The 144179-nt window shown below is 42.0% G+C and overlaps 1 protein-coding gene across 1 annotated transcript; it reads right to left on the bottom strand.

The window, feature by feature from the left end:
• Positions 1 to 47436: 47436 nt before the first annotated feature.
• elfn1a (extracellular leucine-rich repeat and fibronectin type III domain containing 1a) lies at positions 47437 to 110506 on the bottom strand. Its single transcript, XM_068577817.1, has 3 exons — positions 110417 to 110506; positions 67934 to 68026; positions 47437 to 52462 (listed from the first exon to the last, which is right to left on the bottom strand). The coding sequence occupies exon 3, from the start codon at positions 52109 to 52111 to the stop codon at positions 49745 to 49747; it is 2367 nt and encodes a 788-aa protein (XP_068433918.1). The 5' UTR covers positions 52112 to 52462; positions 67934 to 68026; positions 110417 to 110506; the 3' UTR covers positions 47437 to 49744.
• Positions 110507 to 144179: the final 33673 nt, after the last annotated feature.

Here is a 144179-nt window from a genome sequence, read left to right as displayed (position 1 = left end):
ACACATTGGTTGGTGAACTGCTGTTTTAACGACCTCCAGTTCAGCATTTTGGCTGTCGCCATCTTGTTTTCGCAACCAGAAGTGACACAAAATGGCGGAGCTAAGTATAACTGAACACTGAAGAAGACTTTTTTTAAATGTTACGATGATCTTTCATGAACTGGAAACACACTTTGAAAGGGTTGAAGTTGAAAGACATAATCACTCACACACAACTCCCAGTGGTGGCGATCTGTCAATCAACTTGTAGCCACGCCCTAAAAAGTACCCCACTTGGCTGTTTTACTCTAATTGGACCATCATTTAGTCCTCATGCTGTATTGAAGACTTAAAACTAGAGATTGAGACCATAAACTCATGTTTGCAATGTTTACTGAGGTGATTTACAGAGTGAGAAGTCATTTTCTCACAAACTTCTCTCTGCAATCAGAGGCGTCGCCCCCCGGTGGCCGGTGGAGAGAACATTTGAATTTGAGGCAATCCTGCGTTGGTTCACTTTTCACACCCGGCACTGAAGATTATTGTAATTTTCGCCGGCAGCCCGAGGGCCGCAGTGATACTTTGAGCTTAAGGCCGGGGTCACTAAAGTCAGAGAATATGGATTACTGACTCTCAGCTGAGAACGCCACCGATAGGTGTAACACCCTGCAGCGGATGTTTCTGAATGTTCAACTCATCGCAAATCAATTTCATAATATTCTTTCTCTTATTAGGATTGTCTCAGCATACCTTTTTTCTAATAAACCATGTTGCATTTTCTGCTACAACTGGCCGGGCAATACACGGATTTTATATTAATATCGTGACATGAGACTAGATATCGTCTTAGATTTTGGATATCGAACATGAGTTGTCTTTGTAACGAGGAGTCTCGTTCGAGATGTAACCACCTCTCAAATAAAAACAACAAAAGATTTTAAGTTTAACGCTCCCGGGAGGTCAAACGGAGACGCTCCCCGGAGACGAGGCGAGCAGGTAAAGGCGGCGGGCGACACCTGGAACACTGTGTAGGTGCACTAAGCCGTATATCAGGAATACTAATGTAAAACAGGGCCCTGCAATTCTAATTGTGTTCCTGTTAATCAACAAGACTGACAACAGGCAGGGCGAGCTCTAGAGGACTGGGAGGAAATCAATTAACATACAATATGTTGCCGTGCTCGTTAAAATAATGGAAAAGCTTTGGGACGGGGGTGGCTACGGGAGGCGCATTGTTCTCCTCGCTGTCGCTTTAGTTAATTGCAAATCCGAACCTTTTAAAGCCGCAGCGGAAGTTTGTGCAGTTTGTCAAGCTTCTTCACGAAGACTTGAACTCAACCCTCCTGATGAATTGTGTCTCTGGGTAATCCTAATTGAACATATATTGGCCATGCGGCTTACGTTGTTTTGGCACTTATTAATAACATGTCGAAGGAGAATTCTAATGCGGTTTCCACAATTGAAATAAGAGATAAACAAGAGTCCAGATCTCTTCGGCCCGCGGAGGCCCGGCAACGCTCGACTTGTCACTACATCTCCTCTAATTGGACCCCGAGGTGAAGACCGCGCCGGGCTTTAGGGACTGATTGGCTAGAAAATAAAGCAATCGTTGTTTTAGATTTGAATGTCTTTGTTCTCTAATAAGAAAAAAAAGTCCTATGGATCGCAGTCTGCCCGGGCATTAGTTTGACCATTTACCAAGCCACCTGCAAAAAAATAAACAAATATTTCCAATTCTTAAAGGTGCTTTGTGCAAGAATGGTTGCAGTCAACGGTGCTAACAACGCTAACAAAGCTAACAACGCTAACAGTACCAGCAACGGCAAAAGCGCCGATGCGGCTTAACAGTGATTACCTGGAAATCAGCTTTAATTACAACACACACACACACACACAGAGTGAGAGAGACTTCATAAGCTAGTCATCGTCATAAATGTCAATAAGTTAATGTACTCACTGCCACTACTTGTTTTCCGTCGTTCTTTGATCAATATGCGTGGGGAAATTATATTCAATTCAATTCCATTACATTTGATGTGACGACCGCTGCAGAAACCCACAGTAATATACTAAATCAGTTCACAGTATCTATGTCTTGTTTTAAAATGGCAGGCGGGAGGTTCATGTATAAATAGAAAGAGAACTGTAATTAACTTTCGCCTGTTAAATCTGAAACATAGAGACTCATTAAAGCCTCTGCTGGAGTGTATGCAACGGAGTAAACTGTGCCTGACGTGGGTGCTCACTGCTTCTGACAGAGCGTTCACAGGCCCGGGTCCCAGGGGTGCTGTGCAGAGAGGCTTCAGCCGCGTGCCTCGTCCTCTCAGTAGACGCAGACAGTAGAGTGTGGCGGCCCCGAGGGAGGGCCACTCAGTCCTGCCTGCTCGCCGGCCAAGGCACAGACATGCACTGTCAGATGTGCCTTTCCACCGGGTAGCTCAAACTTTTGTGGTTACACGAAAACTACATGACCTCTTTAACCCTCATCGCTGTGTACTTTTGGCAGGTTTGGAACATTTTACCATGTCCGTACCCTCGGGCTGAAAAGCTCGGACAGGGAACGTGTGAAACCGTCACAAAGGTTGATTTGAGGCCAAGATAAAAGGTGGGACGATGTCCTCTCCTGGCATATACAGACACTGCCTTTTGTGGGTGTTCAGACCTAAAATAGAACTATGAACACACACAGTTATATATATATATATTGATACAACATAGTATCGCGATATTTTGTGTGGCGATATATTGTATCGATAAACAGAAGCCAAGTATCGATCTTTTATTTAATCAATTCTAAATGTTTTTGCTCATAGAATAGTAAAATCAAGTTATTTTTTGTTGACAAAGCTTTCCTTTGGGGACAATTTGCGATTGAAAAAAAGCTAATAAATCGCAATACTCAATCTATCGCAGTATCGTGATAATATCGCATCGGGACTTAAATATCGTGACGATATTGTATCGTGGGACCTCTGGTGATTCCCACCGCTTATGTCTACATCAGGCTGGTGTAGGCGTGTTGTTACAGGTAAGTCGATGAAAGTCAATATAGAAAGACCAGTAATATCTGTAATAATAAGTAATAAATCCATGAATTTGAAGGCTTATTAGATGAAAAACAGTAGTTTATAATACAACGAGACAGGATTTTAAGACTGTATGAAATTAACGAAATCCAAAAATATTAAAGAAATCAAAAATTTAAGAATTAACATGTTTTCCTCATGTAATTTGACGAGGAGGACACAACTGGACCTCACAAATTATTAAAATAAATCATATTTCGCAAGATAAAATAACACCGGACTTCGTTTTCTGATACATATTTTCTCCCCAACTAAACTGATTGATAAATTGATATTTATATATATTTTTTGTTTGATTAAAAGCATAACAATTTGGGGTTCAAACAGGAAGTGGCTATCAGAACCCTCGGTTATCTCTGGTGTGCGCCTCCTCATACGCCCTAAATTATCCGGACAGCTCAAGCGAAATATTTCAGCCATGCCCTGCATTTCATTAATGTTTCTCTGGAAGGTTGAAGTGCTCCACTGTCAGGTAGAAATAGTACAGGGGACCTGTTTTAAATGCAGTACAAGCAGGTGCGAAGGCCTGTGGAGGCCAAAGAGTTTCATTAGGGTTGTAAAGTTGGCGCCTGCATTCAGACCTGGTTCAGCAACACGGGCACAAGCATTTCATTCTGCCACCTTCATACCAACTCTGGGCGCTCGTTGCAGCTTCGGCACGCTCTATTTACTGCAGTGTGTGCGTCGGTTCAGAATCGTCCCACAGTATATTAAAACTAATAATCCCCAAACTTAACATCAGCGTCAGCAACAGAAGGCTGATGGTTAATGGACTCATTACCCGGCTGCTTGAAAAGATCCAGTCAGCCAATTAAGTTTCCAGTTCAAAATGGTTCCTCCAGCTGTCATTGGCGAGGGCGGCGGTTTACAGTTAGATTCAAATTGCTTGTCCGGCAATTCAGAAGGTGCTGATCATAAACGAGCAATAGGATGAATAATGCAGAGAGATTAAGAAAGAGGCTGTGGACACCTCAATACCTCCCACTACTGCACCATAGAGACTTAATAATGCCCCCAACAACTAACGTTTATGTTCAAGAGAGGAGGGACGCTTGCTGCCAGACATACTACTTCACTACACACTTTATTTGTCATTTAATTTGCAGGATTTGTTGGGAAAACATCGTAGTTTTCCATCTAACTTAAACAGGTTACCTGCATTTCCAAATTGTTGGCTCCAAACGTGCATCCAGACATATCAAAGCTGACGTTTCTGGAAGCTTAGATTGTAAAGCTATCGACGTTCAGCAAAGCTACTGCTCATACATTACATTAGAGAAATGCGCGCTGCCATTGGCGAGTTCATAACCTATGCAGAGCGACGTCGTCGGGGGAAAGTGCCGTTTCAGCGATTCTAGCCTCTCCGAATTTTGTTTCTTGATGTCAGTTAAAAATCTCAGATATGTAATCTTGCCAAAACCAATTAGGCTCCAGCAAATCTGTGTCTAGAAATCCCACATCAGAATGGAAGCACTCTTCCGAGACACATGCCAGGACCGCGGAGTTAATTAATCCCCGCAATCCGAGGTCTGATGAAATAAGAGCTGAATGTTGCCCCTCCCAAGGCAACTGTTAACAGAGCTGTTCTGCTCTTATTAGTTCTGCAAACTGCTTATCAGACAGCTCCAAATCCAAAGCCCAACGCAACAAGTGTTGCTCCCAGGAATTGAACTGAAAGTAGGATTTCGGGCCCAAAGCGTTCACCTCCGGACTCGCGGGTCGTGGCGCTGTGGGAGCGGCGTTGATGGCAGAACACACAGTGCCTGAGTAGCATCAGCACCATCGGTTATCGCAGGGACCTGCAAGCCCAAACTGGAGTCTTGTGTTTATTTTAAAAGTCAATGGAAACTGTGACTGCGAAAGAAACAATCCACATGCAACACAAACTGGGCCAAAGCATTACCCTGTGTACTTGTGTTGTATTTAATGCCACCGTTCAGACCCATTTACTTTAATTAAACAGACAATTTAACTCTCTGGCCTCGTGTGCCCAAGTCACTTTCTTTTAAAGGTCACAACGGCAATCTGCCCGTCACGTTTCTGTTTCACGTGCAGTCTGAATGCCATCAGATAAACTTACAAACAGCAGCACGAGGCAACGCAGACGAGTCTCCTGTACAACACAATTATTTTAAATATGCGTTGCATCTTCGTAGCTGAATAATTATGCACGGAAAAAACTTTACATACAGTATGAGAGCAAATTAGACGAGAGCCACTTCACATGCTGTCCTTCCATGCATGTGCACTTGAATGTTACAGAAGCACATGAATATGGACTCTCTCTGTGAATGTGTTGTTGCAGTGATAAACGTGTCACCCATGGGTGAGCGATGTAAAAGCCTTTAGCAGGTAGATGAAGTCTGCAATTTATTCCGTGCATGAAAAGGGCATTAGATTGAAATCAGATTTTACGCAGGCGGCACACGCGTGTGTTTTACATCATTTTAAGGCGTCAAAACCAATTTGCAGAGAAGACCGTGTTTCCCAGTTCAGACGGTTAAAAAAAAAAGAGACACTTTTCAAACGCCGTCTGCGTTTCTGTCAGGTTTCCTTTGGTTTGGGTTGAAATTCCAGCTTCAATCACAGCGTTCTCTGCAGTTTCCAGATAGTAACGAGTGACGATGTGTTAAATGAAACGGGAAAAAAAAACAGTTTGTCTACAATGAGACATTCTGAGAAAGAGTGAGGATGCTGCAAAGCTGGAACAAAATACTTTCAGACAGCGTAATCCACATTTAACTGTGTTGCCAGTATGATAAATCACGTCCACCTCAGTATTAAATACACATGGAGGCAATGCTAATGCGATCGTAACTGCAGGAAACGTAGTTGTAGCTAAATTGATTACATTTAGGGAGTAAGTGCTCCCTGATGTTTAGTGTCATGTGAGTAAATATATACCACTGTAAAGGGAATCAGGCCGCTGCCTCTCTCTCGTAGTTATTACATTCAGATGAAAGAATGAAAGAGAAACACTCTTTGCTTTCGCAGTGCAGACATAGGCTTAAATAAATGTTGTGCCTACTTTATTAGCGAATGCAGTATCAATAGGTGCCTGAGGCCAGAAGCAAACACAGATCCTCCCAATTTCACCGCCAGACACAAATTCACTACGGGTCTCATTCACTCCAAAATAAGCACTTTTCAGCCATCTCAGAACGCCTCTCCCGAGGGTGCGACCTCACCGCACCTCTTATCCGGGGAGGAAACTGGAGGACAACCGCCCGGCGTAACGCTGTCGAGTTTCTTCGAACACACTTTGCATCCGCATCGACCCGCCGGTCTGTGTGTCAGAGGGTTTTAGAGGGCGAGAGGAGGGGCGGAGCGAATCAATGCTCTTTGTGATTGCGCCGCAGTTCAGGGTGTCACGAGACCAGAAATGCTATCGTCGATAGCGATAGCGGTGACATTTCACGATTCTTGACAGTTTGATACCGCTGTTAGAATAAAAAAGTAAAACAATGAATCCCACACACATGCTGTTTGGGAGCTAAATATGATTTTATATATTGCTGGGAAAACATATCCTTTAATAAACAGCTGTGTTCATTAAATGTTCTCATTAAAAACTAGATTAATCACTAGAAAATCAACGGCACCTACCATTGACATTAGTTGACGTTAGCTGCATGTTGGACTGTGTGGCTAATGCTAACTAGCTCTGATCCTGGCAATGTCAACGCTGATAGACTAACCCAACCATCACAAATCATTTCCTTGATAGAAAGCTGATGAATTGCTGTCAAACAGTTGACAAAAAAACTTTTCCCGGTGTTTACAGTGAACCTTTAAACTCAATAATGACTACTTTATTTTATTTTACCATTAAGAGCACTTTCTTTTTTCTTTAGCTGCATTTAGTGCGCTGTAAACACACCTCTGAGAATGCATATGATATGTGTGTGTTGCTCAAAGGCTCCTCGATGGTACTTATCAAGTACGTCTTTCGTTCACACACATTTTCCTGTTTGGAATTTGTTGCCGATGCAAAAAAATCAACAACAAAAAAAACTATTGCGGAAGCAAATTGCTGCCAGTGGTGCATATTAAAAAGCCAACCGTTTGTAAACGGTGGTGATATTATATTTCCTTGAACAGCGATATAAATATTCGTTGTAAATTATAGCCCCCCGGAAGATCATAAGGAAAGCTCCTTAAGACAATGTTTAGTATCGGGCTCCCAGAAGGCCATGCTTTTCACTATTATTCTGAGCGTAATTGGTATTAAGGTGAATAGTGATATCAATATCGGGCGTGTATGCTGAGAGGCGACAATAAAGCCCAATGAGCAACATGACAGTGATAATTGCTTCTTTTATCACTGTGCCACTGGAACGTGTTTTGATGTATTAAACCGGTTTCTTCCCTCTATTGTTGTCAGAGTGCGATAATGAGACCGACGCGAGGAAATGACGGGGATTTTACTTAAAAGAATGCTCCAATCAAATGTTCTCATTATGCAATAGAGGAGAACTTTGAAAAAGTAAAAAAACAACATTTCAAACAGTCTCTTGTTTGTTCCCAGGTCCTCTCTGGTGGATTGCTGTGTACCTGTCAGGGACTTTCTTTTTTTTTTCCCTTTCTTTCATCACTCATGAAATGAAGCACCCGGGGCTAAAGACAGGTATTTGTGTCCTGAGTACTGTGCGACAGGGGAATAGTTTCTGGGCTGCAACACTGAAACAGATGAGAGGTGGGTGTTTCATTTTAGAGAACAGGGAAATTTGTACATAACAGCCGGAGATAAAACACTTGAGAGTAGATAAAAGTCTTTTTTGATCTGGGATGAAATGGCACATCAAAATATAATGAACACCATACTACAACATAGTACTACTTGTATCGGCCTATATATTTACAGTTAGTACACAAGGAGCCCCTTCACCGAAAAAATGTGGCAATAAAATAAATTCAAAATGTTCATTATCATCACCATCACACAGTGTTTGTGATCTGTCAACAATTATGTCATTTACACACAGTCATTGATAGATTTAACAATGCTAAAAAGCTAATTGTGTGTGATGAAACGATGACATTCAACGAGCGTTCGCATCTCAGTTTCATGTAATTATCTGACCAAACTTTGGTTAGCTAGCAAGAGAAGCTAAAGCTAACTCTCTGTGAAGGTGTGTGTGTTCATCATGTTCACTACAACGTAGCATGTTAGCACGCTAACATGATGTTGCTTTGCCGCTATCTTTGGTCGTAAATCAAAGATTATTGAGCTAAATTGCGCGAGAGGAAGCGTCAGATATCACTAAAGGGTAATACAGTTCATCCTCTTGGGAACATGAATGTGTGATAGGATCTTCATGGCAATGCACTCAATAGCTGCCGAGACACTCAATACAACAACATGAGGCATGAATAAATGTTAGGGGATTACCAAAGTCAAGAGGCCTCCTCCTCGTGGGACCAGGGATGCAGAATGCGTTATGCTTACACATCGAACGTGTGAAGCAATTTCACAGGATACCGTGATACCCGGGGTCACTAAAATCATTAGCAATAATTATCTGGGAACCATGAATGTCTCTAAAGAATGTCACCAATCGGTTGACCTACAGAGCCTGAAAACCAGCATGTTTGTATGATGCAATCCCCAGATTAAAACAGTTTTGTTTCAGTATTTATCTGGAAAATTAGACGTTAAACAAATGTTCCCTCCACCCCAGCAAGGTGTTAGTGAGTTGTTTGTCGGCTCGTCCTTTGTTCAGTCATAGATCAATTTATTTTGTCATTAATTTAACCACCGACTCAGCTGCTCAATCATTTGGACAGGAACCTGTCGCTCAGGAGGCGGTTGGAGCCTCATTCATTCAAGAGCTAATTTGTCATCTCTATTTAGTTTCGACGTGGCATGACAACCATGACAAAATGTAGTTTGTCCTGCAAATGAGCCGCCAATCCTTTAGAAAGAGCAACAGTTTAAAGGCAAGAGTTCGACACATACTAATCAAGCAGCTATTTGTCTCGAGTGAGATCCAGATTTTTAATGCTGGCACAGCGTTCGGTTGGAAAAAAACGAGAGAAAACTAAAATAAAATTGGGCTAAATTGTTTCCCTGACGACTCCAGTCTTCAAAAGCAATTGCAGGATTTTTATACTTCACTCAGTATAGCCCTTTCCTTTGATTTATCTTCATCGCATGAATGCAGCGAGCAGAAATGCAAAGCCTGCCATGTCGCTGTTCATCCTGTCTTGTCATTTTCTTGCCGCTGGCAGCGTGAAGGCCCGGCAGGGGAGAAGAATCCAATCCAGCGTCCTACCTACGCTTGAAGGAGGAGGAAAATCAGACTGTAAAGGCTCCTTCAAATGCTTATTCTGTTCATTCAATAATCGTCCACTTAAACCACAAGTATTCTTGGTTTGACTTAAGCTGGCTATTTAATATCATAAAGGTATTCTCCGCTTTTTTTTGCTCATCCATTGATTGACACCAATAGAGATAGAGGCGCATATGGCTATTTCTTGGTCTGCATGCACTGCGTTTCTCTCTGCAGGCTTCTGTGGTTTGGATGGAGGTTCGTAGTTAAATTGCTTGTAACCTTGACCAGCACTTAAAAAGGGTTGCACATGAACAAAGACAAAGCGAATAAAAAAAAGCTTGTTTCTCAAAGCTGGAAACAAATGGCAAACATAGCTTGTTAATATCATGTCGCTGAAACAATACTTCAGCCACAATAGCGACATGACGCTACGGTCACGTCATGTTAGTCGGTCGACGAGCCGTTTTTGTACAGTTGTAATATGAAGTTTAATTCTGCAATATTAAACAGCTAAAACAGTCTTGATCCAATTACTCGCAGGCGAAAAAAATATATATACTTTTGTATATTTAAAATATACTTAAATGTTCAATAGTATTTTTAAAGTATACTATCAAAGAAGTCTACTTTCTGCAAATAGATACAAAAGTATACTGCAGTATACATATAATATATATATAAAAAAGTCATGGCAAAAAAATGTATGACAAAAAAAAAATTCTGACAAAAAAAAGTATAACAAAAAAATTCTGACAAAAAAAGTATGACGAAAAAAATTCTGACAAAAAAGTATGACGAAAAAAAAAGTAGGACAATAAAAAGTATGACAAAAAAAAGCCATGACAAAAAAAAGTCACGACAAAAAAAGTCATGACAAAAAAAAGTCACGACAAAAAAAAGTCACGACAAAAAAAAGTCACGACAAAAAAAAAGTCATGACAAAAAAAAGTCATGACAAAAAAAAGTCACGACAAAAAAAAATTCATGACAAAAAAAAGTCACGACAAAAAAAGTCATGACAAAAAAAATTCATGACAAAAAAAATCATGACAAAAAAAAGTCATGACAAAAAAAAGTCACGACAAAAAAAAAGTATGACAAAAAAAAGTCATGACAAAAAAAATTCATGACAAAAAAAATCATGACAAAAAAAAGTCACGACAAAAAAAATATGATAAAAAAAAGAGAAAAAAAAAGTCATAAGAAAAATGATTGGAGCTCCAGAAACACGGTTCGTCACGTCGTTACAGAGTGATGGTTCAATCACACACGATCTTCGAGTACAGACGCCAGCTTGCAGCGAGCACAGACCCGACAACAGCCAAGTTTTATTTTGGCTCGTCATCAAGTCACTCACTGAACTAATGTTAATTACTGATGCTGATATGACCTGCTGCCGCCAGTGTTGAGCATTTTAACTGGTCAAAGTGATGGCCAGTACATTTCTTTCTCGAGGGGTTTTAAAAGCAGGCTGCTGAGAATGTATCGTAAACTAATTTGAGTTTAATTCCTATGTTTACTTTTCCTGCTTTTGCCGTTTCAGACCTTAGAGAATCGCGTTTGCGCTCCCTTCAAATTACTTCACACAGTTTCCCCCGTGATCTGTTGATTCTGTCTAAATTAAAAGGCATAAAAGTCACAGGTTAAGACGTTCATTGACTCTGAAAGCCTTGTGAGTCACGATTTCTCGTCTGACATCATTACCAGCTGAGCTGATTGAGGGGGGTGACCTTCACGAACGCTTATCCAGGGCTGGTGCTCAGGGCAACCTAATATTGGCGTTGGATTATTCCTACATTCCTAATTAGTGCGCTTGGGCTTTTGGATCAAGCAACCTCCATCAAGGAACATCCATGCAATTATATTTATCACAAATCTAAACCTGAATAGGCCGGTGGACAAAAAAAAGAGGTTGTTTGTTAAGAAAGGATTTGGAAATGGTATTGATCTTCCTGAAAATCTTTCCAGCACGTCCCCCCCCCCCGCCACACACACACACACCCCCGACGGAAACATAATTCAGCTTCGGACCCTGGACTCCATTACCTCCTTTATCTTTTGACGCCGCACACAAATGTTGTGCTTTATTTTCCAGCTACTTCGCCTCCACTTTTCTTTTTAAGAGAGTGCGCGGCTCCCAGCGCTCTCCTCAAGGGCCTGCATCTTTAAAAAAAAAGCAAAAAGACGAGTAGCTCTGTGGCGGAGGGATGGCCAGACCTTGGCCGGAATTGCTCTGCGTGATGAGCGCCAGCTGAAGAGCCGAGCGTTTCCCCTCCAGACAGCCTTTGTTGCATTATCCCATACATCAAGCAAGCGCATGAGGGAGCGATCAGCAGCGAGTTAAGATATCAATAAAAGTGTGGAGCATGATTCCTTGAAGGATTAGAACAGGATTTACTTCAATGGAAGCGGTGCTCCTGCCACATGGACCGGCGGTTTACACCGTCACGTACTTTCAGCGAGTTGGACGGCTGAATCTGACAGGACCCGCCTCTGGATGAGAAGTCTAATGAGAGAGGTCCAAGTCACATAGCGAATAGAGCCGAGTCCAATATACTTGACTTTGCGGGGTCATTCTAATGAGGGGAAACCTTTTGAAGGAGTAGACTGGCGCGCCAGTATTTCATTAAACGCAATGATTTCCTTTAATTGTGCTTAAAGGTTGAGCAATAACCTGGTTAATCAATGGGATGTCTTACCTTCCACCCAATGCAATAAGACCGGAAGGAACGTGTTCGATCTACTTCTCGGAAAGAAAAGAAGACAAATACAAAACGGGAAGTTGATGAACGCGGTGGAAAACGACCAAAATTGTCTCTGCCGAGTCACGTGAGATATTAAGATAATCAACCCGTTAAAAAACTGTGGAACCAATTTTGTCTCTAGATCTCTTTTCCCTGTGTTTGAGTCGTAGGAACCCCAAATTGATTCCAATACTTGTGTTTATTGTATGTATTTGTTCAGCAAAGTCTTGGGAAAAAAATGTATATCTGTAAAAAAGTCACTTTTAAAAGATATTTTGATTGTAGCAGCAGCAGAATGATATGAGCCAGATTCCCCAAAAATGCCTCCTGGATCGGTCAATAAGACACCTTTTTGGAAAGATTAGGACCTAAAGAACCAGAATCTGCAACAAAAATCACAATAAAACAAAGCCTTGACCTGTTAGGAAGGAGTTTCAGTCAAAAAACTGTCGTTCGGTTCAAAAATGGAAAAATTACGTATTTTATGCCAAAAGATAGTCTGAATGGGGCATGCTGGGACTTAAAATGGGAGCGGGAGGACTCTCGCGCACGGTTTCCAAAAGGTTAAGCTCTCTGCCGACGACCTCATTTAAAGCACATCGTGAAACGTGACTGCCGCATATTCGGTCGTCTTCTGGAGCTTTTCTGTCCACAGCGCCGAGCCGCCATCTTTGAAAAGAATCTTGAGATTGTTTCGTCATGATATATCTGCACTACTGACAGTCCTGCGGTAACAGTATGAAAGCGGCATTCAAAATAACAGTGTTGGTTAATTTCCCCCCCCCTAACCTTCTGATGGATAACTTGATTTGCATGCTGGGAGAAGCGGCGCCGTATTGAATCCGTCCGACCTTCTCGGCGCCTCCGTACCTTCGATCCATCGTTGTCAGATTGACTGAATTGACGGACGCCTGCAGTGCGCACCTGCGACCCGGCCGCAGAGCTCCTTCTATGTCGCTTCGCCGTGAACGCAGAACAGTTTAAATCAGCGGGACTCGCTTTGTGCGACTCTCGCAGATCATACAACACACAGGAACATCATGTCTGGATCACCGCGATCAACGCTGACTCTGAGAAGGGGGGTGCGAAGTGCACGGGAGGCTTCTTGAACCTTAAGTTCATAGGGAATTGAACCGCTTGCACGCTCTCCTCCCCCGTGTGGACGTGGGTTTCCTGTCGGCGCTCCGGGTTCCTTGGCGTGATAGCTCTTGATCCCAGAAGACACGTCACAACAGGAAGTGAAGGGAGCCGTGCTGCGGCTGCTCTCCACTCCCACACGAGAGAATAAGGTCAACAGCTTTCACATGAGGGTCAGCGAGGTAACACATCGCAGGGAGGGATTGCATTCTTCAAGACGTGATGAAGAAAAAGAGTTGGTGGAAACATAGTAACCGTCATAACATAAGCTTAATTATAATTCATGAGAAGCATTTTCTGAGTAACGACAGCTGTTCTTTGAGCAATATTTACTGAATGAAAGGGTTCTGTCATTGGAAGTGAAATTGTCACATTCATACCTGAAGTGCTTATTTTGATATTCCAGAACTAAATATATTGCACAGCATCTGCTTTTTATTTTTATTTATAAAAGACTCAAAGATAAAACATGCTCTCATGCCCACATATTGAAATCAAGGTTTACTTTTGGAAGGCATTGTATAATTTTGCATCCATTATTGAGTCAGAAATAAGTAGTATATATATGTGGTAATGTGGTATATATATGTGGTATATATATATATATATATATATATATATATATATATATATATATATATATATATATATATATATATACATATATATATATATATATATTCATATAAAAATAAATTGAAGTGAGTGGTGCAGTGGCACAGTGAGTCAAATAAAGACTGTGGAGGTTTGAGATTCTCTGTAACTTTGTTCACAATCGTGATGCATGCTTACCAATACCAAGTATTGATATCAGTACTTAATAATCTCATTACAGCGCTCATAACGGAGTTTTATTTTCATCAGATGTTGTTGCACTTATTGATTGTGACACTGTTGCTGTCGCTGACATTTTGACATTGAGCCTCGTGTTCTTCCTGATTGGAACAGAGCAGAGTTAGCAACAGGAATGCTATTAGTTAATACACATTTTGACTAATAAATGCTATTTAAACAGTAGAGAAACCAGATTACCTTGCCTATTGTCTACCTTGGAGGCCAAACCAGGACATGGGGGACTCGAGGAGCAAATAAACTGTGTTCACACTACAATTGTACACTCACAACCATATTGTCACTGCTATACCTTCATATCTGGCACACAGCTGACAAACTGGCAGCTAAACTAATTGATGCTGTGGAGGCTTACTGGGAAAGTGTCTGATACTCCGGCCTGGTCCCCGCTTCACATCCTCGTGTTGGTCCATTTCACTTCCTGTTGTGCCCGTTGTGGTTAAAAACATATCAGAGCAGTATAACTTCAAGTCTCTTGCTCTTGTGAACTGGAAGCAAAAACACTGTTGCTGCTGCTGTTTTAATGTAATTTTGCAATGTTCTTTACGAAGGATATACACAACCAATAAATGCAATGTCACCAAGAGTGATAGTGTTATTAAGGGCCTATAAATATATAAAGAGATGTTTGCCTTTGATTTATTCAATTAATTGTCCTGAGCAGATTTATTCACCTTTACATTACATGAGAGGACATAAAAGTCGATGCTCAGGTGCGTCATGGCTCCCTGGCGGTCTCCTCGGTGGTCTTACTTTGAAAGCACCGCAGAGGTTTGGAGGCATATTGGTTCTGTTGGAGCCCAAATCTTCTCTGCCGCTGTTGGAAATATCCGCCGTATATATAGTGGGACTGTAAAACCTGTTGTCGCAGCAGAGGCTGTGCGATGAAGAGACGAGGCGTATAGCTGCTTAGCATATGTTGTTCGCTCGCGCTCTGGACTACGATGTCCAGGAGGCTTGTTCCAAAAGATTCAAGCACCAGACAGCCGTCGCCCCCTCCGGCCGTGTTTGCTTTCGGACCTATCTCATGTGAAATTGATGAGCGGAGGACACTGATCCATGCTGAAATGGGACAACACCCGAAAGAAATGTCAAAAACATTCTCATCCGTGCCTTCCTCTAAGCGTCACCATTTTTCTTTGTCCACATCCCTGGCAGCTACACGGGAGGTCAGGCATTCAAATAATAAAAAAAACAGGGCCGTGAAGAGTACAAGGGCCCGGTTTTAAGAAGCCTCGCATGCTTCATGAATCAAGGGGAAGCCAAGCATATAGATGAAAGGGGTTACTGTGTTCCCTTCAGGGACATCTGGCACGGATAGCAATGTGCAGCTATACATTCCTCCCAGAGGACCCTCTCATAGCTCCTACACCATTGTTACAGTGCGGATCCACAACAACACGTGACGTCTTCATGTAGCAGCGTTTCTGTATTTCTGGAAGCACAGGGTCTGTCAGACATTCCCGTGTACATTTACGTCCGAATAAGGATGTGAGAATCAAATTCAGGCGAACTACGAGCGCCAGCGTGGCCTCCTGTGAAGACTGAACACGCTCTGGTCTCGTACCTGCAGGTGAATATGCTCGCTGGTTAGCCCAATGCTTATTCCGTCAGATATGTGTTTGCTAGTTTGAGGCAAACGGTTTCGACCACCACCAACTTGGAGGACTTGTTTTCGCCACGCTCGGCACGGTTCCTCAAATGTTCCCAAAGGATGACTATTACAGACACATCGGCGATCCCTGGACTTTTAATCTTGTGACATCATCAGGGTAAACGTTGTATTTTGTCCGGACGGTAACCTCTGCTTCTGACCAGTGGAGCCAATGCGGAAGCGTCTTAAACTTACGTTTTCTCGACTGACCAGCAGGGGGCGACTCCTGACTCTGAATGCTGCTAGCGTCGCTTATTTCTTCTTTTTTTCCAAGCTTTAATTAGGTCACCATTCAAAAGCACGTTGATTACACGCTCCAATTCATTTGAATATACTTGTTTCCTTCCAATAAACTCGACACAATCAAAATGCCGTTTTATATTCTCTCCCCTTGCAAGTTTCATTGTGCTTTATTGTGTGACTTTTCAGCGCCCGCCTACTGTATCCCTGTTGAGACTCAGTGACCCGTGGAGGTCTCCCCGTCGCTGTTTTTGAACTGACTCTTTACCACCTGACCGCTATTGTTTAACCCAGTCTCAATTTCATCAGGCAGGTAATTGATACTCAGTCTGCAAGCCACCCGGCGGATCATAGCATACGGCGAAAAAGAAATAACTTACATTATCAGTCGTTGGAAGATGGGTTTTGTTTGGCCCACAAAGGGTCAAAGGTCACGAGTGTCGGTAGAAAAATCCTGGAGCTGATTCAGTGCCTGGGACAGTCGACACAGACTTATTATGTGTAGTATTACACATCAGGGAAAGTCTTTTTCAAATGCCTGGTTCTTTTCCATGAAAGAAAATGTCATATACAAGACACACACACACACACTCCTCAGTCATATCCCTCACCAACCCTATGCATGTATTATTTATTACATGCTAATGAAAAATAATAATAAGCCGAGGCCACTGCGACATTGTTCAAAAATGGAACGACGTTTTTTCCCCTCAAAATGTCTGCTGTGTGCAAAGCGTTATCCCCGGCTATCTGGATGCACGGCTGAGCGTCCTGATGAAGCTCGCCATTGCCTGAGAGCAATGATGCGGGTCGCCTGGAAAGCACGCTTTTATGTGATGGCCGCCGTATCAGCGGGCGGCAGATGACAATCTCGCCGAGTCGACGCTGAAAAGGATAATCAACTCGCTTATGGCCATCACGAGGGGGGGAACAATGCGAGAGGAGAGACGTGGAGCTTCTTTAATTATTAATACTCTGGCAGCGGCTTTTTTTCCATGTGGGCGAACGTTAACCTGCTGCTCGGCCATTCACGGAGCGAACGAACGCCATCGCCGGGTCTCACGCCCTGATGCGCTCGGTGAAGAGGCCCCGCTCCGACCAGAGCGAGAAGCCATTTTCATCATCGTTATCTCATGTAAATGCGAGCGGCCCCAGACACTTGTAAACCGCCATCTGTCCCCGGTCTCCGACACAGAAAAGAAACTCTTTTTCAGATTTTCCCGCTTTCGCTTTGTTGTGCTCTCTTTGTTGCATTTTGTTTTGAAGCTTTTGGCATGTCATCTTAGCAAGTGTACATATTTACATAATAATCACTGTATTTACATAACTGAGCATGGTGAGATACGCAGTGTGTTTGATTTTTCAGCACAAAAGAACTTTGTTTAAACCAACAACAACAAAAAAAAGCGGCGCTAAAGGAGCGACAACAAACAGATTTCACTTATTCAGTTGGGACAGAAAATTACAAATTGGGATAGAAGAGGAAGTGTTTAAAAGCAGCAGAACTGGGCCAGAGGATCGGTTAAAGGCGATGTGAGGGAATCCGCAATGTGTGAACACAAGTTGTAAATGAACCCGGCTGGAGCTTACGAAAGGTCAATGCAGTACAGATGAATACACACACACACACACACACACACACACGCACACAGTCACGCACAAACTCAAAATTAAAGTGCACAGTGCAGACGCAGCCAACTGCATACTTAAGCATGAAGCAAAATGAGTGGACTAGTCGCATGGAAAAGACTGTCTGAGAACAAATAAAAGAAAAGAAGCAGCTTTTTTTTCTTTTTTTTTTTTTACAGGAAATGTCAGCAACATTCATCAAACCAGAGAAAAGCTGAAGGTGATCCGTGGCTATAAAACAGCCTGCGGCGAAACAACTGTTGTTGCTATAGAAAGCAAAGAACAGGGGTTACATGCTAAGAAGCTATGCTACTAGATACCTGCTTTGGAATAAGTAACCATGTATGTTACTGCAGCTGCGTGTTTACGATGCGTGAGAGCTTTTAAAAACATTTTCTCATCCAACTCTTCACAAAAAAGCGGATTATTTTGTGGCAAAATGACGAGGAGAGACGTCGATTTGGGGTTGCGAGCCAGCGGGAAGTGTTTTAATGACCTCAACAGGCACCGTTTCAACTTTCAGCACACGCTTTATGGTGTGATTCAGCCCCGCTACATCACTTTCCATCAATCAGACAATCGGTTGAATCACAAACAAAGCCCATGAAACCAGATGTGTTCAACTTACTGAGTTACATATTACGTTTCTGATGATTCCAAATGTAATGTTTTTAATCTTAATATATGATGATTTCCTCCAACAGTTGAAGGAAAGGCCCGACTACTCCTTCAAGGTGAACTAACACATGGCTGGAAAGAAACAGCTCACAGTCGAAGATGTAAAAATGCAAATAGTGCGACAAAAGTGTAGCAAAACTACATTAAAACATCATTACATCACCAGGGAAGGCTGCCCAGTGGACATTTGGTGTCATGTAATAGTTCAAATCTTAATGCAGACCTATCACCATTCATCTTTCTCGTCTTGAGGAGAAGTTTATTTTTCCTTTTAGAACCAGAAGCATCTGGACTGCGAACCTTTACGACGTCTCATTAATGTTCTTTTCTGGCTTGTGGGCAAAACAACACAACTTGACCATACTTTGAGATCGCAGCGATAGTAAAGTCAGAGGCAGAGAGGAAGCCTGCGTGACGTCGGGATGAAGCAGCTGCCACGCCGGCTGACCCTGCAGGGGAGCAGGAGGCTCGGCCCCTGAGGTTAATTAGCCGGGACGGGCTACTGGTCCATCACGCGCCGCGCAGGAGTTAGCATCTCTCTGTCTCCCTGACAGCAGTCTGGCAGAATATTGACATAAATACACATCAGGATGTCCTTTGTTGTAAATGGTGTTCAAGTAAAATACAATACAATTACTAAAGTCTGGAGCTGGAGAGAGGAGGAACATGAAAACCCCGGTGACAGCTCAATTATCCACACATCAATCAGCAGGGGATGCGATCGGCGCTGTAAATGGAGCCGGAGTGATGTGGTGTGGTGAGATCGATGGCCCTGCGGTCTGCTTCTCAGACACGTCCGCCCTCCCCCTCACCCCCCGCAGAGCCGCTCGCATCCTGTTTCTTAACATGCTGACGGCTTCAAAATAATGCAGATTGTGCACAGGGACGCTTTGATCGGATCCTTTCGGGTCAAAATTAGAGATGTGGCACACACAGAAGTCCAGTGTGCATTGTTCTCTATCTTTCTCTACTCCTGAGGTAAATATCTGTGTGTGTTGATGCTCATGGCTCCACCCTGTAGGTGGTCATGGGTTCGTTACATGGTGGAATCTGATTGGATGAGTGTTCGCCGCCTTTTTTTTTTTTTTTTTGCTCATTGATTTCTCTTTGTTTAAGCTTTTATTTAGCCAGACAAAAACAACATGATGGGCCCACATGTGACTATTGTATTGTTCTCCTGTTTTTTTTATTTATTGGACATCACAGTTTGTTGTTCATTTGTGTGTGTGCGTGTGTGTGTGTGTGTGTGTGTGTGTGTGTGTGTGTGTGTGTGTGTGTGAGGTGCGGTCCAGAGTACTGAAACAGAGATCGATAGACAAGAGAGACAGAGTTTCTTCGGCTGCTTGCTTTTCTTGCTTTTAATTAGAACTTTTGTTCTTAATTCCATTTTCCATTGTAGAAATTCACAGACACGACAGGGAGAGAGAGAAAAAGAGAGAGGGAGAGAGAGAGAGGGAGAGAGAGAGAGAGAGAGAGAGAGAGAGAGAGAGACGCAAGCTGCTGTAAGAGAATTGTTTATGACTCACAAACACATGTCATGCTCTATGCTCTTATGCGAGTGCTCTGATTATTAAACGTATTGACTGGTTTTGAAACAGTAACCTCATGTTTTTTTTGGTATTCGTCCTTCCTGAGGCTGTTGGCTGGATGCTGGTGCAGCACATGTGGATATAGTGCAACATCGTCTACATGGTGATTTATTCTCGTGCATTAAGGAGGTTGATTGAAAGCACAAGAAATATTCAGATATTTAAATCATGATTTATTGAGAGAAAGCAACTTTTTTTAGGTAAAATTAGACATTCAGACAATTTTTTTTTCCTTTACCATTTTTCTGCAAAAATTCAACTGAAATACGACTTTTTAGAGCAAAGAGTCACCCGGACCAGCCAGTCTCTGTGTCTTTCTCCTCTGCTGTATCTTCTCTGTTGGTTGCCGGGTGGACGGTGGGTTTTCACTGCTTTTTCATTAAAAAGAGAGCTGATTGCCGCAGTCCAAAAACCGCAAAGTTGCACCTGGACGTGAACACTGAGCTGAAATCCACTTTAAAGCTCTTCAAGATGGTTTTCCGAGGTCTGACACAGGAAAACAGTTTAACCCTCCTGTTGTGTTCGTTTCCCAGGTACAGCGACAATGTTCTGGGGTCAATGTGACCAGGTGCATGTTTAATCATCCAAAATAAGTTGCAACCTCAGAAGAGGAGGAGGAGGAGGAAGAGGAGGGGGAGGAGGAAGAGGAGGTCCTGTGAGGACGGCGAGAGAGAAACATGGATTCATGTGTAAAGGACAAAAAAAAGCCGTACAATCAAACACATTTTCCCGTGGTAACCTGGAAGCATCTGTAGGATCCTTTCTTGCTTCTTTATACGTTGTGTGTGTGTGTGTGTGTGTGTGTGTGTGTGTGTGTGTTCACAGCTCTTTGTGGAGAGGTATTCAGCCTGAATAAAAGTGATGGTTAGCGTCGCCGAAGAGACCTTCTTGTCTGAGGCCATAAGTGCGATATAATGGAATAGGTGCGAGGCAGCGCTGTACATATTGGTGATGGGAGGTTGGTCGAAAGGCCATTATCCGTCGCGGGCTGAGAATGGAGAGCTCTCACATCCATTTCTAATATTATCACCCTCCATCCTCTGAGTTCTCGACATCTCTCTGATGTCGTCTCCTCCGGTACATCACAGACAAGACAATGGGGGCTTTTAAGGAGTAATTTGCCGTTCCCTGCTCCTTCCTCTTCCTCTTCCTCTTCCCCTCCCTCCTTTCCCTCTCCATTATTTTATCTTGACCCCGAGCCCACTGCTCCTGCCCCCCCAAAATTGTCTTTCTGTTCATGATCATCTCCGATAATAAGCGGCGCTGGGTTTATAATCTGCAGTTGAACAAATAATACACGTCTCTCCGCATTAGTCATCATACTCTTGCTTTGAATCCGACTCCTCCCAGTTAATCAACCTTGTTCACGCATGGCGCTCCATCACTCAGCTGCCGCGACAAGATAGGATGTGTAGAAAATGGCCTCATTACATTTCACAAAAGTCTCCATCAGTGGCAAAAACAAACCCATCCAGCAGCAATTTGGAAGTGTTGTACCAGCTCCTTCAGCGGAGAGAAGAAAAAACAGCAAACTTAATGAAAAATGTTTGGACGAATGTGTCAAATTGTCACACCTACTGTATGGAAAAGTTTCCAAATCAAGATCCTGATTTTGAAGTTTCGGGGGTGGCGTTTCCGCCTTTCTGCCGGTGATAAGCAAATGCAGCAGGTGGTGAGGAAACGTGCATCTCGGCAATCATCTCCATTGATATGTGTTAATAGCTCATCAGACTAAATTGTGCTAATAACTGCTTTCGGGACTCGTGATTGCACATACTTCAAGGTCTCGGTGCCTAATAAGGCTGTGTTTAATTCCCGAGCCCGTGCATCTATACCACATGTTTTGAGAACCTATGCCGACGTGTGATGGGTAATTACAATGGGATCCTGCACAGTGAGAAGTGAAACGGCCGTTATTTATGGGGAATGGTTTCATATCCTTATCTTTGGCTCGCTCACAATAACGCTGTCGTCGACTCAGAGTGATGCTCTTCCCTTCCAGCAGCTGTCTGTTGCATTTTCATTTCAATTCACAAGCCACTGCAAATTTGAATTTTTGGCCACGAGCTTGCCGCTCCTCGCGGCCGCGTGCCCGCGGCTACGAGCTGGACGGGCCGGAGCCGACGCCCCAACGCGACACGTCGTCCAGAATGATCCTTTGGCTTTTCTGGCCCGTCTCTTTGGTCCGAATAAATTGTCGCAGACCGACCGTCTTGAGTTTTAAGCAGATACACAGCGTAGAGGTTTGATAAAAGGGCTTTATTCAGCATTCTGTGGGTGTCAAGAACACAGAGAGCTTCATAGCAACACACCATGTCTTAGTCTCAGATACAGTTAAACATCTCCGCCAGACTGTCTTTAAGATGTATGAATATATTTTTCTATGATAGTTGCTGTCTGAAACCCGCATCTCGAATCTTTTGGGCCGCACGTCGTCAACACAGAGTTTGCACAGATAATCATTTAGCATTTAGGAAGATAAATAGAGTGAAAATGAAAGATGTTATTGATCATTATGTTGTCTGAAATGTATAATATTTTGCTGCCATGATGGTTTCAAGTTGGCAGACAGCGACAAAGACGCTAAGATATGTAACATTAATTTACCTAAACTTGAAATACAAGCCGACAGAACGAGTGCAGACATAAAACAGTTCATACTAACACACACTTCTTGTTTTACGTTATGCTTGACACTCATTAAGATTGCATATTGATATTTAATACAACAGATTCATATCTTGAAGAGCTGGATTGTTCTCAGTTATTGACCATTTCTTCAAATACATTTGTCAACAGTACACACAGAGTGTAGCATTAAGGGGGACATATAGGCAGAATTTCTTTGGGAAAATAAGATTTTTCATATGTTTTATTATGTATTATATGAAGTCCAGAACGGATTGACGAAACACATTTTGTCCGTCACCGACACGCTTGGCATGCGGAGTTTCCGATAGTTGCAATCTCTAATCTCACCACCAGAGGACGCCAAATCCAACACATTGCAACTGAGAAATAGGAAATAGGTCAGAAATGTAAATGAGCTCACAAGTATGACATCATGCCATCTCATGAAATATCAACATGGGATACGTTTGCCTTCAGATTATTCTGAACCATCTTCATCCTAAATTGTATTTCTGGCTGAACTGAATGCTGAAGGCAAACTTTGACAATCAAATCCGTCTTTTTCTGCACATCTCCTTCAGCCCTCGTATTTGTACGTAGATAAACACATCCGTTGACACCGTGATTGCTCTACAATCCCAGTTTTATTTGCTGTGCACAATTCCTACAAGGAGCCAGTTCCTCACTTCCTCAACGCAGCCCTTTTATATCTGCAACCGAGGCAAACTGTTCAGCGACTCCGTCTATCTGCTTTCATTAAGACAGAGTGGTGCTCTCCCCTTCCACAGTAATTGACATGTGGGTGAGCAATGGCTTACAGTGGAGTCTCTCGCAGACAGGCCAGCTGAAGGGAATATCAAGAAGTAATCAATATCGATAGCAAACAGCCCAAATTAGAGGAGCAGCTGGTAAAGAGGGTCCTGTTTAATAGTCAGCAGGCGAGGCCTGGGAGACTTAGTGGGAAGCACTGGGAGTTTTAATAACACAGAATCAATGCACGCCGCCCGCAAACCTTTCACAGCGAAGTTATTAATTGGAGAATGAACAATACAGAACTGTCACCGCAGAGTTGTGGGCTCGCAGCCATTTATACCGAGGCAGGAAAGACGCCGATGCGTTCATGGATTTGTAAGTGATGGGAAAAAAAAATTCAATCCGCGGCCTCCTGTGTGAAATGTCGACGTGAGAGAAACGTCCGGCGAGCGCCTCGCCGGTGCTTTTACATGATGGAGAGGTTACAAAAGTACAGGGAGCTTTTGTCCTCTGTTATCCCCCCCCACCCCTCCCCCGATACCACCGCCAAACAAAGCGGCGTGATTTATCTCAACATCTATTACCAAAATGAGTAGGCAGAAACCGGGAGTCATAACTCAACGGATCCTTCACGCCGTTTGCCACTCGAGGGGACGTGGGGGGGGGAGGGAGACGGCGTACGGATGCTGAAATATGGCCGCTGACAGAGTCGCTAATAGAGCCGCCGAAAGTTAAAACACACGCCGAGCGCCCGTTGAAGTAGCCAGCCGGACGCGGATGAAAGTGACGGCGTAAACGAGCCGCTCGGTGTGTGTTTAACAGCTCAGCCGGTGGCGCCGCGCTTGACGGACAGGCACTTGTAGATGTAAATGAGGGCAGATGATATTTAGAGCGGCGCCATCATTCTGTGCGTGTCAGCTCGTAACGCAGCTCAGCGTTTACGCCGAAGGGAGATTCGTCGCCCGAGGCTTCTTATCGCGTTCTTTATGGAGGAGGAATCTGAAATCCTTTCAACAGTTGACCATCTTTGAACCAGCGTGATTCTCCTCATTTCAGGTGTCACATTGGATTTAAAGTTGTTGTTTTTTTTAAGTTCCCATCCCGACTGCTGCTGAAGCCAAGGTTAGAGTCGACTTAAATCCTGCTGGTGGAGGACGGTTCAGCATAAAAGATGCTGTTCACACCACCAGAGAGATACCCACAAGAGGAAGATGTACAGAGCAATACTAATCCTTCTGTTTTTCTTTTGTGTCTTCTGAATTTAATTTCATCTGACAAGATGCCAATTAAAGAAACATTTGTACTTTTCCTGCTCGAATAATGAACATATTAGCTTTTCAGTCCTGTAAGAACTACAGGTTAATCAGCCCTGAACGTCTTCACATAACATACATGATAATCATTCATATTAGTAATCTGGTCTCTATTACATTCAAATTATCGTCACACAAAAACTTCATTTAAATTATTTTAATTTTCTGTCAATTATTTGCCGTTTGATCGATGAAATGTCAAAAAAGTGAAAAATATCCGTCATAATTTCCCAAAAGTGACTTCTTCAAACTGCTTAAATTGTGCAACCAACTTCTCAAAACCCAAATAATTTGCTATGATAATATAAATAATCATAATTTGATTAATTGACTAATTGTTGCAGCTCTAATGATCTTTAAGTCAAATATTTTAAAAAGTGAAAATGAGTCGTCTTCAGGCGAAGCGCCTCCTCTCCTGATGTTACAATCTTGTTGTGTCGCTTCGGGGCGCGACACCAGCGAGTGTGTAGATAGAGCAGACACTTTGTGTAACTGGAGCAGACACCTTGTGTAACTGCAGAAACTCCCACCTCCATCATTTTTAAAGACTGATTAGAGATCTGTTGTCTCGTGTGAATCGGCCATTAACGTTACGGATGTCCCGCCATCGAAACGACTTTTGAAGGACAAAATCTGTGACAATCCGGCCTGCTCACACAGGACCGCCACGGAGAGCTGTGTCAAAGTCACGTGTTGCGTGTTGTGTGTTGTGTGCTGTGTGTTGTGTGCTTGAATGTGACAATGAACGCCTCCTCGTATGAAAGTAGATTTGTGTCCTTTTTTACTCGAGCAAATTTCTTGTTTGTAAGGAAATTACCTCAAAATCTTTGCTCTCATTTCAAAAACATGCTCTGATAAAAAAAAAATTGCTCTAAAAAAAAACACTTAAAAAAAAAAAAAACGCTCTCAAAACTAAAATTTGTTAAAAAAAGAAAAAAAAAAAAAAAAATGCTCTTAAAAAAAAAAACTCTCAAAAAATAAAAAACGCTCTCAAAGCTAAAATTAGCTTTTTGAGTTTTGAGATTTTTTTTTTTTCTTAAGAGCGTTTTTTTTTTCTTGAGAGCAAATTTTTTTTACAGCGTTTCTTTCTTTTGAGAGCAATTTCTTTTTTTTTAGAGCGTTTTTTTTTAGCAAATTTTAGTTTTGAGAGCGTTTTTTTTTGAGAGAGCAATTTTTTTAACTTGAGAGCAAAGATTTGGAGACAATTTACTTACAAACAAGAAATTTGCTCGGGTAAAAAAGACGCAAATCTACCTTCATAGCCTCGTTGGTCATCCGTTTGGATGTTGAGCTCGTTAGAGGACGTCTTGGTGGAATCACGATACCGAGCTAAACGGGCTCCGGGCCTCCGCTACCCGACTGATCTGCTGTCGAGAGTTGAAAAAGCAGCGGAGGTGAGAGAGGGCTCGCAACCAGTGCAACCGAGTTCAAATCCAGAGCGTAGAATAGAGTTTCGGCATGAATTAATGCCACTGTGCTTGAGGGAATATAATATAAATGGTTTTCATGAGGGCTGAAAAGGTCATTGCACCAAAAATGTGGGGCCAGCTGTGTAATTTCCTGAGCGGCATTGTGTGCTTCAATGCAACGTGAACCTTCAGATAGTAAACACAACTGGATTTGGACGATTCTGAAAGGGCTCTCGTGTAACTCAGAAGGCTTAAAAGGTCCCAGGAAATGAAACACGTCTTTTCCGTAGCGTTACCGTGTGGCCCGAGGTGTATTGTTCAGCTGTCCGTCATTTTACACCGAAAATGTCCAAGCACGTTTTGTTTTCTAGATCAACCTCTTCGTTGTTGTCCGATGCCGATTCCTTTCTTCTTCCGATGACTCAGGTCTGCACTCTGGGACCAGTGAGAGGGGATTATAGATTTTAGGGGGATTGACCTGCTTGTTTAGTTTCCTTCCCTCATTATTGCACAACAGTGCATGCAGGTTTTAGGGTGGAGCTTTTTCTTTGGGCTCTCTGCAGTCTAGTGGCTGGATTGTAAAGTCTGTCGTATGTTCAGCGGATATTCTGCGATCCAAATAAAATCGCGCTAACGCTACGCTAACCTTCTCTTTCCACTGTGATGTGTGAAGAATACACATGCTAATATTCCAGCTTGTTACAGGCTGCATTGTGAGGCACCTCACACTGAAACAGGAAGTTGTTTCTATTCATATCTGCACACATTGTGACACAAAGCTTCCAGTTTCTCTTTATCAATGACTGACGGATTTCTTATTCAACTTTCATTCCTCGGTCAGGTTGAAGGTTTTTTTTTCTCTTTTCTTTTGCAAACCCTTAACAAGACATATGGATTAGTGCTTTCAGACATACAACTGTCATGGATCCACCTTTGTGGCAGGCGAAACCACACTTTTAACCGGCAGTAGGATCCGGGAATGACGGGAAAATATTGCCATCAAATCCAACAAATGTCTGATTCTCTCACTGTGATGATGCCCATATGTTTGCAGAAAATAATGCCAAATATTCACACGCTGTTCCCCCTGTAGTCATTCTCTATGAGCGATTCCCGCGTGTGTGCTTAGTTCACATGACGGCAATGACAGTTTAGTGTCTTTCATCCAAACTGTTAGCGTCAACTGAACACTTGAAGTAAAGCTGTGTTTCGTTTGAGCTGAGCTCGACCAGGAGAATATTTGGTTAAAAGCAGATAACTGAAGTTTTGCCGGAAGTAATAAAACGCATCCCCGGTGTGTTTTATGAGACGTGAGCGCCGTGCCGGACTCAGTTTTACAACACAGCCTCTTAAATGCTACATTGTTTGTTGGCAACATTAACCGTGAGGACACGAGGCCAAATGGCCAAATTAATTTGGCGCGTGCTTTAACATGGCAGCCATTTCGCAGAATGTATCTCCACCCTGGACACCAGCATGGAGCGCCGCCAGGGACAGAGACTTTTCCTCGTCGGCTGGACGCGTGACAGCGGCGGGCAGAAGCAGCTGTCTGACACCAACACCAACGCGCCGCGGAGACTCTCGGCGTGCAGTTTACTTTTTTTTGTGGAGTTTTTTAAACTTTTACCCATCGCTGCGGTCGCCCGGAGGGGGTTCAGTTTGGGGAACCATGTCCTCCTGAGCGTGACCAAATCCAAGGCGATGATCACAGACTTCAGGAGAAGAGGGACCGCCGCTGATCCCATCAACATTCAGGGAGAGGTGGCGCACAAGTTCTTTCAAGATTGGAGTTCACCTTGACGGCAGACTGGAGGGGAAGCGCTCCACGAGGCTGTTTACAGGGAAGGAGGGAGCAGACTACATATTCTTTAATGTCTTTTTTTTATATTTCTCATGTTTATGTGTGTTAATATGGATATGTACGATGAGAGCAACTTGTAACCGGAGTCAAATTACATTTACGTGTACACACACATGGCTGATAAAGCTGTTGCTGCTCTTTAACCGGCCTGCTGTTGCAGGTGCACTCTTATTTTTTTTTTATCCTGCTTTGAACCGGCGACCAAAACAAACTGAACAAAATCCTCGGAAAGGCCTCTGCCGTATTTCATTTATTGACCTTTGTGCATAAAGAGCTGGCTGGTGCCTGTTCTTTGAACAACGTTGAGCTCATAATTCGCATAGTTTCAATTATTCACATCTGGGAGCTGCCCAAGAGAACTATTGTTTTCTTGTGTCAACTTTCAGCCAATTAGCAGCTCCACTGGAGCAGTCAGGGACGGTAATACTTTGCTCAAGGGCACTTTGACAGTTGTGACTGAGGGAGAGGAGAGCGAGTCTGGCTCGCTCCTTCTTTTGCTCGGCGATACGGGGATTCAAATGTGTAACCTTTTGTAGCCCGTAGCTTCCTGCTGCCGTCATATTTATTGAAGAATATTTCAGGAAAATGTCAAAAACGTGCGTGCAAAAAGGGATTCATTATAACGCCTGAAGCCACGGAGCACTTCACAGCTTCACTGTAAAATAAAGACAGTGTTTTAGGGCTGCGGTGAAGACGGTAGAAAAGAAGAAAGACATTCATATGATCACACATTTACAAAATCAGTTGTCATGATCATAATGAAGGAAAAAATAAAATAAAATTTGGTTGATTGTTGATTCTTATGACATCTTTCACATCTTTTTGTTGGCTTTTTTACTTGGGAATGTCATGAAAACTCTTTAAATTAACATTAAACACACATTTATCACTCTTCGTAGTTTACGTTTACTTTACCCATCGGTGTTTTGTGTATCAGGATCAAATCATCACTTCAAACAAAAGTTTGTGAGTCTGTAAGGTGACGCCTTTAAAAGCATATTCACGATGGGAATGCTAATGTCCTGCAGTGGGAGTCAGATGATTGACAGCATCGTGAGAGAGTAATGTCTCCCCTGTAGAGACACGACGATGCCATGAAGTAAAAACTGAAAATCTCACAAAAGGAATGTGCTGTGAATGTGCAATGATTAGGATCATTTGCTCGTTTTTTTAAATTGTTCAATTAGCACAAAAGGTGAGTTTGTGTTGCTTGATAGTGTTAAATGCTTTTTTAGCTTGACTATTATTTATATAAATGTTTTGTTTTTTATTTGTCTATTATATTCCATGTGTTTATGTGTGTTGCATTTATCCAGCTGTGTGGATAAGACTTCACACTGTTGACCTGCCACTCACGTCTTGTTACGCTGCATTGTTTTCATATGAATCCCTCAATCTTAATCCACAGGCGACAATGGCAGACTTGGCCACTAACAATGACAACTAGCATTTATAGAAGTAATTACTGAACATCAAGCATCAACATTATCAAATGCGCGGTCTGGTTTCATGAGCATCTTAAGAATTATAACAACAAAAGACTTGTTGTTTTGGTTTGGGGGCATTTTGCTGTCAGCAGGAGACAGAAAAGGAGCCGCCTCCAGCTTTGAGATCGCATGCTTTTTTAAAAATTTCATCAATCATCCACTCCACCCTCCTCCATAACTGTTTTTGCGGTGGAGCAACAATGTTACGCAATCCTGCGACCTTTGACCCTAAATAGAAACATATGGGGATTTCAGAAACAATCAATATTGTTATTTCTCTGGAACACAAGAGGTCACAAAGTTGGTTTAAACCTTAAACCAACAACCAATGTCTTATAAGACAATTCATATATATATATATATATATATATATATATATATATATATATATATATATATATATATATATATATAAATATATATATATATATATACATATATATAAATATATATATATATATATATATATATGGATAAGACAATCCCTCTACATATACTTATAAGACAATCCTTATCTATCTATCTATCTATATATATATTACATTACATTACATGTCATTTAGACATACATTTAGACATTCATGTTATTTTAGTTTGCGGCGGAAGATGTAGACACTTTCTGCTGTCCTGATGTCAATAGGGAGCTCATTCCACCATCGAGGAGCCAGGACTGCAAACAGTCGTGATTTTTATATATATATATATATATATATATATATATATATATATATATATATATATATATATATAAGAAATAGAGATATAAGAAAATCCCTATCTCTCTCTATATCTATAAGACAATCCCTATATATGGACTTACAGAAAGATCCCTATCTATATATTCATTAGATATCCAGCATTCATAAAAAAAGGCTGTTTTTTGCATTCTTTTGGATGACTGAAGTTCAAATATTAGACTCATAAAAACGTTTTTTCAGTCAGACTCTGGCTCCAGCTGCCAATTCAGGTTAGCCCTGTTAGCTGCTAGCCGCCAGAGAGCTGTTGAAAGGGAACAGAAATGCCCTCAAACTCATCCAAAGGCCCTGTTTAAGCAGTTTAATTTGCGCAGGAGTAGAAAGTAGCTTCTTCTCAGCCTTATCCCTGATCTGCTCTGGTATTTGTCTAAAAGTAACTCGTGTTCACGGCCCCGTGCTGCTCCCATACATCCATCAATTCAGTATCATATGATGGTGGGTGTTAGATTACGGCACATGAGAGCAGGCGAGCCGTGGGAAGTGACCACGGAGCAACAGGAACAAATCAAGAGAGTCTGCAAATAGACGAGCGAGAACTGGTTCATGGCAGTCGGACAACAACTAGTGAATCTTTAAAACAGCCTGTGGATGTCGTGGCGGGAGAACAAGTGTAATTCTTCTGCGTTGACCTCTGACCTTGATCTTTTGCCATATTTGTTAGCAAACGTCTGACCAAGACGTGGACTCTATTAAAGGTTTCCCGACATTGACACTCAAAGTGAAGTCCCTCCGGAGAAATACTTTCACAAGTGCAGTTTTTCGAGAGTGGGTGGACGCGCTCGATGTGGTGGGAAATGTGCTTTAATGTTTCTAATGGCCTTTCATGATGAAGTCATAAGTACTTTGACCATCTTGTTAGGCAACATGCTGTCTGATGCCACGCTGAATATGAATGCCCTGTAGATCAGAGCCAAACTAAGTGATGCTTTTTCCTTTAATTGCATTCTCATTTGCAATAAACAGACTTCCATATATGTATATATTGAGATGCACACACACTAAGTCCTTCATAAGAGGACTTTCAGCTGTTTAACATTAAATATGTTGCAGTAAAAGAACATATTATTCTACATTATTTTAGATATTTACAAAGAGAAAATGTCTCTTTCTAAATCTCAATAGTTCAGAAATTAAAGTTTTAAGTATTTTCTGTTTGTAGGTCCTCAGTTTGATATCATGTGCTTCATCACTTCATATTGTAATATTTTAATTGTTTTGTTTGCATCTCTATGAGGACGATCTTAACATTTAAAGGTATTAAAGGCCATGAGCAAATCCCTGGAGATGGATCATTTTGCAGGATTGACGTCAGAAAACGTTGAAGTTTGTTGGAGAAGAAATCGTCAAACAGGCTGAGAAGAAGCTCGCCTTAGCAGGAGCTTTGAAAAATGGCTGACACATTTCCAGTGCCCCCCCTACCCCTCCCCCTCCCTCCTCTGGTTTTCAGCGAGCTTGTTTTGAAGCCATGAGACTGTGTTTATGGGCGCCCAGCGGGGCTTGAAATTAGCACCTGCCCACCCTCCAATATGTTTAAAAATTAATTGAAGCAAGTCGTGTCGTCGGGTTACCAGCCAACTTGGCAGGCGATGAATATAAAAGCGATACTTCTGCAAAGGCGCAAACGCAGCGACCAAAACCAGAGAGCGCGGCGCACAAAGCAGGTGAAGTGAAATACCAATTTGATGAGATGTTTTGTGCTTTTGACCCTGCAAGTTTTCTTACTCCATGATCGTGACCGACAACTTCCACAGCTCTGCGTGGAACACGGCGTTACTCATTAATTACTTTCAGAAACGAGTGGAGAGAGAAAAGAAAAAAAAAAGCTTGTTCTTGTTTCCAAGGTGACATCTTTTACATGTCTTGCTCTGTCCAAACGGTCCACAACAATATTATACAACAGAGAAAATGACATTTTCCCATTGGAAAAACTACAGAGAATCATTAGCGTTGTTTTGGTTGTTTAGCTCAAAACTAAAATGTATTCTCAAAATAGTTACCGCTATTTCTTTCAGACAAATTTCCCAACAACTAATTGTTTCATTTCTGCATGTCAGACCTTTTGAAGTCTTATAACGTCACACGGCTCCGGATGAGCCGGAAAACGTTCTGATTTCACTTTTAACATGTTGCTCCGATAGACCCGAAGAGGAGAAAAGAAGTGTCAGTACTACTAAAAGTCTCACTGTAAGAAATGAAATTATTTTCTGGATTCATGTCTGCACATCAGCCTCATGACTTCCCAGCATGCTATCATCACGGCGGTGCACTAATATGAAACAGTGATACGGCCGCTCCATCAAAGCTGTGTGCCGCTATCTGAAATTAATCAACACCCCTCGAGTCATTCACAATCCAGTATTCATGGCAGCCTGGGTATGAAAGTGCAATGAAATTTATTATATCTCAAATGGGTGTGACCCTATAAGAATAACAGCAGAGTTATTGAGTTTTTTGCACATCTCGGAGGACAGAAATGGCTTTTTATCCTCCACAGACACTTTTAGTTCTATTCACTGCAGCGCCGGAGGCTTTGATCCGAGATGTATTTACCTAATATCTTCCCAGTGCCTACACGGTGCATTGAAAGATTTTTTTTTTGGGGAAGTTTAGCTTCTTAGAAGTTGGTCACAGTCTGCAAATACGAACATCAAGTCGGTTTCGCTACTTGTCTGCAAGTGTTCTGTGCTGAAGTCGAACATGCATTTCCTTCGCTTTAGGAGGGAACCGAGGATACAGAAGCTGGAGACAAGAGCGTCACATCGTCGCCGCGTTTTGAAACCTCCGTCCACCAACGCTTTATAGGGAAATACGGGCAAATTATGAAACTATTCTGTTTAGAGAGCCGACGGGGACGTCAGAGTCCAAGCTCCTTCGGTGACCGATGCGCTGAACAATATATTTTCCACGAGTTTCCCATAGTTCTGTTGACATGAATATGAAGGATTAGGTCGATAACCGCACATCATCTGAGGACAACTCCGTGTCTTTGTTGTTAATTAGTGCGAGCAGTGTCTGGGTGGGAATATCAGTCGATGTCACGATGTGCTCCGCGGTGCATGTTGTTAAAATGCAGCACAGTGTTTAATCTGTAACTATGCTTTATGGTTTTAGATATGATATTATCTCATCTATCCATTCCCCCGCGCTCATTACGCTCTATGATTGCTGTAAAAATGTGAGTTTGCTGGTTCTGCTCACGTTGGTGTCGGTTTCCTCTCAGTAGACCTGCAAGTCACAGTCGCAGACTCCAATCATTCGTCTTGCCCACACATGTGATTTATCTTTGTTGGCTCCGTCGTAGACTGACAGTGTGTGGAGAGCGTTTCCACCCTTCTGCCCACTTTGCACCGGTCGTGGGTGCAGACATCTGTCAACCCACACGTGGGGAGGAACACTGAGCTTTTTGGTTTTGCATCTGCGTTTCAGTATTTGACCGTCCTTTAAGGCCAATCAGGTTGATTTTTTAAATTATTTTTAAAATAGGGAACTCACCAGTTGTTTAACTCAAAGCCTGCTAAGTTACAAGAATATCCTTCATTGTATTCTTTGTCGTTATTTTCATTTCTGCGAGAATGAACTCCTGAAAAAGAAAGAAAAAGAGACTTTAGTTATGATTATATATCCTTAGAAAAGATGGAGGAGGTCACCTCCTACTAAAGTGGAGGTTGTAAGAGTACAGATTGCCAGACATGCTCAATAAGTATCACTTCTGCTTATTTTGGATGGTACAAGTGGGAGAAGAAGTATCTTTCATGCTGTTACATCTTTTAGCAGGTATTCTCTGGGGAAAACAGAGTGCCTTTGACTCTAATGAGTGCTGACAATATATCTGCTGCTCTTCATTTGCTTTACTAATAAGCATATGTCAGCTGTTTGCGCGTCTGGTAATGGGTGGGAAAGCAAGGGCAATGCTCATTTGAGCCTTAACAATGAATATTTCAGTTTAAAACACGACAAACTGATGTTGCTGCTGTTTCTAAATGTCTTTACTGCGGCAGACCAACAGCTCGTTGAAACATCACTCTGATTTATAAGACAAGAACGTACCTCACCCAGCTAATTAGCTTTTCAACTGGGACTTTTTTCTTCTTCTTCTTCTTCTCCCTTTTTAATTATTAAGTCAAATAAGCCCTGGGGTAGAGGGGGAGACACATAATGATCTTCAGGACCTACACCCTGAACTGCAGTGTTTGCATAACCACGCACCGGAAAGATCAACAACCAGCTACATCTATTAGACACACACTTTCATTACCGTTAATTAAGAAAAGATGACATCTAATAATATTAAAGATCATATTGGCAAACAGTCAACGCTTTAATTCAGACAGAATGAGGAGCTTGGACAGGTTTGGTGCTTGATCCCAGAGACTTGCAGGAGGTTAGTACTCGCAGACTTGTGGCATTGGGAGGCGTCCTGCTGGTGGTGGAGGTCAAGCTGGTCACGGTGGTGGTGGAGGTCAAGCTGGTCCTGCTGGTGGTGGTGGAGGTCATGCTGGTGGGGAGCAGCCAGGTTATGGAGGGCCTCTCAGGTGATGTAGAACCTGCAAGGAAGAGCCTGGAGAGTTTAAAAAGACTCGGTGTGCTTTTCTAACATTGAACCCAGCTGTCATGTGTGAGTCAGACGTGTATGTTTTGATGCTGTTTTTCTTCTTCTTTTCATCCCACTCTTTTAAATAAATTGATACACAAGGGGAAGGTATTCATTCCCTCTCTGCAACTGTCTTGCTTTATTTCTTTAAAAAAAACAAAAAAGCTGTACCGTTTTCATTTATTCATATTTTTTTGAAAAGGTACATGTTCTGAAGACATTTGCGGATGTGTGTGGGTAGTGTGTGTGTGTGTGTGTGTGTGTGTGTGTGTGGGAGGGAGGGGAGGGGACTGGGCTGATTTGGCCTCTTGTATAGTACTTTGTTGTATTATTCAGTCCAGGGACTGCTATGTTACAAAACCGGTAAAGACAAAGAAATAAGACGAGAATATTTTGTGGCATTCAAGGAGGGTTGAGGACATTTGGCGTGTTATTTAACGTGATGGATTCTGATTGCCAAGGCAACTGCTTAAGATTTTTTTAATGGCTTTATGGAAATAACGCAGCCTGGAGGTAAAGTGAACCTGCAGAGGATCCGACGCCAGCCTCTGACTGTTGAGCAGCTTTAAACACATGGGAAGTCCGTGTCGGCTACGCGTCTGATCTGCGTTTGTTTGTACAAGAAGCCAGCGTGTTTTCACGGACAATTATTTTAAACGTCCTAGCGCTGAAGTCAACAGACTCGGCTGAACAAGATGGATTAACCGATGGGAAATCATGTTAGGAAGAGAGTCAAAGCAGCTCTTTAAACAATGTGTTTGTGAAAACTTGAGCGCAGTATAAGGCTGGGGGTGAAAGGTCATTGATTATTCAAACTGGAGCTTGAATGAGCTCAATACAGTTCATGGCAAGCGGAGGTTTTGGACGGGGGCGTTGGAGGAAAGGGTCATTGGTCATTCACGGCAAAAATGGATTATTCTATGGAAGCTCATTCCTGCCACGAAAAAAAAACATAATTGTGACACACAAAAAAAAGAAATCATACCGACAAAAAAAGTCATGACAAAAAAAATCATGTAAAAAAAAGTATGACAAAATAAAATCATGACAAAAAAAATGTCATGACAAAAAAAATCATGTCCAAAAAATGTATGGCAAAAAAAAATCATGAGCAAAAAAAAGTCATGACAAAAAAGCATGACCAAAAAAGTGTCAAAAAAAAAGGATGACAAAAAAAGTATGACAAAAAAAAGCATGACCAAAAAAGTGTATGATAAAAAAAGTATGACAGAAAAAAGTCATGACAAAAAAAAGTCAGGAACTTAAAGAACAATCAGTCGGACTGGACACACCTAGGCCGTGTCTACGAACGCACACTTGCGCACTTCGAGCACTTCGAGCACTGACTTTCAGTGCTCGAAGTGCGCCACACTGACAAAACCAGCAGAATTCAGTGCACTGAAAGTACCCGGATGACGCACTGCAAACGGTCCAAAAATGTACCGTAAAGTGATGGACACTACTCGCACTGAACGGGCGCCATCTTGGCTACGTAGCGGAAGAGGAGGAGCCATTTCGCCAGCTTTTTATTAATTTATTTATATCCTCCGGCCGCGATTGTGGAGGTGTCGCAGTTTCCACATGGGTTGGAGAAAGAGGAACACAAGGGACAAAAATAGGGTAAGAAGTGCGTTCATTTTGTCGGTTTTAGTTTCGCGGGTATCGCGAGCAGATTTGCGTCCGTCACTTCCGCCAATTGGTTAACGTAACTGTTCCACTTGATACAGCGCTCATCAGCGACACAGTGCACTACAGATGTTAGTGCACTGTGTTATAGTGCACTGTATTGCAGTGTACTTCGTAAGGTGTTTGGTAGTAGACACGGCCCTGGACACACCTGGACACACCTGGAGGGGAAAGGCCTCGCCGATGACAAACCCTCTTTTCTTCATGCAGTCGTCGTCTGTTGCGTCAGACATTGTTTTGCCTTCAGCTCCAGATCACCGCGCGCAGACAGCAGCCAGCAGGTGGATCTAATTGTCATAATCACATCCCGCGCTTTCCTGGCACCGATGACATTGAATCGCTTTAGTGTTTGGATTCAGGGCGGTTATCCTCACTTCCTCGCTTACGTGACACAACTGCTGAAAGGAGGGATGTTTGTCATTAACTGAACTTGTTCGAAACCTCTTAGAAGCAACTTTTTCCTCCAAAAGCAGCGGTGTAACTAATAACATTCATGACGGCTCTGTTGCATTTAGGTGTCTGAGTCTTGGATGGCCTTGAGCCAGCATGCACAATACCAGGAAATTGGAACTAGAGTACCTAAATGGAATTGAGCCATAATTAATGTCATTAGTTACTGTCTAGGAGGTATTTTTGGTTTCACTGGCTGTATTGTATCTGGAATTGCAATACGAGCACAAAATGTACAGTGGCCCTGAGGTGCTCAACACAACGGTATTACAGAAAACATAACAACATTGCAGACAACCCAATGAATGTTTCATAAAATCCTTCGGTGTCCTCGTCAACTTCTCCCTGAAAATGTTTCTGTACACAAGTTTGCATGTTCGTATTGTTGCTGTGATATCAAAGAATCAGACAACTCTACCCGCAGTGGTTGATCTTCCAGACTGACAATTAAAAAACCCCAACAATGAGCCAGGAGTCTCGCCATCAGGGCCCCGAAACTGAAGCAGCGAATTGGAATGCAGCCCACGCTTACGTTCTCATTTACACTGTGAAAACGACTTCAAATGTCAAAAGTGGGATGTCAAATGTCTCGATATGTTTCCAGCCGGCGCCCACTGCTAACAATTGTATATTAAGATGTAATTAATGCAATTGTAACTATACAATATTGATACATCAACCCAGCCCCAAGCAAAACAACTAAACATGCGACAGTTCTTCAGAAATCCCGTCGCAAATAGCGTCGCCATTTTTAACATGTTTACAACTTTTACTCATTCAGGAAGTGCTTCCATCAATGACCTTGTGTTCCTGGTTTGTCTAGAGGAGGTTTTTTTTTGAGGCGGGAGGATGTTCCTAAACAAAGACACACTGTGCACACATGATATAGACACACAGCTGCAGGAGGATGAATGATTGAATGAATGATGGAGTTACTGTGTACCATGAAGTCCTTCTCATCTCTACATTTGAAAGGTGTTCCTTGTACAGAGCATTGTTTTTAGACAGCATTTCCCCTTTTTATTGCACGAACCTCTTTGAGGAATCACATTTCGGGATGTTGTCGCATTTATTTGTTTTATAACCATTTTGAACCCGTTTGTCACTCTGCCACTTTTATACTTTATGAAACGAGTAAAAGCTTCAGGATTCCCGAGTGGGCTTATTTACTGTCGTATTTTATAACAGAGAACAAAACGTCAAAATCTCTTAAACTCAGATCTTATTTCAAGCATCAAACCAAAAAAAGACACACATTCAAATCCACTGAAAAGCCAAACTTTGAAACCAGAAATGTAAAAAACGCTAACTCGTGTCTGTTTTTGTCATGAAAGTTGAGTTTTTTTAGAGAAAAAAAACCCCTCAGGTTTTTGTTTCTTGCGTGGTGAAAGAAAAAATGGTGAAAAAAAACAAATGGCAGATCTAACAGTGTGAGGTCTTCACAATGCATTCACTCCAGCTCGAGCATTTCCAGATATTTCAGATGGCTCACGCCCTCCGGGCCGCCCGAACCGACTCATTTCAGTCAGGGTCGTGGGGGGGCTTGAGTCTATCCCAGCATGCAATGGGTGAGAGGCAGGGCACACTGCTGGAGAAGTCAGCAGTCTATCGCAGGGCTAATACAGACAGACAGACAAGCGCTCACATTCACACCTTCAGGCAATGTAGTGTTTCTTTCACCTGACCCGCATGTCTGCATGGACTGTGAGAGGAAACCAGGGCAGCGGCACGGAAAACATGCTCACACCGAGACGGACTAAAAAGAAAAAGAAGTTGGAGTCGGACGTCTTTTAATAATTGCGCTTCTGTTTCGTAAAATTCATGAAGCGAAATGTTGGGATCTCTTCTAATGAATTCATGTGCGGCCACCTACGGGAGCTATTTCTGTAGAATTCCGATTTCCCTCCATGCCGAGGGTGTTAAATGAAGAACAAAGCTTAATTTCAGTCACAATGCATACCAACACACCGTTCCCCTGGTCGGATGCCTCCCATTCTTTATTCAGCAAAGAGCGTCGTTGTTGAATCGAATGCAGAGGCGGTTCAGTCCAAATTATCACTTGTTTTGTTTTTTTCACACTTCATTCTTTAAAACTAGTTTCTGTTGCAGTGACAAAGCAAATTCTTTTGTCAACAAGAAAACGTTGTTTCTTAGCTCCGGGATACTTTGAGTGCCTCTACCTGTAAGTTATTTGACCATGAGTGGTCATCAGTTTGCATGTTCTTCCCTCTAAAATGACTCCTCTCTTGATTTATCTACTCAGTAAACATTGTAAACATGAGCTTATGTCTCAATCTCTAGTGTCAAGTCTTCAATACAGCAGGATGTTCATTTAGTAAATGATGTTCGCATTCAGAGTAAAAAAGGGATAAATCAGGGAATGCTTGAGGGCGGGGCTACTGTGTAATTGACAGGTCACGACCACTACGAGAGCCCATAAAGTGTCAGATATACGACAACATGAATGTATCACGCTCAAGGAAACGTCTACGGCTCTGAATTGGAGTTTAACTTCCATAATCGCCACCTTTTTTCTTCTCTTTTATGGATTATCTGACCTTCTGATGGACTGTAAACTTCTCCCATGTGTTTTTAGGCCCTCAGCCCCAATGCATGATGGGAAAGACTCTCACCCTCAATGGACCTGTTGGCAGGGAACATTCAAACAGTTGTGTCGTATTTGATACGAGTAGCGTGCCCCTCTCGTTTTGATTCTGTGCAGATGTTCCATTCATGTTCATCAGCTTCTCCGCTTCCTAAAGTCTACGCTCTTGTCGCTATCGCTCTCTGAATTAACGCTGCGATTCATACGCTGAGAGAGAAAGAAGGGTGAGCAGGAGTGTTTAGCGTTTGTGCAGAATATGTAGCAGCATGCAGAGCGAGCGAGAGCTCCTGCTAATGGAAATCATGGCGCTTCCTTCCTTTTCTGTGTGATTAAACAGTCAATAGAATTGGGATAATAGAGAATTGTTTTCCACCGAAGAGAGAAAAATAATGCACCAAAGCGTCGAGTATTCAGAGAAGTCTTGAAATGCTTTCGGCGCATGATGGGAAATGCCACTTCTTAATGGATCGCAATCGACGCTATTTAAAAATCCTGAAGCCTCCGACTAATTGCATTCTCCGATGCACCACAAAGTAATTTCACATGTCAAAGGATGCAAATTTGAGAGTTGATCATTCTAAATGAACCCCGAAAAAAAAAAACACATTCATAACTCACACAGATAAAGGTTGACGTGCAAATCCCACCAACAAAAACATTCTTTAAATGACGGCTCGTGTGTTTGTGACACTGAAAATCAGTTTGGATGGTGAATATTTGTGTTATAATTATTATTACCCCCCCCCAAAAAAATATATTAGATACTTTTAAACACGGGTTTATATTGGTTATAAGTGCTTTTCATTGACTCGTTTAAATTTTTAAGGCATCTTCTGAATGGGTGTCCCTATCGGGGCAATCAGTGGAAGCTTCCAGAGACTTTATGATTGCCGGACAGATTAGAAGACTGTCGTATGCATCAGAGCCTCATCCAGGAAATAACAAGTGCCTCAGCAATCAGAAACACGTTCCCCAGGAGGTGTTCGGAGGGGGGGGGGGGGAGCCAATGTGATTGCAGCGTTTTGAGATTAAAAGACACGCGGGAGGACAGAGCGGTGGTGAATTCCCAGCTGAGACAGGAGCACCAACAAGGTGTGACGGAAAGAAATCTCATTGTGTGACATCGTTGCTCAGATTCTCGTAGTGACACATTTACAGCCCGGAGAAGCAGCAGGACATCGTTTTCTCTCAACACAGTGAGTTCCTGCTCGGAATGAAAATGCATCTTACTCCTCAGCTCCCGCGGCCCTCACGCGCAAAAATGATTTAGTCCCTCGGATACGGTGAAATCTGAAATGTTCCCTTTTTCTGGGTTACGTCGAAATCTTTGATGCATTTTTCATGAATGTAACTTTTTAGCACAAAAGGCCGACATTTAAGAAAACTGTGGAGCTCGGAGGATGAGCATTATCTCTGCCAGGAGGATCAGGAGAGGGGTGTGAATGATTCTGTGTGTGTGTGTATGTGTGTGTCTGTACTTTATGTGTTGTTATGTGAAAATAAGATTTGCTTAATTGGTTGTTGTTTGTTTGACCTTGCAAATCTATATTTTCTGTTATGACTCGTTCTGCTTTTCATTTTGTGTTTGTCTTAAAGTTCTGTTGCTGGAAAAAATATACTTTTTAGCCTTTTTCTTGAAGGCCCACACCAAAAATATGAAAACCTGCAACAATATGTTCATGTATAAGGAAGCCTAGCAGGGTAACCAAGAGATGAGAAACAAATGAAATGATAGATAATTGTCTTTAGTGTATTTTACAGCTAATTTAAGACATAGGTCTTAAATCGCTAACACAAGAGATGCTAACAGAAAGCTAACCCAAGAGATGATACTAAAAAGCTAACACGAGATGGTACTAGAAAGCTAACACAAGAGATGGTACAAGGAAGCTAACACAAGAGATGGCACTAGAAAGCTAACACAAGAAGAAGGTTGAGGCCTTTTTCAAAGCAGATATTCAGACTTATTTAAGCAGGAAAAGCACAGATGTTACTGAAATTAAAGTCTATTGAAGTGTCCCAGTAAGCAATGACGGTGGAAGTAAGAAAAGATACCAGGAGCCCAAAGCTAACTTGTTTTTTCATGTGCTTTTCTGATGGAAAAGCATGTCATTCACTTAATATTTAGTACCAACACAATACATAAAGCTTGTTTGTTGACCGCTTGAGTTTTCAGTCAAAATCTTCTCACATGTTTTTTTAGAAAAATACTTCCCACCCTTTAACAAAAGGAACATTATCATTGTGCTCCGTGCGGTGAAAGGACATGAAGTGACCCAGCGTTTTGTGAGCGTGTTCGAGGGAGTTGAACGGTAGACTAATTCACAAAGCTAAAAGGAGGGAACAATTAAAGCCTAAAAGCATTTTATCTTCCACAAGAATGGAACCGTTGATTTTTTCTTTTTCTCCTGCCCAGCCTCCTCTCATTTGTACTCCGCTGTGATCAGAGAAAGTCTTTGTTTGGCGGGAAGGAGAAAAAAAAAAAAAAAACAGGACCAAAGATGAGGCGGAAGAGACAGGCAGGCTCATTATCGCCAGCAGAAAAAGTTCCGGGGGAATAAAAGTCATGTGACCCGTGTGAGCGCGCGTCTTCTATTTCCCAGTGTGTGAAGACTCTTTGATTCCTTTGACTTTCATATCGTAATGAGCCGTTGGGTCTCTCCTGCTCCAACATGTAATGCGCTCAGCAGTTCCTCCTCTCCTTCCTGCCAGTGTGCTGTTGACTGCTGGTCCCGGTGACCCGCCTGTGCTCGGCGCTCATTTGAAGGATCATTCACTTGTTCTGCCTCGCGATCACTCGAAGCTCTCGTCTCCGCCGCGCCGCCTATTAATGAGCGGAGGGCGGGAGGTGGGAAGGGGTTGGGGTGGGGGGGGGGGTCCTGGGTTCTCTCTGGCTCTTCCAGAATAATCCATCAGCATAAATCTGCCCTAACAAGAGTGAGGAGTTTCAGCCCATCAACATGAAGGTGCTCATCCATCACAGGCTTCAACACCTCTTGGTGAAAACATGAAAGATTCATTCATAATGCTCTTTCTTGGGCTGGGATGAGCCGCCGAAGAAGGCTCAAGCCCCCCCCCCCCCCCCTCCTCGTTCCCACAGCGCATCACACATTTAGCTATGTATGAAGATGCTGCTGCTCTATGACATTATTATATTAATAATCCTATTCCATTAAACTTCAAAATGTGTTTGAATACGAAGACTCGTATCTCTTATTCAGGTTCATTTGCGAGGCGTGCGATGGTCACCATCCGTGCTGGAAATTATTATTAGCTTGTTTGATCACCCTCCAAAGCAGCTTTTTATGAGTTTGATCTGTTCGTTACATCAGCTCTTGGTGCTTTGATCTTGGTGCATATCTCATTTTTCAGCCCACTGTAGCCCCTCTGTTCTTCACAGCTGTTCACCCGTATCTATTATGACGAGAGCGGAGGGAACTTTTGGTGTTTCCTCTCCTCAAAATCCTTTAAACTCAGAGCTTTAGTCATGCTGTGCTGGGAGCTGATTAATGCACTGTGTGCGCCGTGTGCAGGGATACAGGGTCTCCCTCAAGAAAGCTCACAGAGGACATGACGGACAGGTGTGTTTGTGTGCAAAAAAAAGCAATCTTTCTTACAGGCAAGGTTGTTTTTATGCTGTGGAAAAATGTAATGAAACAAAAGTAATGTTTGTCGCTCGTGTTCCACCTCGACTTTGTTGACTCTTTTGTCTTTTCACAATGTCACTCGTCCAGGGAAGAAAACCAGCATTAAAAAAAAGTGTTATAGGATTAGGTCGATCTTTTTTTTAAAGTGTTACTATCTTGCTGTTATGCAGTGTCCCCTGAACATATCTGTTAGTTCAGGATAAAGCCTCTGTGATCAGCGCACAGAGGTCTCTCCAGTTCTGCCATCATTATTCCCTTCATAATAAACACTCAGTTGCTTATTTTTACTTAAGAACTTAAGCTGTAATGCTCAACGCGATTCTTCACCAGTGTTTGGTGAAGGTCAGAGGCGTTGAAACGTCCCTTTCCCGCTTTAAAAATGTCGTGATTCACGTTCTGCGCTGACTGAGCTGCTGTTGTGTTGCACACACCGAGCGTCCAGTTGCCAAAATGATAGATTTGGATGGATTTCAAGTTCAAAGACATCTCTGTTGAGGCCTGCTTCAAAGCAGAAAACTACAGAAGCAGCACATGTTGGACACGAATGTTACAGTCTAAAACGGTCATTTTTGCATCTATAAATTTCAGGGATTGTCAAGATTACAGCAGTTTTTTGTTGTTCTATTATAGATTTTTTTGTTGTTGTAGCTTCAGACAGTAAAATAAATGGTTGATGAGTGAACCAGGTGTGTGTTTTCATCTGTGCTTACATTTACATTTCATGTGTCTATGAACCATCTTGAATCATGAATCTTTCTGTGTCCATTTTCACACCCCTCCGTGCTTTACCTTGTTTCAACACTATGAATTGTGGGTAATTCTCTCAGACCAGTCTGCAGAAATGCAGACTTTTGGTTAGTGTGCATAAAGGGCTCAAAAGTGGACGTAGCACAAGGTTTGTGAGTCCGTTAGTGTGGACTTTTGGGCTCAATAAATACTTCATTCATATTTGGAATTTTGCGCCTTCATTAATAATTTTATTTGAGTCATACACTGGCACAATGTGTTGGCTGATGGTTACTCATTAATCCTTTGGAATACTCCAATTTGGACAGATATATTGAGCTTGTGTCCCTTTTTTCACTTTCAAATTGTTGCCGTCGTACTTTAAAATGCATCTCTACGACTTCCCAGTGCTAGAGGTCGATCGCGCTCTTCTCTCAGCACAGTCTGTGTGTAATTTGAGGCCTCAACGCTAACCTCTGTTGCTCAGTGATGTGAATACCAACAACAAATCAAAGTCCACGCCTTCCACAGTCTCTCCTCTTCATTTCCCTCGAGGAAAAAACAAACAAGCAAATTGCAAAAGAAAGGCAGCAGAAGCAGCGCCGCGAACGAGCTATCGACGGCCGAGGCGAGTCAAGCGGAGGGAAGTGAAGCAATATGGTTATTGCTTTGTTGTTGCTGTTTCATTGCATTTTTTAGAAAGGAAAGACTCCTTTTAGTTTCAGGTAATGAACTCTTGTTGTTTATCGGGAGAATTAGAATTGACTGTGCTTTGATGAGGACCAAAGTCAACTAAGTGAACCAGTTGGAAAACACATTTAAAACCAAGGCGTTACCCCGCTGCCGCCGCATGGAAGGCAGTCTGGACATGAACCTTGACTTGTTTACTGGCCTCTACTAATCAAGAAGCCCTGCAGATGTTTGCTGCTCATATTCTGCTTCGAGAAAGCAGAACGAGGGCCGGGAAGCGTACAGAATCTTTGATATTGAGATTTTTAACACTGTGAATGGAGCGAGACTTTTGCTTTTAGTCAAAAGGTGGGAGTATGAACATTAAGAGAAGCTCTGAAAAGAAGCCTTTCACCTTCAGTCATAGTTGTAATTGTAAATCCATGACAATGGCAGCGCTCCTGCAACATGCAGCTACATTTTTTCACGGTCTACTGAGGCTGTTTGAGGAGAAGAAAACATTTTCTCCCTGTATGATGGGTGTAAAATGGCCAGGAAAGAACCTTTGATATTGTCATTGACACCCAACAGATGCTGTTCATGTTTTCAGTACCGGGGAAAAATATTCTATCAAAGATTTCATCGCTGGAAATATCACCACCGAACTGCAGCGCGTTGTCTGTTTGTCCCGTTATCAGGTGGAAGAAAAATACGTAACACAGGCTTCAGTTTTAATACCTTTTAATCCACAGTTCAGTACTTAATGTCATTAGTACCCTAATCACGGTAGAACATGTAAAACACGTCGTGACAGGCTTAGTGTACACGCAATATTGTGATTTTTAGGGACATCTCCAGCTTTGCTGGTTATCTTTGAGTCGAAGGAGGTGTGTGAAAACAAGAATCCACCTGGAAAGTCACACTCCAGATGTGTGTAGCAGGAAATTTAAGGGTTTAATTACTCAAGAACAAGTCAAGGTTCACACCTAAGTCAAAAGGTTCAATCCATAGGGGATATTTAATTTAGATTATTGAGCACCTCGCTGCATACATTTGTGCATTAATGAGGGAAAATGGCAGCGGGTCTGAACACACTTTGCTGTGTCAAGGGGCGGGTTTCTCCCAAACTAATAGAGGTGTTTGACTCATTAAACTTGAATATAAAATACAACAATATTGCCTAAAATGCTTAAAGTTACTGTCAGGAACTTTTAGCTGGTTGGGAAACAGTCTCAATGTGATACTGATGCCTCTATACGACTTACACAACTAAAAGAGGCCATCGAAGGAAAAGATTGGCTATCTCCATACTGGTAACGTTTGTCACTGGAGCCACTGGTTCCAGTTTCTGGGGGAAATCTGATGAAATCATTCAAGTTGACCAGAAACTCCTTCAGCTCAGACTCCATTTGGGGACTCCAGGCCGCTGTGGAGCGACCCAGATCTGGCTTCGCTGCCACCTTTTGTCGGTCGGAGGCTCCGGCGGGAGGCGGAGAGCTCGGCGCCCGGCGGCAGCGGCTTATCCTCCGGCCGGTATCAGGGCGTCATCTCGCACCATCTTTTTGCTCACTGGAGAGACAGCAGGCACAAGAGAACCAGAACCAGAACCAGGACCGCGTGGGGCCGCCTGACAGACCCCGTTGCAGTAAAGTCAAACGTTTTTTTTGATAAAACACGACCGCTTTTGTCCACAGGAACCAGCAAAACCTACACCAAATGGAAGTTCCTCATGGTAGCTTTCAGTAAAGCCTCACGGCATCTTGTGATTCATGTCAAATGGATCTGGACGTCTCCTGTGGAGCCGCCCCCGTCTTAATCAATTAGTCAAACTAATTTGTCATTTTGGGTCTTCATCGTGCCTTTTTCTTGTTGATTTACTTATTTCTAAGAAACTTTTTTTTAACACATCTCTGATAAACACAAGATGCTTCAATAGGATTTCTTGCTAACTTGGTTCTTCAAATAAATAAATAAAATCAAGTGATCGATCAGTCGCCATGTTGCGGTCGTGCTTCGGCTCCGTCATTGTTTCCACGTTTCCTGGAAACATCTCAAAAGATCTCTAAAAATCAGTTTTTCACCCGTACATTTGTATATTTTTGTGTTTGTGTGTGCGTCTTTCACGATCACGCACACGTTTCCTTTAGCTGTGGTATCAGATGTTGAGTGGCTGCACCTTTGTCATCTGTAATTTTCTCTGTCATCACTCATTTTAAATGGCAATATAGCTGATCACACAGCACAGCTGTTGTCATTAGCCGGATCTTTGTTTGTTTGCTGTGACGCGGCCCCAGCGGAGCAGCTCGGTGACGCTTACCGGTCGGCTTTGTGTTTATTTATCAAATGTCATCTGTCTGTTACCTGACAACAGTAACAGAGGATCAGTCAATTTAAACATTTAAACTTTGTATTTGTGATCAGATAGCTTCCTCCTTACCTTTGTTTTTCTTTCATACAGTTTTATATTCTCTCTATTTCTTTATCTCACAAACTGCAAACATGAAGCATTTGTTTTGCTGTTTGCGTAAGTTGGTAACAAATGCAATGCATTATTAAATATTGCAATACATTTGTGCATTTATATACATTCTAGAGGTCACTATATACAGAAATAATGTCTCTTTTATATAGTTGGTCCACCACAAACACCAACAAATAGATTGTTTTTCATTGTTTAAAGTCTTTTTTGGGATTTATCTTAGTCACAATTCTTAAAAAACACACTAAAATACCGTATGAAGGTTGTGGAAAGACCACTATTGCAATTTCTTTTACCCTCTAAACTAAAAAAAACAAGATTATGGGGCTATAAATAGAGCTCATGAATAGCAGAATGGAGAAAGGAGCAGGTGGTCGTCTTCCTGCCGGCGAGGATGGCAGCGGATCGTCTCCGGGCAGCCGAGCTGGACCCGGTGGTTCAATAGCCTTGAAGTGATTCTGGCCTGAAGTCATAATAACGATGCTAGCGTTTATTGTATGTGCACCCTTAACTTTATTTCACAGTACTTTGTCTGAAAGCAGATAACATAGTATTAAGAAATAAAATAAAAAAACACATTTTTTGTGCTCTTGTTTGTTTTGATGCACTTGAACAACCACGGTTGATCTTTCTAAAGGTTTTCATCAACACGCTTATTAGACACAGAAGTGCTACAATATGCAGTATAAAAAACATGTCGCTAGATAGCTAAATGAACTAGAAACCTGACAGCTCTCAGAGGATACTGAAACGCTTTTATAAAAATAACAACAAATGGAGACTCGTCAACAATATCAACATTGAAATGAAACAAAAGGAAATTTACACTTATACACATATCCCAAAAATCTTAAGGCGGTTGAAATATTAAGTCAGACAACCAAGTTACCACTTTAGAAGGTGCTTACATAACACATTCACATCAGGCTCATGAACGCTTCATTTCACATCAATGAGTAGAAGCAGCGTCATGACACACTTCCATGAAATGGATGCAGCATTGAGACAGAACACACACAAAAGGGATAGCTTATGCCCGCAGTTATACTTACACACTCAATGACCAAAGGGAGATTAATAATATGCTATCACCTCAACACACACACTACATAGAGTCGGTCTACTTTCCCTTCATATATCAAAGTGTTTAATATTCACTGCTTCACCTCAAAGAGCTGTTCTTTACTTTTTAGAAACCCCCGTCATCCTGCATTGACAGTACATTTAGTGTTACTTTATTACAATTCAGATGAGTGGGAGAATTGAAATCCAGATCGAGAATATGGAGTGAGTCATCATGAGCCTGTTTAGGAAAATACGTTACATAAACACCTTACAAAGGAAAAAAAGCATTAATATTTACTAAAAACAAAAAAAAAGTCATGATATACAAATTCACAGCCAGTAAGTCAGAGGATTCAGTTTCACATTCTCAAATTTTTACTCTATAGCACGTTGATATTCGTCTGGTACGTAGCTTTCATAATATACAAAAAGATTTTACAGCCTAGCAGTAAATAAAAACAAAACCTCTCAGCAAGCAACAAGGCCCATCCGGAGAACAAACTACTTTCCAGCATTAATCGGATCAAACATTATGCAATTCAACACGCTGGAAGAAATATTGAAGCAAAGGAAAAAACACAGTCGTTAATAGCATGAAATAAATATATATTTTTTTACATAAAAGCTGCCGTAGACAGATCAGAATATGTATCTGTTACATTCATCCATCGGGCTCTCCTGCAGGGACGAGCAGCGGCCTCTAAACAACAAGTGACGAAGAACAGCTGCCTCCCCTTTTTAAAATGTTCGTGATTAATACTCGGCTTTCAGTGCCATATCCTGGATGTGGATATTAATGTTTCCCAATGTCTTCAGTAACTGATACAATACAAAAAAAGAAAGAAAAGGAAAATGGACCTACTGCTGGATGTTCTTACGATTCTCAGACCGTGCAGAAATATTGTAAACACTTCAGCTTTCTCTACTTTGGTAATAAAGATACAAATGATGGTTCAAGAAACTGATGATTCCTCACAGCGTGGACCACACTGCATCTCGTCTGCATTAAGTCTGTCAGAGTCCATGCAGTGAATACTGCGTCGTGTGATAAGAGGGGACATTAAAACTGAATCCGTCTGGATCTTTTAAATGCATGTAAAAAAAAAAAAAAAATTAAAAAAAACAGGCGGTGATGGTTAGAATGACAAAAGGTTCAAAGTGTCCGTTCTTCAGCAACAAGTTCTTCTAAATGAACAGAGCTCCATTTGATAAACCTGATTCATCCACTAACACTTATCCATTTACACAGCAAACATTGCAAATATAGGTACCCATATCTGTACATAGTTTTTGTTGAATTAAATATATGCAGGGAGGGAAGAAAGAAAATGTTCTTTTTCGAATGAAGGGTCCAAATAATTCCTCAAAAACTGTCGAGGTTTCAGTAGACATATCTTCATATAGTAGTTTCATATTACACAACAGCAAATCCACTGTCACAGGACTTGGCCATGCGATACCCAAAAACCTATAATCCATTGTAACATATATATATATATTTATTTATATATATATATTATTCATTTGCAATATATTTTCTCTTCAATCGATAAAAGTTTTCCCGATGAATGCTTTACATAATATGACAAATTTAAAGACTCTTGAACCCATTTTCCTCACAGTCAAAAGAGAGTGTGATATACGTGAGCGAGGAGTTGATTATAATACGGAAGTATCCATTGATTAAATTGTCAAGATGGCATTCACGTGTCATCTCTGCAACGTGTGGTCCATTTTAAAAACACCTCAAGAGGTTATGATTTCTGTTGGGATGAAACACCTTTCCAGTAGTCTAAAATATCATGCAGGTCCTCATCCTTTGCAAACTGGACTTTCTTACGCAGAGCGTGGCCCGCGGCCATGTACTCCTCATCTTTGTGCCGTTTCCGGTGGAGTTTGAATCGCTCCCAGATGCTGTGCGAGGGTTTGCAGTAGTATTCGGGGCTGGAGGAGTAGCTTAGATTGTGATAATGCGACGACATCTGGGAATATGCCAAGTCTCTGGAGCGGGAGTGAGTGAGAGGCTCCAACATGGAGGATTTGTGGCCGCCGGGTCCTTCGAGCTCCTCGATCTGAGCGTCGGGGTACGAGTGCCGGTGGTCGCTGTACTGACGGATCTTCTCCGCCTCGGCCCTCAGGATGGCGGCGGCGGGCGTTACAGTGAGGAGGGTCTCTCCTTTCGGGGAGTTTTTCTCTATGTACTTGGATTCAGAGCGATAAGGCCTCGGGCTTCTCATGGGCCCTCCCGTGGCAGTGCTGGGCCTCTTTGGCGAGATGTCAGAGGACCGGTGCCTCTGCAGCGAGTGGTGATAGCTGTCCGTATACACCGGGGAAAGAAGGCCAGATTTATTCTGTGGGTGTTCTGATATTAGGACGAGCTGGGGCTCGGCGGTGGACACCGCGCCGGATTTCCCTTGAAAGGAGGTGGACTCTGACTTTAAAGCGTCGATGCAGTTGTTGATTATCTGATTCACTTTGTCCACCTCTTTCGCGATGGTGGAGATCTCTGCCACCGACCCCTGGCTATTCCCAGGCATTCCCATGTCGCACTCCCTGCGTTCGTGGTGCTCCATGCTTCGCACCTCCATGTAATTTCCTTTCATCATTTTCGGGGTATCACTTATCTCTTGGAATTTGTACTGCTCCATTTCCGCCGCGGATGGCAGGTATGGCATACGCGCCATGCTCTCCCCGGCCAACAACTGCTTCTGCGACATTCGGGAAATAGTTGCCCCCTCCAGCTCTTGCCCGTATTTCAGTTCTATTATGTTTTTCTTCAGACTGCCGGCTCTTTTGTGCTTTTCGTCTCGCTGACGCTTCCTACGCAAGCAATAGTAGACCACGCCCAGGAAAATGACCATGCTGAAGAGGCAGCCCAAAATCGTCATGATGTAGTGAGTGGCAGTTGCATTGTTCACATTTCTAACCATCCCAGTCAAAGTGCCAGTCGTGATTGTCAGACAGGTGTGGTTGTGACGAAGAGAGTTACGTATCGAGTTGACGCAGTACGTGTAGTTGGTGTGGGGTTTGAGGTTTTTTAGTTCGATGTCCTCCTTTATGTCTTTCAGGTTCTGAATGTCGGAGAAGAAGCTGTTGTTGTACAGAGCGAGGATGTACATCTTCTTGAAGGGGTGAGGAATCTGAACCGTGATGGTGGCGCCTGTATTCGATACTTGCTTCAGTTTCATCAGAGTGTTTACTTCCACGTGGCTGTAGGTACTGATGGTGATGTCTTCTGGTTCTGTGCCCGAGGGACAGTCTTCCAGCCCACAGAGCGTCATGTCCGGCGGCGGTGTCGTGGACTCGGGGGGCATGGGAATAAACGGTGTGACGTAGTCATCGGTACACACGGTGGTGAGCATGTGGAGCGCATTTCGAAACGTCGGATTGTTCGGATTCTGGCTCAGTAAACTATAACCGGAGACGCCGGGCGGGGAGTCGCAGACCATCCGGTCATTCGTCCTGTTTGGGAAAACTGAGAGCCACTTGACGAAACCGAGCAGTTCGCATGAGCAGTTGAAGGGGTTGGTGTACAGCTCACAGGTGGTCAGTTTAGTCAAACTGGTAAACGTGGACCCGTCTAACTGCTGGATTCGGTTCATGGAGAGGTCGATGTTCTCGATGTTGGGGCATTCCCAAAAGGCATTGGGTGTCACAGTCTCAATCAGGTTGGCCTGGAGGTAGAGGTACTGCAGCTTTCCTAAACCCCTGAGGATCCCCTCTGTCAGGTTACGCAACTTGTTGAATCCCATTTGAAGGACTTGTAGGTTGAACTGAGCAGAAAAGGCCCCATCCTCTATGTAAGAGATGTCATTCTTCGTCAGGTTCAGGTAGGTCAAGTTGGCAAAGCGACTAAGAGCGGAATAATGGATGCTTTTAATTTTGTTCTCATTCAGACGAAGGTCCACAATGGTGCTGTTGATATGCTGCGGGATGGCCTCATAAGGTGGTTGGTTTTGGCTACAAATTGCAAGCCATACAAAGCCCTTTTCACCCTCGATTAACCAGCAGTCTCCACTGACTCTGCCGATATGAGTCAAATACACAATGGCTACGGACCAAAACAAGGCACTCATCACCACACCTAAGCTGCAGGCCATGGGTGCTTCTCTAAAAGTCATGTACAGGGCCCAAAAAAAGGAGAGGAAGGTGATACCGCAGTGGTTTCAGTGCAGCTGAGATCTTGTTGGAACGTCAGCCGGATGTGCAACTGTTCTCCGAGCCAGAAACAATCCTTTTATTTGTCTCCTCCTCATGGATGGATGGTAATGTCCCCATGTACCAAACAAGAAAGATGTTGAGAATCAGCCTTTACACTGAGTTTCTTTCATTGAGGTTTGCCTGCAGTGAAAACCGCCTCAGGTTGGCTTGTGCTTTTCTCCTTAGCGGTTACCATCATTAAACGGTCTCATCTTGTTGTTTCTGCCACTGTCTTCCTATCGGAGTCTCTCTCATGTGCGCGGAGGAATAACCTGCGAAAGACAAGAACACATCGTTGACATTTATTACACTTGATCAGCGTAAGAAATATACTTTTATTGCATTAGCTGGTATTGAAATGTTGCAATGGAAGCCCGGGATTCATGTTCACTGTAGGCTCTCCTTGTCCTTTCCCCACCAATTATTTTGTCCACAATTTGAGACGAGTTTGCAGTCCCTGTGGCAGACTGCAATTTAAGGAAACTGTTGGCCAATTACCACTTGACAGGTTGGAGAAAGCAGGGTCCCTGTTTTCACACCATTAACCCGAGGACTGTCAGACGCATCTGAGGCTGGCCGATGTTAAGAAGCTGCATTAAATCAATTACACGACACCACATGAAATGACACTTTGGATAAATGTAATTCGGATTTCCCTCTGAAATCCCTAAAACCTTTTTGAGCACTGATGACTGGGGGAAATTGAGCACAAGGTGTGATTCTTGAAAAATCTCAAAAATTCAATTAAGATCTTTTGCAAAGGGAGTCTTTTGTCGCGTCTGAAATACAAAATATAGCATATGACATACTCACAATTGCTTTTCTTTAACAGGAGTTACAATTCCAGTATGAAATGTATATACATATATAATTTAATAGCTCAGGTCCATTGTTGTCAATATCCAAACCAGCTGTTTATAGTAGAGAAGAGTCTGAAAACTCTTTAATTTCAGTTGCACATTCATTTTCATCAAGTTAGCTAACGTTAGCCACCGTGAACCAGACCGGCCATAGCATTACAACAAACCTGGAGTGTATCAGCATGTTTGCTGCTTATGTGTTCAACTCTTCATTTGTAAAAGCATTTATTTGTTGGCAACTGTGGCTCAGCGTTTAGCATGCCCGTCTTTCAATCAGAGGATCGGTGGTTTGAGCCCCGGCTCCGCTGGTCCATGTTGATGTGTCCTTGATCAAGACACTTTTCCCCCTAATTGCTCCCCGTTGCTGTGTCTACAGGGTATCGAGCAAAAATGTAAGTCGCTTTGGATAAAAGCGTCAGCTCAATGAAATATATTAATGGTATTTCGTTATTATTACACAGTGTTGCTTCCAAGTGTAGAGATTATCCTTCTTTCAGTCAGATCACGACCTTCCTCTATTATATCACCAAATCAGTCATTATTACAGCCTTCATTACTGCGTATAATTGTGGAAGGGTACGACTACTGACACGGCAATGAACATGAAATAAAAAAAGAAAACGTTATGCTGCCTGCTGCTCAGGTATGCGGCAGTGCTTGAAATTCTGCAATCACCAATAATAATGTGTCTTTTGAAGCAATTTGCCAAATTGATTTTTAGCAAGAGGGTGTTTATACTCTGCAGGTTGAAATTCATGAAGTAGATCAAAGGGAACACAATTTGCAGTAGTCAATTAAGTTAAGTTACAAGGAGATTACTGTGGGGCGAATTTCAAAAAAATATTTAAGATTAGTTTTGACAATAGTATTAACCGCTGATTATTAATTAACGACAATTCAAATGTGCTGGAAATGAGCTCCTCAACACAGAAATATTGAAATGAGTAGTACTCTCTTCTCGGTCTCTAACAAAGGCCAACGTGAGGTGCCTCGTCGGGGGGACACAGGGGGTGAGGAGGTGCTTTTGTGTGTTTGAGTACGTGGATCCTCACAACGGGGATAAATAAATGTGACAGTTTATGGCAGAGAGAATATACTTCAAGTTGAAAAAAAACCCACCCGCCGTTGAGGACCTAAAGGCCATTCCCGCTGTCATTTGACCTTTTTATGAGTTTAGTTTATCACATTAAAATCACACGGGTGTTGTGTTTTCCTCCTCATAGATGAAGTCGGGGATACAACAACTGACATTGTACTTGTTGGGGGATTGTATCTTATATTCAGACAAGAATACTTTTTAGTTTTGTGTTCTTAAAGTCAAGTGTCTTCACTGGAGCATAACTGCTAACTTGCCCTCTTTGTTTGACCCTGAATTCGATAGGTATCAACTGGGAACCAGCAGCAGTTTTGAACTAGTTTGAAAGTTTAAATCCTGGCGACACTGAGACGGGCTCAGTGTATTTTGAGTTTCTCCTCTTTTTCGCCTTTTTAGAGTTCAATCCCCCTGGATCTTCTTGCAGTGAAGCGACACTCCTAAACACAGCGCCGACTGCACCACCCAATAACACATCCCTGTGGTTTCCACATTTTATATTCCCAAACAAACCCCCCACAAACCCTTCAGTACATAGGAACTGCAAGCTTGCACATATTTAAGACTTTATCAGAATAATAATAACTAGTAACAGAATGATAGTAAATCTGCTGTTGGGGGAATAAGCTTTCCGGCTGTGAATCAGTAAACACTGTGCTGTACGCTGATAAACTGATAATTGGAGCGCTGATAGTGTAATCTGACGTGTTGGATGATTCACATAGACTTGAGCTGGCCTACAGGGTGAGCTTATATGAGAATCTTCAGCTCAGAGTTCAGCCAATTTTTTTATTTATATTCCGCATATTTACTGTAAATGGGGGAAACTGGTGTGTCTTCATTGCCAATTCGCTATTTCTGCCTTTCAATTCCCACTCCGTACCGAATGTGGTAAACGATTGCATAATGCAGCAAGCTGCTTTGCTACGTGCTGTATGTGCTGAATAAACGCTGTTGTTTTGTTTAGCGGCAGCAGACAACGCGAAGATTTCCCAGTTTTCATTCAGCGGTGCATGAATAGGCGAGTTTTTTTTTTAAAAAAACGTCGCAAGTGAAGGTGCACAGAGACAATTTGTTTTAATCGCAATTTCTCTTCGGTTCACGCAAATGATCTGCAATCGGGCCGAGATGATAAAGTAAAAGCACCGGTCAGCTCGTCGAGGGGGGAGATGAAGAGGAGGCATGAATGCGGTGATGGAGGACACGGCAACAGAATGCCAAAGGGCTGCCGTTACAAAACCACCTCCATGGCGACAAAAGAGCAGCGGCAAGAGGAGCATTGAAGAAAAGAACACTCTCAAAGCCTCCGGGAGCAAAGAGGCTCCAAATCAAATGTTCCATGAAATGAATATGAAAAAAAAAACACACAGCTCTGCAGAATATCTGGCAAGGCAAAGGATCTCTTCAAGAAGAAACGGTGATATCGTCCCCTCTGTCTCTGACCTTTATCGCAAATAGCGCTCGGCAGAGACTGAGCTCACCTGACCCGCTCTCGGCCCGCTCACAGCGTGGTGCCGGTTCAAGAGCCTTCAGCGGGCTAAATGGAAGTTTAAGTTAAACCTGAGAGAACTCTGCGCTCAATTACGATGCGTCGGCTGTGTTTTGTTTGTCCGCAGTGACTCACTCCAGCGAGCCTCGAACCGATTCACTGCCTCGCCACCGAAAGAGCCGTGCATAAATCACAGCCGGGCTCCAGTCCTGCGTGACCGTGAACACACAGACGCACAAGCGCGCTCGACAATGATAATTGATACTGCGCAGGAGCGTCTGCATGCAGATTTTGAAATTAAAACACTGAATCTTAACTCCTGTCCCAGTGAATCCAAAGCATATGCCAAGAAAAACAAACCCTGCGGTGTTGAGTTTGTTCAGGGGGGACAAACAAAGCAAGCAACTACATTAAAATACATTTTTTTTAGTACTTTGGTTTCATGCAAATCAGATCATAGTGTATATGCAGATCTTGAAATAAGCCAAAGGCATCCAGCAGGGTGCGTTGCCTTTTGAGAGGTCTATTTGCCACCACAGACCCACTTTCCATAATGGCAGCAATCTGTATGGTCCAGTGCTAGCCCCGAGTGCAGCAGGCCAGAACACCCAAGGCATCAGAGCTGAGTATATTCCCCTATCAGACACAGGCAGCCATTCCACAGTCTCCTTTCCCATTTAGGCTTTATGCGCCGGGTAATGAAGGCTTTTCTTTTTCCTTTTCCTCGTCTGTGGGTAACCTACTGAAAGCCCTGCTCTTGAACAACGGTTCAAACACTGTCTTGTAAATGTTTTGTTCCGGTCGCTTCTGCTCAGAAAATCATTGGTTCTTCTTTCGTCATGAAAAAAAAGGCAACAGAACATGAAAGAGGTGGCTTTGAATGTGTAGAAACGACTCACTCTTTTACATTTATAGATTTTTTTTTGCCGGCATCTATAGCGACTCACATTTGAGCAAAGAAAAAAAAGAAGAAGCACAGAAGAGTTTGAGCGTTGATACGGCCTTCAAGGGGGGAGGGTTGAAGTGTTGTGATAGTGACAGGTTGTGTCCTACTTCAAGGGGGGGATCTTGCGGCTTCAGTGGCTCTCTGTGTCTGGCTGGATTTCTTGAAACGTGAAGCAGATGAGTCGTCCTCTCTCACTCGGAGCTTTCAGGATTGCTGCTCCGCCACGAGAGCCAGCGCTTCAAGGCGAAAACTTTGACAGAAGCTTCAGAAACGCCACATTGCGAGGAACAATCTCGACACAGCTTCGTCTCTCTCCTCACAAACACTGGCGTATTGTGTGCGAGACAACCCGACCGCACATCCCCGCCCGCCATATCTCTGCCCCTCAGTTGCCTTCTGTTTGTCAGTGGGTCCGACCAGACAATTCCCCCATGCATACTAAACACATTTTCTTTCCTGTTCTATCTCCAAGTGCCTAAAAAAAAAAAGAAAAAAGCGTGATATCAAAGGATCTGTTTCCACAGTTTGATGCCGCGCTGCTTCTTGTTTCTTCCCGCGCTTCCTATCTTGTTCTTTGTGATGGTGATTTGGTGAAGGTGCCTCAATCTCCGAGGACGCTCCTCATCCATACCAATGACGGCCCTTTTATTTGATGTCATTGAAAATGTATGCTCTCCTCGCCGGGGTGAATGAAAGAGAAGTAAAGATTGGAAACCAGGAGTGGGGAATCAATTGAGTTTAAATGGAACTGCTTCTCTTGGGGAAGGAAAACATAGTGCTCATTGAGGTACTGAATTGCTTTGCAGGGAACGGGGGGGCGCTTATGCTCAGGTTATGTCAGAGGATATGAAACTCATACATTAATTACTTTGGGAATATTGCCTGGAAAATAATTGATGGGCATATCTTCATTGACTAGGTTCAGCACTTCGGTAGACAGGAGCTCAGCAAATACAGTTTTTAGTTAGTATAACCCAACTAAAAAGTACAGAGCATTGTGTGCATTTGTCCTCCAGACAAAGCCTTTTATTCATGACAATTGGAACTTCTTGAGTCTGGAATAAAGTAATAAATGTACAATATTGTATTTGGAGTTATAGCGTATTTTACTGTCGGTGATTAAAAACCAGAACTTTCTTTAAATGTGTTAGATTTAACATCGTTTGCCTGAATCTCACAAGTGAGACCATTTCTCTGAATTTCACATCATTTAAAACATGCAACATCTTTAATGCCGAGAGGAACTTTTAATTCAGGTTTTGAAGAAAAAAAGCATCGAAAGTATTGCGAGTACTCTTATACCTACAAAGGTGGAGGTGTACTTCTATGTATTTGGTGAAATGAGGTGAAAAAGCTTGTAGTTGGAGCGGTACATGTCCCGCCTCTGCCTTTGACGAGTGTTTTCTCATCAGAACTCAATTTGAAGAACAATTCAAACCATTTTGATGTGTTAAAGTTTGGAAGAAGGACATGTCTGGTCTGGTTGGAAACATGCCCTCTTTCTTCAAATCTTTCTGGGTAACAATGAGACAAAAGAGCAGCCTTCACTTTGGTATTTTCATGTATTTTCTCTGTGCTGTCTCTCCTGGTAGCTCCTGCGCTTTACAACATCTTTTCACCAAATGTTTTAGTAAACGCGCGAGTGAATAAGTTATGTGGTTACTGTAAATTATTTGTTTTTTTTAAATGTCACGCTGTAGAATGGATTTCAACAATATACTAGTTAGAAGTTAACTTACTCAACATGTATTTTTTTTTGTATTTCCTGTATTGATGGTAATAAAGTTAATGAGTTAATGTTCATGTTATGCATCCACACACCAAAATAAATTCCTTGTGTGTAAGACTCCAGTCGGCAATAAAGAGTCTGACTCGGTCGTGTTTTCAGAAGCTGTGATTCATTAGCCATCGCAGCTGTTTATTGAACACCTCATGTCTTACTTGCCATTTAAAAGAACGAAACATTACTATAATTGTTGCAGAAACAAATCATAAAGAATGCACATTAACATGCATTTGTGTTATTTTTCCCCGTAATCAAACATCCTCGATGTATTGACATTTTTCCGAGATGATTAAATGAAAATTAAAGGACAAGTATCATCTTCTTGCTGCCAATTAGTACCGCTCCCATCTAATTAGCTGTAAACAAGCACGAGTGTGTTACGTGTTGCTGAAGTGTGTGTTGATCTCAATTAATGCTGATGATACATTAGTGCTAAATGTCAAATAACAGAACCTTTTCAGATAATTAAGGCCAAAGTCTGCAAAGGTTGGGCTGATACGGATGAGCGTAGGCATCCTGAATTTGAAACCAGTCTTTTGGAAAGTTACATTCGGCCCACTTGCTACTTGGTATTCTACACAGGTGTCATACTTTGTGAAACTTTAAATGACTTACTGCCCTGCCATCTCTTGTAAATTCCCAATATCTCACTCTATTGTTCTTCAGTGTATCAAGAGTCCTCCAGCAGGCTTATGACCTAGTATGAGTCGAGCTTAGATGAGAGTAAAAAAAAATCTCATTACAAACTAAAAGCTCTACTTTGGGTGACACCTCTTATAAAGATGATAAGCCACGGAGAGGAGCGTGGAATTACACCACACTGATGGAGACAGATGCATCGGTGAAACCCCGCTGCAGAGTTAAAGCGGCCCTGGCAGAATTAATGAGAAAACAAGGGAGCAGAAAGGTGCATCCTGCTCAACCTTGCACGGTGCTTTCTTTTTAAAATGGATGCTGTGAACTTTGCACTGTACTGTATTCTGTAACAAAACCCTGGTGCGGCTCCACAGAGTGCATACTGAAGAGAGGGGGGAAAAGGCAACTGGGCGATAGAAAGCATTTATCAAAGGGACAGGAGCAAAAGCAGAATTTAATTTAATTCACTGCGTTAAGATACAACTTGGAATAGCACCTGAAGGTTTAAATGCAATTTTCCAGGCCATCAACTGACCATCAGCTCGGCACGTTACTTTGGTCTCCGAGCCAAAGCATCTGCCAGCCCCCCTCGTCTCTTGCTGCTGAGTCATGACATGTCGAGCTAAAGCGAGAGCTACCGCGCAGCCCTGAGCGGGACAGGAAGTTACGGAAAACTCACTACTCAGGTGGATTTAACCGGCTCGCTGGGTGTCAGCCTCTTTACGTGTTTATTAAACTCTTATATTTAGAGAATATGCTGACAAAATCCGTGATAAGACTCGCTCCCCTTATCTTTGTCAATTACCTCGCCATGCTGAGCGGAGGTTTCCCCACCAATTAACCTTCAGGATGCGACTGGAGCTAATTCAATTTCGCTGTGTACCGCAGGACCGTGCTTTCTGACTGACAGGTCAACCCGCCTCCGTGCGCTGATTGACAGGCCGCGGAGGGCGGAAGCAGCCATTCGAGCATGATGAGGAAGAGGACGTTATCACGTTGAGGTCGTATCCACAAAGGTTGACTTACATCATGAAGAGTTAGCTTAGCTTCCGGGGGGCGAGGGGGATCTTCCTACTATCATCAATAAAAATTCAGTCAAGACTCTCATGTCGGCGTATTTTTATAAATATGTTTAACGGTGGTGTGGCGATGCTCGTGTGATGTTTTGAAACACATCTGAGTAGGTTTGACGACTCATAATCCCCCTGACAGACATACAAATTGAACATTTAATGACCGGGCCCTCCCTCCATGGGCAGTAATCCAGCCACGAGGTGGTGAATTTAGGATTTGTGTGGTCAGCGACAGCAGATAGCAGCAGTAGCTTTAAAATCCAAATTTGTTGTAGGAGTGCAGAGATAGATCTGCTCATCTGATAATGATGTTTGAACATTCGAGCTGCTTTTCACAGAACCTAAAAGGTTTATGCTATCACAGTTGGACAAGGTGACGAGGAAAAAAAAAAAAATCAATCAGATTGTATCCCCGCAATGAGTGCCGGGATGAAAAGAAACACGAGGGAGGCAAATGGAAACAACCGCCTTGTGCGATGGCTACATCGAGAAAATAAAAACTGTCTCTGCCTTAAAAGGGAAGTTATTGTTTCTGACAAGGCAAATTCTCTCAGGCTCAATACGGGGCAGAGGACGCAACAGAAAGCGCTCGCTCGACAATCGCGGCAGTGAAAGGTCTTTTTTGGGTGCACCACAGGAAGCCAACGCAAGATGACAGGTACATCACTGGGAGGACTTTTATCCCAGTTAGGGAGGAGAATGCACCAAATAAATGCTTTAAATGCTAATGGACATTAGTGGGGATGAACACATATAAAATGCTTTGGTGACATTGTGTCAGAATTTGCATTTTTATTGCTTTTTGCCCATTTGAATTTACCTCCACAAACGCCCCATAAGAAAGGAACGGGGGAGGGGATTTTTGAAGAAAAAAAAAAAAACACCAAAAAAAACCCCCCACAAAGGGATAATTATTGTCGTGTGTATGCAATAAGCAGTGTTTAAAATAATCCCCTTGTGCTTCAGTAGCTCTCCCATGTTACAACGTTGTCACCGCTATAACAATGCCGTTCACGTTCTTTCACACATGCCTCCTCTCTGGCAGGGATTTCATTAGAATACATCATTCACTATTTAAAGAAGCAGAAGCTTTAATGAGGTTTTTAAACAGCCGGTTCCATCACCAGCATGGATAATACAAGTGCTCGATATGTATGAAAAAAAAAATAACTGCCTCTGTTTCACAGATGCTCCTCGACAACGCTGCCTTTTGCACACTTCTTGTAAAATACTTGTACGAGGGTGTCTAGTCAATAAATGTCATCTGCGCCGTAACCTGCTAAGGAGATGAGGCAGAGGCAATTATCATCCTACAACAGAGCAGAAAGGTCATGTGACAAGTTACATTACATAGCGGAGAGACGTCTTTTGTGACGTGATTGATCATTCCACCCATGAAAGCTCTTTCTACTTTCAGTCAAATTGATTCAAATTCAGATTTGACCCTGTTGTGAAGTAGATCCAAGTTTAAAAGAAACTCCTGTTTATTCATTACGTTGCCATTTATAAGTTTAGCTCTCTATTTGAACTATTAATTCAATGTTTGGTAGGGGTGGGGGAAAAATCGATACGGCATAGTATCGCAATATTTTGCGTGGCGATATTGTATTAAAAAACACGAAAGCCAAGGATCGATCTTTTATTTAATCAATTCTAAATGTTTTTTGGTCCTAGAAAAGTAAAATCAATGTATTTTTTGTCGACAAAACCTTCCTTTGGGGACAATTTGCGATTGAAAGAAAAAAGCTAACATATCGCAATATCGTGATAATATCGTATCGGGACTTAAGTATCGTGACGATATCGTATCGTGGGACCTCTGGTGATTCCTACTCCTAATGTTTAGTCGCGTAAAGTTGTTACATGTGACTCAATATGTGGATTTTTATCTATATTTATTTTTTTAGAATCAGCATTTTCATGCGAGTAATTATCCTACAATCTTTCCACAACGCCCCAAGTAACCCTCCAATGTACATCTCAACATGCATGTCCACAGCGTGTCACGTCGAGACGATGCCACGCAGCCCAGTCTCGCTCTCCAACGCGTCAAACGCAGCAGCTCGGTTCAGAAAACCCCCTCGCCGCCTGATGCCGAGGCGGCGGGGCAACCTGCATCTCCTGCGTGAGAAGCATCGGGGTGTTACAACAAGTACATCTGTGGATTTAATCGCTTCACTCCCTCCCACTGGCTGAAGGTGAATTCACAAGTAAATGCAGCTGCTGCTCCGCAAACACGGGACGCACATGAATCTTCAATGCAGACAGTTGGAGACAAATGGTGTCCTTGACATGGATACATTAAACCTATTGACTAATTTACTCTCATCGCTCACATCACTAATCTGCTGTTTTCATATAGCAGATTTATTACACCTCCAATATGTTTTTATGACCCCGAGTGAGGGATTCTGTGTCGGCTCTGCTCCACAGTCCGGACACATTACCGCCCAAGTAGGACAGTCTGACACTGATACTAATCTATAATCCATTTGAGGTGCAACTTTCGGCTGCAGTGCTATCTTCTGAAGACGATACGGGAATGAGGGAGCACAGCGGCGACGGAAAACACATAAATCATCATGAAATGGTGATGTCACTTCCTGTTAAACAGAAACAACCAAACACAGCAGGATGTGATGGATATTATATCATGTTTTTTTTTGTCATTAAAAAGCGATCCAGAAAGTGAGGCGGAGATATTAAAACGTAATAAAATTATACCTGCAAACATGATTCTCATTTGAGCATCTCCTCTCCTGCAAGCTTGTTATCTTTCAGACCAAAGAAAACTTCTTCAGAAAAGAACTAAATAAGATTCAAGGTGCCAGAAGGAGCTTCTGTACCTGAGACACATTTCCCATCAGTTTCACCTCCTTATTATAAACATCGAGTCACATTACATTTGTTCATCAAATGTATTTACAGAGTTGCTTTTACGGCGTGTACCGTGCTTCTTTATGAACTCTCAAACGAGCTTATAGGCTTTAAAAAGAAAAATCATATTGCATAAGGTATAACAAAAGAAAAGTTAGCAGTTAAAGAGACATGACAGACATGGAGGGCAGGGCTGTAGAAGATGAAGAAGACACAGATGGCCGGAAGTCCTTCTTTAAAGGTGCGTTGCCCGAGGTTTTTAATCCTTCTCTGCGGGCGATAAACCCAAGCCTCAATTATCTCCTCCTGCCTCACTCAGGAACGTGCCTAAAACCTGCGTTGTGGGACAGCACGTGCGCTGACCATGGAGTTCCCTCCTTTTATTGCGCTCGTTTCAAATCCGACCCACACACAGAAGAGGCTTTCGTCTTCTGCCGTCCGACCGAATGAACGGCGTGTAATAAGAAGGGAAGAAGTGAGGTGTCGTGTTTTGAGAAAAGAGCCCCTGTCATGCTGGGAGAGGTGGTCGCGGCGCTATCGGTGATGTGGAAGAAGAATGGCGGAGGGGGGAGGGGAGTCCGTGAAGAATGGCTGACAGCTGTCTGTCAGAAATGCGCGGCGTTATCGTAACTTTCGTTAATTTTCTCCATGATCGCCTCTCTCATTGCTCCGTCGCAGCACCGGCTGCACGTGCACGTCTTTATTAACAGGATTTGATGACATCATAAGAGCTAACCCCGTGTTCATTGGCTGGATGGGGTTTGTATGGGGGTCCATAAGGCGATCATCAGAGTCTCCTCTCGGTTTTCTGTACATGCATTTGTTGTAAAGATGCATTGTGGGCAATAATTTGTTGGTTTTTTTTTACATTTCCTTATTGTTCCATATGGGCTTCTGGAGCAACACAAACATACTTAATATTGTTCTATCCCCTTGATGCCTCATGCCTTTCCCTAACTGTATCAATGCTGTGAATGTGCAGATGCTCATAGTGATTGATGTTCATATCCAGCAATTCTCAGAATAAGACCAAAAAATATGTAACCTCATTGTGAAGAACGTATACTGTACATGTCTTTGCCTGTGAATTACCTTTTTTGTGAACAAAAGAAATATAAATGTATTCATGCATAGCTCATAAAACATATGGTCATGAATTCTGTTCATCTTAAACTCTCTAAAATGAGAATACCTAGTCCACCTTAAAGGTGTAGTATGCAAAACAATGTATGATCATTACTCATTACTTATCTGCAGAGACCTTGTGTTCTGCCTGCATTGTTTCTTTTCTTCTCTTTTTGATGGGATGTTTCTAGTGTCAGCTTAAACATTCAAATTCTGCTCTAAGTACATATGTTTTAGCAGCAAAATGCTATTTTCCAAAGCCCTTGGAAAACTTTTCTGACAAATAACCAGATGTAGGTTTCTGCATGATGGCTTTTTACATAAACATGTAGATCTTTATTCATGGCCAGTATGTTTCAGTAACTCAGATGGCTGTAACTTAGTTTATCATGCACACTCTAACACTCACTTTAAAGCAGTTAAAGCTCTTTATTTCATATAAACCACTGAGGTTTTAACACTGACTAACGGAAAAGGACTTAACAGGATATTTACTGAAGCCATTTTCCGTCTGATCTGGATCCACTTATCTTCAGCGGGGCAAAACCTTTATTCTTAGGGCAGCCATATTTCTTGTAGATGGCGCTCTCATCACATAATTAATGGACTTAGGGAGCATCAAGTGAGTAAAATTACAGTGCATTAGGGCTGACGACAGTCGGATAAGTTCGATTCTGGGAAACCCACCGACGAGAAGCACAACTGAAGCCCGAAGAGGCACTATGTCGGATTGTCTTTTATGCTGATCGAACGTCCTAGTAATAAAGTAATCACACAAGCCGTTAATCAAGAAGTGTAAAGCAGCCTTTTAGCCCTTTAAATATGGATTGTGCTGCCATGGAGGGTGTGGTGTGTTGCATTGCTCTTGCCTAAAGAGACAGGTTGGTTTTATATGGTCGCCATGTTTAACCCGCTAGACGTCTCACTAACTAAATCACTAGTGCGGCGGCTTAAACCAATGCTTCATTTGCAACCAGTTGTTTTGCCATCTCGTGGGCATTGATCGTTGATCAGCGCACCAACGAATGCCAACGAGCCGGAGTCGAGCTGATGCATCAGCAAATGCAAAGGAAGGGTTAAATTCCTTCGATGAGGAAAGAGCCCAATGATTGCCGACCATACAGATGTTTTATAATCACTTTATGGGACCAGTTTAAGGCTCCCTCGGGATCCATGTCTCTCACAGGCTAATCCATGATGCTCTTTACGGTAATCCATTCAAATAACTCTTCTCTAGTACCATCAATTAGGGATGCAGGCTGACGGAGGAGCTGGCACGAGACAGCTTGATGGGGATGAAGCTGCTGCGACCCGGACCAGATAATGATCACAGTGATCAATGAGGAAGCACTAGAGGCCTTCAGTATAGCGTCTATTAAAAACATCAGGACAGATGCAAAGACGAATCATATCAATAGACTGTGACACATGCTCGTGAGTCAAGAGGATTTGTGGCTTTGCCAGTTTTCTCACATTTTTGAATTTTTTAGCCTTACAGAATTTGTTAAAGTGTTCGTGAACTAACACACAAGTCATTGAATACGATACTGAAATTAGAATATTACATTATATTACATTACATCCAAGATTCAATATATATTCTATTCGCCAGATTATAATCATCCAATGTTTTTATATTTTAGAATCATATTTCGTTTGACAGATCGCCTTATTTTGCGAATATAAATCATATAATTGATGGTCATCGATTGTGGTTATGATGAAATCTGAGGATCACGTCATGAATGGTGAATCAGACGATATAAAAATGTTCCTGATTGAGGGCTCGTGTTTCATTCGGTGGACCTTTGCTCCTGTATGAATCAGAGAAGTAAAATCACATCTCTCTGCAGGGGAACGAGGAGTTATGGGTCCCCTTAAAGAATATTGGTCTGGACACTCTTTTTTTTTTATCAAATACAATAATTAAACTGGGAGTTTTGTGGTCCCTCTCCAGCCCTGGGTTCAGCGACTCGCTACCACACAGGCTAACTTTCACCAGCAGCAGCAGCAGCACTACATCTTAAGTTTTAATGACGGCCGCTGCAGCCCAGCTGCAACTCTTTCATGGGTTGCCAAACTCGTGCTAGAATGGCAATAAATCGTGTGGCTTGTTGTGCTTCTCATGCATAATAACGTTTTTTTTTTTTTCATTGGTGCCGTGCAGCACAAATATTTCTAGACAGTTCGACACGAGAAAATTCCCTCTGGCCGCACATGAAAGACAGAGGGGATTAAATCAAAGTCATTCAAGTGATCCAGCACTCAAACACATATTTAATGTGTCCAACTGGGGATTTTTATATTTTTAATCTGTCCAAATATGTCTTTCCTTAGATGATTTTCAAGAAAAAAAAAGGCTTATTGTCTCTCAACTTCTCGTTTGAATCAAAATGACATAAGTAGCTGATCCCATCTGAAACTGCATGGAAAGTACAATCACAAGGATTTCTTTTGTTAATGATGAAACTGAAACATTCGACATCCATTTAAGTGCTTTCTGGCAGAACTCACACACCACGCTTAATGTCTGGTTGCGGGCTGATTTAGATGAATACATTATCTGCGGTCTGAGGAACTGTTTTCCAACTCGTCTTCATCATTTTCTCCACAGCTTTGTCTTTATTGCATGGCTGACTTGTGTTGCAGCGTAGTTTCATTTTCGGTGAACGGCCGCATCGCTTCAGCCGAGTTAAGTATTGTTTTCTGAGTTGGAATTATCGCATATATTTTTTAAATTAAAGACCAGATGTTTATAACTAGAGGAGCCCCGTGAGGTCAAATTGCTCATTTCATATCATGTAAATATTGACCATCTTTGATACACCCAGGTAATTTTCCTTCTTTGGTTTCAAATAAGTAAACAGCAAGAGAAAAGTGTTACATTTAGACCAAACTGCTGCTGACATGTGCCTTGATGAAGCCAAAGGGCACTCCATCTGCTCTAATTTACATGACACACTAGCTGAGTAACTAGTGAGTCACTAAAACAGAAAGGTCGTGCAGGTCAGGAAAATGTTTTCCAAGAAAGTGAGCCAGTGAAGAGTACATAACGAAGGTCACTTGGGAATGGCCTCCTAACGAGTACCATATATATATATATATATATATATATATATATATATATATATATACATACAAACATCAGGCCATGAAATAACTAGGTGGAAAGAAAAGGGGACAGAACAAAGCAGAATAAAAACAAACTTTCTGTATCATTAAAAAGACATTCATAAGGATCATATGTTGGGGAATATGTAAACGGTTACACACGTATTTCTGCCCGTGTGCAGAGCCACTAGCTCGATACAGACTGCCGCTCTTCGAGCCTCTGTAGCTTAGCGGTTAGCTGCAGTGCTGCACACGTTGCTAGCTCTCCTCCTGCCAAGTTAGACACAGCTTGTTGTTCCCACCGCCGTGGCATTATCAGGGGATCGGCGACTACAAAGCATTAAGAACAGATCTCCCGATCATTATCGCGGAGAATCGGCTGAGTAGAACTTTATTTTACACCAGGATGAGGATCTCAACCACCACCCTCAGATTACAGGTCCACTACGGCCTGTTACACAAATACTGGTTGGACGTGAGCCATATGAAAACAGCACAAGGAATGCAACTCATTTACTGACATGAGTGGACATTTTATTCTAATTTCACTTAATGAAAACCGCAACTAGTCGCCTAATAAAAGACCCGATGATATGTCCTTTGAGTGACTTGTCTTTGGCGCTGTACTTGTTATGTGTATTGACCAGTGGATTAGCACAGGATTCCCTCTGATCCTCTTAGGGACCGTTTGCTCATGCAGAGCTGCAGTTGACTCAAGCTACAAGATAAATAAATACCTGCGCTCACCTCGGGAATCTAGGTTGAAGTCCGCAGTGTGAGAAAGCATCCCTGGTGGCCTCCAGCAGTGCGGATGTTCACTGATTTCTCCTTTTTCGAGCTCTGTGGCGGAAAACACATGAAAGCGGCATATATAAATTAATTGAGCAATTTTCTTGATATGTTTTCGAGCAGCTTGTGGCTGTCATGTAACATGCAGGTATTTCAGTCAACACAATTCAATCCACAGTCTGCATAAAGCTGCTTCTTCAGATGATAACCTTCTTTTGGCATTGCGGTCTCCGAATTGAATTCAGCAGCATGAGCGCTCCTTTTTTCCTCTCCTCCTTTTTTTCTTCCTCAAGAATCCGAAACCACCTCATTAACCTTATCTAGCAAGCAAGAGCTAATGAAATCCTGTGTTTCAGTGTCCGGTCTTGCCAAAGTTAGTTTTACTAATTAATCAAACATCCGTCCCCCAAATTCCCCTCACGCGCCCCCACCCCCCATCCACCCTATCATCTTAATGACTCACCGTAAAGTGAGTGAGAATGTGCTGCACAAACCGCCCGCGGGAGGCTGCGTGGCCACGAGTTAATGCATTTTTATTGGAAGTTAAAATAAGAGGGAAAGCGAAAAGGAGAGATGGATGTTTTGTATTCACTACAATAAGTGAAATGGAAATGAAACATGATTTCCTCATCTTTTATCCATGCTTCGTTCCCGCTCTTAGGATTCTGCTTAACAAGTCTCTAACGATGCAAAGCTGCAATTTTCCCACCTACATCCAGAACATATTAATATCTGCACAAGACAAGCTCCAGATTACCGCACGATCGGTATTCATATTACTCCTCTTGCTCTAACGAAACAATTCTGCGCTCTCATCCCTTGTGATTCAGAGTGTATGACATGCCGTTATCAGATGAAAAGCACGGGCGAAAAAAAATTCAATCTCCAACAATCGGTAATGGGAATCTGCAAAAATGGCGAGATTTTCGGTAAATGAGAGGACAATAGATAATGCAATTCAATTAGCTGCTAAGGCTGCTATTTGCATCCCAGTGAAAGGGGTGATAGTTTAAGTGGCCCAAGGCAGCTGCCTTTCAGCAAAGGCCCGAGACAACACAAAAAGCAGCGGAACCAGGAGAAAAGACGAGTTCTGGAGTCTTCAGCAGTATTCTTTTAATTACTCATCATAATGACTCCATTTAGCTGTTCAATGACCCATTTTACGGCATTGAACAGGCATGGGAAGCTCTCTGTCCTTGGCAGGGACCGTCCTGCAGCTGCCCCGGCCTGCCACGCTTTAACCAAGAGGGAATGTTCCCCACGCTGGGCTTTAAAGGGATGGTTCACAAGTTTTAAAGGAAGGAGTTGCGTATTAGATGGCAGTCAGCACGGCCCCAGTTTGGAGAATCAGGCATGGACGCAGAGTAATACGGATGGGCGGAGCAGCAAAATGTATTTTAGCCAGCTTAAAAAATATCTGTTAAAGTGTTTGGAATATTCAGAATATCTGCTATTTTTTGTCAATTGAGTCGGTCGCTTTGATGAGAATAGACGCGTTTTGTTATTTCACTTCAGTTCCCTGTTTGTGATGGTTGTCCAACAGCAAGAAATACATGTGAAAATATTCTAACTACTTAGCGTTAACGTGCATGTTGATAATTTGAGGTGGATATTTTTCTCCACCAGCAGCCATTGCTCTGCTCCCGTACTGCTCCTGCTTTCTTTTTCCCCAAATACCAAATAGGTAATACACTTAAAAGAAGCTTCAAGGTATGAGATAAAACATTTTAAATACTGGTAATGAATAAGGTAGGTGATGCTTTGAAAGCAACAGTGTTCAGGTCACTTTTACTGACACTAACAACTAATAACAGTGAACGGTGACACTTTAATATCTGTAATATAACACGTATTGGAGCGTTATCCAGCTCCTCTGCTGTGTTGCTTCTCATGAGGCCTGGTGTACAGTACGCGAGGGCGGGTCAGCTCGCAGCCCTCGAGGAGCGGGTGCAAGAGGGGAAGGGTGGAGGTTGTGTGGAGAAACAGACCCCATATGGTCTTGAGGAGCTCAGAGTTTTTCTGGCACACCTCCAGGATGCTGACCCGGAGCGCTGAAAGGTCGAGCTCTGGCACCGTTCTGACTGCTTCGGCCCAGCTGCTGACGTGCAGAGGAGCGCACATGGATATGAGGACAAAAATAGCCTGCTGGAATCCACAGCTTGACGCAAAAAAAAAAACTGCTCGGAATTTAAATGGCTGCCAATTTATTCTGTCCCGCGTCAACTTTCTATGAGATGACATCCGTCACAGCGCAGCAATATTTAGTCATTGTGCATAAAGGATGTTTCAGCTGATCTGCGCTATTACTGTGCTAAGTGGATGGTTTTGGGAAGGAAAAAAAAAAAACGTGTTACACGTGAGGAGAGGGATTTTAGATTGCTATTCAAGACCGGCCGTGTGTAATCTATTTGAATAAAGAAGTCAAAGTCAAAATATTCAGAAAAGTGGTGACCCTCAAGTCAATGTATGTGTGGCCCCTCATCTCCTTGTGCGAGGAAGCGAGCCGTCTTGTTGTGCCCCTTCATTAATTGAGGAGATTAGTGTGCTTAAGTGGTTGGCAGAGTAAAGGCCTCACATTTAAAACAAAGATAGGAGAGAGTGAGATTTTCTAAATGAAGTATGAAGGAAACAGCCAGGACGTTGCAGTATCTCGTCCCCGAGTGTCACCAAAGCCACACTGCCTCAATTTGCTGTGTGATACATTTGACATTAGGCTCATTAAAAGCAGGATGCATAATGTACGTAACTTATAATTGTCAAGAAGATTATCTCAACACCGCTGTCATCCGCACTATAACCAATCCATCTGGATGTTTAATCCCTTGTCTGCTTTGCTTTTGATGCATCACAGAGGAGTTTCAGATGAGTCACAGTGAACAAACTCAGGTCTTTCTCTAAAGCTAAAGACTTTTTTTCTTCTTCTTTTGTCGTGGGTCAATCTTTTTTAACCATTGTGCTTCAAACTGTGAACCCTATTCCAGCAGAAAGCCATGAAACTTAACTGAGTGCACTCTAATTGTCGGGGACATTGTTGCCTTTGCAGGGCTGCAACTATAGAAATTATTTTCATTATTGGTGACATAATTAGATCAAACGATTAGTTGGTTAATTGAGAACTAATATCAGAAAACAGTGAAAAAGTGCCCTTTGCTGTTTTCTAGTGGCCTCCTCAGATGTCTTGTTTTGTCTGACCGTGAGTCCACAACACAAAGATATTTTAATTTAACACAATGTAAGACGAAGAAAAGCCGTTTGAGAAGCTGGCGCCGCAAAATATTTGACATTTTGGTTTTGAAAACTTGAAAACATGTGCCCATTTGAATTATCTCCTGGAAAAGGGAAGCAGCCGCGCACTCGTACATCTCTTCAGAGGGAGGAGGAGAAAAGTTCAATGCAACATTTTTGAGTCTGGCTTTGAGGAAAGTATTTTTGAAAAAAAACGAAAGAGGTTTAAATTTACCGGCTGCGACTGTGAAGCTGATGCAAAGTGTTTACAAAAAGATATGCCTTCAGCTCTGCCTCTGCTAGGAGTCAGTGTTGTGCTCCTCGGTGAACCCGGCCGGCATCAGGTGTTCCCAACAACCACCAGCAATTTAGAGAAAGTGTCCTTAAAAATGTGTTGACCTCGGCTTCGTGGGCGATGTCAGCTTCCAGCTTCAAAATGCATCTCAATAAAAAAAATCACTCTATCTAGTAAATGTGAGAAGTAAAAAAAAAAAGAAAGCCTTGCATCAATCAAATTAGCTCGCTTAAAAATAAAGAATGTGTCTCATGTTGATGCCAGAATTATTGATTTCTTATATCTTTCATGGTTAGAAAATCAAGTGACGAGCCGACAGCACGCTGACAGGTTTGTATTCATATCATGATATCATGTTTTAACTCCCATAAATACTTAAAACCTCAAATAAATCAGTGTTAAAGTGTTAGGCGGTGTTGCTTTTCAACGGCTGCACACACGGTTGGCTCCTCGCCTGGTACACTTCAGTCGGAGAAACATGTATTAGTTGATTTTGACATGATGACAAGGTTTAGCTGGTGAACACATCTCCTGTTACACACTCCGCTGATCCTGAGCTGCCAATCAAGGAGCACCTCTCTCTTTGCAGCACTTAAACGCGTGGCGGCCGGGCCGAGGAGGGCGTTCAAAAAGCCCCACCGGTCTTTGTAGCTCGCTGCACTGTCGCAAGCGACGGCTCAAAGTGCCTCTGATCTACGCGAGGTCCGCTCCCATGAAGAAGAATAAATCACGCCAACAACACAGAACAAAACGCAGCCGCTCCGTGGCGCTCGCTGGGGTTGTTTCGGGATAGAACTTAAACCCAGGTGGATCCAACTGATCGTGACATAACCAATCCGGGGGTGAGGTTATGCAATTTACATATTGTTTGCTAATACTCAAGATGTGAAGTCCCTGTTTTTTTTTTTTTTTTTTTTTTACATCTGAGTGATTCTTTGGAAAGCCTCAAGGTATAGAAATGGAGAAGCAACACAGAAGCTATGTTCCCTACGGAGAATAAGAGAGTATGCGCTGCCTGTTGAACTCACAAATAACGAGCCTTAAGCAAAGCAACACACACACACCTACACACACACATACACGCTCACACAAAATGCTTCCATTTAAGCACTTGGCTATGTGCATGCGTTTGCACACAGTAAACTTTGAAATTGCCTTCCTAAAAATAGACATGCAGTAGTACTTACTGTAGCCTCAACCATAGCAAATGCTATCTACAGTAAAAAAAACACATTTGGAGGCAGAATGGGTTTCCTGATAGCTTCATGAAAGCAAGATACTGGTGTGCTATTCCTTCACTCATTCAATATTTAACTAGCATGCCATGCTTTCTGGAGCACACATAATGATGTTGTAATGGCTCTACAGGAAAATAGAACATGGCTGGTCGTGGACTTAACTGCGAAAGTACAAAATGACTGTGCTGCTCCGAGTGTGCCGAAGCTTTTTCCGGTCCAGGGAAGAAAAGGAGGAAAAAAAAACAGAAAACCTGTGAGACGTTATTCTTCTGCTGAGATTTGCTTTGCTTTAAATGTTAAAACGGCACACGTCTCACGTTAAATTGTAAACGCCGCCTTATCTAAAAGGAAATAAAAAGGATGAAATGTTCAGTGCTATGGCACGGTGCAGGGGTTCAACCATTTTACAAGATTTTATTTGTGATTTAAATATGATTCTGCCAATAATGCACTGACAATGCATTTACTATACCCAATGAATACTTGATTTCCTGTTTAATAACGTAATACATTATTATTTGCTGTCTTTGAGGTGGGAAGTATTCAATGTTTATTCTAAATCACATATAATGATTCACATATGGCAATCATTCGGGTGATGAATCATAAGGCTTTCCCTAATGTGGCCAATATTTTCCTTGGGCCCCCTCTTTAACTATAATACCTAATGTATAAAGATAATGCATTCATCATATAACAGAGTGGCCCCATATAGGCGACAGCTCTGTGCTGAAGGACTCGTTCACAAGACTATCCTCTCACCCGGGGCTGCGTTCGACTTCCTTATTGTCATTCATTATGATAGACATTGTCAGAAAGATTCCCTCTTAATCGATTGATACCCGTCATTTAGCGTTTACGTGGTTCGACGGCCATTTTTCATCCGTGCTTGGTCCGTGCTTTGGTTCTGTACGAAGGCACCGAGTCACCTTTCCGCACCTGTATCAGACGCACCGTTCTGTCAACCAACTCCATCGTGTAAATCCATCTCAATCATTGCGAGACGGCCAGTGAATGTGTTGCTGTGACCCGCAGTGGGGGGGGGGGGGGGGGGTCACGGACGCGTCCTCGGGCCTCCAGCTCTTCAAAGCTCTACTGTGATTTATTTAAAGCGACGGAGGATCGCCCTCAGCGCTCTGTCAGAAATGACAGACAGCCTTCACGTCGTAGGAAAATATTTGGTTCTCATCCCTCACTTTTTTACACGTGTAAAATACAATTTAAATATGGACAAAAGCTGCCCCCTCCTCCGTAATGTGAAGGAAGGCACGCGTCTGACTGTCATTCATAACGTTGAATATCTCCTTTCAGGTTCCAAAAGAAGTAAACATGCTTTTGCAGATCGAGACCCTGAACTCGGGCACCGAGAAACTATAAATGGCATTTCATTACCCTGACGACTCATCGCTGCTAGAATTCAAGACGTGTTGATGTCGTGCTTAGCTTCATGTGGAAACTGTAACTGTACAGGTGATTCATGTGATCAGTTCATTATATAATACTCCGTTTGGAATCCTGACACGTTGTCGTGCGGTGCTATTTTAACATACAAAAGCTGTGCACTTAACCTTTGCCACATTGAAGGAAGCCCCGCTGTCAACAATTCGTTCCGGCGGTGCATTCACAGTCTCTTGTTCGAGCCGTTTCTCAGCTCCGTGAACAGACTGGACCCCGGGCTACAGAGGCAGGAAAGCTATTAAGTAGCACAAACTCTGGGGCTGTTTTGTTTTGCCTGGGGAATCGTTCATTTAATGTCGGATCTTCGCCTCGTACAGTAGTTTCTTCTTCGCTTCCAGGCGAGCTGTGAATAGTAATGAATAGCAACAGAGCGGCGCTGCGCGGCCACGAGCCGCCGTGCACACGTGCACGTGGAACATCAGTGAATGTACTCCCGTGTCTGTCTCTGCTGTCCAGGAGTCTCCATCAGGAACATCTTGTGAAGCCCCCATAATGACTTTTATCCTCGGTCAAAGTCAGATCTCTTGAGTGACGCGGCTGGTAATTTGTTATTATCTGGAATAAGTGGGCTGGAATGATAAGGATGACAAGTATAGCAGGGCCTCCGCGTGTTTTTACTCCACTGCCTTCACTGCTTTGAGCAGATTGTCTTCGGGGCAGCTGAGGAGGGCATTGTGTGCTGGTATTCTGGGATTGACTGAGACGGTGGAGAACATGCACACGCTGAACACAGACTAATGCAGAGAGGCTCTTTTCAGGAAAAGAAAGGCTTCATGCTACACTGTGCACTTTCACTGTGAAGTCATGTCGAGCACATGTTTCTTTACAGCAGTGATGATGTTCAGTAGCTCTGAATGTTTAAGATTGGAACTACTTAAATCTATACACACTTGTGAGCAAAGTAATTGTTTTTATGCGCGTGTAGATTGCATAGATCTTCTTCTTCTTCTTCTTCTTCTTCTTCTTCTTCTTCTTCTTCTTCTTCTTCTTCTTCTTCTTCTTCTTCTTCTTCTTCTTCTTTCTCTGATGCTTTCACAGGCCAGCATTGGGAACACAAATGAAGCACTGATGTTGCAGTGGCCCTCCTGTCCAGCGGCTTTCTTTTAATCCCCCCCCTTAAAAAAGATCATATCAAGAAGCAGCTGCAGAATATCTCCAGCACCGCTGCCACGATTAAATTTAAGACCTTCAAGCGGAGCAAAATCTCACCAACAGCTCCGGCGTTAATTTAAAATGTGTCCTGTCGTCAGTGCCATTTGTGAGGCTTGCAAAGCAAGTCCACGAAGCATCCCATGGTGCACTCTGGGAATGTCATAGCCCCATCGATGGTAAATTAACATTTTACCTTGAGTAAAAATGGACTTCAATAATTCTTCTTCAAACTGGGTTATTTACCCATTTCAGTTGTATGGACTCTTCACTCTTGGGCAAATAATTTGAGCTGGAAATAAATGCAGTGCAGCCATTTGTATTATGAAATGTAATACTGACGGAGTCACAGTCAGGTTCTACGTGGATCGCTTTAAAGGCCGGCTTGACAGTGTAAAGGACAAAAAGGTATAAACCAGCCATAAGGAGGAGCTTGCCGTTAAATTGATGAGATCAGAGGAGACTTAGAGGACTCAGATGTGAAAGCCTGGTCTTGCTGCACCCTTGGTGAGCACCCTTAAGTCCTTAGAAGCGTTTGAGGATAGTCAGGATGACGCAAAGCTGTTAAACCTTTATGTTTAAGTTTATTATTATCCTTAAACCAGTGCAGATTGAATTTTTTTTACTGTGTAGAACAAAGTGCCTGTATTATGTCTCAAAAAGAAGAAGAAGCGTGAAAATGAAAAATGGCACGAGCTATCACCTGTTCAACTCGGGGCGTTCGGCGTGCACACGGAGGGGGGGAGCGAGGGAGTGTCAGGGCCGCAGAGCTGCAGCGCACATACGATGATGACACGGGAACCTGCAGAGCGGCGCTGGAGCAGTTTACGGGGGTCACATCCGCAGCCGCTCCACCGGAGAGAGATACTGCAGACGCGTGTGTTCATTATTTAGAGGAAGTGGTCGGCGCTCCAACCTCCCCCCGACCTCGCTGGCTCCGGTTCATTCATACGTTCAACGCCGGGAAATGTTAAGAATACATTTGCGGACACGATTCCTCCGACTGTTCATTCATCCCTCTGGTGAATATGGAATCGTTTAGCCCCTCGTCTCGTCTCTTTGTGCAGTAATGTGAGCGGCGGAGCCTCGGAATAAAAAATAAAAAAACCCTCTCCTGACCACGCCGAGCCTCGCTTTCGCAGGTGAGAGCACTTGAGTCTCCCTGCTTCCCTCTGCAGTATAGGCCGAGTCAATAAATCACAGTGGAACGCTCCTCCTTGACGCTGCAGCCGCTAAGACAGCAACGCCAGTCTCTGAGAGGATGCATTGTCATGACTCAGCACACTCTAGGCCAGAAGAAGAGGGCCTGCTTTTGCTTTCTATTACGAGATCTCTCAAACAAACGCGTATGTAAAGCACGTCAAAGCTCAATAAAGAAAATGAGCACAGACGGACACGTCGGCCACCGTTTCCTGCAATATGAGTGACGATTAATGTGATTGGCGCCTTCGACTGGATTGAATAATTCAAAAGGGAAAATGAACAGACATCATCTATAATACAAAGAGGAGAAAGTAACTGGAGATACGAGCATGTACAGGTACGGTTGTCTGCGAGAGACCTGCTCAAACAAAACTGAGCGGTGTAACATTGCATGGTTCAATTTACAGTGGATACGAAAAAAAATCTTGATATGAGTGTTGCAGCTGCGTGCTCACACACACACAACCACACATAACCACTTGTTCTATAAACCATGAATAGGAAACAACCTGTGCGCCGCAGCACATTTCCTCCAGTTCCCTCCATCAGCACTTATAGGATATATAGGCTAACAAGGGAAGTGTCTGCACTGAAGGCATCATTCAGTGTCTTCACATTGATGCTTCTTGCCACAGTTGATTCATTAAAGGCTTTGACTGGAGCCGCTAATGTACTTTGGATCTGATGAAGCAGTCGCTCCAAGTCTTTGCATCATGCATACTGTGCAAAGGAGTCATTGCCTTATAATATCTTTTTAGGGAACATCTTGGAAATGTATAATAATGCTCCGAGAACATAACTATATGATATATTTGGACTGAGCACAGTAGATGAGGGAAGTGCATAGTGTACAGTTATGAAACAACAACAGTGCTGGCGTACATTACCTACATTATCTGAGTCATCAAAGAAGTAAAAAGTAAATTCGGAGCAGCAGCCAACTCACCGCCCAGAACTATTCACTCAGTTATTCAAGCAGAATTTAATCCACGACTAAAACTTTTTCCTGAGTGCATCTTAAAGCTCATTGACTTCGTGCACTCAGTCCTTACTTTGCATTGTTGGTACATCATGTCTGTTTGTTTAAAAAAAAAAAGTTCATTAAGTGCTTGTTGTTAATATAGTTGCAACACTCGCAACATAATGTATGTAATAAGTATGTTTGCATACAAGGAATATGCTTTGGTGATTGGAGCGTAACAGTCTAAGACATAATAACAATATATATACATACACATATATTGGGAGGGAAATGATGAGAGAATAAACACACAAAACTAATTAAGAGCATGGTAAGAAAAGTCTGTATTTATGTGTGTGATATAGATCAAAATATGCTCCGCTGCCGACGCTTTCATCTATTTTTATACGTCAATAATTCACGCACTAATTAAATTATGGTTTATTCAGCAAACTTTATGTCAGTGAAACTTCTGCTGACTGCTGATTAAACAAAACTTTTAATTCTGGAAAATAGGTCACTAAATCTTCCATCTATTACTATTTTCAGGATAATTTAATTGAGTCTGTTCCACAGTGAGTTTATCTTAAATGATGATGATCCGTCTTTTGAATTGGATATTTAGCAGCTCCTCACAGAAGCTGCAGTTAAACATAGCTTCATTTTCTTTTTTTATTCTGCTTTTGATCTTTATCAAATATGTCTGGTTGGCTTTACTGTGTTATATTGTTATTATTTGCTTTATTTAAGTTAAAATAATGGATCATGTCAAAGTCAACATGATGGAGAAGCTCTGTAAAGTTTCAGTAACAAATGCGCAGAAAAAAAAATATCCCAAGTTTTCATACTCCGAGTTAATGAGTGTAATTGCTGCTAATGTGTCAACTTCATTAGCATGCAACGACATTACTATGAATAATTGAAAGATGGCAAGCTCTTCACTGTGATGGATTACCAATCTTAAGTCACATAAACAAAGACACATTCACCTGGGGACTCTTAAAACCATGATTTCAATGACTGGATTTAAAGAGGCAGGCGGATGACGTCCCCGAGGTGTGAAGTTGCATGTAGCTGTGTGGATTTAAAAGACTTCCGTTGAATAAAGATTACAAGTACAACTCAAACTCAACGCACACAAGTGTTTGTATTTCTAGATCTCATAAGGCAGCTTTAGTCGCTGGAACATCCAAGATGTGGAAAAGCAGTGGATTTAATCTCTAATCTTTTAGATTACAGGATGTAGCTGTTTGCAAACTTGGACACTGAAGGTGTTGGAGGAATAAAAACTTGTGTAATTCTCCATCAGCTCCTCACTTACTCGGGTTAGCTGAGTGCTGCGCGGACATTGAGGCTAATGTCTCATCACTGATGCCGAGGCACAGCAGCAGACCCCGTCTCCCTCTGCCTGCCTCCTTCTCTCGGCTCTTCCTCATTTTGTTTTCCCTCCAGAGGGTTTACTGTCTAATAGGACCTGAGTGGTGGTGAGAGAGGAGGGGGGACGGCTATGTAATCGTTCATGGCGTACCTTGACCACGCACCATCACACTATGTTCAAATTGATCTTAGTTGCTGGTTTAAACAGTAAATATTTGAAGTAGCATATCAGGTTTGCTGTGCAGTGAATGCAGCAGACTGAAGAAAAAAAACCTGCATCTGCCAAACTAATTAAATATGCTGCTTTGTGTAGTTCATCAACACTGGGACATCCACACATTAGCCTTTTGGTTTCCCAGCTTATCGTCGCGTATTGTATTCCTACCTCTCTACTTCCGGTGCTCTCGCTTTAGATCACACCCATCTTCATTTTAATCCCAGCTGCGCACGGGGGAAGGTTTCGTGGCGCTATTGCGGCGACAAATGGCGTCAGCGGACATATTATCACCTGACATATTACTCCGACAACCTCCGCTGTGGTCGCGTCCGCCACAGTAGATGGCTCCAGGACCCCGTTTTGCCATGGTAACACACACAGACACACACACACAGACTCACAAGGTGAAAACAATACCAGCCTCACTGTCACGGCTGGTAATAACAACAACACGTGTGGTGCGGCGTCATTGTGCAGCTTGCACTCGAGGCCGCTTCAATGCAGTGAGCTCTGATCAAATCCAGGAGCTGCAACAAGCGATGAGACGACTGCTGCAGATAGCTGGCGCATAACTTCTGTTTTGATTCAATATGTCAGGAAATGTAATGACAGTGTGAGACATTATGTGCTTATTTTTTTTTTTTTTTTACAGTTTAACGATCAGCTTTTTGTTAACCATAACTTCTGTCGCCTCCTTTCATCACACGAGGAGTCTGTGCAAAGCAGTCCATCATTGTCTGTGTCACTTCATGATCGATGGATCTGTCATCCTGGATTTATCTTTTTAGTCGCGCATGATGTCGCTCCATCCCCGTTTTTTCAGACGCTCTGTTTGTTAACTGATTGAACAGAAGCTTCTTTACCATCTTTACTAGTTCTCGCATGGCCCTGTCTACTCCACTTTCCACATCGCTCGCTGTGAGCCCTCTTTCTTTTCCGCCGGGAACATATGTTGTATTCTCTGCTGGAGAAAAGATGTCCGAGACGATAACAAACAACCACTCTGAACTGTCTGTGGGAAAACATTTGATCAACTAGCGCAGCTGTTTGCTTCCTTTTTTTCTGCTCGTGTAATGTCTCCGTTCCTCTTAAGCCATGAGGTGGCTGTCAGGAGTGTGTTTAGCTGTTAGCAACTATGAAAGCTCATCATTGACATCCACTAAAGTACTGGGATTATTAACATTTAATAATAATAACGGCGCACCACTCTGGGAACAGGAACCAATAACCAAACTTTAGATAAAGTCTCAAACTTGTTTTTCACTCATAATGTAAAGAGTCAAAGTAACATTACTTCCTTATGTCCAAATCGAGTCGGACTGGTGTATAGCCTCGGTGATGTCATGGCCCTCATCCAGTGAAGTGGTTTAATGCAAATCTCACACATCTGTGAGATTATGACGCCTGATGGCGGTTGGTGCAGTTAAACCAGCTCCAGGCTTTAGACAGAGCCCTTTTTTCCCTTTTGTTTCAGCCACATAGTGAAGTCCCAACATGGCTAACGTGATGTGATCTTTGTCTACAGTGATTTTTTTTTCTTCTGCCATCCAGCACCTGGCTTTGTGCTGGATCTGTGCTAGCTTTTCCAACATCTGTTTGTGCTGGCTGTGTTCCTGGGCTTTGCTTTTCTCTGTGCCTTGAAATCTCCTCTGGTCTTGTCATCTATGAGACATGTCCTGGCCGATGCAGGCGTGTTCCTCCTCCTGTTGACTTGAACCAGAGGTCAGCCCAGAGCTCGTAGTACCTTTTTTTCGTTGCCTCTGCTTATAAAGAAAATGTCCTTTCTCCATCGTTTAACAGCTTTAAGTGATACACTATCTCACTGGTGGTGCTCAAGGGTAACTAAGTTGTTTAATCTGGACCCCATTTTCCCCACTTTTCTGGTGTGTAACTGATTTATCATTTCTGAAATCAGTATTGATCAAGAGCGCCGTAGACAACAGCTGCTAATGGGCTGCAATGTAATCTCATCAAGGAACGACGGCGCCATCATTTATGGGAACTAGCAGCGCTTGTTTTTGCCACTGACGGGCTCGGATTGTTATTGTGAGTGTCTGACAACATTATTCAGTCCCTCTCAAGTCTGGTCGGGAAATTTCTTGAAGTGACGTGTTGTCGAAAGACAACGCACTGAAAACAAAGTGTGTTTGTGTGTGTTGGAGGACAGAGAGCGTCGTTTAGTGTAATCTAAAAGCTTTTCAATGTCATGGCTGTTCATTTGAATGATTTAACGATGTTGATGAGGTCTTTGAATTCGATGGCCGCACAGATTAATTTGAGCCTGAGTAGAGAGAGAGAGAGAGAGAGAGAGAGAGAGAGAGAGGGAGAGAGAGAGAGAGAGAGAGAGACAGAGAGACAGAAGATGGGACCTGTTGCATCCTGATATTTCACGATGAGACTTAGACGATAGCAAACAAACCAGATCAAGTGAAAGGTAAGGAAAAGACGTTTAATTTCTCTGCGGGATCCTCTCCATATTGTTATTCAAACACTTATGACAACAATCTGAACCTGAGCCACCTGTCAGTGGCAAAAACAAGCCCTGTTAGTGAACGTAGCGCTACACAATTACTCAGCAGCTCATTTCACGGCTGCGGTCGGCGGCGTCGTCCCTATTAGCCACTTGGAAACAAAAACATGTGAGAATAGGGTCCAGGTTGAAAACATCAAAAGTTCCCCTTTAATGCCTCGTAAAGAAACTCCAGGCACAGCAAAACAAGCTCGACAAAATAATAAAGTCATACGCAATGAGTGATTGACCGAGCCAAATACAAGAGGGAGCCAACAGAACCGTTCAGCGATGAGGTCGTATATCACAACGCTAAATACTGCAGTAACAGTGCTACTCTCTCATTTGCTATTTGGCCTAAGATCAATACGAGGCAGGGTGGTGGCCTGCTCATTGCTTTAATGTGGAAATAGAAAAATAAAGTGCTTGGGGAGCCTTTTATCACCAGACTTCAACCTGGAAAGTAAGTTTGGAAAACCAAAAGTCGAATTATGGAATAAAATGTCCAATTAGTAAATCAATTATAGGCTTATTAAGTAGAAAAAAGTACATATCTATGTGCTTCAACACGTGAGATGCATTACGTAATGCCCCTATTTTCTCAATGGGGGTCTTATTATGAGTGATGTGGATCTACAGGAACACAAAAATCTTTCTGCCAAGCTGTTCTGGTCATTTCACATGAGAGATTGCTTTTCTTGCTTGCGTGGAATAAAAAAGAAAAATGTCTTTGTTCCGTCGCATTGATTTTAATACTCTTTTAAAACTGTCCATCTTGAGTTTGCGAGTGCTGAGTGCGATGCAAAATCAGGGAGAACTCTTTGAAGAGAGGCTAACATTTGTCAGATGTCACACTGGAAATGATTCGCTTAGTTTCGGTGCAGATGAGAGCAGCGAGCTAAATGAACCGCGTTGAAAGGGCGGCCAAAAAAATGGGACAGAGATGCACCGACCGACGTGTCGGCGGAGGGTGAAGAAAACATCACACTCTGGATTCCTCTGTTGAGGCACAACCTCCAAAACATCAGCTAATTTAACCGGGCACTTTATTGTGATATATTCCTAATGCATGCTGCTCGGAGTGATCTCAGTGTCGACGCTGACTGAACAGTTTCTCAATCATATATGAATACGAATACAATCATTTCAGTTGTGTAGTTTTTTTATACAAATAATTACAACAGATTAGGGGTGGGAGAAAAAGTCGATACAGTGTAGTATCGCGATATTTTGCGTGGCGATATTGTATCGATACACAGAAGCCGAGTATCGATCTTTTATTTAATCAATTTGAAACGTTTTGGCCCTAGAATAATGAAATCAAAGTGTTTTTTGTTGACTAAGTTTTCCTTTGGGGACGATTTACGGTTGCAAAAAATGTAATGAATCGCATTATATCACGATACTCAATGTATCGTGATAATATCGTATCGGGACTTAAGTATCGTGATGATATTGTATCGTGGGATGACAACAGATGACAATACCATCTTGACTTAGTTTTGGGGACATTTCAGGGACGCTGGTGGATAAAGTTAGCCTGGATCCTTGTTGTCATTTACACAGATAATTGGAATCCGCTGCTCGGGCTCAAAGAAATTGCAATCCATGCATTTCAAGCGATGTAATAACTGTTTTATGTCTTGGGGCCAAGTAGAGTAGAACAAAACCATGGAGAAATAGACCGGATGTGCTCATGGGAACAATGGAAAGATGGAAAAGAAGCATCAGGTCTGTGGACCTAACGCTGCCCATGGCTGCTCTCAAGCTACACTTCACATATAACTGCCTCTCAGCGCTGCAGCTGCCGCTTCTCTTCCTGGATTAACGCTTTTTTTTTTTTTTGAAGCACCGCTGACGCTCCCTACAATGTAAAACCTATCAGAGCTCTCCTGAATAGCGCCGACGCTCGATATTACTCCACGGCCGCATTAGTGAAGTATGATAATAAATGAAACATTCTCCTGAACACCCCATTAGTAAACCTTATCTTTTCACAGCCTCCTACAGCCACACACTATCACACAAAAGCCCACATGCTTCTGTCCGAGGCAGAAAGCCTTCCTTCTTATTTCTCTCTCTCTCTCTTTCTCTTTCCTTATTTTTCTCTCTCTCTGTCTCTGTCTCTTTCTTTCTTTTTCTCTCATCCCCCCAACACACACACACACACACACACTCCATCCCCTCACCACTGTCTTTTTTGCTCTCATTTATTCATTGACTTTTTTCCTCCAATGCTACAGGATAAGAGTATCTAGTATCTGATCTAGACCCATTTGAGTTGTATGTACAGACGCCTTTAATGACTACATAGTGTAGTTATAAAAAATGATGCTGGTGATTATAGAAAATATCAGCAGTTATTGGTCATTTAAATTATATGTGTTCTTGTGTCCGTTACTGTTCGTGTCTTGTTTGTGTTATTTAAGATTTTCTGGATTGTTACTCATATTTGTTGACACTCGTATCTCTGTTTTGTGACCTAATAATGTACAGTAGCTGTTTGCCCCTCAAGTCAGGCTTGGGGAAGGATTACATTAAGAGGTCATTAGTGGCATCTATACATAAATATGTCATCTTTCTCTTTTGATGGTACTTAACTAATCGTTCCACTTTGAAGGAAAAGAATAAACTAAAAATCCTCAAATTGTTCATACATTTTTTTTTAGCTAATTTTACGACTCTCATCCGAATCACGAACATTCCCTCACTAAGTTTCTAACAATAACAACATTCCCGACACTGAATATTTTCACGCTCTTTCACACAGTTGTTTTTCACACTTTTTTTTTTTACATCACATGAAAATCTGCATCGTTCTCACGAGGCAGTGTGAGATGATGCCACTGTTCAAAGAACGTGTGCCCGATTATCACTGCAACCAAATGCTCAATGAAGAGTTGGAGACATAGATGAAGACATTGTGAATGGATCATCGGCGGTTTGAGCTCTGAGCACCTGGATCGACCCGACAGAGCCGCTCAGCTCCAGTCCCAGACCGGCTCGCTTTGGGTTTATGTCCTGTTTCAAAATAGATGAGTGTTTTACAGGTCAAACCTGAGCAGTCATGTGACAGACTACTCTGGCTATACATGTTGGACCCTTTTAATACTCCTCTACGACGTGTAGTGACAAAGAAGATTATCTTCAGGCGATAAGAATATCATGCTTTTTTGCCTTTTTTAGACAAGTGCACTTAAAAGTGGAATGTAAAAGGTATTTGTCTTTGCTCCTGGGAAATCCAAATGTTTTTCTTTGCATTATTTATGAAACGTGAAAGTCAAGGCAGAGATTTTTGTTCACCTAAGTGTGATTTGCAGCCCATTTCTCATTCCTCCCCGCTCCATGTCGTTCTACCTGGATGCACACCAGCGACCTAAAAGCCTGTGTGTGTTTACATCATCATTCCACTCGGAGATGTTGTTTTTAAATGTTCAGAACCATCTGATCCAGGAGACCCGATAGGACTCAAAAACACTGGTTATTCTACGACAGCCTGCAGCCTTAACCACAGATTCCTCCTCCAGGCCATGTGACTTCTATAGAGAGGATATGCATTACGGTCGCTTGATGAAACACCGGTGATACTTCCTAAACGACCCCGGTATAGATTTACTGTGACGTAGTGCAAAGCGAAACATTCAAGATATCTAAGCTTATGAAGGCGACTAATACAGGATCACTCAAACGATGAAAACATGATGTAATGAACTTTCTCTCCCCAAAGATCAATTGTAAAAAAAAACACTATTTAATTCATAGTGAGATACAGTACTGCCTCTAATTTTAGCAATGTTACATGAGAGAATAATCTGTAACACGCTATTCTTTAATAAAACACTAACAAACATTAATACTAGTACAAAACTCTCTGGAGAAAAATATTGCATTGTTTACCAAGAAAGGGTTATGCCTTCTATTGTAAACACACACACACACACACACACACACACACACACACACACACACACACACACACACACACACACACACACACACACACACACACACACACACACACACACAGCCGTTCATAGATTTTTCTTCAGGTAACAACCAGAGGGTAAAGTTCCTAGAAGCTAGAATTTAGTTTCCATGTCATTTCCATATTGCTTAACTCAGCAGCACATATATTTTTTATTCTCTTTATTAGGTACCCAAGCTGATAGCGTTAAAGCAACAGCTTGCTTGTTAGCCATCCTGCTACAATAAGACGGGATCCGTGTTGGTTCATCCCAATGATTGACAGCAGCAGGAGAAGAGAAGCTCTAACATCAGTTAAAGGCAAATTCTTCTCTCAACAATGCTTGACAGGATGTGTTGAATACACAAAGACTCCATGGTGTTGGTCGAATAGTTTTCCTTCACCTGCCCGGCGTCCCCCGTGACAGAAGATGTTGCCGCAGGTGCAATTAGTGACATTTAAAATCCATCAGTTTCACTGGAATAATTGAAAAGCTGGGTCGTAGGTATCTTGTAGCAACTAGGTGTGCAGCCACCGCCCTGTGGATTCCTTTTGTAAAGGCCGTGTTTGTGTGTTTTCCCTCGTGCCGTTCTGCACCGCGAGGCTCCCGATGGTCACGTGGAGAGCAGCGTCAGGCCACCCATCAACTTCCTAACAAAGGTGTGATGTGTTGGATTGTTCTGTCGGGACTTGTTTCTTTCCTTTTGTCTACGGGCTTCACACAGGCCGTGCTTCTGGTTGCCCTTCCTGGACTGTGTGTGTGGGTTGTGTGTGTGTGTGTGGTGGGGGGGGGGTGGGGGGGTTAGACAGTGGCGGACCATCCCTGCTGACCTGTTCCACAAGGGTTCAAAACGAGGGCTGTATTGGGGCAACTTCAGAGATAATTATGCTTGCTGTGTCGATGTCAGTGTCAGGGCACGGGGCGCAGTAATTGCACTTTAGCACACAAGCCTGCTGTGAGAGAAGTGCTGCTGCTCCCATAGGACTGACTTGGCTCATTCTGAATGGCTGAGCGTATGCAAATATCCCTGAGCAGAGTTTCAGGGGGGTGTTATGTGGTAAAGAGCCTTATTAAAGCGCTCTGACCGGCATTGTCGAGCTTCGGTTGTGGTTACCAACTTTCGTCGCGTGGCAACGTGTAATTAGTCAGTTCAATCTATAGATTTCATTAATTTATTCTTTAGAGCAATGGATCCAGAAGTGCTCTCAAAGCCAGCAGGATGCTCACTTACACAAATGGCTCGCCTCCCTAATGGACAGCCCGTTTGTTTGGTGGCTTTTATTTCATGAGGTCTCTTTCGGGAGATCAGTAAATAAGCTTAAAATGTACCAACTATCCTAATGATTTGCACTAAATGTCCCCTTGGACATTGAGCATTATTGGTGTTTGCTTTGGATCATGATCGTGAACGATGGGGATGAAATCCTGCAAGAAGACACAATGCCGGCACAATAGAAAGGACCTCAGATCTGTAGTATCTTAATCCCACTTACACCGCTACCACGGTGGGTCACATCAGGTTCAAAGCATGACAATCAGCTCTGTCGCCTGCTGCCAGGTATAAATAAAGTAGATAGAAGCAGCGTAGTGTTGTTATTTTGATCAAATACCTGTGTATTATATGACGTGTGCATGTGTGTGTTGTAATATAAACATTTTCTTGACTATAACTTCAAAGATTAAATATTGATGCAACTTTTTATTATTTTCATCATCACTTAGTCTGCTGATTTTTTATTGGATTTTTCACTTCATCTTTTTGTCCATAAAGTGAGCTCAAGAAACAAATGCTTGCTTTGTCTGAAAAAGACAAAAGTTTTCTATCATATATGAGCTTCAAATCCTCACATTTTCAATCTGAACCTCGATAATACAGCAACATGTATGAATCGATGGTGAAATAGATGCCAATTACTTTTCTGTCCATGAAGTTAGCTGGTTCTTCACTGCTGTTGAACACTTGGCAATGGAAACGCAGACATTGAGGGATTCACACGTTGGTAGAAATAGAGAAAAATCAGAACACTTGATTCTCTGTCTTAAGTTTTAAAAAAACCTAACCAACCGAAGACAAAACATCCCCTCGACCAAACAGGCAACATCCTCAGAGAAATATTGGACAAGAAACTGTTTCAAAAATGGAACGTTTTCACACCAGGCAGACGCAGACTCCAGCTTCTCCAAGGATGAAAGGAACCGACTGTCAGTCGAATGAGAATAACAGCTGATCTGTAGGACGAGGTCTGTCGTCTCCAAGAGAACTGAGCAACACTTTACTTCTGTCTATCCTTCCCGTCGCACACGGACCCGTTAAAACGCCGAGCTGTAAAGGCAAGCAGACGATTGGTGTAAGTCGTGCAAGTTGACTTTTTCTCAGCACCTGACACACGTCCATCACCATAATGTATTGACGGCGCTCAGGGGGAGATAGGACTATGCAGAGATGTCCTCTCTCAGAGTTGTGATTGACTCATGCCTCAGTGCGGAAGGGAACGGCACTGTCTGTCAGCGGCTCCTTTTCTGTGACAGTTTGCTGCCTTTCCCCCGCCCCTCCGTCCTTCATCATCGGCTTCCTCGGCTCTGTGTGCTCAAACAAGCGTCGGAGGACGAGCAGGTTATCTCTGTATGCAGGTCGTAGCTTAACATGCAGAAGTTCCCCTCTGAGCCTCAGGGGATGTGTGCTGCTCAAATGTAAGACGAAGAATTTACATAAAATAACCATGCAAGATTTTTTTTAGTGCAGTCACCAAGCCTAAAAGATTTGGTTCTGTCATACCTTTAAGTAAAGCAAACCCACTTGCACAATTTGATGATATGCATCATGTGCATGATCATGTAGGATAATTGATTCATTATTCATGCATGAAATTGTACATAGAGCTTTTATTCCACCTGCAGAAGTCGGGAAGCTTGTGAGAAGCATGTTCATTGATTTCCATTACTTCCATCACGATTGCATCCGCGGGAGTGGGAGTAGACAGTGTCAGAGTTGTTAGGATATTTGCCACTTGATGTATAGATGACAGTTATCCACCTGCAGGGTTAGTGAAGCTGCAGAGACGCACAAGCACACTGTGCCGTCACCTCTCTGCACTTCCTCTTTCTTTTTTCCCGACTTTATGGACCTCTCTGGCTTTTGAGTTCTTCAAAGAATTATAGAGTTTGGGACTGAGAATAAAATAGTATTCTGTGATGATTTGAACTGCATCTTAAATGATATTGCCTTATCTTTTGAAAAAAAAAGTCGTCTAAACATTTCTCTGGTCGAGGACAGCTGGATTTTTCAAACACGATTTATATTAGAGAGGACATTTTTGACATTTTTTTTATTTGAAAAATCCTTGTTGCGATTAGTCTTTCTCAACCTTCATTTCTTTTCTTTCTCTGAATAAAATAGAGATTTAATGGCCAGATTTTCCAAGCACACATTCACAAACATACATAATAGACAGCCGGCAGAGCCAGAAACTCTGTAAACACTCAATATGAGGAGGTGGAAACACAAAAGTCCTCCAAAAAAAACAACAAGTGAACTGTTTTCCCTAAGAGGCTCAGACTGCACGCATGTAACAGACTATTAAGCATCCTCTCAGCCAGTGGTGGTCAGCGCTCTGCTCTCTGTGGTGGCAATCTGTGGAGGCCGGTGTAAACAAACTGTGTTGTGCGGCTGGAAGCAGCAGCAGAGAGGAGACAGAGGTCTAAACTTCTTAGACAACACCTGGTGAGCTCACGCAGCCTCGGAGCACCTTCAGCCTCTCCACCTCCGCATGCTTTACACCGCTCTGTGGGGGCTCAGCGGCCAGCGGTCTTTACAGTACGCGCTTTATTAAAAGGCTCGGCGCGGGTGAAAGTTCTGCATGTAAAGAAATCCCAAGCTGTCCAAGATCGCGAAGACACAATGCAGAGATTGAGCTGTGCTTTGCTGTGGATTTATTCTCTAATCCTCCACACAAGGCTGTAAGACACAGTAAAAGGGATTTACCGCAGAATGTCAGTGTTGCGTGTTGTTCTCACCAACATTGTAGAAATTCATTTGTTTCATTCGGAGACACATGGAAACTGTTTTTTCTGCCCATCTTCAATTTGTTTTAATGATGTGTAGCGTTTAGAACAATGCTGAAAAGACCAGATCTGTTCAAGTAAAAAGTTCAACATTTTGGAAAATGTTCTAATTAGCATTTTGGCAAAGAGTTCGATGAAAAGATTAATACTACTCTAATATCTGTACAGCTAGTGTTAAACTACAGCCAGCCGCCATTAAGCTTAGCTTAGCTTAGTTTAGCACAATGACAGGAAACCGCTTAATAACCCCTCAAAAAACTCTGAATTATCATTTTAACAGTTTTTGCATGGATTAAACAAATCAGATACCACATTTTCATTAATAAGCAGTAGAGCTGCTATTTAGAGGTGACTTTTAATGTTATTCTCAACAAAAAAAGGCAATTAAGTGTATATTTACTAAAATGGTAAACTATTCCTTTCAAGCCGTTCGAGTAGCAATCACAATACTAATAAAATTAACATTTGTTTGCGTTGCATATTTCTGTTTATATATCACAAATACAAAATATTGCACATATTCAAGACATAACAATCCCCAAAATGGTCAGTCATAAATTAGTCAGTAATAAACAAGAACAAATAATTGGATAATTGAGAGTTATTAATATTCCTTTTAAACTAAGAAAACGTGTTCACGAGTTTCTCTCAAAACTCCGAAATAAGCAGATGCAGATGCAGATAACAGCGTGACTTCAAGCCCGTCCTTAAAATAGTCGGTGTAATAGTAAACTACTCTGAGGTTTAAGCTTAAGTTATCCACTTGACCTATTAGTAGCCAGCAGGATCTATCCGAGCATCTCCGTGTTTTCTGTTGAAGGTACGACTGAACTGTGAAATCCCCTCCGGACAGTCGGCTCACACGCTGACCCTCAGCGAGCCCGGACATATTAGATCAGCAACGGCACTGAGGAAATGATGTCAACCTCGGGGTGGGATGTGCCCAAGGCGGTGTTGACTATCATCTGATAACAATAGCCGGCGCCGGCGCCGCCTCAGATTCGTCTCTCCGGCAGTACCACTCGATCCTACCGAGGTTCAAATACAGCCGGCGTATTTCTCAGCGTGGCAAATAATGGATTAAGGGGATTAGAGGCAAGCAAACGTGAAGAGAATCATACGTTTTGAATTCCTTCGCGACCTGGATCTGTCCTCCTCGCGCAACGGGAAGAGATAAAGCCCGGCGTGAGGGAGGAAAAAGGTGTGCTGGACGAGTGGTTTTATGTGCATGCGTCTGATGTGCGACTCGGTGTGTGGCAGGAATCAATTTACGGAAGATAATAATTCATCTCCAAGGGGAGAGGTGGAGGCAATGAAAGGCAATGAAAGATTGAGTCTACATCACTGTACACAAATGGCACTAATGGGGACAATGATCATCTCCAAATGAATCCAATTACGGGGCTGTTATTCCCACACCTCACAAGTCTTCATGTCTTCATACGGACGCCGTTATCCAGCCAGCGGAAGCCGATAAAAAGTTGTCGACCGCATCACGCACCATGCTAATAAACTTATATCTGTCCCAACCGTTTGACAGTTAAATAGAAGAAGATGACAGCTGTCCAGGAAAGCTCAAGCGGGGAGGTTGTAGCTGTGAAGTCGATAGGATTACCTCGGGATTAGGAACTGTAAATACAATAGCAAAATGGCTTGACGAGGACACGGTTAGCCTGCCTTGTTCGAGACCAGCTGATAAAGGTTCGCAATGTGGATGTGAAGGCCTGAGTTGCTGTCACATTGGATTAGCAGGTGTCTAGAAGGTGGAACCTAAACTGAGAATATACTCCAGCTACTACTACTGTGTTGTTCGGGCCCGATGCTAATGCTAGCTATTATGTGAGCTAGATTATTGACTAGAACTAGGATTAGTTATTTAAAACCATCCCAAACATTTGACCCAGTCATTTTCTGTGAGTAAATTCAGCATTCTCCAACTTGCTGTCACATTAGAAGATGTCTCGAAGGCTGAACCCAAACTGAGATTATACTCCAGCGACTACTACTGTGTTGTTTGTGCCCAATGCTAATGCTAGCTATTATGTTAGCCAGATTATTGACCAGAACTAGGATATGGTTATTTAAAACAATCCCAAACTTTTTCTGCATGTAAATTCAGCATTCTCCAATTTAACTTTAATCTCTGAAGGTACATTCATTTGACAATCTGCTCGTTTCCCCAGACGAAATGCTATTAGGCGTTTCGGAGACCACCACAAAGTCACACATTATTTCTTCTGGCACTGAAAACCCCTATTAGTATTTGTAAAATTGAAATCCCTCGGAAAGAAACCTCAAAATATATCTTCCCAGTATCTACTTAGCTCAACATATTGAAATGTCTGCACACCATTTAGGACGTAATCAGCCCTCTGCTGAAATTATATTACATTCCAGACTCCCATCCATGAGACTCTCATCAACTTAACATTAGGCTTGAAGCTGTGCAAATTATGGAAAGCGTTCGTTTAAGGGCCGGCCCCTCTCTCCTGATGAAAGCTTTTGTGATGGTTTAGGGAACGCCACAAAGTCACATATCATTTTCCCCGGGGCATTAGAAAGTCCAATCAGAATCTTTAAAGATGAAAAACTCCCTCTCAAAGCTCGAAGACCAATACTTAACCGCAGTGTCATATTGATGCACGGCCTCGAGCTCTCCCATTGATTATGAATAGGAAACGAAGTTGGCTCACTCATAAATAGTTCGTCTGAACTCCAGCTCAAGGAGCTTTTACATGCTTCTTCTCGCAAGAAAAGAGAAAATTAATTTGTGTGCTTACATTGGAATATTATCGGTACCGCCACGGTCTCTTTTATTCCCATCTTTTAATCAATTTCTTCCTCTATCAAGCTTTATATTACTGAGACATACGGGCACATTAGATTAGAGGTCATGGAGATCTCTTTCTGAAAGGTATTAATAATAGAACATATTAGCAGGTCAAAGTCTTCTGACGCAGGAATCTTTTTTAGAGCTGCACGCTGATCTTTGGCAGTCTCAGGCGGAGAGATCGGTTTGAGTATCTGAAACTGAAATGTGAGTGTTCTTTTAAGACAACACAGCTCGAAGCAGAAATTCTCCTCTCTTTTTGGAAGCAATGCGTTGAATGTGTTGCGCTGTGGTGCTGATACCGACGTTAGAGAGTTTTTACAAACAAGTTTTTTTTAGAGATTTCATTCTCTGCCATCGATCTTCCTCCACTTGTAATTCATTCTTCGTCAAGAACAAGTGCTTCGTTGTGTTGTGGTCAAATAAAAATGATAAAAACCCATCCATAGAAACTTTGCAAAGTACTCCTGCAATAGTATGCACGTCTTCATTGTACTACAGATGGGGACAACTACAACATGTCCTCCTGCATTGGTTTGTACATATTTTTCATGCGTTCTATGGAAAAGGCCAACACAATCTGTCAATTTTGGTTCGTAACAAACAGTCTTTTCAAAATAAACTTCCCTCTTTAGAGGAAACAACTCGGTTGGGTTTAGGCAACAGAACCACTTGGCATGAAGTCTTAACTGTGGAAGTTGCACGTCAACTAAGTCAACGGTTTTCACCTCACGAGATTGCTGGCAGTAAGCCCAGAACTCCCCCACATGCAGAGTTTGTCACTCTATATACTTCTTGGTTCATTATGTCATGGATTACATAGGAATTGATTTTGTGAGACATACAACATTTACATTGCATTAGAGCAACAGTGTATGAAACCAGCCTGCATTTGGAGGAGATGCTTGTTGGTTCAAAAGCTGAAACGTAACTATTATTTTGTCAAAATTTTGATCAATATACATCAATTTAGAGCGGAAATCAGGAACATGCAGAAGTGGTTCTTTCTATACATTTTGATGCTTCTCATTGGGCGACAAATTGTTTCAGACACAAACAGCAACCGACTAAATCGACAGAATGAGTGTTAGATATTAGTTTAGATAAGAAAGACTTTCACTTTAGAATATAAAATATGCAATTTTTTAATTTTATTTATTCTTCTCTAATGCAATTTAAATTGATATATTTCCAATTCCTCAAACTAAATGAGCAGAACGTCCTATTTCTGCTGGTGTTACAGCAGAAATAGGACGTTTGCTTTGGAATGTGCTGTCAACAAGGTGTGGCGAGAGAGATGAAGTTGAATAAAAGCAGACAGGCAGCTTAGCAGAGGGGGTTAGAGAAGAGAGGAGAAAAACAAGGACTGAAAACAAAGGTGAGAGGAGAGACGAGGAACGGGGGCGATGGGGAGAAATGAACAGAGGACAGTGAGTGCTGCCAGCTCGGCGTACGTCCATGTGTGTGTGTGTAGCAATGGTGGATAATATGGCGGCGGCAGAAGAACACACATCTCACACCGCACTCAACAGGTGGGTCAACAAGGGGCATCTCAAACAGGCAGGCAGGAGCTTATCTTAATTCTGAGGGAGAGAAAATCCAAGATCCTATCTACACTGACTCCCTGTAATCGATGCTGACAGGTAATTCAGACGGAGCAGTGCATGGGAGAGCTTACAGCTCGCAGGAGTGGCAGGACATTTGTGTGGCCTCGGTTGCCATACACTCCATGCAATCAATGTGCTTGGCAGTTTCAATACATGTCCAGATAAACATATTTTATAAGAGCTAAGAACCAATTCAGCAGCGATCCAGCGATGATGGACGAGACAAGAAAGTAGATCTCGAAGTTGTTTGTCCATCTGTCAGTGAGTCTATGGCTACCCTCAATATGGATAAATTTTTTATATTAATGGAACTGCATAAAGCGTTTAAAATCTGATAAAGTTGTATCAAGTTATCCTTTGCAAATGCTTTATTTACAGGCTTTTAGCAGAGTTGCTACATGTCTTACCCAGGCATGTCACATATGTTATGCTCAGGAATGCCATCACTTTGCATTCGAGATCCTAGAAATGTTTAATTCTTTAGTTTATATTAGATTATTTCCATGCAGCCATCCATTTATTGTCGTGTGTAGATATCAAAATCAGAAAAATATGAGATCTGTGATATAGATTAATTGCTACCACCCTCACTGTGCCTCACATGGCAGTACAGTCCAAACATGCACTGTTACATCGGCGTCTATTGAGAAGCCTCCAGTACTCTATCTGACACCTCTGCCTTCTGTTTCCTCTCCAAGTCTCTCCTTCTGTGCTTTGCAACTGTCTGAGTCAATAAAAACAATACAAGAAGGTGAGTGCTTCTCCCGTTTGCCCATTTAAAAACCAACACTGTTGTTTTGAGTTAAAGTCAGACACTGTATGGATGTAGAGGCCAAACCCAGAGGACCGAAAAAAGAAACGGAGGAGAGTGTATGTAGGCTACCAGGGGAAGTGTGATGGCTCATGGCTGTGTATCCAGAGCACATTAAAAAGAGAAGAGAAGCCCGGTGCAGCTGGTCCCTCAAAGCTGCCATTGGCATTTCTCCAGTTTTGTGTGAGGACTCGTTATGCAATTCTGCAAGAGCCTGTTTTCTCATCCTGAACTATTGCTAAAACCAACACGACTGGTGGTTCGCACAAGTCCACGCGCTGAATGACAAGAATAAGACAACAAAGCACCAAAAAAAAAAGAAAAGAGGAAGTGTTGCGAATGTGAACTTCAAACCTTCTGCGTCTCCTTTGCAAACACAAGCGGTGATGTGCACGAATAGTATCAGAAAAATACAAGCGTGGTTGTTGTTGAATGCAGGCCTCACTCAGCTATCACTCAGCAGCTGAGCTGACACTGTGAACCAGGCATCAAATATTCGGCATGCACTGTATTTCACTACGAGCATATATTTCAAGACTCATGAAAAAATAAAATGTGTTCTTGTTCACATCCAGCCCTGGCTGTGTGTCTTAGTACACATGCTTCATCTCATTCAGTGGCCAAAATTACAGCTCCAACTTGAATTATTTTATATTATTTAGTGGCATTTTGCTTTATTTTTTTGTTGTTCACAGCCGAAGGTTAAGAACAACAAGAACTCATGACGTGAATCCAGATCCAGGACTTTGTGTGGTTACGTGTTAAACATGTTACAGAAGGAAGCATCGTGTAGTCGAGGCTTGCATGCTTCGTGATGTATATAAATGCAAATGAATCGTGGCAGGGCAGCTCTAGCTCCAGCAGACCCAGCATACAGAACAATACATGCAAGAGAGAGAACCTGCTGTATTTCCCCCGGACATTTTGTTCTGAAACATTCTTCAATTAAAATTACCGCTATTTCAACTGTTCATATTGCAGCGATCGTAAAGATGCGAGACACAGAGGTGATGATAAAAGCATACATTGCAGATGTTAGCACTTGTTTAAGCAGATTAATGCTTTGATACTACATTTTTTGTGCAAATAATGAGATTATAAGAAACGTAATGTTGTAATGAGCTCAAGATAGTTTCACAAAATGCCTAATCGTATTACTGTTCCTTTCACAGGGATTACTGAAGCCTTTAATTACAGCATGTTACTTCTATGAAGAAAAAAAAAAAGATGAAAACATCACCTTGGCCTCTCTGCTGCTACATTATTACACGACCATAAAAAAAAAAACAGCGGCATGTGAAGCTGAATCTTTAATCTTTTCTCTGCAGCCCAAACAGGCCCATTAAACCCATCAAGTCCATTTGCAGGGGTCAGCCTTCTGGAATAAGTGTCTGACGCAAAAAGGCTACCTGACCTCTGAGGGTCCTCCTCACAAAATCTTGGCAGTATACTTCTTAAAAATGATCGCTCTACATTTTTACATTTATGCTTCCTACTGTTTACTCTTTATAGGTGAAGCTTTTCATGAAGCCCATAGTTGGCGAGGCTCTATCTTTGAGGGAATAATCCATTAGCTCCTCACTGTGCTGGACAAAAACTGCAAGTGTGCACACTTTTGGTGCGTTGAGAACTTTTTTTCGGGAAAAAAATGTAGACTTCTAAAGAAAGATGGGACAAGGGTTCAAAGTCACAGCTTGTCAATCAAGGAGTTTTCTTTTTCTCAGAGGAAACTTAACTTTTTAATCAATGCAACCAAATTGCAACTACAGTTTAAAAGTCTCATCCTGTGGGAGATCCCTCCAAACTTTTGAGCCGCCGCCCGAGACCAAACCCTGGCTGCAGGCCGAGCTGCAGGAGCACGAGCCAAGACCGCCTGCAGGAGCCGTCGCGAATCTATTAGCTTTTACTTACTAATGTATTCGGACACAAAAGGCTCTGATGTACACATCCCAACCACCAAAGCATTTGTGGCTTTTAGTCCAGCTTCAACCACTGGAACATCCTGTGTTCTTTGTAGTGATAGAGACCACACAGTGTCACCGCCTCGAGCACTATCCATAGAAAGGATTCAAGCACTTTCTTTTTCATTTCCATCAAGCATGTTTCACACGTGTAATTAGTGTGGAAAAGATAAGACATGCGTTGAACTATATATCTCTCTAACATAGCCCCACATGTGAGTCCGCTCCAGTCCTGCAGCGGGAGCCTTACATAATCAATGTGTTGCATACAAGATTAAGGATTAAATTGTGTATCAATCTTCAGTGTTATTGGACTATAAAGAGTACAGCGTGTTGTATGCAGTACTCAGTGTCTTCTCAGTCATTCACACTGTACATCTTTGTAATAAGATCACATCGGCCAAATGGGAATGTTGAAAAACGGCGAGAATAATGAAAAGTGAAAGACATAACATTTTTAATAATAAGTACAGAGACACTGACACGTAGCACTAGACGCATGCTTTTAGCTGCGCAGATCAGATTAGACAGAAAAGGATACAGTTAGTCAGGCTTGAACCTCTAATAACAGGGTGAGGAGCCCAACGTTCACCACAGGGTGCACTTGTCCTCGTGGACATATCCACTTCCTCTGATGTGCATTCATACGCTGGTCAAAATGGATTATACTTTTTAATCAGGCTCATATCTTAAAGGACTATCAAGGAAATTTAATTGAAATGTCAGGCTGTTTTATACTGTGATTAATATAATTAGAATAAACCTATTTTTTTTGCGTTACATTGCTGAATCGAAGGGTTGTCTCTCACACATGTCAAGGAATATGTCCCCCCCCCCCATCATTACAGGGAGAAGTGATGCTATTATTGAAATGCATAATTAATGTTGGAAAGTTGAATTCATGACTAATTGATGGAATGAAAAAAAAACATCGAACCTCCCACAATAAGAAGTTGCTAGTAGCTCAACTCAAATTTACAAAATTATAGGAATGGTTCAGTTTGATGGCCGATGCTTTTTGATGATTGGCAAAGGCAACTAAAAGAAGTTCATCAACCCGGCCTCACGGTGACAGAACAGATGTACCGCTCTGAAAGCTTCCCCGGAGGAGCAACCGGAGGCACAACACAGAGGAATCGACAGAGGGACGTCGCCTGAGGGCCGATGGGATTGAACGCTGGGCGGGCACACCCGCAGGGCTAATAGCCCCTCTGGCCCTCGAGGGAGGCCCTGTCCTCGAACAAAACATACATCATATAAAGTCGTAATAATCACTGCGGGCATTATGCCTGCAGTTCATCCACTGAGGACATTGAAGGTCCCGAGTGGCGTCCTTCTATTCCTTTTCCCCGTTCCTACATCCAGACTGTAGGAGATGACTGTAAAACTATTAGCTGAAGCCCAGTTGGCTACAGATCCTACACCTCCTCCTTCAAACACTTCTCATGGTTTTTGACTGGAGCCCTGCCGATCTGTCATGCAGCACTGTAACATGTGTCTGCTTTAAGAAAATGATCCCCCATTCGGAGACCATCTACTTGCAGTCTACTCCCAGTGTGAGGTGGCCTGGTATTCATCACTCCGAGGTCACAAAGTGCCCTCTCTTTCTGCATCAAATCAAGGACAAGAGGTACTATAGTTCCAAGCCGTGGAGAGAAGACGAAAACAGACCACTCTTGATGGTGTGTGCACATTTCTGCTTATCTTCTGCCGCTGGCATAAGAGCATGCTGTATTTATTAGGTGCATTTCCTTGATGAAAATCTTCCACAAGTGAGCTGGATACGTTGTAAACCGAGGCGAGCGCTCGGCCCCGCCCTTCATTTGCAGGGTATTTCCTGCCCTGACAGCGTGAGGCTTTGGTGTTCAGCAGCTTTCTGATTGCACTTTGCCTGCTCGAACCCACTGGAGAGCCGTGATTCACCCTCTTTGTTGTAGCTCTTGATGTAGGAACTGCGTGAGCAACTTAAGAGGGGAGGCGGCAAAACTTTAAAAGCAGATGAATTTGCGGTCGGATCCCGCAGGCTTATCGGTTCCACGACTCGCTCACACGGTTGACCTCGAAGCGCTTTTCCAGACGTAAACTTGCACAAACGTGCTTCAGTGAAAATGTATCAACCGTTTGATTCCTCTGCAACGTCTCAATCAAATCTTAACGAGCTCAAAATACAGAGGTGAGGACCTGTGATGATTGGATGTGATGTCGAATACTGGCTCGGGCGTTATTATATGAATTCAATTTGATCCCAGCGTGTGTGAGCAAGACCACGCACATGGAACAGGGAAATAATGTTAAACGGACTGCATTAGTGCCTTTTACATTATCTATCATGATACAAACGTTGGTTGTGTTTTTCTTTCTTTTTCTTTGCATTAAATCACCCATTCCAACACACACACACACACACACACACACACACACACACACACACACACACACACACACACACACACACACACACACACACATTCATACACTGGCCTGCCCATGGAAAGCAACTATAGGTTCAGTGTGTAGCTCAAGGACACATTGACATGCTGAGCTCTATAAACCGCTCTGTCTCCTGAGCCACGGCAACACACACACACACACACACACACACACACACACACACACACACACACACACACACACACACACACACACACACACACACACGACCATAAACACTCATCAGTAGAAGCTTCAGACATTACTGCACAGCGTTTATAGCTGACACCGTGTTCCTAAGATCTCTTTTAAATTTCCAATGATTTTATCGAGCCTCATGATACAAACGTTGGTTGTGTTTTTCTTTCTTTTTCTTGCAGGTTTGATCCTTGACACCTTTATTTAATCATACATGGTGAGGCAGATGCCAAACTCAAACAGGTTATGCAGAGCACCCACATTGTTATTTCATCATTTTATATTTTATTTTTATGAAAGTGAAGAAGGGTTTTCGACACATTCTTTCTTTACTTCTTCTATCTTGAATGATGTTGAATGAAAAATAAGTTAATCACTTAATTATCTGCCGTGCTGCCCGAACACCCCCAACTTTCTGTTTGTTTAGTTTCCCGTGTGAAAAAACGTATTTCGCTATCGCAGAGTTAATTCATCTTGGGGAAGGGCAGATATCTATTTGCTGAAATAGCTAACTCGGGGAGGACCTCTAGTCTTATTTAGTCTGTGCAAATAATCAACTAACGGTTCCTTAATAAGGGGACTGTGTAGGGCGGTTCTACAATATGACGCTGGACACGGAGACGAGTGCTCGTGTCGTCTTTGCTCCTGATTGTAGAAGAGGAATTATCATTTAAAGGGAAACTCAAAACCTTGTTTCCGCTGACAGTCGACGCTCTCACCTTGGTGGTGAATCCACTCTCTGTTATCTCACCTGACTCTTTCCCCTGGTTATTCTATAAAAGCACATATTCTTCAAATCACAAGGGACCTTAACTGTTTTATTTGCCTCTTGCACAGCTTCACACAGATTCCACATCTTACGAAAGAAGTGGGGAAGCGTAGTTGGCTCACAGACTCTACACACGATCTCCATATTTATTTGAGGAATAACACTTCGCGGACCTGACAATCTGGCACCCTTAGATCCGCTCCCTCTCGGTGCTCTGGTCTCGCAGTGGGTGATCACCAGGCTGAGCTGAATTCGGCCTGAAAGGCAGCGCCGCTTAATGAGCGGTGGAGGGCGTGAGAGAAGACACAACAGGTGAAGCGTCATATTGATGCTCTGCATCTGGGAAATGGACCGCTTTTCTCGCCTGCTGTTGACCTGGTTAATAATCGTTAAAAAAAACAAAACAACAACACAGGTTTGTAAAAGGTTTCACGCTACCAGGACGTTTGACATGTGATGTCTTCAGCTGTTGGGATAAATAAGTTGTGTTATTCATCTGGCCGTTGTCAGAGACGTCTCAGCATGGCAGTCATCCAGGTAAATATTGATATGTTTCTGATGCTCAGCTCTAAGCAGCTGGTACGCCGCCAAGAAAGGTCTTGCATCCGATCTGAATCATGATCTGTAGTATTTGGTAACGGCACTCTCGAAACTTGGCACAGTCCGACGCTGACTTCATTGCTCTGTGCACACCAAATATAGTGATTTCTTTCTTCTTCTTTTTTTTTTCCAGTTCACGTGGCTCGGTTCAGTTATTGCTTTGAAAGTCCAGCGTTCTGCCTCGCTTTGTTGCTCCGCAATCAATCTTCTTCGGTAAAGGACACGTTCTCTTTCAAACAACTGCATCGTTTATCAAACAAAGCTCGAAACACGAGCGACTCGGTGGGATTCTTCACTCACACTCCCGAGTCTTAATTAATTTATCATGCTAGTTTTTAGTCAAAGTCCCTTCTGGAAGTCATTGTGTAAAACTCTTACCCTCAGCCCATCCACGAGACTTCATCTAGATGACCGTCTTTGAATAATTTGCATCATTAAAAACTCGGATAGTGTCAATGAACACTTATTCAAGTACGCGGCGGCGCTCTCCAATATGAGTGTTATGGTACACTGTGGCCTGCTAATGGTGTGAATACTGGCACATTTTTTATAAGTAGACGCTAGTATGTTTGCTCCAAGTTTGGAGGCAGTTGCCATGGGAACACTGTCCTATCTCCGCGTGCTCGCTGACAATCTGTTAAGTCGACTGATTCCCCGATTAAAAAAAAAAATGAAGAAACTCTATTCAAGCCAGCGGACATCTATTGCTTTGACAGTCGTGTTGCGGGAGACACGTGTGCTGAGGTAAGCAAAGTTGCTCGCTTGGCAAAATATAAGAGCCGTACACCATCGTGACAGAGGTGCTTAAAGGCTTTTAAGCTGAGATGTAGAGATGCATTAAAGGTATTCTGGCAGCTCAGCGCGCTATAAGTCAATATGGCTATCAAAAAACGTTTCGCTTAATTATTTCCTCCCAAAAAAAAAAACGACCTTTGGTCCCTGCAGTGCAACAAACAAGGTCGTCCGCATGGTCGCGAAAGCGAGACATGTGGGGGCGACGAAATTATTGATGACTCAGACACCCTGTCACTTAAAAACCCGCCCCTCTCAGCTGCACCTGAACGCAGCCATCTCATCATTGCATTCAGCTCGACTGTGATGTTGTGAGCTGTTGGTCCCTGTGAGAAGCTCAGTGGAGACACTGATGCCTCATTTTTGCTCAGAAGCCCCATTCCCTCGAGTGGCGATTGCCGTACAACGACAGGACCGTGAAAAGCCCCAAAAGTCTAAAAGTGCATCGTTTTACTTTTGTCTCGTTTCCATCTTTCAGGCGACAAAGAGACAGAACTTCAACAGTCAAACAGATGCTGGGATTGTTGTGTGATGAAGGCCTTCTGTCACTGCAGCTGCACGCTGAGTCAAGAGGCTGGGAAGTGGAAATGATCGCTCATCATCACGTGAGCGGCATTGTTAGTTACCGTGAATCTACATCCTACAACGTGAGTAAAAACAATCTGAAGAGGCTTGGTTTGTTTGTCTGCTCTGTGCTACTGTAGAAAACATGGCGGTGCAACATGATGGACACCCAACACATGGATCTGAAGGACTGATTTAAGCTAACAAAACCACAATGATTCTCGGTTTCAGTTGATTATACACAAGTAAAACACAGTATTCAAGTTCTGCTAAAGGATGCCATGAAATGCCGATAATCTAGAACGTGTCAGCTGTCAGATAAGATGCTGAATTAACTTTATTCCTCATATCCATGTGTCCCTGCCTTCTGTAATGAAACAAGATTTTACAAGCAGCAGACAGTGAACAAGGGGTTTATTTTGAAAGGGTGTGTTCAACACATATGTCATATTTATCTGCAACACTCTCACCTGAATAGTGTTGAGGTTTCTAGGAGAACCATGACATTCATTACCTAATGTGATGGGTGACTAAAACTGTGGATACATATTTATATATTTTCATATTCTCTAGATTACCATAAAGCTTCCTTTTTCAAGCTGCTTTGAGGAAAGTGGATGAATGATGTTTGTGAGGTCCCTACATGAGGAATGCTGCCTGATGTTGACCAAGTTAACCTTGTTATTGGTGTCAGCTGGATATGTGTGGGGGTTTCCCATCAGCCACTCTGTCCTCTGCATGACTTCCACGGAGCCGGCTCAACGGGAAGCCATCGTCTTGCTCAAATCACCCGTCAGACGTTTGCGCGACGATGCGGTCGGCAGCGGTGTGAGGGAAGATGAAGGGCTGACCTTTACACCGCAAAAAAAAAAAAAAAAAAAAGTGTAGATGAATCCTGAACCGATCATCTGATTGCTCCTTGTCTTCTTCTCGGCTTTCACTTCAGATGATTGTACGCTTAAATGTTTGTTCAGTCGGTGAGGAGCGAAAACAGCTCCACAATCAACCCCCTGAGATAAAAAGGCAGAGCCACCATTAACCACCAACAGACAGGGTGAGTTGACTCGGCGTGGCGGAGGTCTTTAACTGCGTTTACCAACTGTGACACAATTTAGATCTTTAGAATTTCCTACAGCAACACAATGTTTTTCATTTTCTATTTTTCTGTTATCATATTTGGAAACTTTGTCCAGATCAGAAGGTGAGGCCGGAGTAAGGAGGCGATGGGCCGATGGCAGGTGAGTATCAGATTTCTATCAATCACCATTTCTTGTTGGAAAGTCAATCGAACCCCCACAAGGACACAATGTTGTGTGTCAGTTCTGGTGGTCTCGCTTCACTTTTACAGCTCTCTATCCAAGAGCTCATCATATTCTGTCCTAAATGTATACAATTTCATGTGGGAATATTTCAAATGGTCAATTTGGCATTCATTTATTACACTGAATGAACCGGTAAGTATTAATATGTATAATGTAGTAATTTATTTATTATTTCCAGGAACCTGCCTCCCAAATGACCCACTTCTGCTCCAGATGTTATATGTTCCCATTAATGACGAGTGCAGCAATCATCAGCTGTAATTGTGTAAAAACAAGGTCTATTCACTGCTCAGACGTGCAGGCTGTAGCAGGCGTATAGTTTACTCCAAGAAGAGACAAAGTTAGTGTGTTGTTTTTGACTTTTGAACGGTTGTGATTGACAGGCAGCCTGTCGAACATTATCACAAAAAAAAACCCCAAGCTGTTAGTTAGAACGACTTATTTCGGAGACAAAGACACAGAAACGGGACACACACCTGGAAGCAGTGCGAAGGCCTACGAGCTGCAAACAGACTGTCATGTTGTGTGTGAATTACTTTGAAACGATGAACAGTGTGTGAGCGTCGCACTTAAAGAGACGAGTTAGCATTACTAACTGAGTCGGAGGACTCTGGAGTGGGTTTCTTTGCATTAGGAGTTGAAAGAATGAGGGTTGGGAAAATTGATTTAAAAAAACAAAACCGGTGGTGCGTGACAAGAATAAACTATTTAGTCTTTAAAGGATGAAAGAAATGAAAGAAAAAGAATGTGTTGTAGAGGAATAGCACTGCAAGTCTTAATCAAAGTGTGCAGAGAAGCAGAGGGTCAAAGCATTTAAGACGCTCACTGAAAAACACATTTAGTGCTTTATATTTGCAGGACATATTTGAGGAAGGATTGAACAGGTTAATTTCCTCCGTGCATCATTAGTATTTCATCTCTTTACGAGCACAAACTGGGCTTACTTAACATTCATAGGAAGGAGGACCATGTTTTGATTACCGTGACGTGACTTTTAGCACCTATTGACCTCAAATAATGTTCTCGACGTGTGATGAAAAGCATGTGCCTTTGGTGTGGCATGTGGGAGCGACTTTATTCACGCGGCATCTGTCATATTTAAAGGCTGTTGGTTTAAATTCCATAATTGGTAGGAAACTGCAAACTGCCTAATCACGCTGCATTACCAATCAGGGATCTAATCAGCGACATTTTCTGACACTATTTGTAACTGTGCCGAAAAATCTAATGTAATTATCTCACCAATAGATGTGCAGCTCGCAGCCCCGCAGCAGCCAAACACAAAATACAAAGTCTGCTGTATAGAATGACTTCAATTTGATAGACTGACAGCTCGCAGACTAAAATATAGTTTCCTGTTTGGTGGACTTTGAGTGCCGAGGACTTTGCAGACCTACTCCTTGGGTTTTATATTTCCCCAAGGAGCCAATTAATGTGATTGGTGTTCCTTTCAGAGAGAGAGAGAGAGAGAGAGAGAGAGAGAGAGAGAGAGAGAGAGAGCGAGAGAGAGAGAGAGAGAGAGAGCGAGAGAGAGAGAGAGAGAGAGAGAGAGAGCGAGAGCGAGAGAGATTTCTCAGAGATGGTTAGCCATTAGAATGATGGATATTAGGTCTATTACAACATAAGTAAATACATTTGTATGATCCTTGAGATATTACTAAACTCTCGTCCATATTATATCTATAAACACACATTTCCAAGATAATCAGCTACATCTAATCAAGTATATGTACTAAAATCATGACAGATTTTTATCCTTGTTCCTTCTAACCGGATGCAAGTTCATACTAAGCCTGTTCGGTTTAATTTGAGAAAACTTCCTGTTTTATCCTTTAGTTGGCTTTGATGACGCAGGTAAGCTCTGTATCCTTCGCCTTTTATTAATATAGTTCCCCTATGATTGATGAAGAGCAGTTGCAGTCTGGACCACACAGTATTTGAGTCTAATTCATTTATCCTCTCTTTGTTGCTCTCACAGAAGGCACAGCCTTCCAACACAGTCATCAGATCACACTGTGTTTTGATCCTTTCTTGGCATGATTTGGACAAAAGGAAATATACAATTGACATAATCACACCTATATCCACCACCCACATAAATACTTTAATCACAGTTAAATATGGCCTGCCATTATACCTGCTATTACTTTATGATTGACACCTTACAGCATGCCCCTCTGCATATAATTTAGAGTCAGTATAGAACACATTCATTATTCATTATTTTCGTTGAAGGCCGAGTTCATGATTGAATTATTATGGTATTTTGTTGGCACCTAACCTTTGTACTAGAAAACTTTTTAATACCAAAAAATAAGCAGAAGAAGCAATTTCTCACAACCGTTAAACGCCATGATCCCCCGTATGAATCCATACAAACAAATAGTTCTGTGACACGAGGTGATACGGACACTGTTAATATAAATGTCATGTTTTAGGTCATTAATATGTTGGATTTATATGTAACTGATAAGTTGTATGAACCCCCTAGTGGGGCTGAGAGACAACTTAGTGTTTGACTTTAAAAGAAACGGCCATAGCAATTAATTAAGAACTTTGTTTGTGTATGTGTGTGTGTGTGTGTGTGTGTGTGTGTGTGTGTGTGTGTGTGTGTGTGTGTGTGTGTGTGTGTGTGTGTGTGTGTGTGTGTGTGTGTTGATGCTGTGTAAAATGCACACAGGACATATGAGCTCCATCAGCTCCGCCTGTGTGATCCAGCTCTTTCTTTGTGTGCAGTGTATCTACAAAACTTTGGTTCAGTAATGTGAAACACGTCCCTTTGCTTGCCTCTTTGTTCTTGATCTGCAATGAAAAGGTGACCAACGCACACATGAGGCACATGATTACATAATCTGAAGTTACAAAAAGCATAAATTGAGCAGAGGCGATCGGGGACGTCCCGTCGACAGGCTGAAAACCTTGCTTTCCAAGTGAGCTTTGATAGAAGTGTTATGTATGGCCAGCTTTAAAGCTCTCATGTACAGGATAGTCATCAAGCGGAGCAGGTGCCTGCAGACACGGTGCCATGGTGTTTTGCATCCCGGCATCTAATTATTTTCGCCGAGAAAGATGGCAAGGGAGAGACGGAGCAATGTTCAATCCGCCTCACTCTGCCATTTCGTGATGCTTGTTTACTAAAGGGTTTCATCTATCATAAGGCAGCCAGCAGGTGGCTGGGGAAACTACACAGAAACGTTTCTGGCACTCTTGGGTGGATTAATTCTTGTGCACTCCAAAATTAATTATGACTGATTCACACCCTCGAGCGATTCCCTACATCTCCTGGTTGATCCCCACAATCTGTCAATGGAACAGCAGCTCACTCCAACTTGACTGTCTCATGTACACGTATATATTGTCTTTAGCTCGTGTGGGCTCAGTTGTCAAGGAGGATGTGCGAATCACCGTGTGTGGCAGCTGTCTCATTTTTCTCCCCAACTGTTATCAGCACATAAGATGCAAGTAAGTAGAAGAAATGAAAATGCTGATCCATAAGGGCTACGCCTGCCATGTGCCATGTTTTTTTTTGTTATCTCAAAAGCGCACCTGGAATACAAAGGGCTCATCTCGCCGACGTTCAACGACCTCGCCCAACTTAACTCGGATGCTTTTCTTTCCTGAGACGAGAGCAGGCCACAGCTCTGTGAACACAATGTGAAGCTAATGACTCATGAGCTGCTGAATCAAGGAGAAGTTTGGTCATGTTTTTCAGGTTTTGTATTGTCAAGCTAATCTGCTTGTCACAGCCTTTTTTGGCTATTGGAAATTCTCATCTGATGGCCTTACTTTCCTGAATGTTAAGTTACCGTCAATAACGTTTCCTTTTCATGTCTGTTGGCCTGAGGCGCGACTCTGAAGGTGTCATTGATGGTCCTGTCCTTTGGCTCAAAGAACTGCTCTGACGACTGCAAACACTGAATTTGCATCGCCGAGGAGGATTCAAAGCGATGTAAATTTTCTTCAGTTATAATCCATTCATCGCCACATGTTTTCAAACCTATGATAATACGTGACTCATAGGTCAGGGTCGCTGCTACATCGTCAAATAAAACCAATAAAGGTTTATCAGTTTGTATTCCAGGAGCCAAAGTTAAAGACACAGATTAGAGAGAAAGCATGCTATCAATAGCTATAAAACATGTTTGATTAACAGACATCTCAAGACTTATAACCCTTTTCCTTCCGTTCTTTTCTTCCTCCCGTGAGTCTGATTTCATGACCTTCCCATCCTTCACTACCGATGACAAAGACCTCCTTCTTCCATTTGCAAAACAGCTGAGTGTCACATGGGTCTACCGAGACGGAGGTGGTGCAACAGCTCTCGTAAAATGGCCCACACTCTACTCACGGCGCAGGAAGTTTTACATTTTACGGTTGTGTAGGGCCGTGGAGCTCAAACTGAAATATGACATGCTGTCGTACCATATGTTTCACAGCTCTGTCGACAAGCCCTGACTGGTCCCTCATGATTACACTCTACACATTGTTAATCATATAATCAAAGCATCGCCGCTCCAGTCGGACCTCCGTGACCTGTCTTCAACATGACATCAGCGTGAAAACAAATTAAAATATTTACATGTGAAAGGTTTTGCTCTTTCTCTCTTTTTTTCTCACGACTGATGTGTCAAACAAACTGCGTTTTCATCATCACAATTATCACTAATCACCCACATGATCGGTCCTATGTACTGACTCAGTAATGCAGTGTCGATAAAAAAGATGATCATATTAACTTTTATGTCCGTTGCAGTTTAGAAGCAGCACAAACATGGAAGGTTATGATGTCTGGTGAAAGACCCCAACTGGACTCTAACTGCATGCTACAGTTAAAAGGAGAATCATGTGTTTAGATATAAAGTCTTTATTCTCCCAACTCCACAACTATGATTTTGCTCTAACATATTTCTCAATTCAGAGATATGGGTTCATATCAGACGAACTTTGGAACGATGTGTTGATGCTTCACAAGTCATCCACACGTGTACAGCCATGGAAAACCTGTGCGCGGCCTTCTCCATCTGAAAGGGTTGGTCACATTTCCAAAACAGCTTGTCCCCCTAGGATATCTGTCTCTCTCGAACAGCAATTTATCGAATAGGGCATTCTACTCGCTTCCACTCCCACCGTCATGAGAAGCTGTAATTCTCTCTCAGTATCCTTGGCACGATCTCTCTCTCTCTCTCTCTCTCTCTCTCTCTCTCTCTCTCTCTCTCTCTCTCTCTCTCTCTCTCTCTCTCCCTCTCTCTTTTTCTCTCTCCCTCTCTCCCTCTCTCTCCTCCACAAAGAACGAAGCTAAAGCAACTTGCATACAAAATAGCTGACTCAATCATCCAGCTGCATAATCAAGATAAGGGAGACGGAGACCGGAAAAGGGAGATGCGAAAGGGCTAATGCGAGCGACAGCTTTAGCAGCAGCAGCAAAACTAAGATGTTTTGAAACAGTCATAACGCAAGATGTTAAAAGTTAGGAGAAGTAAGACAGTGATTCACGCTGATGGTAAAGGCTAAGCCGAGGCTGATCTTCTGTGTGAAGCGACTGGAACGAGGGCAGCCACTTACAAAAGGATGCACGCAGTTCAGTGGCATGAAACAGATTGTTTGAGCTTAATATTTTAGAGGCTTTGCTGCCTTTAAATGTCACCAAGACAGCAACATTATTTCACCAGGACCAAGATGATACAGCAGTCCTATACAGCTACGTCCACAGTGCAGCCGGATGGAAAGTCAGAGGATTGTTTCCTACTGTATGTCCTCGTTATTTCTTTGGCTGCCGTGTGACCACTGTCCTGCAAACCCGGCAATGTTTCAGCATTTGTTTTTGCTTTGGGTAACAGATCCCTCCTGATACTGACAGAGAATGCAGGGACTCTTCATTCAGAGCTGGCTAAACATCTTTAGAATTATAGGCTAAGAAAAAAAAAGCCACAAAAAAAAAAAAAAACAGAGATAAAGAAATCCGGAGGAAGCCTTGTGCAATTCAAAAAATATCAACACATTGAGCGTGTAGTTAGTATATAGCATGCATTTCCCAGACAGATGGCATAGACGCAGCAAAATCCTCAGCTAATCTGAGTGAAACTGCACAGAGCTCTACTGGAAGTACACGACTGTGTTGACAACATAATAGGTTCAGGCAATGCGATGCCCTGGTCATTTTTTACTTGTTTTACATTTTAAGAATCAAACCGTGTGTTATGACTTCATGGAGATATTTACATATATACATTAGCTTTAGTTCTCACTCAGATGGGAATAGTCATCAGTTTCTTTGTGTAAATCTCTGAAATAAAGTTCAGCCTCGGCTGAAGCGGCCGGGGAGCTGTCCGTGGTGCTGAAGCGGCATCTCGGCCGGCTGGTGTTACTGGAGGTACACAAGCTGCCAAGTACTACTTTTTCTCGAGCAGTATCAGGTGGAAGCTAAGCTACAGTGTTGTAAAAATGTACAGGTATTCAGTTAGTATAAAATTTAGAATAACAAAACAAAAAAATAAGAAAAAAGAAAGGCAGGAGAATAATTATGGCACAAGAATCGGTGTAAAAGCGAGACATTTCCTTCCTTGTGAAATGCACCGACTTCGGCGTGATGGTGCACAAGTTCATCCGTGCATTGTGTACGGTGTGTGTGTGTGTGTGTGTGTGTGTGTGTGTGTGTGTGTGTGTGTGTGTGTGTGTGTGTGTGTGTGTGTGTGTGTATGTGTGTGTGTGTGTGTGCTCTTGGCGATAGAAGAGTTACTATTTGCTTCTGCACACAACATCCGAGCAATACCGTCCAAATATTCTTGAAAGCAGTCGATTTCAACCCTCACCCTGGCCCGCGTGAATGCAAAAAGACACCAATTTGTAAAGTCTTGCGATGTAGAAGTGTAGAAATGTAGCAACACAGTAAACAGCTTACCTGCTTGACGATCGCGCAGCTCGAGCCTCTTCCCGATGCAAAGCTGGCAGCTTACTGCGTGTCACACACACACACGCACACACACACACACACACACACACACACACGCGCGCGCACAAGACGCTTTCAAAGACACGGGAGATATTTCTGTTGGATAAAATAAAAAAGTCAAATAAAAAATGAAAAAGAATCCCAGTTTTTCTTGTCTTCGGGTTTGAAGGCGCACGAAGCGGCTGCTGACTGCGTCAAGAGGGAGTCTCACAGATCCATTTAGCGGTGAGTGATTTAATTCAGTGCTGAGCTCCTCTCACCGCTCACCTTTATTTATGCTGAGCAGACCCGGAGCCCTGCTTGGCTTTTTTTCCCCTCTATCACATCGAGAGCTGACACCGGCGTTTAAACACAGTCAAACGTAGGTAGGTAGAGCTTGCTATTACTGTCTCAGTTTGGGGGGAATAAGTGCGCGAGGAGCGCGTGTTGATCCTCCAGTCTAGTCGAGGCAAAGTTTAAATCTCATAATAAGATTGTTTGTCACCGCGAGGCTATAAATGGTGGCGGGTTCGTCACGGACGCCGTGAGGGTTACGGCGACTCCTTCGGCTGGAGGGGAAACGCATGATAGCCGGTGTATCATGAGAACTGGAAGGTTTCAAGTTAATGAAGACAGTCGGAGTGAAAAAGTATCAGCTACGTCACATGAGCTTTCGAGCTTGATCAGCCAATCTATGAGCAAACTTTGCCCCCCCCCCCCCTCCCTCCTCTCTCCTTTTGAGTAAGGGCTGCACCATCGCGCTGGATATGGGTTCGCATGACTCAGTTTCAGTCTGGTTGGGGGCATGTTTAATTTGTTTTGGCATGAAAAGAGATAATATTCCCATTGGTCCTACCAGCAGGGGGCCCCTTAATAACCAAACGAAGTTCTTATAATATGACGATTATTTTATAATACTATAATATGAGCTTTACTGTAATAATAGGCTCTTTTATATATATCTGAGTGTTTTAGAAATATTCCCATGGACCTACATGTGATATTTGCACATTGTTCTAAATACACAGAGGCTCTTTAATTCTGGCATGACAGTGTCCTCTAAATGAAAACCATTAAGGTGTCCCCTTAGAGGAGCACAATCTGCCACATTGTGATGGCAGTGGTGTGTAAATGTATAATTAAATGGAGGGGCAAATGGGTGGAGGGTGGGAGGGCAGAGAAAGGGAGGAGCCAGGGCAGCTGTTGAAGTAGACCATACTTCACCGAAGAGGTCAAGCATTGGTCCCTGCGATGGGAAATCAATACACATCAATGATGAATTATTGAAAACAAGAACCTGCTGAATACAAATCCTCAAACATGTGCACACACATTGTGATGCACACTGTGCTGGCTCAAAGCGATGGGAGATGATCAAAACATGTTTAAGTGCAGGTGAATTCATATTTCTTTATATTATTAACCTTTGGAAGGTTCACACGTGAACAAAATCCAATTTAAGGAAGTTATGGCAAGGTGAACCTACTTGAATAGAACATAAAAAATGAAAAAAGGACAACATTTCCCTTCCTAAGATACAAATCGGAGCTGTGCCTCAAGGGTTAAACCCACATTGTCTGTCCCTGTGTAAATGCAGTCCCAGATTTAATTTATGGAGAGTGCAGCCTGATGTCCTCTGTGATGACGTCGTCTGGGGGATGACCCCGGCAAGTCGGGAAGCGGCAGCCAGTCTCCAGATGCTCTTCTCTGAGAGGGAGCAAGTGGTTGCGCGAGGACTTGGCACGGAGACGCTGCAACGTCTTGTCTCATTGCAGCAGTCTCATTGGAGCTGTGAGATGTGGATGTGGACAGCCCGGCCAAGGAAGTCACAGTGGCTGCAGCTGCAGCACTGGGAATGACAGACACACTGTATCACGCTCCTCAATGTCCTCACGACCCCGCGGGCCGAGCCTGATACATGACCCCGCACAGACACCGTAGCCTTTGAGCCCGGTGCTGCCACGGAAGAAAAACATAGAGATTTAGAGGATATCAGGGAAGAAAAAGGTCTCAGCCAAAAGGTCTCATTGTTCTTTTGAGCAAGCAAAGCTACAGGAATTTTTCAGAAATGCCAATGTTTCTGCTTCGGTTCTGCATCCTAGCATGCAAGATATTTATCAGGATACAATGGGGTGGGTGCATAAGTATAATCTATTGAAATCTGTTTTTTTCAATTGCTTCTTTGTTTGGTTTATTTTGTATTCAGATACAACATGAAGACAGGGACATGAGCAGATGGGTTGGGCTTGATGGGCTTTCATAATGAACCTTCCCAGCTGAATTTACCTTTAGGGCACGCTCACTTTGGCGTTGTTCAGATATGAGCTTTGATTCCTATTGGATGGCGCCGTCTCTGTTTATGAAATACTAATGATTTACAATGCACTGCGGGAGGTAAATCTGTATGAGGGAACGTATTTGTTGTGATCATTTCAAACATGTAATGCCATGGCATCTCATCACTGCAGGATTGGATTTAATAGATTCGTCAGTTTAACAAACCGACATAGAAATCTTGTGTCTGTTTTGATACAAAGGGTTAGTTTATGTAACGAATATGTTATACGTATAATCTAGCATGGGAATGTGTTTGCTTACATTGACGTTTTTAACCTTGATATTGTTCTATCACTTTGCATTTGGATGGTTTAATAACATTTTGATGCTTTCAGGGGGTTTAGCCTGAAGCTGCACATTATGTCCGATGGGAGTGTCTTTTCAAACGCAGCAATGGTTGTGTTACTAAATCACAGTCTGTGCATGCTGTACGCAACATGTTATGACTTCCTCTAACAAATAGTCACCTCAACAATTGGACTCAATACAATATAAACATTATAACTATATATTTATTGATATGAATGGCTTAATATTGATATTGTGTTACATACATCAATGTCCCTTTTACTTTTACTGAAGATTTCTCACAATTTTATATTCAAACATTTGATAGAAGTTCAATGGGTACACCTATTTATTACTTGGATAATCCACCTACACAATATTTGCAATAATAATAATAATTGCAATAATTGAGTTGAACTTGAACTACTCACGCAGCCTCCACAAAACACGTGACGTGAGTAGTTCAAGTTCAACGGAATTATTCTCAGAGTATGTGGGTATGTTTATGACGTGTCACATACTCTAAAGACAACCTGTTGAACATCAACAAACAAAGTAAAATACATCTTTGAATCTTAATAAGCTGTTGAAACGTTGCTTTGGATTTGTTTTGCATTGGAGGGGGTGGTAATGCAGCATGTAAGTCTCGAGAAACTGCTACAAATGAAAAGATTATAATGTCAGGAAATGAAGTCCAGGCAGAAGAAAAGAGGCAGATAGGTGGAATGTATTATTCAAATCCTTCATTTAACGGCTAAGCCAATTTGATGCTGAGAAAAGTAACCGGGCTGGCAATAATTCAGGAGAAGAGACGGTCGCTGCTGGTTGATAAAATGGAATATCTGCTGTCAGTGAAGTGCAGGACATCCGTCTTACTGGCCAAGCAGTGGGACCGACGTCTACAGCTGCTTCCCCATCGATAATGTTATGTGGACGGCATAGGCCTGCTAACGTACCTCGTACAGCAACACACAAACACACAAACAGATGCAATGATGCATTTTTAGAAAGGTATGCAGCGATTAGAGATGATGATTATGTCTTTCTGCTGTTGTTCCAGTCTTCACCGCCATTAGTCCTGTTTACAGCTATCAAAGATTTGAATGAAATTGAACCGAAAGAAGAAGAAAATGAATATATGTCTATATAGGGAAGAACAGCTGCTTTTAAAATACACATCTGTATGCAAATTAGAGATGCAACAATTAGTCGACTAGTCGATAAGTTGATCTAAAGAAAAGTAATCGGCAACTGTTTTGAACTGTCGAAACAAGACAAAAAGAGACCTTGGACTTTAAGTAATGAGTATTTTCCTTATAGATTAACTTGCTGGTTATTTTCTTAACCAATCCATTTATTTATCCATTTCAATTACACAAAGTGAGCACAAAGTGATGTCTCACGTCTATTGTTTTGACCCAAAGTCAAACCCTAAAGTGATTCAGTTCACAGATTCTGGAAAAGCAGCAAATCAAACACATTTAAGATCTTAAAATGAGGAAGTGTTTGTCATTTTTTCGAACAAATGACTCAGCAATCACTTACAAATGTTTTGATAATTGACAATTATCAATTTTCTTTAGGACAAGATGGCAGAAATTAAGAACATCATAACAATTTCAAGGTAAATGAAACGGTGTATTCAAGTTGTCTGATTACATAACATGCTTTCCTGGATCTGTAAAATACAATTTTCTGGAAGAAAAGAAGTTAGAGGAAGGTCTCTTATGCTCGAACATCATTTGTTGTTTGTTTGTTGCATTTTATATTCATGTAAAATTAATCCAATATTATTATAATATAACAAAGGTGATGGAAATATTGAAGTAAATTACAGAACCCTCAGATATGCACTTTGCTCCTGTGCCGTATTTGAGTTAATGTCCTCAGTTACATCCTACCATTGAATTATTAACTCAGCAATATACAATTCCAAAGCCTTTGCATTTAATGGCTTCATCTAAAATTATATTGGACAATAACAAGCGGTGACACAAGGACAGCACAGAGCTATAAAAGGAAGGAGAAATATGTTTTTCCGGAACCGCTGTAACCTGCACTGCTGTAACCAAAGAATTACAATGAGCGAACTAGCTCTGAAGAAAAATTAGCATAAACACTAGGTAGAGCGCTGAGTGGGACTAGGTTACGACACAGATCCCATGGCCACGGACCTTAGTGGGAGTACCATTTGCATTCATTTAAATATTTAGTCAGCATAGATAAACTGCTTGAGATGATAATTGATCTCATATTTCCTGCTATAGGTTCACCAAAAAGTTTTTATATTGCGCCTGGAGGGGACTCGCAGTCGTCACTGAGCTTTTCATTTCACCCGGCAGGTTTGCATCGAACGAGTTAGAAACTTCTTTTGTTTTTCCGCTGCAATATCAATCACCTGTCGCCTGAGACAAGGAGAGCAATTTGAGATTTTATCCTGTTATCGTGGGCTCTGCAGGTGGAGTGAAATGTCGCTTAAGCCTGGGTATTACCCTCAGTGCTGTGCATTGTCTCCCTGCTCTGCCTGCTCATTATGGACCAGTCAAGTTGTCAGACTTACCTCATAATTCCCCCGAGGGCCAGCAAAAGAATTAGTGCGAGGGTCATGCTTGCTCTGTAATTTAGGGGAAAGGATGTCTCCTCCTCCTGTTTGTTTCCTGTGAAGATACTTGACAGCTTGTGTACCGGGAGAGACAGACAGCACACAGTGGAGAGCACATAGCGTGGGCAAACTCAGCCAACACCGAGCGAGGAAGGGCTGAGGCCCCATGGTGACTGCCTCAGCGTGACCGGTGGGATAAACACACCACCTACACTAAAAGCCTTACAAAAGAGACACGGCTATTCCAACAGCTGTGACATGAAGCCTGTACCCTGTGACTCTGGAATGAACAAGGTTTATTTATGGTCTGGATGGAAGAAAGGCTGAAAATACCTGATGTTGGTACTTTCAGCTCTCCCAGCTGAGCGTCTCTAGTTTAGGTTTGAGGTTGCCCATCCTCCCCTTCGACCAAGGGAATGGAGCTCTATGTCTGTAAATAGTGTCCAGCTCATATTGGTACACTTACAGGGAATGCACAGTGGGATTATTTTGACTGGGGCGCAAGGGCATATATAATTAAAAATGGCTAAGTGCCTGTGTACCTACTTTGGTCTTTTTTTTTAACCTCCTTCTCTACCCATTACGTTGGAGGCAGGAGGGGAAAATATACCTCTATTTTACACACCGCACCGAGGGAAAATGGCAGCACATGCATGATTCAGAGGCTTGTTCGGGCCTGTGGGCTCAGTTGATTCGCTGCCAACAAAGTACAATGACATGAGTCGGTTTTGAAGTTATGTGACAGATTCATGCAATTTGAATATCATAACAATTCAACATTGTCGTCAAAGGAAAGTGCTTTCTTTGCATGTTCTTTTCCATCAAGCTGATGACAATAACTTCGCCTGAGCTATTGACTGCTTCATTGGCAAGCCCCACAATGGGGAACATTTCTTTAGATGCCTCCAGAGTAATGATTTTATATACAAGATTAGTGACTCAGGATGTAGCATAAATGTTACAATACCTCTGTATTTGAATTATTCAAATTTGAGAGTGCTCTGAAAGAAGAGCAATCCCTTACCCGGGCGTTTTATTAACAAGCTTGGCGTCACGCCTGTGAAGCCATGAGATCTTCTGACTCAATGCCGTCGTTTATACAGTCAGCAATCCTCTCACCTGTCTGCATACTGGCAACCACGAGGCTGCCAGTATGCAGACAGGTCATGCCCCAAAGGGGTAAAATAACTAGTTAATTATTCATCTTGTGGAACCGATGCCGTCTTTCGTCATCTAATATGTCTTGAGAAACAGCTCAACCAGACAGTAGAGATGTACAGTGTATCAACAGAGATGCATGAGACGGGGAAACCCTCGCAAAAGTGAAGTGCTGTCCGTTCAGATCCGGGGCTGAACGCTTGGCGTGTGGCGCTGCTGCTGCTTGCAGCTTTGTTGAGAACCACAAACAACTGCACTTCCTTTGGTCCTGAGCACACCTGCGATGCAGCTGCCGCACACATCAAGTCATAGTTATTCCTCAACTAAAAAGGCCCCAAACAGCTATAGATTTACTATGATGTTTAGATATGAAAAATATTGAATTATGTAACTCATTACTAACTCATTGTACCATAAACTAACTTACAAAAGGTCTTCAAAGCACTTAACAACACACTATATACTATATAGTGACTATATAGTGTAGTTCTCATATGAAAACATGTACATCTACATGGCAGGGGAATGATACTGGTTACTTCTCCGATTCAACTTGTAATGTAAGAATTAAAGTATGTGTAAAGTATTCAGCATCATATTAAAATGAAAAGCTTCAACTTATACGTAAGGAAGTTAGAGTAGATCAGGCTGATAAATGCTGGACTTTATTCAATTAAATTAATTTTGCAAAGCCCAAATTCCCAAATCTTCTCAGAGGGCTTGACAATCTGTACACATAAGACATCCTCTGACCTGGGACTTTGCATCAATTTAACAATGCGGTACAGTTTCCTGAATAATAGTTATTGACTTAATGAGAAACATCTGTGCGTCCCCTATAATGCTCGCGCCGTGATTGTGACAAGTGGAGATAATCACACAGCACTTCCTGAAAGAGCTGCTCTCAGAGGAAAACACTTTGAATCAAGTGACTACATCGCAGAGGGGTTCCTTGAAGCAGACTCAAAAGAAGCCAAAGGAAAAATACATCAGAAGAAAGTTTGGCTTTTATTCGACCAACGTTAGGGAAAGGGTGAAATGTAAAGTAAGACGCTGCTTGCCTGAGGCCTCCAAATCATTAAATCTGCCCCTAAAAAACACACCCAAGTTGATCAGAAACAAATACACTAAGCAGAGGAGATTTACATAACAACCTCGGCTATGAAGTAGAGTGTGTATTTAATTCCCTGCTGGTAATGATTTATCGCGCCATAAGTTAGTATCAAGTCTTACGGCGGGGAAAAACACACCCAATTCTTCGCTGCCTCACAGGTGTCCGCTCCTGTTGACTTCACGGAAGTGAAGAATTGTTCACTTGTAAAGTCAACTGCTCGTTCATTTAATTATATTGAACATGAAATATGACTCAAATCACAGCCTCGGGGCCCCAACAATACACCTGCCAAGTGTCAAGCAGATGAATGATTTCTAGAGATATGTGAAGGACAGACAGACACACACTGGCAGAGATTCCTTGATTTATCGTTGGATTGTGAGTGATGTAAAAACCACAAAGCTATTTTTAGATGATACCTTTTCAGAATGATGCTTGCTTCCCCTGTCTCCAGTCTTTACGCTAAGCTAGGCTAACTAACAGCTGGTGGTGGATGCAAAGATGGAATCAATCCTCTCATCTAACTCTCAGGCAAGAAAGCAAATATGGGTTTTTTTATCAAACCGACTACCATTCAGGCTCTAAATTACCTGTATTTGTGAACGTGAGTGTGAATGGTTGTCTGTGAATTGTTGACATGTCCAGGTGAACCCTGTCGCGGCCCAATGTCAGCTAGCACCTTGAATAAGCGGGTCGGATAATGGTAATAGTACAACCATTCATTTTTGTTAATCTATCTTCATGCAGCTTAATCAGTACAAACAAATCAAACCATTATGGCAATAATATATGCATACATTCGGATGAAACATTCCTCATCCTACACAGTCTTGTTTTTTTCTTCATTCACAATATCTGACTCATGATACAGCATGTAAACACACTGATGGAGGGTCAGGGGCCAGGTAAGTCGACTCAGGCACATGTGCTGTATATTCACATCACTCTCAGTCATTTCAAAGCGAGCGCTGGTACACCGCGGCCGCTGCTTGTGTCTGCAGGCAGTTAGCAACGAGGCGCCCACCAGTCTGCATCTGTCTGACTGCAGCCAGGGAGCCTGTGCCTTCCAGTGCCCTATCCATAAGAGAGCTGAGCCCAGCAGGCAGCCCACGCAGATGCTGCACATACCGACAAAAGGACATCCGCCTACACTATGTTGTCTAAATGATTCCCCAGCTCACGTAACGTAGAAAAAACGCAGAGCAGATTGCGAAGTGTATGATCAGTAGAGGTTGGAAAGTGTTGAGACAAATACTTAGCTCAGTTCCTGTAAAACTTTTCATTACTTCACTGCAGAGTTTCTTGAATAAAGAGAGGCGGGGTCGAAGGTCGCGAGTTGGCTTTTGATTTCTGGCAGATGGTGAACGGAAAGGGATTGTTTTGATAAGCTCTGGCTAAAAGTGCTTCTTTCTTTTGAACGCCATTGCATCTGTGAAGGTGAGAAGAGGGCAAATGAAGTGCACTCACACGCAGCAGGCACATGCTCATCTGCTATTGCAGGTGGTGGTGAAGCCACAAAGCAATACAAGTATGACACTCACACAGACACACACACACACACACACACACACACACACACACCATGCGTGAGCATATTTCTGTCAAGTTGATGGTTGGACCACAAAATCCCTGACGAGCTTATTAGCATGACATGTTACTTACTGCTAATTATCACAGGAATATAATCATGAACTCCTACTAGAGTGTATATTATTTGTAATAACTCTATTTCTAATTTCACAGGTTGCAGCATCAATACAGGAATGCTGATATGAATCTCTCTCTACACTGCAGAACACTGCTTTTTAATAGTATTTAAACCCGCATGGGTTCATGAGCGCTAAACCGTCGTCATCCACTGCAGCGGTTTTGATTGAATATGCAAAAAAGTAAAGAGTAGTTTGCAACACAGCAGCAAGCTTAATTCATCCGCATTCAGCTATGCCACACGGATGCGTACCTTTTATATTGGCCAAGTCATCCAAAATATTGGAAACAACCATTTGCTGTGACTTCCAACTGGATTGCCAAGTTTAACACCCGAGGGTTTTAGAAAAAAAAAAGGGTTTTCAATAATCTGTGTGTCTCCCTTTTAAAAAGCTCTTTGCTTTAATTTGAAGTGACGGGATGGCTTCAGGCCAGCAGGGTTGCTTAATTAATGTGGAATATGGAATTTAAGAAACTTGTTTTATGAATCAATGATATATTGTGTGAGATAATGATCGGAGTGAACGTTAACTTTTGCTGCACCCAAACTCCAAGTTATTCTCCTTGCCCTTTGAGCAAATATCATACAGTTTACAATCAGATAGAGTTATGGAATTATTGAAGTCATGCAAGAGAGCCTTGTGCAGCACAAACTGTTAATTGTCATCTGGCCACTCTGGACTTAGTCACCACAATGCTATACAAATATTAAGCTGGTACAGAAAGCTCTGCAGGGTTTTCTAGATAGTTCCAGTTACTGATCTGTGACATTAGCATTTAGGCTGTTTACAGTCACAAATAGCGAATTAAAGCCAAAGAGGTTTGAGCTGCTGTCACATAATTAAAACCCAGCAGTTTGGGTCGTTCACTTACGTGAACCTGGTTGAATCTGTAAATGTTGGTCGCCCTGTAAAGTTTCCCATCTTTCCATGCAGGTCATGTATTGGACACACAAGATAGTGTGTGCATGTTTGTCTGTATCGTAGCTCCGCTGTGTTTACATTGTATTGATAGCATCATGAATTATTGATTAGTCCGACGGGTCCCTCTTGTTTAACTGAGTCATTTTATGAGGTATTTACTGCCTGACAACTGCTGTCACTAATACTCTGTTGCTATTTCTGAAAGCCTTCATGGAGACACTGCGCTCTGTTAAAACACAGCTGTAGTTGAACCGATACTCCTATGTTGCCACTAAAAGTTTAAATACAATCCCAGAAAAGCACTCCCGGGCCTTACACCCCACATAAAATCTTAAATGCTGCCTTCGCTTCGTGCACATCACGTCGTTTGTTCACTGCAGAATAGGAGTAACACCTGAATCTTGCCATCAGAACCATCTGCGTCCCCCATTATGTTCCCGCCGTGATGCGTCTGAACTTTACTTTGATTAGAATTGTGACAAGTGGAGATAATCAGACTTCACTTCCTGAAAGAGATGCTCTCAGAGGAAAACACTTTGAATCAAGTGACTACATCGCCAGCGGGGGAGAGAAGAGGGGGGAGTTCCTTAAAGGAGACTCTAAAGAAGCCAAAGAAAAACACATCAGTAAGTCTCTTCTGGCTTCATGAAAGGCTTAATGTCAAGGAATCAAGGAATCAAGAAGCAGCTACTGTTAGCTTGCAAAAGCAGAATTTTAATAATTACTGTACATTAAATTGCTGTAACTTCGTGGTGCTATTAAGTGTGCCAGGAAGAGTGATGACTACTTCCACATGAAGGATTTACAAAGGTGTCAAATACGTACACAAGTCAGCATCTATAAGATCAGCAGCTGCTATCGCTACAATGATCTAATGAATAATCTGCTGCAGACAAAAGCTAGTCGCTTGTTACATCACAGTGACAGTCACATATTTTCCCTACACTCTTCTGAAAATGAGAGGTTTTCACAGATAATTCAGACAAGTCCATTCAAGGTAAAGGCTTTGTTTAGTTGGAGACAGAAGAGTAAATGTGGGAGTTTGATATGAAACAGAGGATGGGTTTTAATGCTGAATGTGTTTAGTCTCACACATGCAAACCAAAGAGCCCTAGAGATGAAAGCAGCGTGGAGGGAGGACCGCTGAGAACAGCTCCTGCCTTGTTTCCGGCCTCCAGCTCTCATGTGTGAGGCATGCAGCATATGGACGCGTTCATCTGTAAAAGCCAGTCGGCTCCTGCAGCAAATACAACATGAAGTACTCTTTTTCTCAGCATGTATGGAACCATACCTGTCTACTCTAATTGTGATATTAAGGGAATTAAAAGAGAAGTTTGACATTTCGAGAAATATAAGTATTGTTTTTTCTCGCCGAGTGTTAGATGAGCAGATTGATTGCAAGGTTATCTTAGCTTAGCATAAACACTGGAAACAGAGCTGGAGTTGTTCCAAAATATTGGATCATGATGATAATCGCCTCATTTACAAAACACAAGAACAACAACACTCAGACGTATCATTTGCTACACGATTCATACTGTGCATGTTTAACTTTCCAATATCAAAAATATGGGAGATGGCTCACTTGTCAGCTATTAAATATAATTATGTCTGCATTATAAATCAGGGATGGAGGAAGCTAACAAATGAAACATCTCACTTCTGTCTTCTGTGTGATATGCAGCTGTTAGAAAAAACCATTAACATAAAACTCAATTAATTATATATATTGTTTTGAAACACAATGATATCAGACATGTACTTTTGTATCAGTATCGGGAAAGAAAAACATTTTTAAACACGTTTTTATCTTATTTATTAAATCTTGTTTCTTTATTCCGTACAAAAACATCACATGGTAGCGTTGTGGAGGTTATTTGAGCAAAGCTAAGCTAGTTTTTAACCCTGTTTCCCGTCCTCGTGCTAAGCTAAGCTACCTGTAGTCTGGATGCAGCTAAATAATTTTGACTTTGCAGATATGAAATTAGTATCAATCTTCTCATCTAACTGTCGGCCAGGAAGCACATAAGGGCATTTCCCAGAATGTCTCACGCTTTCTTTCATTTTCATCAAAGTGTTTTCATCACAGTCTTTTTGGATTCTGTTTTGAAGTACTGCCAATCTGAACTCCTATAAAACCCAATTTAAGACATTTCAGATCCTTTTTTCCCCACATCATCTTTGACCTAAATATGATTAAAGTGAGATATTATCTCAAACCCTCAACATGAAATTGCTTTTCAACTTGGATTATCAGGGGAGACAAAAAAAAATCTGTAATTACTTTTCTCTCTCCGGACTGTACGGTTTTGTTTCGTAGGTTCGTTAAAATCTACGATGGCTTCTTCAATCACAGACTTACGTGACCCTGCGATTCCACCACACAGACAGATATCATTGGAGCGGGACAGATGCAATCACGGTAATCCTTCCTGGTGCAATGAAACCATTAAAATGATTCAGGTGTCTCTCTTGGAGCGGGTCAGAGCACAACAATGGCGAGCCCGATGACTCTGACCGCCGGAGATGAAGATGTCCACTTGTTTCCCACCTAAAGCTAACACCTGCATGTGTTTCACCAGCTCAGTGTGGCCGTGTGTGTGTGTGTGTGTGTGTGTGTGTGTGTGTGTGTGGGCAGCTATCTACTGAATAATTAATTCAGGTCAAGGGCAAAAATTGCTTGTTCGCCTCAGTGAATAACAGATACGATAATGGCAGACATATGGGCAGACGAAACATGTTTTTTAATTGATAAATCAGACGAGTGGTTTTTGGTCAGCTTTTCAACATTTAGGAGCATTTTCATTTGATTGTTTCCGCTGCTCAGATATCATTTCAGTTGTCCCCTGAACAGAGAAAACCAACTGAGTACACAAATAAGCCCACTTCATATCTAAATAAGTGGTGGCTGATGGGTAATGTTAGCCATTTGTGCTCTTCTACGCTAACGACTGTCACTCCCACATATTTTACGGCTGCATCGCTTGATGACACTCCGGTGGAAAAGATGTGTTCAAATGAATTTACAGAGGACCCCGATGCGAGGGAGATGCTCGTTCATTAATTACCAGCCATTCTGCTCAGTGCAAAGTCATCAGCTGTACAGCGAGAGGTTCAAAGCCCAGGAACAATCCATTTCAGAGTCTTAGTGAAGTTAAACAGCATGTACCGGACGACACAATAACACATGAGTATTCATTATTATGCAAATTAGCGCGGCCTCTTTAGGGGCTCCATGATTCCATTTTCAATTATATAATTTTCTCTGTCACCTTTTCTTCCCTTTTTCATTCCTTTTTTTCTTCTTCATGAAATCCATAACAGCCTGGGCATTAAATTAAAGTCCAAATGGAAGTTTCAGAGGATGCCTTAGAGTATTTGGTTATGCTATGTCACACCAAATGAAAAGCAATCTCATTAAAGAGATTTATAAAAAAACGAATGAGCACGCTGCTGGTGGCCTCCAATGGGTCTCTGTCCCTTGGATTTCATTTACACTCTAAAGTGTTCTTTAACTCACAGGTACAACCCTTTCTAGCTGTTGAGAAGAACACTTCGGACTGCATGACACCAACATGCATTCACATGTATGTTAAATAGCCCCTTCCATCACTACATGTACATAGAACCGCCAACATGCAGCACAAACATTATTAGCACTCTTTGAGCAGTTGGTGGTCCGATGCTTTCAGTTAGTAATTAAGCTGCTAAACGCAAACCTCACCGTCACCACCAATGACATTATCTGTGTAAAAGGCCTGAGACAAGGTAAACACAACTATTTAGTTGGCTGACTATACAAGTAGTGCCAAGATAATTATTCAAAACAGACTGTTGGCTACGTCTCCTGGCAAATGTGTTTGCAGCTTGCATTAATATGCCTCGCGTTACTGTTTGTCTAAACACTGGGGCATGTGGGACAGATTCATTTTAACCCCCCCCCAAAAAAAGAAAAGAAAAAGTTAACTTTACTGCTGATCGTAGGATTTGCACATAGAGTTGAAATGTTGCATCACAAGCAACAAATATTTACGAAAAACACTTGTAGCCACTATGTATTAAAACACTATTTTGTTGGAATTTTTTGGACTAAAAGTTAAACAATCAGAATGAATTAAAAGTAATAAATTATGCATGTAGAAACATTTAATACAGCTGTCGGTCACAGTGCAGTTATAATATAGTGTATTATAACTGCACTGTGGTTGGGGTCACCTTCACCTCAATATTCTGTATAGTTATGTATGAGTCCTACAATATGGCCAAGTAGAATTTGAACAATCCAGCAAGGACACATTATGCAGGTCTACTGAAGGTTGGCTACATATTTAACATGGGTTGATTTGAATTTCCATTACCTGGATGTAAATGCAGCACACCTTGGTACATTGTACTGAGCATGTCCACTTCAATTTTATCATCACCATCATGTTCCCAATCATGAATAAGAGGAATTATGTGGTTGTAAAAATTAAGTGATCCTTCATTTTCTTCAAGGTTTGAAAAGGAAGTTCAGAAATAAGAGCTGTATTATATATAGACAGCACGTTCCTTTCTTGTAATAGACAGATCTCTTCAGTCTTGAGGATGTGTGAAATCTTCCATCAAATTGGCATGCACGGACAAGCAAGACAAGAAACAATGCATAAGTGGGCACTAGAGCTACTTCACAACAATGAAAAGGCTAGAATGAATAAATCACATTGTTGTTCTTCCAGAAAAATCACAGAAAAACACATTACTGTTTCCAAGTGTGGAGTCAATGCTGTATGGCTGCTGTGACTTCTAAACAGCAGAAGAAGAGTCACGTCGTGTGGCCCAGAGACAAATAGCCCACTTTATCATATCAAAATGTAGAAACTTCTTAAATGATTGTCAGGAACATTTATCTAGAGTGTGCACCTGTGCAGTAATCAATAACAGCATGCAAGGAACAATAATTACTTGTGCCAGTCGGACATCTCTCGATTAATTAAGCAACAATTTATTTAAGTGTTATGCATGATGTGTTCACTGGGTGACCAGCTTTATTAATCTATTGAGTAACTAATGTCAATGATTGGAAATATGAATGTAATTGTCTTGTATGAGAGGCGAGGCAGTGTGTAACATATGTCCACGCAAACAAATAAGGGATGTCGGGAAACCAAATGTGTAAAATACTAAAAATAGGCAACATATGCTGTGACAAGTTTTCACATTACAAGCTGTGAACCTTCCTCACATCTCTCAACCGACATCATTGCATGCAAAAATGAGCAATACTGTGGCAATACTCGTGCCGTGGAGGAAAATAACCCATGAGCGCTCTAAGTTCATTTCTAAAATGTATTTAATCTCACGTGACGATTAGCGTTACATGCTACGCACTACAAGTGTCAGCCGTGTTCAGCGTGTTAGCGTTGTTATTGCTGGCATTAGCATTTTAGTCAAATCACCACGGTGTCTAAATACATTCATACATCCGTTGATTTTTAGTTGTTTTTCTCAGAAGATGTACGTGTAGAGACGTGTCTGTTTCTGTTTGTCGAGTTCTTGACGTTTGCATGTCAAACCTGAAGAAGGTTGTACCAATGAGTACCGAGCTGATACTTATCAGTGACACTTTTTTAAAAATGTTTTTTTTCTCATTAAAATATAACAAGGGCTTAATTAGAACCTGGATATCTGTATTTTCAAATACAGCACGTTGACGCCACCTCATTAAATCAGCCGTGAGCAACATATTAATGCAACTGAGTGGCTATCATTCAATCTCAAAAGCACAATGCCAGAAGCCTCTTTTATTTAATACCCAAGAATTTCCAGCTGACCACGTTTGCCTTCTTTGAGACTGAGAAATCAAATTCATTTAAGTCTTTTTTATGTCGCTTGTGCATGTGTAAGAGTTGGAGTCCCAGAAATCATTAATAAGTCACACTCAAGTGGCAGATCTAAGACCCTGCGGTGATGCATGTGCACATCGACGGACTTCTTCAGGTTCCATCATCTGCATACAATCAAAATGTGCAGTGAGCTGTTAAGGGGGATGAAGACGAGGACGAAGGGGTCTATATTGTTTTTCGACCAACAAAGGCAGTCAGTCTTGAGCTCGTCGGGGAGCTGCCTGTTGGTGGTAAAAGCCTCCCTGTGTCTTTTCTGGCGGCTCTCGGCGTCAGGCCGGCTCAGACTGGATCTCTATTTGGAAAACCTCAGGCAGAAACAGTGTGGACACGCTGCTTCAATGGAAGGCACGAAATACTGAATCTCAGCTAAAAGAAGATAGATAATATTCTCATAAAAGAAAAACAGACTCATTATTTTGATGAGAAACAGCTGGTGTGCTGCCAATTAGGTGCTGAATTTACATTATTAGTGAAATTTGCTGCTGGCAGTGATTTTTCTTCCTTTTTTTGTGCATGAGCTCTGAAAGAAAACCGTCTCCTGACAGAAAGGCTTCCATATACGCTCTGTACACAGAAAGATATTACCTTGGTAAAAAGTTTGGTAGATGCAAAACCACATGTTTGCAAAAAAAGAACAACTCAGTGCTCAGTGTATAAAAGCTGGCCAATCATCCTGACAGATGGAGTGAAAAATATGGGATGTGATTGAGCTCTTCAAAGGCTCAGGTCTTTTATCCACTTTTTTTAATCAATAAATGATGAAAGTTTTTTTTCGCACAGATGGCATTTGCATTCCATTCAAATTAGATTGTACATTTCAATGAATACTTAAAGTGACACCCCGGAAGTCTGAATGCCATCAAATGCATGCGGAGGCTTCAGCACTGAACTAAACCCTGAAAGTTAGTTTGCTAATAATAACGCGTCAGTCAGTCACAGTCACGAAGGCTAAATGAAAAATGAGGCCTCGTGACCTTTTCCACAATACGCATCTTTATATTGCTGATTTGAAATTCAGAGGGCATTTCCACTCTTTGTGGAGGTCATGAAGGTGAGACAGTGAGTGAATAGGAAGGCATTTTAAATGATCATTTTTATCTCCCAAAAACATATTGATGTCATTTAAATTAATCGCCGTGATAAACTTTGCTAAATTAACATTCGCACTGTGCCACAGAGAGATAAGCATGTGTTTGGTGGTTCAAAATGTGCTTTTCACTGTGCGCAGGTTTCTAATCAGACGCTCAGTCAGGAAACCCGGCACAAACAAACAGTGGAACCGCGGTGGGATACTTTTAGTTAGTCTTCAGCTTCCCGGGGAAGTCTGTGACCTTTGAGAAGCTGAGCTGGGATACGGCAAAGTAAAATGTCAGTTCAAAAAGATTCTATTTCACTTTTGTAAACAGCTGTTTTGTTATATGCATGATGGTAAGAGAACCTCCTGTGCAATGATCAAAATGGAGTAATTTGACAGTTTTTGTGTTTTTTTTATTCATGTAATTCGGTTCGTGTCAAAGCATCTGCTTCATCCTCGTATCCTTGTTTGTGACCCGTGTTAACTGTGGCCGTCTTCTATGATCAAGTTAAGCACTAGTGAACATTTAGCTTCTCCAAGGTTGCTGGACGCTCTTATTTAAGGTTTTACAGAGAATCCTGATGCCTAATGATACAATTATTCTGTTGTCAATAAGCTACAAAAGTGCCTAAAATCTACACAGCGCTACAAAGTTAGATGTCAAAGGAAACACATCTAACACAGAGATTTAGAAAAGAAGACTGATACCACTTTCAATGCAGTATATTTGACAGCTATCAGCTAGTAAGCTTAGCTTTGCCCGAGAAAGCTTGCCTCAAACCGAAGTGTTAAAACGATTTCACAGGATTTTGTTCCGGACTACCTCTTGACCAGACGCAGTCACTTTCTGGAGTCCTGTATCTGCCGTGAGGTTGCCAGGAAACCTGTGAATAAAGCGCATTACCCGGCACAGTGTAACATGCAGGAGAGCTTGTTCCCTCTGCAACGGGAAACAATGGCTTTAAAATGCGTGCTTCTTATTTTGTTTTCCTCTCCTCGTCTCTGTTGGCTGTTAATCGCATTACATGTGCCTCTCGCCGCTGCAGTTGTTGAACCTTTATTTAAATTAGATTGCCTTGTAGCCACCAATGCCCGCAAAGCACACAATTATCCAAATATTTGTCTGTTTAACCTCCAATTAGTGACATTAACGATGTCTAATTGTGGGAGAGCGATACAAGCTCCGCAGTGGGTAAAAGCAGTAAAGTCAACATACTGAATGAAGGGACCACTGAAATACCTCCAACAAAGGTTTTGTGGATCTCAAACAGTGGAATCCTTTTCCGAATTGCAACATAAAGAACACATTTCATTTTTCTCTTGTGGTTTTAAACTGGTGAATTATAGCCAACACAATATTAAAGGCCTCAGCTTTCAATTGCTCAGAATTGGCTCATAGTTGCTTGATTGATTGGGTTTCAATTGATCCGTTGATAGAGCCGGACTGTTAAGCTCCCTCATACCTCTAAAGGCCTATTGTTATATATAACTCGCCTCTGGGCTGTCCCTTCTGTAATAATGGTCCCCCTAATAAGGACAGATGATGTAGTGGACTGTAAAGCCACATCTTCATTCATAACCTGCAGCCAAATCCAGATCGGAGGTCAGGCGCTTTTCGCATGGACATTCCTCCTTTTTGCCATCTTACACTTAAAATAATATCACCCTCTTATCTCTTAATGGAAGATGTTAAACAACACTGAAGGGCACTCCATTCCTTTTCTCTCTCCTGTCGCTGAGACCCTTTATAACACCTCTCTAACACCCTGAAGCACTGACACTGACTCCCGGTACGATATGACATAAAGAACAAGATTTTCCAGGCCTTCAAATCCCTCCCAGGTAATGGACTTCCCCCGATTCACTGACCTCATCACATCACTCTGTCCACACTCTCCTTCCTGTCCTCTCCAGTAAACTCCGCTCCAGTTTGGTCACAGGGATTTTTAATGTTGTAGACGCCAAGGTTTTGAATCCTGCAGGGTCACAACCTCATTTACTGCATTTAAAAACCCCATTTTAAAAGCTCACGTTCCACACTTAGATGGAAGCAGTTTCAGGGACATGTCCATGTCGAGTTTGCATCTTAATTCTGTCTCCGGTACAGGGTTTAAGTCTACAGAGGTTGCATTAAGGTTCAATAGGAGGAATTGGATTGCCCTTAAATCAATGTTTGTTTTGCATCTCAGAAATTAAAGTGAAAAAAGTGGGATTTTACACAAATGCATCTAAACTAAATATTTTAAGACATTTGAGGTTTTCTTGAATTGCTATTAAATGGACAGGTAAGGACGGGTTCCAGGTACTTCAGCTGAAGTCAGTTAAGTGTTTCCGCTCCTTGAAAGGTTTATCAGGTTGTATCAGAAAGGCCTGAAAGAGCGGTTAATCATTAATAATCATTTACATGAAAACTGTTACAAGAGACCTCAAACAACTTCTAAGAAATCAGTGAAAATTGAATACATCAAGAAGCGACAGGTCTTTGATTTTGGATTCCAAAGAATTCAATTTTGACCTGAAAATAATATATATATATATATATATATATATATATATATATATATATATATATATATATATATATATATATATATATATATATATATACATATGCATACAACAATATGCTGCTTTGAGATTAGAGGCTGTCTCCGGCATTTCTTAGGAAGTGACTTTAATTGAAAAACACTTATGTTCAGTTTTTCTTCTGATGATTATGTTCATTGGCAGTCAAAAAAAGTAAGCTTTTGTATAACTGCACATAGACCACATTAGAAATATCAAATAGAGAATACAGTACTGCACAAATACCCGTTGCATATTCACAAAGAAGGGCAGACATGAAACATTGTTAAAAAAATAAAAAATCAGAAAGGAAATGAAATCCGAGCTGACATCCTATAACATAAGATAATGTTTCCTTTCGTTGAAATGTTGGGATGATGTTCATATTCTCATCTTCTGTTGCGTCTCCATGTCTGTGATCATTTGTAGAATAATAATTATGCCTCCTGTAAATCCCTCCTCTGCATTTCTGCATCACAGGAATCGTCTTTTTCATTTCTCGCGTCGTGCACTTTTCAAAAAGTCGCTGCGTTGTTGAAGCCGAACAAACAACATTACGATTCAACCACAAGTAGGTGTGGCATGAAAGCTTTTGTTTTGTGAAATGATAATGCTGTTTTTAATGTAGCAGCACAGATGGAGCCACGGTGCTTGAATATTTATGCTCAGTCAGTGTCCATCAACTCAGGCCACACTTGCAGGAAGCGGATGAGGTCAGTCCGGGCTTCCAAGAACAAAGACGATGCTAATGCCAGCGAATGTAGCACTCCCACATATCACTTTTAACTGAATCCAAAAAATTCAGTCTCCGTGTTACAAAGAAAGACTGAGGATCGGCTCAGCTGTTCTGTCCAATCTGACAGCATCACCTTGTAGCAGTTACATAAGCTGGAACGCAGCAGAGGTCGGTGCAGTGACTCGAGCCTTGAAAGAGTGAGGCCACCTTTTCCTAATATCTGGCTTTCTGTACAGCTGTAAACTGGCTTGTGTGTTGATCTTTGGCAGGAGATGAGAAACATTTTAGAGGAAGGTTTTCAGCAAACAGAAAAAGACAGCAATCCTTTTCCCCACAAGCTTTCAAGAAAACATTTCACTATGTTGAGATACAAATGTGAAGTAAAAGTTAAGAAATAAAATGTAAAAAGGCTACTTTAAAGCTGTCTTTATTATTAGTTGGCTACTCCACTGATTTATCTTTGCACTCCACTCGGTCACAGAAATTGATTGCAGTATAATCAGAGATATAATCTATTTTATTTCACACATTCCTCCCCTTGCAAAACGCTGGTGCCTACATTTACCACCATAGAAGTTGACGGCCAAAGTTCGATTGCAAATTGAGTTTTTTTGTACTTGTACTGGTTAATGTAGCCTTGAGCTGCTCGCCTGAAGCAGATTTCTCCCCCTTACAGAACTTTTTTCATCCGTACACCCCAAGGTCTGTTGTTGAGTACTCGTTATGCTAACACAATTCAAATACAACCTGTGAACTCCAATGCATTTATTTTTCTGCCTATTCTTTGGATTATTTACCCACCAGGTACACGTTGAAGTTTATAAGTAAACATATAACATCACATGTGTCTCTTTACATGACCTCTGCCAACAACCAATACGACAACTACAGCTATCTCTGCATGTTTGGCACGAATGAAGTCTTGACAACTTCTACAACCTCATGTTTTGTGTATTTTTGGTCCAATACTGTTGCTCTTGTTGTCTTTATTTGTGGAATTATAATATCTGATGTCTAGTCATTTACAGTGACAAGGGCTGCACCGGACCAACAGGCGAGTGATATTGTGTATGTCTATGTTCTGCTTTGTTTTAGATGAAGGATTACCTTTCCTTGTGCACAGCACAAGTTTATAGTTTCTATGAAGCCCATGTCGGTATCGGTATCTTACAAGGTTCATCCTTTTCATGCATGCATTATAACCACTGTTGTAGTGCATTATGTACTCCAAATGGTCATTGTTTGCTTTAAAAAAAAAAAAAAGAAATACATGCAAGAACAACACACAAAATCTTTATTATTATCTGTAAAAGTTTCCCCCATATTAATATTAGCACTATCTATGTGGCTCATAACTATGCAGTGTTATCCTCAGACAATAAATAAGCATTATGCACATAGAAGATGTCACCAGGTGGGCGTATTAGACAGTGGGAGAGACTGAGGACTGTAAACACAGACAAAGACTCTGTGTGCGTGAAGGTTATTGGTTTGTTTTCTGCTCATATGAAGCGACGCCTGAATGAGCCAAAAATACAAAACAATATATATTCTACCCTTAAGTGTTGTTAAATTGTTGGACTCCAAAGCAGAGAGCGTGAAATCAACCAGCCAAACCATAAACCATTTAAATCACTTAATTGCAATAATAGACATGCTGTACTTACTTATATATTGTGAGCACTTAAGCCATTTCTTTCAACATGTACACGCCAAAAGATATTTCTGAATATAAACGATGACACATAGTAACCGGCGGAGCCTTGAAGACTAATCTGTTAAGTCATTAGGATGTGTCGTTTTGCTCCGAAAAGTGATGATGACTGAGAGGCATTTAATTGCATTAAGGAAATGTTTTGTGACAGGATTTCTTCCAAAGTGAAGATCACTTCAAACCATGAATATATATATATATATTTCAAAAATGTTTCCATTTGCCAAAAGGTCTTTGAGTGCTTGTATTGTTTTATTTTCCAGCTTTTCCATGTGATGTTGCAGATGATGATGATGGCAGTGACGCAGATAAGCCTATAATATAAATATAATAACCCACATTAAAATAATGCAATCCTCCAATAAACACCTTCTCGAAACAAAAATAAGTGTGCCCTTTCTAAATGTAATCCAATCAAGAGGCCGCTGTTGATATATCACAGTGAATTCCTGTGCACCTGCCCACATAGTATACAGTTCCCTATTCAGCTTATAAGAATGTACACTATGACATTTTTCTGCCAAAGTGAGGTGATTTCAGATATGCATGCAGCGCGTGAACAAAGCCATGCAGAAGAGAAATGCATTCAACATGTGTGAGGTGAATTCCTCTTCTGCAACACAAGGTTTCTTTGGGCTTTCATCGATGGGATGAATGGGGATCTTGACAACTTAATGTGCCTTCAGTAATTCTCTTAAATTGTCCTTTTGGATCACGGCCCAATTGTGAAGCCCAGTAATGCCTGAACTACATTAAAACTGGGCTTTAACCCTTTGGCGCCGTTTCAGGTTATGCAATAGCTAATCATTCTGAGTGCTTAAGAGTTTATTAGCATGCTCCCATTCTTGGAAAAAAAAAAAAACATGGCGAGGCAACATTGATGTGCACGGCTGGTTTACTGAGAAATTCCTGCCTTTTATACGGTTGTTAAAGTTACGACAAGGATCTTTCATTTTGAGTTGATTTTGGCGGAAAGTAGCAGGGATTCAAAGCACCAGATTATCTTTAGAAAGCCATCATTTTTACTGCAGCACTTGTCTGACAGTCTGTTTCAGTCGATTCTGGTTTCCCTCCGGCGGGGCCCAACAATTACGGCGTGGGTCGCAAGAAGCATGGCGTCTGTGTTTGTCTCCCAGTGGGTACCGGTGGAACAGCGAGGTGAAACTCTGCAGGTCGAAAGCTGGGTCTGATGAAGGTTAAGTAGAGGCACCAGTGTTAAATTGAGACCATTTAAGAGTTCCTCACACTAAATATCGGGTTCCTCTGTGCATGTGAACTTTGAACATGAAGTCTGGTCATCATCGCCGTGTCAGAACATCTACGTGTACAAACAGCGACGTCATACCTTCTTGCTACAGGGGTCATATACAGGTAATATGTCCCATTCCTCGAATGAATGCTATATTCAGTCAGACTTTGTGGCAAGTGAACATTTCAACCTGGTTAATTGACATTTCATACTGACAAGGACTATGAGTAAAATAATGAATCTGGATAGTGGCAGGAGTTCAACGACAGGTGAATATTACTTTTAATTTAGAATACGTCAAGATCCTATCAGACCCTGAGGGACAGCAGCAGAGAGCAGAGCGAGAGAGAGAGAGAGACAGCATCAGGAACAAGTCCTATCACGTCTATATATGTAGGCAGCAGCAAATCAATTAAACTGAGAGGTTATTGTGCTGCAATGTACCTACCTCGCAATGCATGTTTCCACCTTTTCCATCGGAAGACCTGTAAAGCATGTTTTTCTTTCTTTCGCTCTTTCCTTCCTCTCAGTTGAATCCAAATATTTGGTGGGTACATCCTCAGGTATATTGGCTCTTAAACGTATTATTTGCAAGCACACCAAGTTTCGAGGCAGAAAGGGCAAACAATTTGTGAACTGAGTTGGTTCACATTGTGCTTTGAAAGTTGTTTGGATGGGACTTTTTTGTACACATGCTGTATGCGAGTATGTTCAACCCACTGGGTTGAACTGCTCCGTCTGTGTGTGCGTGTGTGTAGCTTTTGCTTTTGCTTCCCAGAGCTGAGCTATGGGGGTTGTGTTGCTCACTTCAGGTGTCTGCAGGAGTCGGAAAGCAATCTGATAATATATTTGCTTTGGCAAAGATACGCTTCCTGAATTCATAAACTGTGCAAAAATCCTCCTCCTGTTTTTGATAATTGAGATTTGTGTTGTTGTTTGTGTATATTTCCCCCACTCTGATATGGCAGCTCTTCAGTCTTAAAAGCCACGAAGGTATTTTTAGTAGAAAAACTTCCAGTTTGCAACTGTGACAAGAGCTTTGAATTCAAATGTCAGTTTTGCTCAGATAGACACAAAGATTTCTGCAAGGGATTGAATATGTGGAAAAGTTTGGAGTGCATTTATTTACTTGCATTTGAGCTCTACATAACATACAATGTTTAACAATCTATTCTACAGTAAAACTGACATAAAGTTTCATGAGACTATTGTTAAAAAGGGCAGTTATAATAGTAATATTGTACAAGAAAGTCAATTATAGCTCAAACACAAATGTATTACAAATACTGAGCAATTGCATTTTGGCCGAATTTGAGGTCAATTTATCAACTTCTAATAGGTGAGAAATCTCAAAAGGTTAAACAGGATCACATAATTAGTTCATGAACATTTAATGAACAGTGATAGTGTTTCCTTTTGCTCGACCAATTTCCTTTTGTGTCGTTCTTGCTTCCTCTCACAGTGACACACGTCGATTTCCATTCTTTACTATTCAGTTTATTACATTAGTTACATACGTTTTTCTTACAAAGGCCTTTAAAAAAATAAAAATGTGAGATGGATTTTGACTCATTTTGATTGTTTTGTTACTGATTTCTCTTTAGACATTACATTCAGCACAGAGAAGTGTGATTTGAGCTTCAAGTATCCAATGATTTAGCCATCACTTATTGTCATTAAGCGACACATGAATGCACCACAAAATGCAGTTGTAGCCCGTCTGCAACACAAGAGAACAAGAAAAAAAACACACAAAAACAATTGTGCATTTTTGTTATGATTTGCATCAGGAGGAATGCAAACCAGCGGCAACAAAACAATGATATAGACAGATATCCGGCATCTTACAATTAAACCTTCGCAAAGAGGAGAACATTTTTCACCGAGACTATATATTGGAGCTCAAATCATCACTGATGAAAACACAGAGTCCACCTCCTCTCGTCCCACCGGAGTCCCGCGCTCAAATGGATGACAACTGCACAGACTTTGCCTACGCAAGTCTGATGTCTTGAAACATAAAGAGTACTTTCAAGTCCAACACCATAGCAACACTTCTGCTTCTGCTTACCTGCTCTGCCCACACATGACTCAGCCTCTCTAATCCACGACAGTAATCCTTCCTGTGATGTTAATGTGAAAACACTCCGTGATGCTATTCAATTGTCAAAGAGCTAATTTGAATTAGTTTTAGTCCAAGGTCGTGATTGTTCTTTTTAATATTTAACTTAAATGACATGGGCAACTGTTGATTTGAAAAAGGCCAGAACCATTGAAGTAAGTCTTCTTGTGATTGGAGAGAAATGTGTTTTAATGTAAGAGACATTGATTATTCATAAGAGATCACCAATGATGAAAATCCTATGTCAGTAATTAGGTTCTGCCAATGTAGTAGAAACTGTTGGCTTAATTATTTATCCATGCGTGGCTTGAGACTTGAAATCATTCAAATGCAAACAGATTTTCATCAGAGGGTATATTCAATATCAAAGGTTAATATGCATCGTATGCTAAATAAAGTACAAATGATAATAATTACAATACGCCTGCTTGTTGATCCCCCTCAAGGCTATGCCAACTCCTGCGGTTTGAGACATTGATTATTCATAAATGTGGTTCCATCATTCGAAATCTCTAATTAATTGTTGAAGAGCTCCAGGGCTCAAACTCACAATTAGCTGAAACAAAGTTTACATTGTTCTTCTGCTTCCTTGGGATAAAGTGTTGTAAGAATGAATAGAAGAAATTATTGGTAGCCGCCTTTTGTTTGTCTAAAGCCATTTTGTTGGATTCAGAAGAGACCTTTAGCAGGTAATATACCCAGCAAACAAACTGCTACAGTAAAACCGAACAGTGACGTTTTTACACACTCCTATCAAACAGAACACTGATCACAGTCATGTAAAATCTGACATGTACTAATCATTCCTTCAGTATCTGCATCTACAGTTTAGTTAAGGTGTGTTTAAGATGGGCAACTATGTGTTCAGCTCGGGGAATTTTTTTTTTTTTTAATATCAGAAGCCGACATGAATGACTGTAACAGGAAGCAGATCTTAGTCTTCAGTCTCAAACTTGAATATGTTACTGAAGCATCAGTCTCTGAACCCATCAGCTATCAGTCGACCATTAGATGGATGCTCCTCTGGAGGCAAGAGGCTGTATGTCGCCAGAGGATATTCAGGCCAAGAGTTCCTTTTCACATGCGCTGCACGTAGTTTTCAGTTTGATTAACAACTTGAGATGCAATACTGGAGTTGAGGGGAGACTACTACAACTGGATTGTTCACAAGAAGCCATTTTACAAGCTATTTTTAGACCAATAATAAGATTCATCTTCGTCAGACGATAGCTTGTGGGGTTTTTCGAGATTGCAATTCGTCCAAAAGGTTCTGCCTCTTTTGCTCTCAGCACAAACTGTTTACCCGCATTCAACCAAAGACTACTTGAACGTGATTGGTCTACGCCACTCGCTCCGACTACCAATAGAAAAAAGAAAGCTTCCAAAGCCAAATCTTGTCCCCTTGCTGCCGGTATCTGCAAATTAACACAGACTATGTTTATAGACAATACTCAACCATCCACCATCTCTACCTCATCCAATCCCCCCGGGAGACCGAAGTCATTCTACTTTTTCCACAACTGAATAACTTCAACATAATTGTGTCATCAGTCTAACGGACTAAAACATGGTATTTTTGCTCAGCACAGATGTTGCAGTAACCTGTCAAATGTCCTGCTTTGTTGTTGCGCTTTCATGTTTTTGGCTCACTGCACAAGCTAACTTCACCGATCCAAATGACAGCGAGCGGTAACTGTTCAAACACCTCAATGCAGAGGTGCATATGATGAGATCGCCTGTCATGTCATTCTCTACAAAAGGGATGAATTTCAAAATTCGGCCCAACCGACCTGTTAGTGTCAGGCAACCCAAACATTTTTTTGTCGAACCAAATGTAGTGAGTCCGTCCCTCTAAGAAATGACTGTCTTAGCCTCCGAATAGGCATTATATCAGACTCTACTCAAAGTATATTGTTTTGGTATCAAACGCTGACCTTGTGCGGGCTTGAAAGATTGCTTTTCAAAGTTCAGTTTGAATTTGTGTCAGTAGCAATCTGTATGAACCGATTCAAAGAAGAAAAATGTATTAAAACCTCCTAAGAAACTTAAAATCCACTTCCCTGCTGTCCATCGATATGACCCTGCTGGTTCAACTTTAGCTCCGACACGACATTGCGTCATCCGACAAAATACTTTGTCAATGAGCATTGTTGTGGCGTCTGAGAAGCTGGATCACACTCCTTGTTTCACCCCTTAAACAACACACAAAGTAGACTCTTCTTTGTCTGAAAGCAGGGCTGCTTTCGGTCTCCTTGCAGCTCACTTTGTTACCTGTTGTTTGTGGCATAGCTGTCCAATAAAGGCACATTTCACCTCAAATTGGGAATCAATGGAATAATCAATTACTGAGAAGTACCAATTCGAATTTGTAGGTCACAAACCCTGTAATTAATTGCGTCGACTCTAATTAAACAGTGATACACTGAAGCAAGTGTTCCTCATGTTCCTGTGGAAAAAATGTCCACATGGCAACAGAATGAATATGATTGCTTTTCTCGTCTCCTTCATGGATTGAGTTATATTGGCTTAAATAATGTTATTCTTTTGTGAAATAGCGAGCAAGCATTATTGCCTCAAGTGGAATCTCAAGCCCTTCTCTTTAAGTTTATTTCATATACCGTGGCAGTCTTCATTTGAATAATTTAATAACAAAATGCCTTTCAGTGAAAGGAAAATTAGAATGTGAGAAGGATACTACCAAGGGGCAGATAAGAACAGCCAAAGTCAAACACAATGTTCCTGTTCAGTGGGCACATTAAAATGGCATATTTTTGCTCTGTGCGCCCCACGAGCCCTGGACACTGGGTACACTCACAGAAAACACAGCCTTGAACATTTGAGGCGTTGCGAGGAGAGATTGAAAACCAAAGCAAACACCACAGAGAATCAGAGGAACTCACCTCTCTAACCTCATCAGGCATCACCCTGTCCCTCTTTACACCTCTAAACACACACACAGACACACACACACACACACACACACAGTGCTCCATTGATGCGCTGATGCCTTTGTGAATGAGGACGGGTATCATACTCCCACTCTGAATTGCTCCTGCCATGTTGTTGATTTAGTGGAGCCTTAAAGGAGAATATGAAATCAGTCTCGGGGTAAGCTTGATTTGTTGAGTACAAAATCACAGCATCCTAATGCTGGGTTACTTTTTCAATGAGTTCATAGATGGAAATGTGCCGTAGACTTCCTGTGGGAACATGTAACAGTATTTCATCGACCGTTGAATATGAAACACTGAGCGCTTCGAGTGACTTGTTGACCTTGGAGTGTAGAAGAGAAGTGAGGAGTATCTTGCAAGTCCAGAGGGCAGGGGATAAGTGTCTGAAAAGTGTTTTGTAACAATGGAAAATCTTTTTATGCTGTGATCATTAACCCGTCTTATTATGAATAGTATCTTACATGTGCAGCAAGCCAAGTCTGTGTTATTAATATAGTCCAGACATGCACAACCTTGACTTCTAAAAATTAAATATACAACTAAGTTGCATCTGAAAACATGCTTTGAAGGATAAGAAATGTTGTTTGTTAATGTTCCTGGGAAGTCTAAAAAAAATATCAGATTTCAAAATGATTGCTGCAACAATTAGTATATTTAATCAATTATTTAATGAATAGAAAAGAAAATAGGAAGTAAACAGCAGGAGCACAGGCCAATGAAAGAAATGCACAGGGAGACATTGCATTGAGCTACAGAGGTTTGTAGGTGACTGTCCATACAGACACAGAATAGTTTAGTCAATAGAAAGTTACACAGAGCAGCTCCACTGCAGGAATTATTTCAAAACAGTCATATTTATTATGTGAGTATTGTTTTGCTTCATAAAAACTGCATCTTTAATCTGCAGCGCAATTTTTCGGTGGCTTAAATATTGATGAATATAAATGGAAATGTGTGTGTGTGTGTGGGGGGGGGGGGGGGGGCGTGCCAATGTGCTGTTCACCTCAGACAAACCTCAGGAATGAATGAGACGACATAGTCATCTTTGCAATTGCAACGTTTCTCCTCATCTTCTAATCAGCACAACACAGATTTAAGGTTTCTTCACACAAATTCAAACACACAATGTGTCACTGTAAATATTATAAACCCACAATTTTCAATATAGTCAGTCACTCATTGAAATACTTTTTGAGAACGATGACTACATTGCACGATAAGGGGCTACTGTTAGGTAAGCTCAAAAATAAAGAAATAAACAAGTGCTAATAAATAATCTCCTTTGATTACTCCCAGTTCCCCCGGGGATGTTAAACAAAGAATTGTGTTGACGAGTGGAAAACACCCAGACTAGATTAATGTTACAGTCAAAGTTCTCGGCCTAAATCAGAGCCCATAGTTCACAGCAGCCCTCCAGTGTGGCAGGCTGGGAAACATATTGTGGTAACAAAGACCAGTAATGGGATGGAGAGGCAATTTGCCGCTGTTCTCCATTTTTCTCGGTGACCTTTTCTCAGGTGTGTGGAATGTATCTGTGTGCCTGCTGCTGCTCTAAATAATGCCAAGGCAGAGTCACAGACATGCCACCATACACCTTCACTCAGTCTTCACAAAATGCCACCCAGTCATCAAACACAGAGACGCAGATTGATGAATGAATTTCGGGTAGTCCGCCCACGAAGACATTGCCATGTCACTGTAAAATATTGTGCACATTAGTTCTCATGAAAAACAATACCCAAATGGCCCCGTGTGTTCATCAAACAACAAACTGAATACCAGCCAAAGACGAGACGAATATGGCTCCTGAATCCTGAAATGTAAAAGGCGTAACGGTGGCTGATATTTAAAAATGAGGATCTTCATTTCAAATTAGCATAAATGTCACATATCGAAAGAAGAAGTATGCCCATTTTGGATCATTTTTCCTTGGCATTATTTAAGTCAAGTCCTGACACCGTTCTCAATGTGTGTGAGCAGTCGCCTCGCTGGTGATAAATCATGCACAGTGACACACAGCAGCAGCAGCGACACACCCACCGCAACTACAAACATGGAAACCAGCTCTCAAAAGAAAGTCTGTGCTAAAATGAAGAATGCTTGTTGACACTGCTTGTAGATTACAGATTTAATTTCCCTTGCTCAGCCCAAAATCTTTTCACAATGTTTTCCACCTTTAGGAATATTAGATGAGGACCTGCAGCGACCCAAATGTTATGAACCCGCTTCCGAGGCTCTCTGTCGGGACCACATCTGTGATTAAAAGGTTTCTTTGTCTGCTGACAACCTTCCTCAGTCGCTCATACACAAAGAAAGGCAGCCGACAACATAGCTGCCTGTGACAAGCTTCCTCTCAGGCAGCGATACTGATACATAGACAGCTGAGTGCAGTGCAGAGGCTGATCAAGGCAGGAAAAATTAAAAGCCCTTATTCTCACAGTGGCCACATCTGTTGTTTTATGTATTGATTGTTTTGAGGTTCAACTTATGCTGAACCGTCAGCCTGCATGGAGCGAAATACAGCGGACTCACAAAAGGGAACACTTCGTCACATGAAGTATTCAGATGTGAATTGCCTCTCGACTGTGAGGAGAGAGAACTTTCAGCGCTCTAAAATATGCATATCATGTATGGTTTGATCCGACATAAAATAACACCCGTTCCCCGCCTGAGTGTGAGAGATCCTGCGAGCTACAACGGCTTGTATTATATACTTAATTAACCTGCAAAATATTTTTTTTTGTATGTTTGTTTGCAGGGTGTTATGCGAATTAATCACAGTGAATTATCTTTTCTAGAGTCAGATGAAAAAGTAGAGAGTTTCACCCCTCTCCACAATTTAATGCTCCTTATTACCTCTTTGGAGAGTTGAAAACGTCTCAGCTCCCAAGCCATTAAATATGTAGTCACCTTTGTACTGACTCATCAAAGCACGTAGCTCTTAATTTGTCTGCGTTCTAAAATAGAATACAACAATGTATGTGTGAGCACCACAGCTGAGTAACATTGTTTAAAGAGCCAAACCTTGAACTCTTTCTAAATGTAATAAAGAAATATGTTGTTTCAAGGGAGCGTTCTACATAGTTGTAGAACCATGTGAACAGAAAGTATCTACACATGTATTTGGATGTTTAGAGATATACAGTATTATGCCACTTGAGTTATAAGATGGAATGTGAGTGGCTACAATGTAAATCATTTCATCAGAAAATAACCTTTGGAATTCATGAACCATGATGCCATCTAAGTAAATACACATCATAGTTGTGATTTCCTTTTGAGTTGGACAACTTTTTTGTCATCAATTGAGTCATACAGAGGCAATGCTACCTGAAGAGCTTAGCATAGATGCTAGCATCAGTTCTATTAGATCTGGAGAGTATTTGAAAGAAGAGCAAAGAATGGCATGAAGGACTTTCCTCCATTGATTCTCTGTGTTTTGGTCACCTGCCAAGTATTTGTTGTCTGCTTTTTCCAAACTGTTTTCCGATGACAGCTTTTCTCACATGGTTCTGTGCAACAAACCACCTGGCGAGTTAGGTTGAGGCCGGGGCGGCCGCTGTTCAATACAGGGTTCAATATGCAGGGGCATGCTGCACTGAGAGCTTGTTTTGCTGGACATTTTGTAGGGAGCAGGTAAAACAACATTATCACAAGAACTGTTAAGTTTGCCCTGATGCAACTTCTGGAGAGTTTGCAGTGTATGCAATCTCACGAGCAGAGTTTGTTTTTTTTAAACTCCAGACGTGATCTAAACGATGTACTCCGTTGTTTGCATACAGTGTTTCCAGAACATCTGAGTGTGTCGTCTGCTGTCAAAGAAGTTTGAATGTATTGTGTGAATTCTCCTTGGAATTACTAAGCGACAGCGGAGAAAACAAATGGATGCTATTCTTGAATTTCCCTTTGGGGATCAATAAAGTAATTATCTATCTATCTATCTATTTGAGTCCAGTTCCCGAGGCTTCAACGAAAGAATGGCTCTTCCTCATCACCATCTGTGAAAATACATCGAATGTACATATTATACCTTGAATTTGTCTACACAGCTTTACCATTTCCATTCAAGAAGTGTACTGAGGTTTTAAATATGTGTCGGTGTACATTTAATAATTAAATTAGGAATTCTATTTAGGTACATCATGCTGCTGAATATCAATATTAGTTTGGAATATGTAATTTCTCAGCGAGACCGCTATGAATGCCTTCTGGCCATACTGGTCTAATGAGGTGCTGCATCACAGACCAGGCAGATAATCAGTGGATCAAATTAACAAAGTTATTTGAATTAATCAGGTGATACATTTTTGTGCAAATTTAAGCAACACTAAGGGGCATGCTACTTATGTTTCATTTACATGCACATGTCAAGGAGCAGTTGAAACTGATTAGCGTTAATGAACTCATCAAACAAATATGCTCAACTATTTAGACGGTGTTGGTGAAACCCATCAATATTCCCACACCCCGGTGACATTAATTCCATCTTGTATAACTATTATGTTTTTGTAATTGGCCAAGCCCGGCTCTCAGTCTGCACAGCATACGTGCATAGATAAACTAAGTTAGCGCCTAATGAAGGTCGTTAGTAATGATTAATGATTACAAATACGAGATGGAGAACCAAATACAAGCGCTTAATGTGTGAGAACAACGAAAATGTGAAGCACTTAATATCTAAAGTACCCCTGAGATGAGAACAATTTGATGAAAGCAAATATTCTCTGCTGCTAATTAGTCAAAAAATCTTGCTGAAAAGAAGGAGATAGGGTCTTTTCACTCCAAAAATACAAACATGAGCAAAGTGTTGCAGAGGAAACTGCAAAGGATGTAATCTCCAAACAAGGACAAGCAAAGTGTATGTCCACTGCTGACCTGAATACTGAGGAATAGGAAGTTTGAAGGGTTATCACTTCTATAACACCTTGCAACTTTCAACCAAACAACAAGGTTTCGCTTTCAACATGAGGTAAATATTAATAGTCTACATTGTTTCCACCTCCACTCTGGTGTGTGGATAGATACTGCCCTCCCCCTTCAGTGGGGATATTTCTACTGCCGTGAAATGGAGATCTTATAAAGTATTTGTTTGTTTTTCATACATCATTGAGTATTTCTATATCATGAAAATAAAAGAAACATCTGTTTCCACACAGTGTTATTTTCTAAACACAAAAGAAACATTTCAAGCAAGAACAAAATGATTGTGACGCTGACACATTTAAATGTCCCAGTCTGTGTTTTCCACACATTTAAGCTTCAACCAGTTCTTTAAAACTTCTTCTTCTATAAACTACAAGACTTATA

Source organism: Clinocottus analis, unplaced genomic scaffold (genome assembly GCF_023055335.1).
Source record: "Clinocottus analis isolate CAN_PGR_092001 unplaced genomic scaffold, fCliAna1.0.p SCAF_16, whole genome shotgun sequence".
In the NCBI taxonomy this organism is placed as follows: domain Eukaryota; kingdom Metazoa; phylum Chordata; class Actinopteri; order Perciformes; family Cottidae; genus Clinocottus; species Clinocottus analis.
Note: the sequence above shows the minus strand (reverse complement) of the source record. Positions and strands in the feature narration are given on the sequence as shown.

Bases quoted from the DNA above. Each gene is read 5' to 3' on its own strand.
- elfn1a (XM_068577817.1), bottom strand. From the start codon at position 52,111: ATGACTTTTAGAGAAGCACCCATGGCCTGCAGCTTAGGTGTGGTGATG.